The 117,970-nt window shown below is 35.9% G+C and overlaps 1 protein-coding gene across 1 annotated transcript; it reads right to left on the bottom strand.

The window, feature by feature from the left end:
* Positions 1-2,583: 2,583 nt before the first annotated feature.
* On the bottom strand, positions 2,584-104,760 carry PREX2 (phosphatidylinositol-3,4,5-trisphosphate dependent Rac exchange factor 2). Its single transcript, XM_034429932.3, has 40 exons — positions 104,242-104,760; positions 82,206-82,277; positions 82,004-82,126; positions 81,225-81,329; positions 79,478-79,579; positions 77,932-78,093; positions 71,705-71,838; positions 71,187-71,290; positions 69,837-69,986; positions 66,935-67,079; positions 65,117-65,217; positions 62,363-62,466; positions 61,151-61,200; positions 56,604-56,679; positions 55,466-55,538; positions 51,653-51,795; positions 51,145-51,237; positions 48,264-48,412; positions 46,855-46,940; positions 45,386-45,522; positions 43,675-43,792; positions 43,038-43,222; positions 40,520-40,681; positions 39,141-39,363; positions 37,562-37,769; positions 36,865-37,044; positions 36,092-36,186; positions 35,223-35,305; positions 34,457-34,547; positions 33,231-33,359; positions 30,341-30,382; positions 28,834-29,051; positions 25,930-26,032; positions 24,921-25,064; positions 23,940-24,054; positions 18,827-18,893; positions 17,319-17,509; positions 14,265-14,367; positions 12,947-13,014; positions 2,584-6,187 (listed from the first exon to the last, which is right to left on the bottom strand). The coding sequence occupies exons 1-40, from the start codon at positions 104,380-104,382 to the stop codon at positions 6,142-6,144; spliced, it is 4,821 nt and encodes a 1,606-aa protein (XP_034285823.1). The 5' UTR covers positions 104,383-104,760; the 3' UTR covers positions 2,584-6,141.
* Between the last annotated feature and the right edge of the window lie 13,210 nt (positions 104,761-117,970).

The raw sequence follows: 117,970 nt of genomic DNA, 5'->3' as shown, positions 1-117,970 counted from the left end.
CTGAAGTGGCTGCATGGATTCACTGCAAAAACGATAAAGAACGGCCTTTGAAGCAACCTAACCAAACTTTTGGAAGGCTTAGTAGCCTCAGTGTTTCAAGGACTTTTAATATCAATTCCCGTTGCAAAGTGCCCCTTCAAATGTTGTGCCCAGCTAAGGCACTGATTTGCCAGAATAGTTCTGCCCTTGGATTCCTCCAAGGGGTTGTCTTTTCTACGATGAAGATGTAATAGATTTTAGGAAAAATTAACACAAAGGTTTAAGGCTTGGCCGCTGGTAGTTCATTTTTTGTTAGATAGTTCTGCTATGAGAGCCACAATAGCTCAGTGGTTAAAGATGCGGAGTTTGAGACCTGAATGTTGTACAACGGAGTGATCTCCCATTCCTGCCCCACCTCCTCACCACCTAGCAATATGTAAATGCAAGAAGATTAATAGATACCACTTTGGTGGGAAAGTAACAGCATTCTGTTTCTTTCATGTATAGCCATGCTGGCCACATGACCATGGAAAATGTCTTCAGACAATGCTGGCTCCCTTGGCCAAGAAATGGAGATGAGCACCATGCCCTAGAGTCGGACACGACTGGACAGGGGGGAAATATTTACCTTTACCTTTATTTCTCTTATAGAGAACTAGGGAGGAAATCAAACAGAAGTGTGTATGCAAAAGTCAGAAAAGATATGATGGCTGCAGCACATATGTGTCATATTGCCAATCTGACACATGACTGCCACCAGCGGATACCAATGAAGTCAAAATTTAAGGATATTAAAGTGTCATTAATTAGATTCCCCAAATTTGGAGTTCGTCTGTTTAGGAAGAACTTTGTATATAATATGTGCTGACTGTGCAAAAAAGGTGACTATATATACTTAGAAGGATACATACATGGCTGACTGAATTGGCTTATTGAAAGTTATAAACTCTCAGCCTCTGGAACGGCTATATATTAGCTGACAGATAAGAATAGATAATATAATTCCATGTGACCTGGGTTTAACTTGTCAATTAAAAATTGACTATACTATAATAGTTTTACTCGTTGAAATTGTTGTAAAAAATGAGAGATATGTTGTGGATTTTATTTATGACAGGTCACTTAACAACTGTTCAAACAGACTGCCCAAATTACTTACAACACTGTTTCAAAGTTATGATGGCTGTAGTAACCCTGCAGTCATTTGCCCATACAAATGACCGTGGGGATACTGCAGCATCCCCACACCTCTTTCTTTCTCCATCAGGACCCTGCTTTGGCCTGGGCTGTATAGTTTTAAACTGCAAAGCATTTGGATTTGTGTCAGTCAGCACAGATTCACTAATATCAAAACGGTGATTGTATTTCAATCGTAATAAAAAAATACAGGTCGTCTAACTAGATCAGTTGTGATTGCTTGGATTTCATTTACAATTTCACCTATGGAAATCGGTTACATACATAATTACCCAATTTTTTAATGTAGTATATTGTGAGAACAATGCTCTCTTTAATAAGAAACCAGTGGATGGAGATAAATGCAACCAATATTTTTATTTGAATGCACTACAGTGATCACTGGGCTTTTTGCCAACGGACTGTAAAAGAGCAAGCCCAAAATGAAACAACTCTACAAATAATATATGTTTGGCTTTTAATACCACGGAAAGATAAAAGGAATATTTCAAGTACAATTACACCAGAATGCTTTTGATAGATAAAATATTGAAATGACCTCCATATTATTTTTCACATTAATGAGTTCCTTTTAAATAATACCAACAAACAGCATTTTTTTTATTGTATCCACATCATTTCACACCATACCATTCACACTTAGAAAAGAGAGCCATCTGGTCTCAGTTATCCATCTCCGTTCTCGTTTGTTATCTGTCAAGGAGACCCCTGGTAGGCAAAGAGCATCTGCTATAATTCAAAGCCAACTCTTTGGTGAAAAAAAGTCCACATTCCTAACACACAGTCCACCAGGAAAAGATGGAAAGTCCATAGTAGTGGGTCAGCAGCTCCAAATATCAATAGTTGTTCTTTCCAAGTCTAGGTGCTGCATGTCAGAGACAAGATGGTTACTGGCTAATGCAAGATTCACGTGACCCAAGCCAGTGCAGAAATATCACTGCTGGGCTGCTTGTGCTCCCACTGCTGTCAGAGCTATAATCTCAGCAAAAGAGAACTGCTCTTATATTATCTTCTGTGGCCATTGGTGCTCTTGCATGGCCACCTCCACTAACAAAACATGCCACCAACTTTCTCTAGCATTGGCAACTCCATTTTCATCACTGCACTGCCAACAGCTGACTGGCACATCGAAACAGTGGCCTTGCTCCATAACTGCCGGTGTCTTTCCAGAGGGCTCCCTTGCCATCTCCAATTACTAGGAGACAGTCAACTCCTCCTCCTCAAGTCACCCAAGGACCTCACAAGAGTCCCAATCAATGTTGAACTAATTAAAAAATGGTTATTTTTTTCCTGTTCCCATGCTTGTTTGGCTCTTGGAAAAGCTTGGGGAACCCACATATCCATACCCTTTCAATACCATTTACAAGCCTCTATCATTCTAATATAATCCAAAACAAAAACCACCCATAAAGAGGTTTTATTTTTATTTATCAATGTTATGAAACAAAAGTTGAAATACATAATACTGTAACGAAGATATCAGAGAAGCTATTAATATATATTGTAAAATGTTTCATGTTCTATTTTTCTTTTGCAAAAACAGCAGTGTTCTAGACTTCTGTTTAAGTAATTAAAAAAATATATTCTTCTGCATAACCTAGCACTGCTAAACAAAAAGGGTTTTTTTATGACAAATGGCATAAGCATTACTTGATTTCTTACACTATATACATGCTACAGATTAAATAATATTGCTGTGGTATTTTTAAATAAGGAGGATATCTGCACGAGTTATAGAAATACAGTCTACTATAACAGTAACAATACGGCCATAGCCAATAGCCAGCAAGATGTTGGTTAAAGATAGAAATATTTCTAGGCACTTTAGGAGATAGGGCGGCATATAAATCGCATTAAACTAAACTAAACTAAACTAAACTAAACTTTAGAATATAATAATTGTTCTATTGAACTATAGGGCAAGGTTTTTTTTAATCTGGTTAAAAGGCAGGATTTCAATTGTATGAAAAATACAATACTTCTACCTAAAATACTTCTAACCTGAAAATGGTTCTTTCTATCACATCTGAGAAATGTGATTTTTCCAATGGCCATTCGAAATACATTTAACATTTTAGAACAGGAGTCCTCAAATGCTGATGCTGCAACTTCTAAAAGAATAAATGAAGTATGCAACTCAATCTACCCAAATAACCTAGAACTAATCAGGACTGGGGTTGAATAGGAACCAAATATACCAATTAAAGACATGTAAAGTTTATCAAGCTTTCATGACTAAGGCTTATTCTACCATACTACCAGTAGATCATCCTTAGCTTTTCTTTTACCATCAAACCAAAACATTTCCATTTTGAAAGACTAGAAATTTAAATTAACAACACATTTCTAAAGAGACTCCAAAGGCCACAAATACAGTGCTACTTCCTGAACCAGAAGTTACTAATGTCGGGGGAAAATGCTGCTGCTGCATAGGGAGATATTTTTGACAGAAGGATAGATCCTTTCTGTTGGCTTGTCCAGTCAAAGTGGAAACTCTCTTTTACATTTCAGGGGCTGATATATTCTGTTACAGAATTTAAATGCTGCAAATGTACACATTTAAATATCAACAAAATTCAGATTTTTAAAGAAGCTTTATGTAATGCATTCGCTTTTGAATAGAAAATACTGCACTGTTTCCTTAGAGTGAAAGAATATTACGACTACTTGATTATATTGTTGCAGGACCAGCATTTGCATGTTGTGGTAATTTTCTTTTATCCAAAATGCACATATATATTAAAACTTTGCCATTTGCCTTCTTGTCATTCAAGAAAATGCAGGAATAGGAAGAAATAATTATTAATTCTTACTTTCAAGTTCTTGGAAGAGCATTTTGTTGTTGATTGAGTTAAAAATCATTATAGGAAATCAGTGCAACAGCATGAACTAACAATGTAGAATTATATTGGGTTTTTGTCAGGTAAAAACTCTGTATTATAACAGAAATGTTATAATTCCACTGGGTTTTTTTCCTAATTAAAAAGTGGTGCCTAACCACTTCACTGAGTAAATACCAGAATTCATGTTATTTGTATTTATTCTCTTCTATTCCTAATGGATATAACCTAATAATAGCAATAGCAATAGCATTTAGACTTATATACTGCTTCACAGTGCTTTACAGCCCTCTCTAAGCAGTTTATAGAGTCAGCATAAGCATTTAATATGGATTAATATAAAATACCCAACAATTTCTCCTGGAATCCTTTACCTATTACTTGGGACTCATTGAATTCAGGGGAACTTTATTTATTTTGGAAATATATACAATTGCACTTTCAATCTAGACCCTTCTTGCCAGCAAAATCTGTTTTTATGGGATACAGATATTTTTTGCAGCATTGTTACAATATCTATTGCTTGAAACACTGTAACACATTTAGATAATTATAGCTTCAAACATACTGTAACACATTTAGACAATTATCACAATGTGGCTTAATGTTAATTAAGTGTAAATTCATATAACTCAATGAAACCCAGACAACAGAAACAAAGGTAACTAATTTTTGATAGATTTTCCCCTTTTGTATAGTTTTTCATTTATGTAAAAATTATCTGGAAAAAAACCCCAGTTGTGTACTCATTGGATTTCAAGGCCTGCATGTGGAATGGGAATGCTAATTTCCCTTACTCCATGGGTTTTTAAAACAAAACCTGTTTTTTAAATTTTGAAGTTAATCCTAATAGACTAGAGAACTAATGGCTATTAGATTCTAGCTCAGCCATTAGTTTAGAACTGGATAAACTAGACTGTTGTTAAGATAGGGTAGCTACAACAAGTTATAAAAAGGGCTTAAGGCTTTTCTTTTTAATCACAGTAGATTCACGCAACAATGTAAAGCTAATGCAAACTGTATACATGGTCCAGTGATGGGTTTCAACCAATGTTACCACCAGTTCGCTTCGTGCAAACGCATTGAATTTCAGAACAGCTGAGGCGCAGCAATCCACTCTACCGCGCCTAGCAGCTGGGCTAAAAATGAATGAATATAGGTAGGTATAGCGCAGGGGTGATCGGGAGGGCCCAACTGATGGAGCAAACCGGTTGCTCTCACCTCACCATCTCCGCTACCAGCTCACCCGAACTGGGGAGAACCAATAGCAACCCACCACTGATATGGTCCCTGCAAATCAAGTCTTGAGTGTTGGGGGAAGAATGGAAAATAGCTACAAATGTGTTATTTTTTAAAATATGCCTTAATTTTAAGACCTTAATAAAACATTCATTTTTCAGTTTGATGAAAGATAATTTTGAGTTAAAACAAATTTGTTAACTGGATTTTTTTTCTTAGTCAATGTTTGTGATTTCACAGAAACAACTGAGGTAGAAAAATGAGTACGATTGAATATCTCATTTGAATTTTCTACAAACGCTCACCATGATCAAAACTTTGCTATTACAGGAAACATTCCTGTCAAAAACCATTGAACAACTTATGAATTAGAGTACTGAATATAATTTTGATTCATCAGTTCCATCTGTTGTTTCAGTCCCTCACCTCAATTGGAACAAATTGGATTTCTTACATTAAAATTTACTGTTGCTAAAGCAAGCAGTAGAGTTTCTATGACTAGTTGAGATATGCATTAGGAAAGCATTTCAATATAGAATATCTATTTCATCAGAGCATTAATTTAATAAATCATCCTATGGATGAAGATGTCGCTTTTTGAAATAGTATGATATAGTGATTTTTCCAATCTTTCTCTTTTGTTTTCATGTTCCTGCCCATACTTTGTTGAACACTTGGTATTGCTGAATCAAGCATTTAAAAACAGCCCAAGAAATACATTCACAGAACATGCACAGTAAATCCAGGTATTTTTCCCAGCAGAAGTCATTACTCTTTATTTACATAGTCACGTTTAAGAAGAAAAGGCTCTGTATCCATACTCAAAAGACTATTATCCTTCTGTTTGTGGAAACTGGTATATTGATTAATCTTCAGATAAGAATCTTTACTCTTCTCCAACAGGTGGGGGTGGCTGACATAGTTTGTACAATCTGTCAACAGAAAGAACAATTATAATAGCTGCTATGACATGAAAAATGTTCAAATATTTTTAAGCACTATGTGCTTTTTTCCATTAACTATACATCGGTTGAGTCTGAAGCAAAATACAGATTGTAAACCAGAATAAAATTACTATTTTTAAAGAATGCATAATTAATTTTTGTAAGAATTTTTTGTAAGAAAATATTTTTGCATTGATGTAACTACAGTTATATTAGATACTGTCTGTCTCTTAGTAAAATGCACATCATTTATTTTAACAAAAAGGAAATGTGTTTGTGTTTCACTTCCAAGTCCAAGCCTGTGGCAGGAGTTGTACAACTTCCCCAATAGCCACCACTTCTACAGAGAGCAATTTAAATTTCCCCCCTTTCTTTAAGTTCCAGTCACGACAACAACAAATGATAAGCTAGTCTAACCTTTGTTAATATTGTAATATCAAAATATCACAATATATTTAAGTTTTAGAACATTTCTAAGAAGAATATTGTAGGAGAAGGAATGACAGAATCTGGGGCCAGTCAAAAGAGGAATCGGTAGAAATTTATGTAGCCACAAAAGGCTACACAAGGGAGTCCATTCCTCCCTCCCTTGAATTCCATTAATCCTTATCTAGCACAAAATAGTGCTAATGGGTTACTGAGTAGATTCCTATGCATAGGTATGATCAATAAATCAGTTTATTTGGAATTTCATGTGTGGTCCTGAACTTTTGCACCTGACCGATATGGAGTTACCCATGTGTTCTTGGGATCATTGAAGCAAGTAATATCTCACTTATTCCTTTTTAAAAGACAATGTCTTAGAACTCACAAATGAAAGCAAATTTATGTGTTCTAGGATAATGTTGCAAAATTCAATCTGGCTCAGTCACCAGGATCAGAGGTTTGAATAAAAATTTATTAAAAATAAATAAAATTCCCTGAGAACTAAACAAAAAGTTTTCTAAAAAATTTCCCTGAGAATGAGCGTCAGCATGAGTCCAAAAGCTTGGAAGACTAAACCTGTGTTCCCAGTGATCGACCGAATTGGATCTTATCTTAAACTATATGTTCTAAATTCAAGATTGGGGGGGAGCCTATTTATCTTAAAGGTTATCTCTCTGATTGACTGAGGCGAAATATGAATTTTGCTTTGGAAATGGGAAGTCTCCATATATGCAGTAAACATCACTGAAAATCAACTCTTTTCTGTTTAATTTTTGTTAAACATAAAACCTAGAAAAAATGTTTCAGATGGATAGATGTAGTGGATTTTGTACCACAGAACCTTTTCAACAAGGAAAGAACAGTTAAATATAGGGAAATTGAATCAACTCTAGTCACTATAAATTTGCTTCAAATCCAAAGCAATAAATGAAGCACATGAGTCTCTATATAAAAAGGCACAGGCAAATGTCTGATTCTTCCATGAATATAATTTACTACAAAATAATTAGCATAAAACGCATGCTTCTTCTGTTGCTCAGCAAGTAAAATAAATTTAATATACATTAAGATGACTAAATAATTCACTAAGCAGATATTTCAAAGATAAACTTTGTTCCATTAAGTCTTATTATAATTAAGACTCTAACTTATGTCTATACAAATAGAAATCAATTATTTTTCAATAAACTTATTACATTTAAATCTAGATAGAGAAGGGCAGTCTGTAAGCAAAGTTGATTGTAATGATCTCTGTGGGATAAGAGTATAGTTCAGTCTTTAGGACTTGTCCATTTTATATATGTTAATTCATCACTGCATGAAAATAAATTCTCAGCAATCTAAACCAATAATACTTTTTTAAAAAAAAATCAAACAATACATTCTTGGACAATTTTATAGATTGATAAAGACGCAGCAATAAAATCTAGCACTAAAACCCTTTGCATGAAATATAAAATTAAACACTTATGAAATAACTATGATATTAAACATATTCTAAATAAAGGATATATGAAATGTCGTACTATTAAATAAGATCCAAAGTCTACCCAATTCAGCATTGTGTTCGTCTGAGATTCAAGGACTCATGAGGGCATTATGATTCTCCCTTTCAAGTTCTCATGCTACCAATATTCAGAGCATTCCCATAAACCTGATTATTGCCAAAGTCTTTTGATTAAAAGGGATTGACCAGGCTGCCTATTTCTAAATGTTTTAGGATATCAGATTGCTGTAAAACCAAATATATTGACTTGTTTACAAGCTTACAATGCTTGTAGACATTGGTCATAAAGAGTTTTCTTTTCCTGGGTTATAGCCAAATCAATGTTCATTGTCTTGTCAGTAAAAAGTGCCTTGTCCTTCTTTGATTAATACCAAAGCACAAAGAAGAACAAAATAGCTGATGCTGATAGCTTGAGTGCTCATCATAATGTCAGTATCAGGTCTCCAGGTAGACTTCACTGACTGCCTCATGCAATGACTGTTTAGACTTACAATGCTAAAAAAAATAACTTTGTGACCAAAGCACGTATTTATTTATTTATTTATTTTATTTATTATTCAAACTTCTATACCGCCCTTCTCCTTTCGGACTCAGGGCGGTGAACAGCCAAAATAAAAACATTTATACATAAAGTTACAGTTAAAAAATAGATTTAAAATAATTAAATAAATTTGGCCTGTAATTTAAAACTTATCAATTTAAAATCCGTATCAAATTTTAAAACCAACCATAAAATCAAGACAGACCGGCTAACTGAAAAAAATAAGTTTTTAGGGCCCGACAAAAAGTCCGGAGGTTGGAGATCACTCGTATCTCTGGGGGTAGATTGTTCCAAAGGGTAGGTGCCACCACAGAGAAGGCTCTCCTCCTGGGGGTCGCCAGCCGGCATTGTCTGGCCGACGGCACCCTGAGGAGGCCCTCTCTGTGGGAGCGAACTGGCCGGTGGGAGGCTATTGGTGGCAGAAGGTGGTCCCGTAAGTACCCTGGCCCTAAGCCATGGAGCGCTTTAAAGGTGATCACCAACACCTTGAAGCGCACCCGGAAGTCCACCGGAAGCCAATGCAGCTCGCGCAGGAGAGGAGTCACATGGGAGCGCCCCGTCGCTCCCATAATCCCCCGCGCGACCGCATTCTGCACCAGTTGGAGCCTCCGGGTGTACCCCAAGGGGAGCCCCATGTAGAGAGCGTTACAATAGTCCAGACGAGAGGTGACGAGTGTTTGAGTGACCGTGCGTAGGGAGTCCCTGTCCAGAAAGGGGCGCAACTGGCATATCAGGCGAACCTGGTAAAAAGCCCCCCTGGCCACGGCCATCATATGCCCTTCTAAAGACAGCCATGCGTCCAGGAGGACACCCAAGTTGCGGGCCCCTTCCGTGGGGGCCAATGATTCGCCCCCAATAACCAGCGATGGCGTCAGCTGGCTATACCGGGACGCCGGCAGCCACAGCCACTCGGTCTTGGAAGGGTTGAGTCGAAGCCTGTTTCTCCCCATCCAGACCCGCACGGCCTCCAGGCACTGGAACATCACTTCCAAGGCATGGTTGGGATGGTCTGGGGTGGAAATGTACAGCTGAGTATCATCAGCGTACTGATGGAACTCCACCCCAAAACCACGGATGATCTCACCCAGCGGCTTCACATAAATGTTGAACAGGAGGGGCGAGTGCACCGACCCTTGTTGCACCCTACAAACAAGGCGCCTTGGGGTCGACCGCTGCCACCGTCAACACGGATTGCGACCGGTCGGATAGGAGAACCACCGCAAAACAGTGCCCCCCACTCCCAGTTCCTCCAGCCGGCGCAACATGATACCATGGTCAATGGTATCAAAAGCCGCCGAGAGGTCTAATAGGACCAGGATAGAGGAATAACCCCTATCCCGGGCCCTCCAGAGATCATCCACCAACGCGACCAATGCCGTTTCCATGCTGTACCCAGGTCTGAAGCCGGACTGGAGCGGATCCAAATAGACAGCTTTATCCAGGTCCTGGGGAAGCTGTCGCGCCACCACACTCTCAACAACCTTTGCAATAAAATGAAGGTTGGAGACTGGACGATAGTTAGCCAAAAGAGCCGGATCCAGGGATGGCTTCTTGAGGAGAGGCCTCACCACCGCCTCTTTCAAGGTGGCCGGCAGGACACCCTCGCTCAAAGAAGCGTTGAGCCAGCCTCGTGTAACCTCCCAGGAAGCCAGCACCAACCAGGAGGGACACGGGTCCAATAAACATGTGGTCGTGTTCAGCCATCCCAAGATCCTGTCCACGTCCTCGGGAGCCACAGGATCGAACTCCTCCCAGATAACACTCTCAAGGCCTGCCTCAGTCATCTCGTCTGAACTAACCCAGTCAGTGGCCAAGTCTTCCCGAATCTGAGTTATTTTATCATACAGATACTGTACAAAATCCTCAGCTTGGGCCTGCAAGGGGTCCTCCTGCGCTCCCAGATGGAGAAGGGAGCGGGTCACCCTGAACAGGGTGGCTGGGCGGTTATCTGATGACACGATAAGAGTGGCAAAATAGCTAGATTTCGCCGCTTTTATCGCCACTAGGTAGGTCTTAATATGAGACCTTACCAGTGTCAAGTCAGATTCGGAACGACTGGCCCTCCAACCGCTCTCTAGGCATCTTTTCTGGCGCTTCATCTCCCTCAGCTCCTTGGAGAACCAAGGAGCTAAGTGAGTTCGGTGCCGAGTCAGAGGCCGCAAAGGCATGACCCGGTCCAAAGCCCCGGCAGCCGCACTATCCCAGGCGGCCACCAGGTCATCAGCCGAGTCATGAGCTAGAGTCTCAGGAAATGGCCCAAGCTCCATCTGGAACCTATCAGGATCCATCAGGTGCCTGGGGCGGAACCACCTGGTCGGCTCCGCCTCCCTGCGACGGGGTGCGGCGGTCAGAAAGTCAAGTCGAAGGAGTGAGTGGTCAGACCATGACAAGGGTTCAATATCTATATCCCCTATATCAAGGCCACTCAACCACTGACCAGAGATAAAAACTAAGTCCAGAGTGTGTCCCCCCATGTGAGTAGGGCCGTGAATTACTTGGGTCAGGTCCATGGCCGTCATGGAAGCCATGAACTCCCGAGCTACCTCAGATGTTTCACCGATAGATGGCAGATTGAAATCCCCCATGACCACAAGTCTGGGGGTATCAGCCGCCACCTTGGCTATAACATTGAGAAGTTCGGGCAGGGTCGTTGCCACGTGGCAGGGAGCCAGGTACGTGATCAACAAACCCATCTGCACCCCACGACCCCACTTCACAAAAAGGGACTCACATCCGGCTATCTGAGGTACAGTGGTCTCCCTCGGATCAAGACCTTCTCTTAGAATGACCGCCACCCTCCCGCCCCTGCCCTGAGCTCTCGGCTGATGACCTTAGTATTTATGACCTTTGCAGCATCTTTTTCTTTCTCAGTCATTAAAGTCAGCACGTGTTTTTGTGCCTGACCTGTTTTCCCCCGCCCTTTTTTCCCCTTGCAGTGAAGAGATTGGAAAAGAAGAATTTATATGAGAATAAGCAGGCACCCAATGGAGAACATTCTGGCTATTTGCCTAGCGTGATCACAGTTTCCAGCCCTAAGAGTGGTAGACAAACAGCCAGACTCAGCACATTTCTTTTGATGCATTTCCCATTATTGCCTGCTTACTCTTTTATAATCCCTTCCTCTCCAATTAATATAAGCATTAATTTCCTTCTTGTTAATTAACCCAGCACTGGGATGAGCATTCCACTGGGGAGGATGTGGGGAAAAAAGTAATGCTGAAGTAAAATCATAAGCACAGTCACAATTATGTGATTTTTCCACTTAGTGACCTAGTTATCAGTTCCAATTATGGTTGCTAAACGAGGACGACATGTGTGTCAGGCCCTTTAAACAGTCCCGCCATTATAGTGGAAGATAATAAAAGCCAGACATTCCCTTCAAATTCACACAATTCAGCCCCAGGCAACATAGCAAAATTTGGCAGCTTCAGCTTGTAATTCTCATTATTTGAAAACATGTTTTGTGGGATAGTGAGAAATTGCAATTTTATTTTTGGGACTTGCAATAGTGTCACAGGATTAGAAGGAGGCTCATGTTCATCCCCAATTAGATCTGTCACCATCTGAAGCGATCCTCAGCAAGAGAATTCTTCAGCAATTGATCAGAGAATAATTGTAGATACTAGCTCTTCCCACCCACCCCCTATGCATCAACATGTTATTCCTGTATTTATATATGTCCAATGGCATCTCATAATAGCAAGTAGAGAGGGATGCAAAGAGTCTTCTGCTTTTCCCAGTTCTACCACTAATTAAATGGAAGGGATCACTGTATTTTGGGACGAAGGCATAACCAACATTTAGCATTTATTTTCTACCAGTACTTTAGAAATTTAAACTACAGAAATATTGGGGGGCTTTAAAATACAACTTTAATATGAGTAATTATTTCAAAGTTTCACTGACATCTCACTGACATCACTGACAGGATGTAGCTAAGCACCATTCTGTGTTATGAGCAAGATGTAATATTTGTACTGTAATATTTTTGGTACCAAGAGTTCTTCATGTACTAGTTTTAATGAACTCTTTGTAAAAAAAATAATTCAGAACACAAATTGTCACTTTTGTCTAGTATTACTACATTTTTTAAACTTGATGGTGTTCCTGCTGAGAAACCAATTGGTAAGTAAAAATAATTACATTAAAAACGGATTCTAAAAAGGAAAAAAAAAATCTGTGTTTAAATATTATTTCAAATCCAGGAAATATATCTGGCAAAATTTTTTAAAATTATTTCAGGAAAAAGAAATAGATTGAACTGTTAAGTTACCTTGGAGCAGTTGGTGGTGTTCGGTCCCTAATTCCTAAATTCTTTGCAGTATTTTGAACTCTTGCTCCCTGTAAAAATGAAAAATAGTTGTGCTTCCCATACAGTTTTTTTAAGCATTTGCTATTTGTAATTACCAAACTAACCTTCAAAAATGAAAAAGGAAGACTATATAAATAATTATTTTTACTTGTATATCAGAAATATATGCATAAAAATGCTGATGTTCTTGTCCTTCTCAAACTCTAAGTGCCTCTTTAAAGAAACCTCATCTTTTTTGGGACTTGTATAAATAGCTGCACAATTATGCATTTGAGTTAATAAGGTGACAACACTGTACCCATGCCATTCCAAAACATCTTGTTTCACGCTGTTGGTACTTCTCTAATTCATGTAATTTTCTGTTATTGAACCTACCAGTTCTTTAAGGAAATATTGACAGGTATAGTATGCATGCAACTCCATAGCGCTTTCTTAGTTTTCAATCCAAGTGCTACATATTTTTAACAACATACTTGACAAATGTGGGCTGGACATCATGCTAATTCAGTGAGCACATTGCTGGCTTGAAAATCGTGTTCAAATAGCACTAATCAATGGTTCCTCATCAAACTGAAATGAGGCCACAGGATTCAGTACTGAGTCTTGGAATGTTCCATATTTTATTGATGACTGGTATTAACAAGTAGAAGAAATGTGGAACAAATCTACAGATAATGCAAAATTGCTGAGATAGCTTGTTTGTTGTTTGTTTTCTATAGCTGCCCATTTCAGCAAAAGATTCTGGGCAGTTCACAATTCAGAAACATATTGCAATTAAAATCTTTAAAACATTTTAAAACAATAAAAACAGTAAAACCATTAAAATACTTATAAATCATTAAAACATCTAATTTGAATATCTTAAGAAGACTAACATAAAAATTTTAAATGATCTCGCTAGGCCAGAGTAATGAATTGAGACTAAAGAAAAAAATTAACCAAAAATTGCAGGTTGTTACAGACATAATATATGGGATCCTTGGCTTGGTAATGGCACTTAAAAGAAAGATGCTAGAATAATAATTGATTTCAAACTGAATATGACCCATGTGGTTGCAAAAAAAAAAAAAAAAGGCAAATGCAATTTTAGGCAGAAAATAATTCCCAAAATAGGAATCTAGGCTCAGGGAAATTGCAAGAGATCAAAGAAGGGCAATAAGCTCAAGCTGATGGCTAGAACTGTGGTCCTATGAAGATAAATACATTAAAAGAGTTGTATCTATTCAAGTTGTGTATATATAATCTTGAAAAAAGGCCACTAAAAAGAGGTATAACTTACTTGCTTGCGCATCACATCTGTAGCTTGGAGGATATAGCGAGGAGGTAGACCATGACTCCGAGCAAGAATTATTGCTTGCTCTAAAGTGATGCTCAGAGTGCAACTAAACCGAAATCAGAGAAATCAATTAAAGTATTTATTTTATATATTAAACAAATTTATAATTCACACATAGGTGGCCCCAGGTGGCTTACAAACACATTCAATGTTGGTATTTTTAAGGCTATATTTAATGTAAATGCATTAACCATAAATCAGACAAGAATTAAAATGGCATTATAATCTGCTGTAAGCTGCTGTTGTAACATTTTAATTTTCAAATTCAATTACTAACTTAGAAAGTTAGCTTGATAATACGCCCCAAAAAGAGACCAAATTTATTTTTATGTCTGATAGTAAATCTAAACATACCCCACATAATGCTGTAAGGCTTAAAAGGAAGAACTATATATTACAGTGAAATACTGTGGTACAAGAACTCTTTTTTGCTTTGATACAATATTAGAGATTGCTCAAATTTATGCATTTTTACTCTATTTTTTTTTCAGCTGTTGGATATTAGATATTTAATTCTCTTCCCTGAAATTAAAAAAGTATAGAGAACCAAACCAGCAGTTAATATCCTAGTCATCTGCAGCTAGCCAAGATTATGCCAAAATAATAAAACATGTCTAGCAATGTCAAGATTCATTCTTCCCCTTCATTCTTATGTCACAAGTACACAAGTATGTAAGGGGCAGTTTGTATCAGAAAATTATGATGTATATTTTATCACTTCTTCCCCCTATTCCCAACTTATATGATAAATCTCTCATATACACTTCAAACAATTGTTACTAATTATTCTTTTTACTGAATAACTTTAAAAAACAATATTTTGAATATTAATTTTAGATTTTATATTCTCATTTGCTAAATAAATATCCTACCAGCTTTTCCTTCTACTATTTACTCGTTCTATTAACTTTGCTTCACTTATTAATGATCTTTAAATAAATTAGTTTTTTATGATAATGTCAATTATATTAGGATTTTATTCAAAATACAGAGAGTTCCAAAAGTCTGTATTATTATTATACCTACCCATTAAAATTTTAGTTCTCTTCTGATGCCTTCCCTTTATTGCTGATACCCTTTACAAAGCAAAGGGAAATAGCCTATGTAACAAAATAGTTTAAATATTGCCTCTAGAAGTACCAAGCAACCCTACTCCCTCAGAGATATGTACCATCTTCATATTTTTACCATCTTCATATATTATATTTGCAGGCATATATGCATATATAGAAATCGAAAGACAGAATAAGGTCTTTAAAACGCCGAGATTTCATGGTCCCAATTTCAAGAATTCACAGAATATTTCAAGAATTCCAGATTTTATTTCAGTCTTTACAGTATTTCACGTCCATTTCAATATTGTCATTTTGTTTTATATCTACACTTGCAATAGTTAATAATGCAGATTTTTTTCCACTAAAACAATCTCTCCTAGGGTACAAAACTTTCATTGCTGTCTTAATTTCTAGTATGCACTTTATTTTTTCTTCTAGTTATTAAGTGTTATAGAGAATAATAACAAATCTAGGTAACGAGAATCAAAACTGAAAAATCGGAGTTTTAGGCTGTTTAAAAACAATCTTATTGTTATAAAATAATGAATTGTACAAATTGCAATTGACAGTTATAATTCCGATACAGCCATTATTACTTTTTCTTTTTTGGAAACTGAGCAAAATACAGAGCAAGAGCGCAGTTGGAAAGATGGCTCAAATTGTGTTTTACGAACCAAAAGTGAATCCAGAAACTTATTTGCTATAAAAGGTTATTATCCTTGCGAAGTATAGAATTGTACTGTAATTGTATAAATAGTTTATTTCTATTTTCAAAAAGATCTCCACTAAAGGAAGATTGACAGATAGGTTCTTATGTTCCCGGCACTTGTTCTGGAAAACTGGGGGCCTTTCATAAGCTAAGAAGTCAGTAGATTATTTTATATTTCTAGCAACAAGTAGCTCAATCATTTGTATATCTATATTCTATAAAGAAAAATGAAAAGAATATGATTCTGTATAGGCATTACTATTCATGCTTAAGACATGATATGGCAGATATTCGGTATAAACAAGCTTCAGGGCCATGTCGCATAATACCCCTACTTGCTTGTCAAGATAGCCACATGGTTAGTATAAAGATCTCTATGAGGTTTATGAGTACATTTGTCTGTTTGTTGTAGTTAAAATAGCTGAATGACTGAATGAGCCATTTCTGACTTTTTAAAACAAAGGTTTCTTTTTGGCCTCCCCATCACAAATACATAGCTCACCACATAAAAAGATGGTGAACTCCTTTGTGCAACAACGTACAGCCAAAATTCCTGCCTCATTTGTGGTCGTAAATTAAGGTCTATCTGTAACAGGTTTGGGTAAAAGGCATATTGATGGAACAGTACAATAGCATCAAATGCAAATGTAATGTTCTGGAGTGTGATTGTTATTATTTTGCATTGTTACTGGCTCTGGGTTTAATGAGGTAATCCAGATGAACGTTAGAGAAACACAGTCTACTATCTTCTGCTAAGGAAAAAGAATAACTTCAGGATAAGGTTGGGAGCACTTAGAAGCAGTTTCAGAGCAATTTTTGTTATATACTATGTCTCTAGTTGAATTGAAGGCTCTAATGCAATATATAGACTGACACTTCAATCTGTTGAGAGAACTTCGCAATATCACCATGTATTGAAGAAGAATACTAGGATATGCATGTAGAACCAATTTGTTTTGACGAATGTCAATTCCATTTTAAAATATGTATTTTACAGAATGTGAAAAATGCTACATATTATCATGATGGCCCAATAGAATTCCACTCATGCATTCCACTATTGGAATTATTTTACAATTTTCTGTGAGGCAGTTCTATATTGCTAATAACTGGAGCAGCATAAATAATTGCAAGATAGTTATTGATATCCATATCCATATCCATACCCATCTTCTTATTCTTGAGTCAGGACAGCAATTAACAGTAATTTTTAGAAAAGATAAATTACCATACCGGTGAACTCCACTGTTGCATAAGACGATGTGACAAGCTCCCAGGCGGCTGCAGAGTTCTGAAGAGACAGACAGTAGTCCAACTCCAGAAGCACTACAAGCTGTGTAAGCACAGGCTGCTGTGCGCTTGGATCTTATGAACGATGCCATTAATCGGTAAAGCTCATCCAAAGAATTGATAGGCCTCATTAGCTGCCAAGTAAAATGCAATGCTATTATCATTAAAAGACAATATACTGAATATGCGGTATGATCCAACAAATTTTTTTTAAATGCAGCTGTCTTGAACATCCTGTAAAGATGAAATCCTAACTGTTATTCTTTTTATAACCCTAATGATGACCATTTATTAAACTTAAGTCCTGAAGTTCTGACTGTACAATATCTACAGAAACCTATAACAAGCAAAAACATAAATGATAAAATATACAAGTGAAATCAATGCAACACAATTAAAATCAGGTAAGATTAAAATCAGCTAAAGGTTTGTGGAAGAGATTGCATTACTTTACAAAACCACACAGAAAAGGTTCTTTCTCATATGGGTCTAATTTTGTTCACCATGTCTCTTTATATTCTCTTTGGCAATCTCTTAGGCATTATCTTTCACTTCAATGATTTCTTAATTGCTTTTCACTGCACTAGAATAGTTATACTATTCTATCTAGTGACTCTCAATAAACATATATGACAAGTAGACATTAACTGTAATTTTTTTACTACTACATACTTTTTTTCTGAAAACACTGATCAGATTAAGGCTAAGCACAGCCCAACAATGGTGTCCTCAACAGAATGAAAATCTCACACCATGAGATGAAAACAAATGTGATATCTGACATCTTTAAACTTACATAGTCACTCACCATGCCGAACAAATTAATTGCAGTTGTAAATCTAATAGGCTTGGAAGACAAGCCTATTAGATCCAATTTCCAATTTCTCAATATTCAGCACTTAAATTATATTACTGAGGGACATTTCATGCAATTTAAGGTTATATTCATATATATGTGAAATATAATGCATTTTTGTTCATGTAACAGCATGCACAAATATGCTTCACAATACAGGTAGACCTCAACTTACATCCATTCATTTACTGACTATTCGAAGTTACAACAGCACTGAAAAAATGACCTATGACCATTTTTCACACTTACGACTGTTGCATCCCATTCATGATTGCACATGATCAAAATCTGGGTACTTGGCACCTGGCATGTATTTATGATGGTTGTAGTATCCCAAGATCATGTGATCACCTTTTGTGATGATCTGACAAACAAAGTCAATGGGAAAGCCAGATTCACTTAACAACCCGTGTTACTAACTTAACCACACTTATTCATTGAATAAGAGAAAGAAAGGTAGTAAAATGGGGAAAAATTCACTTAACAACTGTCTTCTGTCTTAGCAACAGAAATGTTGGGCTCAATTGTGGTCACAAGTGAGGACTAACCTGTACAGCATATGCAAATGTTACTTTAATCACATCTATTGATTTACCTTATCTATATAAGCAGCTTTTGATGTTGAATTAGGAGGAAGATTTGATTTGTCCAGATAAAATGCTCTGCAAAAAAGACACCCATAATATATTAATATTTCTCAAGAACATTTATAAAATAAATGCATTTAATCTCTTTGTGACATGCTAAAGTATTTACAACCTGAAATTACAGGACATTAAATATGAACTGCTTTATGAATCCCTATGTGGAATGATATTGTGCTAAAAATAATTACTCAAAGCTGAATTAAAAGCATTCTACTACAGAATATAAACAAATGTTCAAGAGACAGTAAAGAGAATAGAATTTTAAGTTATAGAATTCTTTTTTACATGTTTAGAATTCTTGATGTTCATACAGGATTTGATCACAATAACAGCAACTTTTTTGAAAATCACCAGAGTAAATAAAAATGCATGCTCACAATAGGTCATCCCTTTCTTCAAAAAGGGTGACCCCAGCCTAGTTGAAAATTACAGACCAATCTTATTATGTTGTGTCACCTGCGAAGTCATGGAATCAATCATAACTAATCCATTACCTGCTACTTAGAGAAAAACAACCTACTCTCTAACAGCTGTTTGGCTTCACAAAAAAATTGTCCTGCAATCTGCAACTCTTACACTGCAAAAACGTATGGATTTCACAATTTGACCAGGGTAAAGCAATAGATGCAATTTATATAGACTTCTGTAAAGCCTTTGATTCAGTGGTACACAACAAACTACTTCTAAAATTAAAATCTTACGATTGTTTGTTTGTGTGTGAATGCAGACATGATTAATTTGGAGTGGTGCATACCTCTACAAACGTAACTTCACTGTTTTCTATACATGGTCATTATATAGGTGCTGCTGGGAGAGTCCTTTTTAAATATTGTTCTGAACTTTTTTTCAGCACAAGTGAAAAAACAGCAGTTGGCTTTGTATCTAAAGCAGGACTAGAATTCATCATGGCCTCCTAGTTTCTGGTCCAGTGCCTTACCCACTACATCAAACTGGCTATGGAGGTAAAGCTATTCTTCCCAAATACTAATTAGACTTTTAAAATATGACATATCAAAAAAAATATTTCCTCCTTAATTAGCTGACACATGAGTGAAAACTGATAGAGCAACTTCCAGTGGCTTTTCACAAAAGAGTATTTGGTGTTTCTGAGAAACTGGAAAGCAGTGGCTAGCATACAAATTTGCAAAGCACTTCACTTAATTATTAAATGATTGTTGAGAACCTCAATCAGATGTTATGAAGAAAGCTAATGGAAAAGTTGGCATATTATCTGAAAAAAAACACCATTTTTAATCTACTTAAAATGATAAGGATGAAATCTTAATGCTTATGCATGTACAGAAATTGTTTGCTTTATAGCTTTTAAAATTTAGTAGATATTTTTGAGGGTCGTTGTTTTTTTGTTGTTGTAAACTTAGAATACCTGTATACTGACAGAGAAAACTTGGTACTGTTCTACATCAAGGTTGGCTTGTCTGACTTACTACCTATCATTCCCCGGGTGAAGGAGCAGAATTTTAAACCTTCTGTTGGTAAGCCCAGGTTATTTAATGTAAGAGCATGAGTCTGCTACTGTATACCAACATCTGCTCCATTTGCAACTAATGCTCAATGCATTTTAATACAATTCACCTTTTCCCCAATTGTCCTCACCATCTGCAGTTCAAAATTCTCTGGTGAAACACAGAATTCCCTTGCCTCATCACATTTGACAGGAGGCTGACTGCTCTATTTTCCTTCTTTGCTGTTCTACCTCTCTCACCACATCGCAACTAGTACAAAAGGAAGCTGAACGTTTCATATTTTTCCTCTTATATTTATATATTGTATAGTGAATCTTTTAATGTTGTGTGATGGGGGAGTTGCTTGTTTATTGTTGCATACACTCTGTGTCACATTGGTTCAGTTGGACGGCTTTATAAAAATGAAGACAGGTTTGCCACCACTTTCTTCTCATCCTCCACCCACCCACCAAATTTTTTCTTCCTTTTTTAAAAATGTGACTTTCAGCTTTGCAAACCTGGGATTAGGGAGAGAGAGCAAGAGAGAAAGCTGGCAGGAATGAAAATTATATCTTATGTATGGGTGGAATTCACCTCTCTACCCTTCCTTAGTGTTGGGGGAAGTTGTGTCCACTAGGATAAAAAGAGTATGCATTCAGCTGTCTTTGAATAAATGCATTGTTTAGCTTTGTAGTGGAGTTAGGAAAAGCAATGTGAGGTTTCCCGCCCATATCACCTCCCCAAACATATATCAGTGGTTTGGGAGTGAGGAAAACTGAAAGAGAAATGCATACGAACTAGAGCCCCACTTTGCAGCTCAGAAGCTATTCCTGTTCCACCTCTCTGAAGAAAAGGACAAAAACAAAAACCCGTTTTGTAAATCTGGTTTGAGCGTGAGTTTTTCCCCTCTGTCAAAACACTAGGACCAGGATTGTTCCAATGAAGCTGATTTGAAGGCAATTACGAACAGACAAAAGAAAGTATTTATCCATACACTGCATAATGAACCAGTGGAATTCATTGCTGCAAAATATGTTGACAGATCTTAACATAGGATTATAGAATGTAAAGGTTGAAAGGGATCTTAGAAATCAGTTACTTCAACTTCATGCCCACCACAGAGATTCTACGCTATCCTCCTAAAATAAGTATCAAAATTCTTTTGAAAATGTCCAACAAAGGACAATCAACCTCCTGTTTCATAGTTATGCTAACCACCATTGACTGACACATCCTCCTCAGTTGTTACATATTTTAATTTTTCTATTCAAATTGGTTTTGAATTTATTAAGATTGTTTGCCATCCCATAGTTACTTAATGGGATGGGCGGCCACGTAAATTGAATAAATAAACACTTAAATAAAATGAGATTTCAACTTGTATTATATATTATTTTATTTTTTTAAAATCCTCAGGCAACACTTAAATTAGCAACCTTCTACCTAATATATCAATACAATCTAGGAATGCAGATGAAGTTATCTCCTAGCCCCATAAGGATCATTCTGGAAATTTATTCTGATTGAAATCATCTTCCAATCAACCCAGGTTCAGAGTAAATAGACACCGCTAAACCTTAATACAACCTGAAAACAAAACAAAACAAAGCAATTTTTTAAAGTGTCCTGAAGAAAACAGAATTAGCAAAGACTAATTACAAAATCCAAGTGCCATTGGCAGAAAGTTTGATAAGCACATCAAACTTTCTTGAAAAACAATATATTTTTTCAGACTTTTGATCAAATCTAAAATAGAAGCAGTTTTGCTAATAAATTGTAGAGTAATGCTGAGCTTTCATGAAATATAAAGCATGAACATTTTTTGAAGCATGCACAACTTTCAAAGGTGTAAACCTTTTCAGGTTGAAAAGGAATTAAACAAATGGAGATTAGAAAAACAGATTTAGTTCTTAGGACTGCAGTCTACTAAACTAGAACTTTGTCTTGGTTTTATCATTTGGCATACCATGGGGATATATTCAACCTGAAAAGGAATTGTGTTGCATTGTGAAAACAATATAGCAATAAGTCTATTGTTTGGAACAGGACAGAAGGGAAATATAACAAAGGAGTGTGCATGAATGACATTACAGCTGTTGCTAACTCAACATATTTGTTGATAAAGTTGGATTCACATAGAAATACAATTACTTTGTACAATATAAAATAATGCTTTTGTTACTGAGAGAGAAGAATGAAAGATAATATACTGTTCTGATGCACTGTGGTACTGAAAGAAATTTACTGTTATTTGTCTTTAAACCGCCCAAGCAATAAAAAGACTAAGTTGTAAAGCATTTGGAAGGAAAGATGAAATACAAATTTTCCTTCTAATCTGAACATCTATTTTAATTTGTGAGAAAAATATGAATTACTGTTTTTTAAAAATCACATTACTAAGTTAATGAGAAATTCACCACATTAAAAACTCATCAGCTAAGTTATCATGTTCATAAGAGATGATTTGGTATTATATGCCCATCAGTCTTTTTTACATAACTAGTAACACTTAGATTCACTTCCATATCTTTAAAAGAGGCAGTTTTACAACAAAATTATCTTGATATACTTGAAGATTCACAGTACTGGAAAAAATCAAATCATGGAGTGAAATAATAAAACAAAAACCATAGTACATATGAAGTTCAAAATATGCATGTAAAGTTGGCTGAATAGGTTATAGGGATTATATTGAAAATTATATGTGATATATTCAGTTTTTATTTTCCCTATATACCGTATTTTTTGGTGTATAAAATGCACTTTACTGTCCCCCCCCCAGAAGTGGGTGGTAATGTTACCACCCATCCGCCAGCCCCTACCCTTCAGCCTCTGCCTCCCAGCAATTTGCCTCCTTGCAGCAAAAAGCAAACAGCCTGGTCAGCTTCAGCACAGCCTGATTTATCATGAGCAGCTGATTGGCGGTTGGATCTGCCTCCTGGAATACCACCTATCAGCTATTCCAGATTGCGAGAATCACCACACCCATCACCACCGCCGCCTATTATTACCTCTACATGCCCCATTTTTGGCCTCTGCATGTCCCGTTTTTGGCCTCCATGCACCTGATTTTTGGCCACCGCAAGTCCCATTTTTTATCTCTGTGTGCCCCATTTTCAGACCGTTCCAGGCGGCAGGGATAGGCGGCGGTGGGGCACGCAGAGGTGGCAATAGGTGGTGGGGGAGATGGGAGCGATGGGCAGCAGCAATCCTCACAACCTGGAACAGCTGATCAGCGGTGTTCCGGGAGGCCGATCCAACTGCCAATCAGCTGCTCGTGCTAAATCAGGCTATGCTGAAGCTGACCAGGCTGTTTGCTGTTTGCTGCAAGGAGGCAAATTGCTGGGAGGCAGGGAAAGATTTTTTTTCTTGTTTTCTTCCCCAAAAGCTAGGTGCATCTTATAGTCCGGAGCGTTTTATAGTCCAAAAAATACAGTAATCAGTCAAAATGTTAACTAGACTGATTTCAGATTGGAAAAAAAGAAAAAACTGAATGTGTTTGCACACTATGATCCACTAAAGCAGGACTTTTGCCCGTATTGTTTTAGCATCGTGATCCAAGTTTGTGCTTAGAAATAACAAATAGTTATTTACTCACCTGAGTTTTTGGTTATATTGTTTTACTTTTTCCAATGAAGCTGCATTAATCTGGGCTTGAAATTCTTCTACTGATACATTGTCTCTATAATAATATCCTTCCATACTTTCCAGGGCTATAAAAGAATGCAAAGAAAACAACACAGATTCATATCAGACTGATCCATTGATTTATTTTTTCCAGTTTTCCTATATATCTATAGATACTGTAATTCTCCAAATATGATACTGCTTTTCCGCAGCTAACACAAACACACATGGGACTGAAATGCACATGGTCATATTACCTAAAATAAAATCATTCCTGAAGGAAATATTTTCTTTAAGTAGAAAGATATCAGAAACTTGTTCTTTTCTGTACCTTTAAATATATAATACTACATGTTAAGTAAGAATGTTGTGTATTTCACTGTTGCATAGAGGACATACATATTCTTATACGACCGTGATGGCAACCCTAGCCATATTGGTGGGCACATGAGCTCAGCTCCAGCGCGCATGTGCGTGCCAGCCTGATGATTTTCAGGCCTTCTGGGTCCAACAGAAGTAGGGAAACAGGCTGTTTCCTGCATCCAGAGGGCCTCGGGGGGGTAGTGAGGAAGGTCCGTTTTTCTCTCTCCCCAGCCTCCAGAGCCTCTCTAGGAGTCTGGGGAGGGCAAAAACAGCTTCCCCCACCCCGGAGGCCCTCCGGAGGCTGGAAATGGTCCGTTTGCCAACTTTCGGTCTCCGGAGGGCCTCGGGGGGGCACGTGATGGCAAAAAGGTTAGCCATCACTGCTATAGTACATCCTCAATAAAATATTCAAATATGTAGAATAACATATTTGCATAAGTAAAATACATACATTTTACTTATGCATGATGTGATTTTCTTCAAAATACTGCTGTATCCATGAATACTTCAGAATGCCAGTAACTGTGTATTATTTTTCCTATAAGCTTTTAAAAACTGTTAAGAAAAGATGAACTTGAAAATATTTTACCTTGTGCAAATAGAACTGGGTAAAGTTTAAAACCTCCACCATTTTTCAGCCTCTGAGGAAGCTGTTCAAAATTGTAACTATCAAGATAAAAATAAATTTTCATAGCTTGCCGACTTCCTTCTGCTTGATATGTGATTGGCATATCTAAAAATAAAATAAAATAACATTTTAGTCAAAATTACCAATCCAAAGTTTTTGGGATTTCTTGCAAAGATTTACAAATATTTTGAAAAAGTAAAACTAAATCAACCATCAACCAAAATATCACAACAATAGGAAATTAAAAATCTACATTGACTCACTATCTGAATGCTAAACATTGAATCCTTCTGCCACAATGTTTGTGTAAGTAAAAATATTAATTTTATGTCACAGTATCATTACATAGTTAATTTCCTTACCTTATACTGTTGGCTAAAGATATGAAAATGCAGAGATAGCCTACTACATGGAGTAATGGGGATGTTAACAGGAAGCATTAATTTATTGGGTACAAATGAAATCCCAATGAGAATACTAAATGGGACCATTTCAAAAAGTTGGCCACGTCCACTCAGTCATATTTTCCCACCACCACCAAGCCATGCCCACAGAACCAGTAGTAACAAATTTTACATTTCACCATTGAGGTAAAGATGTTGGCTTAGAAACCAGGAGACCATGAGTTTTAATCCCACTTCAGGCATGAAAGTTGACCTTGGGCCAATCACTCCCTCTCAGTTCAACTCATCTCACAGGTTTCTTGTTGTGGGGGGAAAAAAGGAGGAGGAAGGATTATGTTTGCCATCTTGAGTTACTTATGAAGTAAGAAAGATGGGATAAATATTGTATACCGTATTACCATTCTCCTCAAAATGATTAAAAGTTTAAAATTTTGCATATGCATAACAATGCAAAGATGATTACTATACAAGCAAATGTGACACAAATGAAAATGTATAGTTATATCCTCTAATATTTTACAACAAATATTGAAAGGGGAAATTTAAGTATACTTTACAATACTCACTTGCTACTAAAGGTTCCTGTTCAGAATGTTTAAAATAAAATGTAACTTTCTCCAAATCAAATAATGCAATCAATGTGTCTTCTAGCATAGCTTGTTCATCAGTCTGGAAATATATAGAGACAGAATGTAGTAATCATGCTAGATTGATTATTATAAACATTAACTGCAGATGGTCATATCCTCTTTCACTGAAGCAATAAAGTGACTCATCAGTAAATTAATATGGATTGACTTCTATTGAATTTTACTCCATCTTCTCTTGTCAAATTATTAGCAGCAATGTATACAGAACCAAAAGTTAATTACTGTGTTGGCTGTGTAATTTAATTGCACAGAATTTTAATTGTTCAAGTAAGTGAGTATATTTAAAATGTGTTACTACAAACCAAGCTTAAGTACTTACACTGGCTTTTGTATGTTACAATATTTAATACACTGAAAAGAAAATGAAGTTTTGTATTAGTGTGCCTTCTAAAATAATTTATAATTTTCTCACGTTGCTAACAAAGAAAACATTGACATAGAACTATAGCCTATTAGAAGGCAGATTTATAGAACTTAGAAGGAAAAAGGAATTTCTGATTATTTTCTAATCAGTTAAATGCGAAATAATGTAGATGTATCACAATTTCCAGAGACATCGTTAAGCTATTAAAGGTCAGTTATCTTTCATCAACCTAATGTTTTATTAGGTTGATAATATAGTGTACTGTATAAATCAGCAGTCACCAACTGGTGGTTCATGGACCACTGGTGGTCCGCAAGAAAATTTTGGTGGTCCGCAGAAAAATTATGTGCATTTTTTATATTGCACTAAATCAGGGGTCCTGGGTCAGATACATGCAATAAACGCTTGTGTTACTACAGAGAGTCTCCCCCTTCGGGGTCTTTTTGTTCGGGTTGGAGGGAGGCAGAAATTCCGACTTGGGGTCTGCTTCAGCCTCCTGGTGTGGGGCTTTGGGCAAAGGCTGGAGGGAAGTCCCACTGGTGGCGAAGAGCCAGAGGACCTTTTCCAGAGGGACTGCATCATGGCCTGGAACTCGCTGACCATCTCAGCCTGCTGAACCTCCAGGCGCCTGTACCTGGCTTTGCATTCCCGCAAGTCTTTCCTCTGCTTGGAAAGCCTATGCTCATAGTCCTCAGTGAGGTGCTTCTGCTGAGCTCCTTCTCGGTCAGATCCAATTTGATCCAATGCACACTCCCATTGCGAACCGGTAGTAAAGGTAAGTAGAACCCACCCCGGCTGTAAACCAAGCTTAAGTGCTTACCCTGGCTTTGTAAGTTAAAATATTTAGTATATTGAAAAGAAAATGAAGTTCTGTATTGTGGCTTTTAAAATAATTTGTAAGTTTTTCACATTCCAATCATGGGGCTCTTAGTTAATTATATTTATTATGCTGTTTGTATTTATTTTCTGGATGTTTTTACATTTGCTAGCTTAATTCTTTTATAATTTTAGAATTGTTAGAAGCCCAGAGTCACTTAGTTGAATTGGGCAGAAATTGAATGAATAAATAAATATCTAAAATTCTGAGGACAAATCATGGCTACACAATCATGAGTACACACAAACAAACACAGAATGGCCTGCCATGGTAGTTTGATTATTCCATTTCATTTGGTGTGTTTCCAGCATCACAGCATCCATTCACCAGAGGTATACATATGAAACTGTTCATTGCTTCCCCATAAAATCTCTTCAAGATTCATCTGTCTACATCCCAGACCCAGATCATTCTTTGATTTTTTTTTCCTCTGTAGAAGAACACATTTCCAAACAAACAACTAGGCTGAACCCACTTGCTATTTTTATTTTCCAGCAACACTTGATGTACACATGTGTGAGATTGACACTTCATTTGTAGCTTTCCAAGATTTTTCTTTGCTAATGAAAATAACTGGTTGAAAATTAAGCTCAGTTAAAAAGGGAGCTGATGGGTGCCAAGAGATCTCTGTAGACACATTGGTGGCCTGAAATATCACACTGGGGAAAACTACTTCAAAATTGAGGAATATAGGATATAAAACCACAGAAATCAAAAATAATCACAACTCAGTATTATTTAAGAAACTATTTTATGATGGAATAAATTAAAAATATATAAATTTAAGACACCAATGTTCAACAGCATTAACAACTACAATATAATATGTTCATTCCAGACAGAAGTCCTATGAGAACTAGGCTATAGTCAATTTAATGACTAAGCTGTACCACCACTTCATCGAAACTTAAGTGAAATTAAGTAGATTTAATCAAATGGATCCTGGTATCACAGGTTACAAAAGAAGTCCTGAAGAAAATTGGACTGAAGCCAAATCACATATAAGGGAGAAGAACCACATTTTCACACAAATGAGGGCTTAAGGATTGTAGTTAATGGTATTGAGCCAGAAATACTATGTCCAATAGTCTCAAACTTTTCCCAGTTCCAGCTTCAGTGAGCCCTTCAAAATTAAGAAAATGTTCATAATTAGAAGCAACAAAAAGATCTAAAAGGCTAGAAGTAATTTTGGATATTAATATGAGCTAATTGGTTCTTTTACTTTGGCATATTATAGATTGTCACACATTCAGCCAGATGCTCAAACTGGATCTGGCATTTTTATCCACCTATTGAGACCTTCTCAAGGACCTAGGATAGGCAGATATTAATGTTTGATGGTATTAGAGATATTATTGAAGGATTGTTATTAGTAGTAGTATTTGTTAAATTTATTTGCCACTTAGCTCACTGTGGGGGCTTCCTGATTTACCAAGTCTTTAGAATAATAAAGAATGTTATCAGTAAATATTCAACAGCATTATTGAAAAATTGCTCTTTTACAAAATTTTATTTCAGGTTTTGTTCAGGATAATAAAGTATTGGTCAATATTATATAGACATTCATAGGATTTCTCACCAGGTTTGGTGACAGCAGTGACTGGAAGTAAAGGAGAACACCTGCAGTAGATATCTGTTCCAACCATCTCCTACTGGCCTCTTGTGTTTCCATTTCACACTCCTTACCATTGTCAAACATTTGATTTAAGGCAGCCATTAATTGCTCTGAAAATGCACAAACTGTAGCAACTAGACTCTGGCAGAAGACCATGTCTCTCCTGAGCTGTATTTCACTATCTGAAAAGAGCATAATAAGAAAAATAGGTGGAAAATCATCTAAATTGATGAGAAAGTAAGTGTAGTCCTATGCACTGATCTTGTTTTCTGGGAACAAAAATTGCTATTAAACACCAAATAATATATATACTTATAGGTTCGATTGCACAGGCTAATCAAAGAAATGCCATAGAGTAAGCTTGTAGACTACAGGTACATCATAAATGAATTTAATTATTAAATTATTCTACCTTAGTACACATCCAAATGTCAAAAACATTATTTGCTATGGAATCTTCTTTAATTTAAATATGTATGAGATAATATTTTTTTATTCTGCATGTACATCTAATACATATCCATAAGTTAGCCTACTTTCATGGCAACTGCCTTCTGTATTATAAATGATCAGTTACCTCTTTATGTCACAATCTTATATGTGCTTGCTCAGAAAGTCCAATAAGATTCATGGATCTTTCTCACTCATGTATCTATAGAGGAAGTCCTTGTTAACAACCACTCATTCAACAACTGTTCAGAGTTATGATGGTGCTGAATAAAGGGAGCTTACAATGTTTCTACATAATTGTAGCTGTCACCGCATCCCCACCGCACATGATCACAATTCAGCTGCTTGGCACCTGGCTCACAATGACTTGGTAACAATGTCACATGACATGATCGGTCACATGATCACCATTTCCAACCTTCACTGTCAGCTTCCGACAAACAAAATCAATAGGGAAGCTAGCAGAAAGTTACAAATGTTGACTATGTGACATTCTTGCTTAATGACAAAGAATGATTTGCTTAACAATGGCAACTAGAAGTACTGGGATTTCTGTCAGTGAATAGTGCAGCCACATGACATCACACTTTATGACTGAGTCAGTTAGTGGTGTAAATTCTGGTCTCCATTGCCATTGTTAAATAAGGAGCACCTGTAAATGGATTTATGCAAAAGAACTTCCTGGTCATATTTATCATCTGTTCCTCAAAAATAAGTTGTAAGTCCATAAGATGTAACCTTATCCAGAGCAGATTAATATCAATTACTAAATACTAAACTATTTCACTTACTTATTTACTTAAGTAACAATAAAAAGAATATTTGTAGCTCAGAGTTGAACTGTGGGATCCTTGGTGATCTCTGACCTTGGGTGTTTTCTTACAGATGTTCCATTATCAAACCACATATTCATGATGTTACTTAGTTTGGTAATGAAACATCTGCAAGAAAACAATCAAACTGAGAGAGCACAAATGAATACATTTACAAAAGTTAATCAACAGCTTTAAATAAAAATTACCTGTATATTGAAGAAGTGCCAGAAGGACTCTTGCTTTTACCTCTGGAAAAAGAAAAATAGAAGATCCTGAAGAGACAAAATCATGTTTGGCACTCAGGCCAGGGACGGATTGTCCCTTTCTATTCAACCTTAAATTTCTATTATTAAGCAATATGTCTTTCAATCAATAGGCACAGGAACAACAAGGATCTTCATATTTTTCTATTCAAAATGACACAGTTATCAATGAAATACAAAGACTATACATATAGGGTAAAATATTTATACCATCTAAAGAAAAATCAGAGAAAACAATAAGTCCAGTAACATTACCAATAATAGCTTTGCCATCAAACACCATTTATTATTTCAGGGATAACTATCTATAGTATGCAAAAAAATATTTAATCATATATGTCAATATGGCACATAGATTCAGAAAATAGACTAAAGACGTAGCAAAACTGTTCAATGAAGCCTGAAATTTACCATGATTAATGTATTTACAAATTGCTGGAATAATAAAAAATTGTTTGTTTAACGCATTGTAAACCGCCCTGAGTCTCCGGAGAAGGGCGGCATATAAATCAAATTTTTTTTAAAAAATGATCTCAGGCTAGAAGGTGAGACCTTGAGAGAGTTTGAAGCACTTATTCAAAACCAAGATGGAAAGGATCCAGATAGATTGTAAAACAGACGGGATTGCAGCTATGGAAACTAGGAACAGGTACTTTATGATGCAAGACCAGGGAAAAGATACCATAAAGATATATGAGGCAGTGGACTCCTAGAAAAGAATGGCAGGCTGAAGATGGTTCCACATGATACAAAGCCAATGATTATAGTTAAGTACAGGGAGCAGTTGAGTAGATCAGTTCCTTCAACCCTCTCTGGACAAAAAGAGTATGTAAGGTTCCTCAATCTGTACTCTATATGGTTGTATCTTATGAGAATTATGCAAAGCAATAGTCTCCATAAGGTTGGAAAACTGGAACCTGAGAAAATTTTCCATACTTGCTCCAGCCATAATTTTCACATTTCCTTTACTAATCACTTTTGGAAATTGTCTTATTAATTGTTTTAAAGAAATTAAGTCCCTTCAAAATGACAAGGCTGGAAACGCTGGATGAATTCTTTGATCCTTAATATAAGAAAATGAAGCTGCATCTTTATGACCTTTAATTGATTTTAAAAAGTATATGCACATTAGAGACAGGCAACTTATTATGATGTTCAAAGGAATTTTTGAGGAATTGCATCTGGACTTTGAATCAATAATGTCAGCTGTGCTGGGTCTTCTCAGGACCGTCTGTTCCCAGAAGAAGCTATTACAGAAAAAGTAAGAGTCTGTCTGAGAACAAAGTGAACAAGAATTTGTCATTAGATATACAAGTGTCTATATCAGATGATGCTTTTAAGAAGGAAATAAAAATGTCAATTCCAGAAAGCTATTGGAATTACTTATTTTTGCTGGACTTACAAAAGAGGCTTTTTGAAATTCTGAAGTAATTCAAAACAAGGAATGATAATCAGCTGAATGAATTAAATAGAAAGATTGTTTTACATAAAAAAAAGAAACTGTTGGTTTATTTGATCAGAATTAAAATGTTACTTGTATTTTATGTTCCATCCAAAAGACATGTTACATGTATTTTGGATGGTGTTCTTTGGATTTGCTGACATCTGACCTGAAAAAATGCTGTATTGGAGATTCTTACAATTAACATAATGTTTAAGCATTTTTGCTCGTTACTTTATGTAACCTAATTTGAGAGCATTTAAATTACTTTCTGTTTGATTGTCCTTTTTATTTATTAAATTTATATTTATCTCACTATCCAAAGTTACTAAGTGACTTACAATCCTCTTTAAAAAGGGGATTCTTGTGAACTTGTTCTCTTTAAAGGAAAACTTATCTCACTTTTTCATATTAAATTTCAGTCTCTTGTTCATACTAGATTACTGGAAACACTTTATATCTTCTAAATGTGGATTTGCTTATACTTAAGAGCTGAGATATGGAATGTTCAGTTTTATACTTGTTAATTAATATTATTTTAGGGCTCAGTTTTGCTGCCAACTAGCTTGGAGAGGATATTACTTATTAAATTTGGCTATAGTTATGATTTGAATTATTTTTTTTTTGAAAAAACTTTTTATTTTTAAGCAAAACTTAAAACCATCATCATCCATTACAATTACAGAAAGTGTATCGATTGGTTACAAATCTTTTGTGTTTAATCCCATATCCATATTCTCATTTACCAATTATTTAACAATGGCTTATGTCCCATAAAAAATGCTTTATATATTTTATTATTACATCCATTTCATATTTCATATTTCATTTCCATGCTTTATTATCTAGCCATTGGTAAAATAAGTCCCATATCAAATAATATTGTTTATCTTCCTGTTCTCTAATTTCAAATGTCAATTTCCTCATTTCAGCACATGCATCCATACCCATAAATGATTTGCATTAAGACAAATCAGCTAGCAATAGACACATAAACATAAATCGTATTTACACACCTTTCAAAAGAGACAATAAAAAAATCTAAGAAGGAAACAAAAGACCAGAACAGAATCTCTCTAGCAGCCAACACCCAGATAAGCAGAAATTAACACCAGCAAACAATCAAGCAGAAGACAATACCCCAAGCTCCAAACTACTAAGGAAAAAAAACACAACTCCAACAATACTGGGAGGGCAAGCTACTGTATATAAACAGTAGCTACTGTATATAAACAGTAGCTACTGTTGTAACGTGTAATTACCCACGTTGTACTGATGATGATACTCAATTGGTTAATGAAACATCTGAAAAGCTATCAAAACGTTCTTTTATATTTCATAACTTCTGTCTAAGTAAAATACAACAAGATCTGCTGTAGATGAATTACTAACCTTCCACAAATTTTCGGATGCTTTGAGAAAGGTTTTGAACACTGCTGGGGAGGTTCCAAGGATCTTGTTTAATATGAAGCCTCAGTTTCTTTGGGCAGTTCACCTTAAGTTCAATTTCTTGCTGAAATTCTAGGCAAAACCAGAATTATTAATTTTGCTAGAATATTTTTACCTGATTGTAATACCCTTATAGTTATATTCCTTTCCAGTTGTACGTTTGCAGAAGAATACCATCCTAGCCTTGCAACATTGAACAGACCTTTACATGTCTCCCTGGACTCCCATATTTAGGAGAGAATTCAGTTACACTTTGTTTTCTAAGTCAATTTCGGGTTGGGGGTTGCATTCATGCAACCGTTCTCACTGGGTATAAGTACAATTTATTTATACCCAAAGAAGAAGTTAAGATGATCTTTCCTAAAAATGAAGAGCAGACAGAAAATAATGTTCACTTTGTCAACATAAAATTGACAGTTCAGATGAACTGAATCTTGCCACTTCTCTCTTTCCACAATTATATATATATTTGGGTTTGTGTGTATATGTCTGAATGAAAGTACCAGTACATATGGATATTAATTCTTGCTTGAAGGCATGCTCCTAAAAAGGGAATAATGGAATAGAAAAAAATAGTCTCTGTGTGAGAGAGAGTGCAATAACTACTTAAAATTACAGATCCCATTAATAACATTAAATGATTTCTATTGCCATATACCAACGATTGTCTTCCATGCACATATGACTCTTACACACAGAAACACAGAGAAACACACAAGCATGCACACACACACATACATATTTCCTTCTTTCAGCAGAGAATGGCAAAAAAAATAGATTATGAAAAAAATATCTGGAGAAATGAAAAATGAAAAGATCTAGAGAAAAGTAAAAATGAAAATGGGATCTGTAAGAATAGAAAAAATACTGGTCAAGCTCAGACTGCTGTTTAAAAAGTTTTCTTTAAAAGGTTAAATATTTATTGCATTTTCTTGAATATATCTTCCACAACACAATAAGAACCAATTAATTTCTTCACTTTTTTTTCACAATTCCTTCTGCTACAGCAACCTGCGTGCAAAAAAAGGCCCATAAAATGTTTACAGCCAGTAGTTCTCTAAATATAATGCAAAATACATTTCTAATTTTTATATTATTAATTATAATACTGCTAATAAAAGTGCTAGAAACTACACTCGGTGTCATACTTAGCTTTGCAAAATTAATACCTTGAAAACTTCGACCCGGGGTGAAGAACTTGGTTTGCTCAAAAGCTCTAGCCACTGCTGGACCTTTGAGTAGATTAATAATTGAATCTACCTGTTGGATTCAATAATGATTAATAAATATTAAAAAGTTTATTCTGATAATCCTTTCAATCTGCTTTAAAATACTATAATATATGCTAGATCTAGGGGGAAACCTAGGCCTTTGTTAGAACAGCATAAACAGAGATGTGGGAAATACACAATTATATATTTTATTTGAACTCAACTGGGAGGGACAAACCTACCACCATTTTTGGTCTTAGCAGACAAATCAAAAATGTCAAAACCAAACGAGAATCAAAGTAGATATTTTAACAACTCAGTAAGCTTGCCTATAGAAAAAAAAACTAACCACTCTGATGTTTTCTCAACCAGTGTCAGGTATCAATCGACTTTAGTTCCTTGCAGAGATGTGAAATGTGATTTATTTGTCTTGGTTTAGTATGCAGTGTAAGTCTATCCAATTGAAAACTATGACTATTCTTGGTTGTGACCTGTGAGCTATAGTCTATTCATAATTGCTGCTTAAATGAACCATAGCATAGTAAAAGCATAATAGAAACCAGCATGGTTTACCTTATTCATGGCCTCTTTTTGCCTGTTCACTGTGCCAGACAGTTACTGACTTCGCTCACCTTGATTCTAATCTTATCCAATTCCCTCCCAACACTTTCATAACTCTGTCACATGTTACAGGGCAGAAGAAAACTGAAATGAAATAGCTTACCTGACCAAAAAGATGTTCCAAGCAACCATAAAGTTTATCCTGCTTATCATGAGAAATGCAGATGCTCTGAGGAAGTTCATCACCTAATAAGACAATATTTGAAATCATAGTTGATTTTAGATCAGAGATATTCATATTCCATATTTGAATTATCTTGATGTTGAAAAATATCTAGAAATAGAACTGTCACTAAGCTTGCTAACAGAGCACTGGTTTCCTTCTCTTTTTGGAAAAAGGTTCCAGTAATTAGTTCGATTTTCTTCATTTCACTCAAGTTCCTATTGCTTAACTCATTGCTAAATCATTCAGATTTATAGTAATATTCCAACATATTTCATCCTTTACCCTAAGTAAAGTGTTAGACTGTGGAGTGAGACGGGGGGAAAATCAGATTTATGCTATTAACACCATCTTTTGTTTTGTTCTTCTTTCTACAGACTATAGAAAACTATCTTGATTTTCAAATATAATTTGTCTGTCCCACAGATGTGAGTTAATGATGGGTAAACTAGTTTAATATATCTCGCCTATCCAGTTCAATTAAATGGAAATGAAGTTTCTGAATAAAGAAAATACTTGCAGCTAAGTGAAAGAAGGACATTATTTCCAACTTCATCATATACACACATTAATTTGGGGGGAATTAATATCTTTATTTCATTGCTGCTTAATTACTGCTATCGTATTTTCAATTGTGATTTTTTTCTTGGTTGTAGTGTTTTATGACTTAATTTTGTAAATGTGTAATTGTGACAGTATACAAGTTATATAAAGTAAAATCAATGAATACAAGTTCTAGTAAGCAAAACTCATACACGTCCCCTAATTAAGTACATAAATATGCACACACAAACACATTTGAAAAGCACCTGAATCCATTTCATCACTATGAAAATAAGAACTGCATTGGCTACTGCAAATACTGGTGAAAGAAGCAGTAGAATTCCGGTTGCTGTTGCAATCACTAAAAAGAAGAAAAATGTAAAATTATAAATCCTTCAAGAATGTGTATGTTTTTTAGGCAATTCTTTCAAATACTTTCTTAGCATGTTTTGTACTATTAAATAAGGCATACAATAAATTTTATTTGTGTCTTGGGATAAAAAAAACTTATTAATGCTGGTATATTTATATATTTTAGCACTACCTTGCAATGTAGTGCAAAAGGCTACAATTGAAGAGGGAAGTGGGTTTAAGTTCACTGAAAATGTATTAACAGCTGAGACCTCTAAGAAAGGATAATTTATTTATTTATTTATTTATTTATTAGTCGCATTTTTATGCCGCCCAACTCCCAAGGGACTCTGGGAGGCTAACAACAAAGAATAAAACAATGCGAACAATAATATCGTTCAAGAGAGAGGAATGGCTGTGACAATGGGAAACTTCATTCATATCAGTATATTAAATCAGAAGGTACAAATTTGGCATGTTTGCCTCAAAGTACACATTAAAAAGCTCTTTACTTGGAAATAAAAGCACAAATAGCCCAATATGTATTACTTAATAATGCTATGTGATGATATGTATTACTTAATTACTTAATAACGCTATGTAACAGTTTTTTTTAATTAACATTGTATCATTATACATAGTAAAATTGTAAATTTGGTGTTTATTATTATATTAAAGGATACATTACCTATATGAATCCCGGTTGCTTATAGTGTCATGACCAGAATCTTCCTGCTCATCACTTACTACATTGAAGCATACTTTTTTTCCATTGCGTTCTCCTTTTTCATTATCACTGTCTGTTGACATTAACAATTCATGGTTTGTATGTTGTGAACTTGGAGAATATGTTATTGAAGACAGAAGGCTGAAATTTATAAATTTAATAGAGGTAATTAAAAATAATGCATACCTCTAATTTATATGAAAATCTGTAACTGCAAACATGGCATACTCTTAAAACAGAAGCAGGAAATTAATGTGGCTAGGCTCATACAACATCCACTCAGGAATTACTCTGTCCTAATATTGTTCACTTACTCCATACACATAATACTTTAAAGTTTTAAATTAAAGCCAGAGCCTGTTCCAACTGGAAGAAATTCAAAATAACAAATTCAAAAGTTTGAATTTGAATAACAAATTCTATTTGTTATTAGACGTATCTTAATGAAATCAATGGAGTTATTGATTGGTTTGATTTATTTGAATAACTATTTGTCCAACTCACAAATATCAAGTACTGAATATGCAAAGGCAGCATGGAATTATCACAGACTTATGGTTCTCCAAGAAAAATACCAATGTAAGTTAAAGCTATAATTATAGAAAGCTAATATATATATATATTAATATCCCAATCCATAAACCTTAGGATTACTTACTCATCTATTTGAAAAACACAGTTTTCCACCTCCTTTAATGTACTCTGTAATTTGCATAACAGTTTCTGATAGATGTCTTGTGTTTCTAAATCTTCTTCTTTTAATAGGTACCTTAAACCATGGCCATCCTGTTGACCTAATGAGTGACCTGATGGAGCGGCCATGGTTGTTATAGTATGTTGTATATAAACCATGGGATTCAGTTTACCTAGAGAAAGTACATTGCATAAAATGCTGTATTTAAGTGCAAAAAAATCCAGCTCACTTTCATAAATCCAATTAATAATCAGTTTGTACACATTCAGAACACAAGCAAAACATAATGCTGAAAATCCACACTTGTGATGAAATTAATTACCGGTAATTCATTTTTACAAGCATAATTCAGTTTTTAACATTATCCCACAAGCTAATGAAACAGAATAATCTGAATTAAAATAGAAATGATTACACAATATAAATACTGGAAAAAACATGAATTCTTGAAAAATCTCTCCATACTTTAGCAAAAACTAGAATCAGAAATAGACAGGCTGACATAGACACACAAATTATTATGATTACTTCTCAGCTGGCAGGAGAGTAAATTAAGCAAACAAACAATGCCTTCAACACTCCTCCTGTTTTCAGTGCTTGTTTAATGACTACTTCAAAAGAAAAAATGTGTCACTTATTTAGCAAAGATGGCACTCACTTTAAATAGGACACTTGTTCTGATGAAAAAATAGCTGAATTAGATAAACAGATGCAGCTTCCTGTTATTACAATCATAAAGTGACCATTTAATTGAGGAAGAAAAATAAGCAGTAATTTAGATGGATCACAAAATAAAAATCCTTCAGTTAATAGTGATTACAGACTACATTTGCCACCGACAAATAAATAAATAAAATTAAAATGGAAAATCATACGTATGGATGTGACTTGGCTCTATGTATAAGTGTGCAATTACCACTACACCAAAATAGCCATTATGCAGTGCCAAAGGGGCAATTTCCCATATTATATATTTTTTCTTTCCCAAAGAAGAAAAAGTTAATGAGCTGGATGCTTGAAAGTTTTGGAACTCCTCCAAAGAACTGTAGCCATTGCAGTCACTCTCTGCCACTTGCTCTTTAAGCACCAGACATCCCTGCATGCAGATAAACAAGAAAATCTCAAGGAGAAATGTTTTGTTCAACAGATTCCCCTCTTCATAAATTCCTCTGAGAAAAACCAAGCATGAATGAAGCCTTTGGAAAATTAGAAAAGGTAGGTGAAAGGGTGGCAATGATAGTATTTGGTTTGTAAAGCAAGAACAGTCCAAAATCATTAGACCTTGAGTAAAACAAAAATTTCTTCTTTACCCTTAATAATGGTATCAGTTAAGATATTCTATACCTCTGAATCAGGAATGTCAAACTGGCAGCCTGCGGGCCAGACGCATCAGGCTCCACGAATGGGAAAAACGTTGCAAAATGTCACGTGACTGCAACATGATGCAGCAAGTTTGACACCCGTGCTCTAAATGAACCCAATCTCTTCATTTCTTGCATACTAGAAAAGAAACAAATTTTCAAAGATATACCTTGCTGTTTACCTTGCTCCATATGATTGTTTTCTTTTTCATGTGAAAAATGTTTTTTGCTATCAAGTTGAACACCAAAGGCACTGCCAAGTGACGTTGATGTTTTAGGATATGAGACTTCCATAACATTGATATGACAATTAGTTGGACAGAAATCACTGCTATGCAGTGGTGAAATCTTTGACTTAGCTTGCTTGAAGGTAGGCCAAGCTCGATTTTTTAGGACCCGTGAAAACTACAGGCAAATCCAAAAGGAAAAGGTTATATGAATCCAGTTTGCACTACATAATAACTTTTGCAACTCATTTTTCAGATGTGAGAAAAGTATTATTTCAGACTCTTATTTTTGCACAGTTTCTGCTTCCACAACATATAATTCTGCACACAAAATTGTATTTTTGCATCAAAATAAGTGAGAACAGCACACGTTTGTTGAGTTAAAGATAATGTCAATTTCAAACAATCAAATGCAAGCATGCACAACAGGAATTTGAACATAGTCTATGTTTTGATAAGCATAAATTATACCCATTCCCAGCTCATAAAACTATAAGAGTGAGCTACAAGTTTCATTTCCATAAGTGAGAAAAATAACCAATTATTCATCCATTTCTATTCACATTTTATATCCAAATCTGATTTGTTTTAATCTGAATATTCTATAGCCCATGAAATTATAATTATGTAGTTAAATTGATGCTGCAGTAATAAGGTAACAATAAAAAGCCATTGCATAATTATTTATAAATTTCAAACTTTTGCACTGAAACTAACAGTACAGTTAATCACATTCCTGACAATCTGTTTCAACCTGAAAGACAAAGACAAAACTATCCTTAGAATAAAACATATTCCAGCAGCCACTCAAATAGAAAACGTTCTGAAAATAATAATTGTGCATCATGTTCATAGATTCTCAAAAATCTTATCGGAGCAGATGGGGAATATGTGGGTTTATAACTTTAGGTTCGGTAAATATGTCTACCTCCTCCACATGGTTGTACCAGTATACTTGTTCTTGATCCAATATGCTCTTGCTATTCTTGTCCTGAAGATATAATTAAATTTTTCTACAATATACCAGCAATAAATGAAAAGTATTTTGTCTATCATAGAAAGTTTAACTGCACAGGAATCACAAAAAACAATTTGTGGCTAAACTTTTTTTCTGATGTCATCTTGTTCCATTTAACAAGTACACTCTCAAAATCTACTTTGCAGGATTAGAAACCTTCCCAAGCATATTTTGAAGTATACCGTATCATAAAAATCCTACTTATATACCATCTATGTATTTACTTTGATTCTACATATTTACAGTATATGTAATCCATACTTAGTTCCAGTTGAATATTTTCACCATTTCTTCTAAGCAAATTTACAACTTTTACCTTTTTATAACTTGTAATCCTTCTGCAAATGTGCTCTATTTTTTCACTACAAATGGCACTGAATTTGCTCTGAAGATTGGTAGGAATTACTTCATGTATACTATTTAAGTTGCTACAGTTTTGCACAAATTGCTCATCACTTTTTGCTAGAGCTTCAAGGATCTATTAAGACAAAAGTAATTATTTAAGGTTATTAATTCTCATAGTACAGCCCTAATATATGAATCCATCCTTATGTATTTGTCGTGTATTTAATATTTAATATTTTCTTCATTAGGTACATATTGATATTTCACAATGCTAATATTTGTGAAACCAACTGCTCCAATTATTATGGCTTAAATAAAAAAACAATTCATTTATCAAATAGGTTTCAGATTTGAATTTTGAGACTACATAAGTGAGTTGCCGTTTGTCCTAAATTAGAGTTCCGTCTATTTACTATGAAAATGGACACACAGACAGCTTGAAATTCTTGGATTAATTAAGACTCCTGTGAACAATGACAGAAGCATTCTGCCTTCTAGGACATGATTTGTTAAGCGGTAAAAGGTTTGTGTATTGTGAACTCAAGTTGTATCAAGGGGCAAGGCATTGAATCCACTGAAGAGAAATAGAGTAGATCTGGAGAGAATGCCCCTAGAAGAAAGAAGGAACATCTAAGGATGTAACAAGTACAAGTAGAGTCAGGAAGGAATATCAGCATAATAGATTGGATAGTGGAAAGAACTGAGCTTTATTGAAAAAACAGTCCTAGAATGACAGCATGTAGAAACATGACCAAAGTGCTGGATATCTAAGCAGTTCAAGAAAGTGATTTGTCCTTCTTTCCATCCTCCTCTGTAATTTAGCAAAAACTGTCTAGAAGTAGTTAACAGAAGAAGCAATTATTATGGATAGGAAATAGGCAGATAAGGGATGGAGCAATTGAAACAGACTTGCAAAAACCTCTGTATATACTATGATATATATTATACAGACATTTTATTCTTAAGCAAAGACCATTTATATTAGAAATATAAGCAAATAGCACTGACTTTGACGCTAACAATATAAATCAATTCAACTGGCCAAACACTGTGCATGTCCAATTAGTCCTGTCCATTTCCCATCCTTAGATATGTTCCACAAGGAATCTCTTTTAAAACAAGTAAGATTTTATCCAATATCATATTTGCAGGAAGGAGTTTAGAAAAGTAGATTTTTCCATCTCCTCCTTTCCTCAGTATCATCCAAAGGTCTACTTTCCAAAGTTAGGGAGCAAGGAGATGGCAGCTGCAGCAACAGCGCCCAGAGTCACTTTGGAGAGTGAGATGGGCACCATATAAATTTAAAAAAATAAAATAAATGAAAGGTGACACAGTTAAAAAACAATGGCAAAAAAATAGAGGCAACATCACAGTTGTCAGGTTTCGAGGTCGTCTCAAATAAATTGCATTTCAAACAACAGTATACTGAGGATGGAGGGAAGAAAAAGCAGCAGTTGTATATATTGTTACAGTCTAGCAGTAGAATAATGTTTTGGAGTAAAGTCTGTTCTGAAGTGTTATTTTTCATGGTTTTTCACTTTATTAGAAAAAAGAATTCCAGTAAGTCTGCAAACTGCATTGACGAGCCAATTATTTTTTGAATTCTGATCAAATATCAAATGGAAAGAGATCCTCTTACCATACCATTTGAGACTGAAATAACTGAAGAACTGACAATTTCCACTGATGACACATACGATACATCCCTATTACTGCCAGCAAGCTAATCAAATAATGGACTCAATATTAAGAGAAAGAAAAAGAGGGCAAGACTTCTCCTTTGTGTGAAATGGAATTCTGGACCAATTAGGGAGGAATATTATCTGCATACATTAATATAATAATATAGTCTTTCTGTGATGATTTAGATAACATTGAGACAAAGGAGAGGGCGAAACAAGTATTTTGTATTCTCTAGCATCTTAATTCCCTTTATATGATCTATATTTAAAGCATTAGCAATTGATCATACACTAATAACACCTTTAAGATAATTGAATGTTATCTTCTTCCTTCTAACACTACACAATCTCATTCTCCTTGTTTATTATATAAATTATTTGTAGTTGTGTCGCTCTGAACAATTAGTAAACATCAAATTAGGAATTCTTAATATTTAGAAGAACTGAAAATCTTTTTTGTAACCAACCATGTTCTTCCACCCATGTATTGCCAAATGATATGATAATTCTTAAATCCTACTATTAAAATAATTCTAAAAACTACTATTAAAATACAATAGCGTGTTGAAATGTTGAAGCTCATAATTTTTGGGGGGGAAGGGGAGATTCAGGACTAGTTTGATCCTTAGTCTCTTTTGCATTTATCATTTTATGGTTTGAATTTAGTACATAACTATGATTCATAATCTTAAATAAACATCAAAAGCGCACAAATAATTGATTTGAAATAAAAGTATCATCATTTAAAATTTTCTTCAGTAAGAACATATAAAATACATACATATATACATGTTTTATGCATCATACCTTTGCAGTCAGGATGAAAAAGCCTTTTGGTTCAATCATTTTCTCTAAAACATGGCATTTTATTCCAGCAGTACTATCATACTCATAAACAACACCATATTCCAGATGAACATTATCAACAGTCAGGCAGACATGATCCTTTCGTCCATCAATTATTGCCATAGTATTAAATTTATCAATGGCTTCTAAAAACAGGAACAAAATAAATCTATTCTGTAGATTAATTAATATAGACTACCTCTGAAACACATATTATTTATTGCAGAATCATTGAAGAAATTATTATGATCAAAAATTCAGACTCTCCTTGTGATTGTCAACTGGCTAGCTAGTGCTACATGATTTCTAAGATTCCAATGAATTCAAAAGCAAAGTCATAGATATCTAAGGTATGACTGTATTTCTTCATTCCTTACTTTACTAGTTACTAATTCATGCAGCTGACAAAAGTAATATCTGAATAACTCATGCATTTCTATATGGTTTGCATCCCAGCTGTGCTGGCATGCATCTCATTTCAAGAAAGATGTGCAATCCCCTTGTTTTGTTTTGCTCTGGTATGCTATACTTGCTTTTAATACTTTAAGAAATAGCCAAATTTTTATTTTGATTAATAATAAAAGAGAAATAATCCCACCTTCAACTTTGTAATTAAATGCATCTCCTCCATCCTCACCCAATGGTTTAGTATTCGTTTTCTGAAAATCCTCCTGAGCACTATCAGTGTTGTTATATACCCACTGAATAGAATCTTGCTGTAGAATAACAAATAATTTACAAGGCTCATTAACACTTTAATACATATAGGTTTTGAAAAACAGAAAAAGTGTGGATTTAATTTGCAATTTATTTCCATGGGGGAAGAAAGGACTGCTGTTAGAAACAGAACAGGGTTTATTTGTTTGTTGCTGAAGTCCATGGTTCATTTTTTATTGATCATGTGAAGCTGTATCTGACAGAATTTTAAATAATTTTAAAAATTCAAAAGTTATTTTAGTTTATCAAATACTGATTTACAAAATTATCCTTCTTCCCAAATTTGCATTCTGACAGATTTTAAAATATATTCTCTAAAGGAAAATGTGGAAAATAAAATGAGGCTCAAGCACCAGTATCAAGTATTACTGTTTTTTATAACTGCAGCATTGAAATAGATTCCCTCTCAATATAATTGAAATTATATTTATGAAGAATTCCTAATTTACACTTACAGATCCTAATACAGTCACATACGATGTATCATTGTACCTTCTCTTGTGTTTAGCTTTCATTTCACAACAATTTGTTATGAAACATATCAACAGAAATTGTTTGATAATAATTAAAAAGAGTCTAATCAATCAGTGTGTTATAGGACTGTATTTTAATCTCAGTATTGCCCATTTGTTTTATAGTAATCAAGATTTAAGCATCAGTGGAAGCCATGACTAATTCCATAACTCTTTATCCAGTTCTTTGCTCATAAAAGAGAGCCATTTTGGTGTAAGTGTTAAGGTGCTTGCCTAGAAACCAAGAAACTTGAGTTCTAGTCTTGTCTTACGCATGAAAAACCAACCAAGTAACTTTGGGCCAGTCACTGTCTCTCAGCCTAACTCACTTCCACAAGGAAAATAGGAGGAGAAAGACAAGCATATTATGTATACTTGCCACCTTGAGTTACTTAAAAAGTAATAAAATCAGATCAAAATCAGATCAAAATCAAATAAATATATAAGAACAAGTATAATAGTCCATTCAGAAGTCCATCATTAATCAGGAAGAGCATAGTCATTCTTAATAATATACAACATATTCAGGGCATAGAATTAATTTAGATTAATATTCAAACCCTTCACTGGAAGTTTTCCATTTTAGTTTTGTCTCTGTTTTCCCAGGAAAAGTTTGTTTGTTTGTTTATTAAATTTATTATGCTGCCCTTCTTACCAATAAGGTGACTCTGAGCAGCTATCAGACAAATAATGCTAGGTAAAATGTCTATATGGTTTTTTTTTCCTTTTCCATTTTCACCCTGCAGATATAACAACAGGATCGCCATTATTTTCACATTTAAGTTTTAAGTTTTAAAATGTGTACTCTTTTACAGAACACAGTTTTAATGAAGTCACATGGCAGACTTTTTCAGATAGCAGGGCAAATTTAAAAAGTTGACATGGTAGGTGCCTCCTTGTGAACAAAGACTCACACCTTTTCAATATGAATCATGTGAAAGTAAAAAATCCATTCCATCCATTCATGGTGAAGTGTTATATTGATTATATTTTTCCATGAACTGCCAAAGATAGATAATAGTTATGGGCCACTGAAATAAAAACAAGGACATATGTAATGAACAAAATAATTAGCATTACATGCATTGGTCGTCTGTATTTCCTGCAGGCTGTCACATGGGCAATAACACTTGCATGTGTTTCTTTGCTGACATTAATTCCATTCACTTTGATTATGCACTGTCCAGGATGAAGCCCAGCAGTAGCTGCCACAGTTCCTTTAAAATAGTTAATAAATTAAGTTAAAAGTTTACTTAGAAATGGGAAAAGGCCATATTACAACTGCCATTCCTTTTCAATTCCAATTCATTTTTCAATTCCAGATTATATTAAATTGAACCAACACTACATTGTTAAAGACAAGCTAGAAATACTTTATTCTGAATCATTGAATATCATGTAAGAAAAAAATTATTCAGTTTTCTTAGGGGCTACCCTAAATATGTAGTTGTCCAATCTCTAAAAGGTAAAACCTCAAGATAAAAACATTGCATTTTGTTGAGTCAATCCCTTAGATCAGTGTTTCTCAATCTTGGAAGCTTGAAGATGGGTGGACTTCAATCCCCCAGCCAGCAGTGCTGGCTGGGGGATTCTGGGAGTTGAAGTCCACCCATCTTCAAGCTTCCAAGGTTGAGAAACACTGCCTTAGATGAAGAAGGCAACGCATAATCATATTTTAAGCATTTATTCTATACAAATCTATACAAAATTAATGTGATTAATTATGGGCTGCAAACAATACAGCTGAATAAGGTTCAACCAGGATAAATTCACCGAAGAAGAATTTATAGCATTGGATCCCATGCAGTCTGAAAGCAGTTATTTATAAAACCCCAAATGCTACGTCACACTAAATTACCATATTAGAACTTTATTACTTTTTCATGCTAAATTAAACAGCTTTTCCGCCATACATAGTGTCTCTTCTTCCTTACAGAATTTCTGAAAAGAGGTGAAAATTTAGCTTTTTTGTAAGCTTTTTTCTTGAGCTTTTTGTAAAATCTTATTTTTCTAATTTCTGTTATATATTTCTGTTATATATCCTGTGTTTTCATACTCAAAGGATATATAAGATTACAGTTTCCTATCATGGACATCTCATGAGTCCATGAGTCTCCGGAGAAAGGCGGCATATAAATTGAACTAATAAATCTCTTACGCTCATGGTTTCATAAAGAAATATACTCCACAAGGTATATCTCACTGTATTTAGCCTTTACAAAACACATAAGTAAATGGAAACAGAGAGCAATTAACCCTTAAGCCAAATATCCATCTTGTCACATGGTCTTCCTGGCCAAGATCAAATCAATGTATGCTTGTTAGGTCTGTAGTTAGGGGCTAAAGTCCATTATTCTCTTTATTATTGGTTGTATGAGTATCTAATTTTCAAGTAGCTATATATAACAATAGAAATTACTACTAACTCTTTATACCTAAATTCAGAACCATGCATCAAATTCTTCAAGCATCAATCTCAAGATTCTCTGAATTTGTGTGTGTATTTATTGCATTTGGCCAAATATTCATAAATGCAGGCCACGTCATACCTTTTCCAACAGCATGAACAACAGAAGGGCCAAAGCCTCGTATTTGGAATCCAAGTCCATCCACAGAATCAGGAATCTTAACTGTCCTTTAAGCAAGATAAACCACACAATGAAGCATCTAACACCAACATTTCTGTTTATGCCTCAAATTTTACATAAGATTAAAATAATATAATATACTTATTTTTTAAAAAATAAAGCTTACATTCAGTGGAAAAATAACCACTACTTTTGACATCAACTAGCAAGAAACTTTAAAACAACCTTGAGTTCAGTGAGGTTTGCTTCTAGAAACCTAGATCATAGCTTTAAACATATTATTAGCTAATAATAAACATATATGTAGACAGACCTCGCTTAATGACTGCCCTATTTTGCATGCATTCATAATTACAACAGCATTAATAATGTAACATTATGATCAATTCTCAAATTTATTATTGTCGCGGTCACATGATCACCATTTACACACTTCACAAACAGGTTCTGGCAAGCAGACTCACTGGAGAAACAGACAGTAAAATTGTAATCAGAATCATGTGATGTCCTGCTTAACAACCAATGGTGATATGCTTAAGAACTGAATGGGAAGTGATGTTGGAAGTCCATCAAGATCGAGTGACATTTCATTTAGTGACCACATCACTTAGCAATCAAGTTGCCAGTCCCAATTGTGGTTACTAAGCAAGAACTACCTAATTCTGAACAAATATTGGCATATCAAACAAAAAGATAAATAAATGTTGTGTCCACATAATATGCTAATGAAGAATAACAGAATGACAAATATAATAATTTCTTGATATTTTAGTATTATTAAATGATTAATGGCAAAATGCATTAGATAAATATATTGATGCCAGCCACCCTTCATAATTGCTAGACTTTACCACATTGACTAAAAAGAGTGATAATTAAAATCCAGAGAGAGCCAAATTGAGGAGGGCAATTTTATACCGAAAACTTAAATTTAAATTCAGACACTAGCTTTTCCAACCAATGAAGTTATTCAGAATGACAGGAGAAGAAGAAAAAGCCAATTCATCTTACTTGTTTGCACAAGGGATAGCATCTCCTGCACTATGCCCAGACTATGAAATGCATTCTTTGGAGTTGCATTTAAATCCAATTCAGTGAACAGCTAAGATGTATTTCTTTTGTTGAGCTTTTAATTACTGACATTTCTGAATTGGTTCCAACTGACATATAGTAAACATTCAGAAATATACCTTCCATTTTGTGTTTAACCACTTTGAGTGCATAAATTTGAGGGGAAAGGTAGGATATCATCATTAAAATATATAAAAATTATCTAAATTATTTCTAACATAATAACATTTATGCCTATGCTTTTGGAACATATTTTGGTTACTATTTTTATAATTTCTATAACCAAAGAAACAACTTACTCCCTTGGTTTTGTGCTCACAAGTACCCTGAGGGGCTTTTTACTGTTTAAACATGCTTTCAGAAAGCTATCCACTTCAGTGAAGGGCCTTAGAAAAACTAGGTCACCGTTAATGGTAAAGATCTTTTTTCCAATTTCCAGACCTGCCACCTAGACAAGAAAACAAAATACATATATAATCAATTAGCATCACAACATCAACGATCCATTATTATTTACATGCACAGAGGAAGAGCTTCAAACATTTCCCATATACTTGTATTTACAACTGTGGAATTTATATAACCTTACAGAAAATACCTTTATGAAAAAAACTAATCCTAGCAATTCAGTATTATTGGAAAAATATCCTGTATTTGTAACATTTTATTATTTCTAAGATTTTTTCCCCTATTTGACAGCTTAAAGTTTAAATTAATAGTAAATTAAATAGATTTACTTTTCTATTTACCGACACTTCATTTAAGAGAATCCGTATGAAAATGTCTGACTTAAATAAATAGTAAATTTGTAGATAAATTCAGTTTCGTTTTCAGCTTTAATCTCGTTTCACAAAAATGCAGAAATGAATGCTAGATCAAATTTGAAACATATATTTCTCTATTCAACTGCATATACACAATGTATGTATGCTGATAAATTTTATTTATTATTTTTATTTATTTATTATTTTTGGGATTCACATAGCCACTTCTTGAAAAGGAAGAAGTGAACACTTCTAATTAGGCACAGCCAGAACTCCAGCTATTTAATGGAATCTACAAGGCTTTCTTCCTTGTAATAAATGGCCTCTTGTTTACAGATCTGTATTTCTTTGACATCTCATTCCTGGTTTCTTCTGACTACCATTTTCATATCAGCTGAGGTGGCGGAATGGTTAGAATTCAGCACTGCAGGCTACTTCAACTGACTGCTAGCTGCAGTTCAGTAGTTCAGATCTCACCGGCTCAAGGTTGACTTAGCCTTCCCTCCTTCCAAAGTTGATAAAATGAGAGCTCAGATTGTTGGGGTCAATATGCTGACTCTGTAAACTGCTTAGACAGGGTTCTAAAAGCACTATGAAGCACTATATAAGTCTAAGTGCTATTGGTAGTGCTATATAGTATGTAATTTCTGACTGGGAACAAAAGCAAGTAACTCCATAAGTTTTTCTCTCCATTTTTGGGGGGTATGTGAATCAATAATATGTTCATTTTTCAACTATTCTATGCTTTCAGCAGGTCAAGTGTTAAGAAATTGTTCTCCCTCAAATGCAGAAGAGGATGCTGCTTATACTTTTCTCAAATCTGGACCTATAAGGCTCAAACAGTCCCTAACCTCCTTGCTTTCCAGAGGGCAATTAATATCTGCCTTTTCCTTTGGGGATAGGGTAAAGAGGGGTGGTGAAACTTCCATTTGTAATTCTGTAATGAGATTATTATGGCACTTGCTTGAAAGGTATTGTAATTGTTTTTGTATTTTGTTACCTAATCGTTATCTGTGCAGTTATTTTAAATAATATAAGTGGTTAACAATTTTTCATTATATGCCTACATACAAGTATAGTTCTTTCAGAAAATATAAGAGGTCTTAGGTGTTGCAAGAAGAGACAATTCTTTATTAGACATGTAACTGAAAACCTTAAGTTCTTTTTCCTAATAAGAAACTCGTATTCTTCCACATAATTTTTTTATGAAAAAGATTGGCAGATCATTTCTGTATTATTATTAATTCAACATCTGCTAGGAAAATTAAATTAATAGGCCTTCAAAATGTAAACTGGAACAAATTAGTAATTCAAAGGATATGTTTTAATAGTATTAATTTAATATTCTAACAATCACATTTATTCATTTTAGTAGCCCTACTAAAGACTATCCAGATATGGGGGAGGCAATGGAAGATGCCACATTTTTTAATATTATTGGTGGATCAGATAATCAGAATGAACATTTTAATAAGTATTCTTTGCTAGACTATAACCGTTCCCTAAACAACATTAATTTATTTTACATGGAAACTTTTACGTGCTTATCCATGAACATACTTTTAAGTAGCTATATATAAAATTGTATTGCACAAATATATTTCTTATTCTGCAAAATGATTGTCAAAGTTCTGTATTTAGTTAACCTTTAAAAAATCACCTGCAATATGTAGACTTATACACAGCAACTTTCTCAGCTCCCTTAATCTTCACACATCTAATAATTCTCTATAGTTCTTTATTTTTTCTTACCCTAAATGTGAAGAGTAATGTTTCTTTCAATAACATTAAGATATCAAAGTTCACATTTTTAGGAAATTACAAATATTGACCGTCTGTAAGCTTAAACACCAAGGAGGTGTAAATAGCTGATAATAATTCTCTGTACAGCACTCCCAAGCACTATTTTTGCAGCCCCTAAAAAGCCATTCTAATCATTATTGCTGAAAATCAGGAGCATATCTACTCATATTTTGAGGTAGAAAAGATGAGAAAAATATAATGTAAGCCCAGGTAAATTTAACATAATTTAGAAGAAAACATTAAAACTCTGATGCGAAAAACTGAAAATGTCAGCCCTGGTAAGTATCAGGGCCATATTCAGTGTTGACCATAACTGGATTTTCATGCTACACTGAAATTTTAAAAAAAGAAAAACAGTATAGCTTAATTGCATCGTGTGAAATCATCCATATTGTATGCTTTTAATTTCTACATGATTAAAGTAATACAAATATTTATATTTTACAAATGCTGGGGTAGTCTTTAATAATTTACACACACACACAATCAATTACACACACAAATCAATTAAAAGTATTAAAGTAAAACTTTGTAATTGAAAGAATTGTCAAAACACCTAAACTTTTCTATTAACAGAAATGTAATAATTGGGACAGTTATGAACCTGTATTACCTCAGCATTTGAGCACTTTTCCACTATTTTCACAATTGGTGCTTTGTTTTTGTCTTCCAAACCAAAACCATAAGTTCCATCACTTGATCTGATCTGAAAAAAGATAAACATTTAAATCAATATGCTGAATAAGTATGGATGACAGGCAACTGTTACTACTATATGATTGTTATCATTATGGACATTACATCTGGCAAATATATTCATCTGCAAAAGCTGTGACATTAATCATAAGCATTTATTTGAGCATTGTATGAATATTTAACCAATACAGTCTAACTTTGGACTCTATAAAGACCTATATGTTGCACTCCAGTTAATATATATTTTCTTCACAAAACTGAATAATACAAAAAACAGCAAGAGAGGTCTAGGGGATTTAAGTTGATGGACAATAGCATGGATCTGAAAAAAACTACAAATTATAACATTGTCTATGTGCAAATAATAGGAATTAGCAACAAAATCAAACAAACAAACATACAGACTTAATTTTTAAAAAACGTACCAGCAACGATTTTGCGATTACATTTTCCACTACTTTTAAGTCATGTTTCATAAGTCTGTGTTTCATGTTGGAGCCTTCCATTTCTTCATCCGCAAAAAAACGAAATAGAAGTGGTTCATCTTTGAATTCACTTTTTTCCAGCACTGTTTGACAGAGAAAAGGTTAATATTTGTGTAGACATATTGATTTATAATTCAACTAAAATTTTATTTACTATATGGTTTATTAAATAACTGCATCTTCCAATCCAAACTGAGCTGTCTGATAAACTCTTTATCTCTTATTAATAATTCCCACTTCAGTGAAAGGAAAAAGCTATATCTCAGAAACAATTATTTTCTATTAATAGACCATATATTATGGAATATTTTCCCTCCTGAACTTAGAGCAGCACCCATTCTAATGACATTGTGAAAATAGGTTAAAATCAGATTTCCAGAAAGTATTTGTAGAATGGTAAAGTGTCATCATATTTAGCTTTATTGCACTGTAAATCACTATTTCTTATTGTGCTTAATGTAGTTTTGTTATACTGTTATGTAAGTTATTTTATGTTATTAACTCTAGGAGTCTTCAAGGATTATGCCAGTGTATAAAACTAATAAATAAATAAGTAGATCCTTGTAATATTGTATTTTTCACAGCTATTAGTAAATAATTTTACAAAGAAAACAGTGTAGAATTTCATGATTGGCAAGAATGAACTCTATCTGTAATTTGTACAGATATTCTAAAGAGGTTCTTAATTAGATAGTACTTTTTAAAAATATAAATCACCGAACAAAAATTCTAGTAACAAACCAATAAATGCTACATACTGCATATCCTAGGGTAGTGATGGCTAACCTTTTGGCCATTGCGTGCCAAAAACGGTGTGTGTGGGTGTGGGTGTGACACACACGCACATGCCCACACCCATAATTCTTTTTTTTGTTGTTGAAAAGTTTTACAAAAAACAAAAATTTTCTTCCCCGCCATATTCCCCCCACCCTTTCCCTCCCCTCATCCCACCCCCAAACCTCCCAGAGCAAAATACAAGGTGTTTCATTTAACAATCATAAACTAGATTAACCTACTTATCCTTAGACTACTAACTCCCCCCCCGAAACCTTAACTCCACTATAGATAACAAAATACTTCTAATACTTAACGTTCATTCATAAGCTATTTGATATTTTCTTGTCTGATACTTATTTTGAATATAGTCAATCCATCTTCTCCATTCCGATACATATCTTTCTTGTGTATAGTCCTTCAAGTACGCTGAGATTTTCGCCATTTCTGCTAGGTTCATTACTTTCAGTATCCACTCTTCAATAGTAGGCAAAGATTCCTTCTTCCAATATTGTGCTACCAACAGCCTAGCTGCTGATATTAGATTCAAAATCAATTTAGTTTCTAATACTGTACAGTCCATTGTTATACCCATGTTGTGGCTCTGTCCTCCGAGCCTATCTTATCGGAGGAAGAAGGCTCCGAACATGAAGGAGAGGAGATGGCCAGGCCTCCCTCTCCAGGACCCTCCTCTCTGGCAATGCCTCAGGTGTCTCCCGAAGGAGAAGAGACTGGCCAGGAGCCAGGTGTTTCCGAGCCATCGGATAGTGACGAAGAAACATTGTGGTTGGACCCACGCCAGCGTCAGAGAGACAAGGGTGAGCAGCAGAAAAGGAGGCATGCCAGAGATTAAGCTGAGTCACTGGACCACACCCCACAGGCTATAAAAGGGAGTGTGGTGGCCATTCGGACTCTGTGACGGACAAAGCTAATCTCTGGCGAGGCACTTGCACCTTCGGACACAACACCTATTTGCCGTGGATTTAATTACAAACTGGACTATTCAAACTGTGTGTATTTTTGTCTGTGTTATCGGAGTAAAAGCTCTTGGCAGGCAGCCACGGAGTTGCTGCCAAGTTCCTTATCACTGACGTTGTGTGTTTGAAGAGTTTATTTAACCCTCGGCTGGCTGGTTGGATGTGTGCGTGATACAGGGACAGAACAACCCAATAGGAACAATTGACCAATCAACCTTCTTTTCAGAATATTCTGCATCACCCACCAAATTTTTATCCAAAATGCCTTGATTTTCTTACAGGTCCACCATATATGATAATAGCTTGCATCATTACATTCACATCTCCAACATTTAGCTTGCAAATTCGAGTACATACATGATAATTTTTTAAGATCTAAGTGCCATCCATGGATCTGTATTGTAACATTGCCAATTCATCATCCACTTTCTCTGTTCTAGTCATGACATCACCCATTTTGCTTTCCAAATTTAAATTGGCTTCATTAATTTCTTCAACTTTCCCATCAAGCTGGATAACAAGGTTTGACAATCCTGATATAGCATAAACAATATCATCTCTTATTTCATCGTGGGTTTTTTGCAACCACCTCCTTGACTGAACTGATATCCTCCTCAACTTTCTTTAATTTCCCTTCCACAAGTAGTGTTAGATTATTCATTGCTGTGGCTTGATTATTCATAGCTTCTTTCATTGCTACTGCTTGATTATTCATAGCATCTCTCATTGATGTTGCTTGATTATTCATGGCTTCTTTCATAAATTCTTTAAAATCATTAAGTGCAGCTTCCTGACTCTGAGTCTGAGTCTGTGGATCAGCCGGAAGTTGTGCTTTCTGTGTCACCACTGACACAACTGGAGAACCTCCCCCTCCTTTAACAACTCCTGGTTTCACTTGTCTAGAAGCCTTTCCCCCCCCCCCCCTCTTTTACGGAGATCTTTAAAAGACACAAAGTCTTTTAAACAACTTTAAAGTATTTGTAATTTATAGTCTCCAATTTCCAATTACCAGGCAAGATAGTTTTTTCTTTGGTTTTCCACAAACTCTCACTTCCCAGCAGTTAATAAGCAGCTAATCCACTCTCCCAGCGCAAAGCTCTCAAGCACTTTCATTTCTGGCTTTCACTTTCAAAACCATAACAAAGATGCCATCTGCAGCCTCCAGCTCAATGAAATTCAATTTGAAACAAAGTAACTTCGGAGTTGAGCTCTGTACTTTTAAAGCTTGTTCTCCTGTTTTCCGCTCTATCTGCACTTGTAATCAGTCAAACTCACTTTTGAAAGCAGGATCGGATCGCGGCTTCTCGCTCTGCTTTCGCAGAGTCGTCCTGGCTCCAGAGCTTCTTGGCGGGCTGGCTGGGGAGCTCTCACCCTCCAAGCCTCTGGAAATGTTCCAGAGGGCTTTCGGGGAGTTCTACTCTTGCCCACCAGCTCTCCTCTCCTTCTTTTCCCGAAGGAGAGTTTTTCAGCCACCAGACAGCCGGTTTGCGGTCAAAGCAGCTTTTACGAAGACACAGGGCTGGCGGTCTTAAAAGACCGTCCACGGAGCCTGCGGTGCCGACCGGAAGTCCCCCACACCCATAATTCTATGCGCCCAGCCACCCACGCATGCACGCATGACCCCCCGCGCTTTCCCCTCTTTTGGCACGCAATGGCACAGTGGGCCCAGTAGGCCTGTTTTTCACTCTCCCCAGGCTCCAGAGCCTTTCTAGGAGCCTGGGGAGGAAAAAATGGCCTTCCCTATCCCACCAGAAGTCCTCCAGAGGCTGGAAACAGTGTGTTTCCTGACTTCTGGTGGGTCCAGAAGGCCTGAAAATCAGCTGGCCAGAACTAAGCTCACATGCCCATCAATATGGCTCTGCGTGCCATCTGTGGCACGCGTGCCATAGGTTCGCCATCACAGTCCTAGGGAAATTATTTATTACAGTATTGATATTAGATTTTAAAATTAGAATCTTTATATTGTTTTTTTTTAAAAAAATTGTATAAATTTATAGTTTACCATGATGCATAAATCCATTGTCACACAGCGCTATTCCAAAGATCATTGCTTCTTCTCTTGTTCTGCAATCCCCCTGCACATAAGTTTATTGATATAAAAATAAATATGGCCATTAGTTAAAATAATTTCTATATTTTGGTTGTAATAATGTGATAATAAATTTATAGTTTAATACTTGGTATTTTGTATTTACTTTGGTATTAAAATAAAATATACCCGTATTTTTTTGGACTATAAGATGTTTTGGACTATAAGACACACCTAGCTTTTGGGGAGAAAAACAAGAAAAAAAATGTCCCTCTGGCTCTGCCCCCTTGCAGCAAACAGTCTGGCCAGCTTCAGTACAGCCTGATTTAGCACGAGCAGCTGATAGACGGTTGGATCTGCCTCCTAGAATACTGCCTATCAACTGTTCCAGTGTGCAGGGATCGCCACTGCCCATCGCCGTTGCTGCCACCTATCACCACCTCCATGCACCCCATTTTTAGCCTCTGCATACCCCATTTTTGGCCTCTGCGTTCCCGATTTCAGCCCGTTCCAGGTGGTGGCGATAGGCCAAAAATGGGGCGCATGGAGGTGGCAATAGGCGGCAGCGGCCATGGGCAGCAACGGCGGTAATGGGCAGTGGCAATCCCCGCAGCCTGGAACAGCTGATAGGTGGTATTCCAGGAGGCAGATCCAACCGCCAAGTAGCTGCTCGTGCTAAATCAGGCTGTGCTGAAACTGACCAGGCTGTTTGCTTTTTGCTGCAAGGAGACAAATTTATGGGAGCCAGAAGCCGAAGGGTGGGGGCCGGATGGGTGGGGCTTCGGCAATATTCATTCTATAAGATGCATAGACATTTCCCCCCGTTTGGGGGGGGAGTGCGTCTTATACACCAAAAAATACCAAAAAATCTTGTATAATATAATCTAACTTTTTTTTAAAAAAATGGGCAGTAGAAGAATGCTTAATACTTTAAAGTCTTTCAAAAGATACCAGGACTAACAGCTGAGTAATAATACCAAAATATTTGTAGCTTAGTTAATATATAAAAGCAAAATTATATGACATATAAAATGTTCATTTCTAATGGAAATGTATTCACATTTATTTCATGTTACTAATCAAATTTAAATACTTCAGAGCACTGTCCTACCTGTGCAATTAGCCAGTCTATCATTTTATTAGCCATTATGACAGATTTGTAGGTTCTTAAATGGTAATCTTTATCTCTGAGGAGAAAAAAAGGATAAATTAATTCATCCTCAAAATATATATTCTACAAAAGCTGAATACCATATATTATACCCCTAATATAACCTAAGGTTTGCATTACTTTGTAATAATGACACTTTATTTTAGTTACAGTACTGTGTATTTTGGGCAAGGTTCAAAGGGTATTACAAAATCTAATACATCTCCATCTCCCATACATCTCCAAAACTAGGCTTTTTTATTTATGGAATTACCTTGATGAGGGACTAAAAGAAAACATTACAGCATAATATTGGATGTATTACACCATGGATGTTTCCACATGGAATTTGTGTCTTGTGTCTTCTACTTTCTCCTACTCCTACTTTCCACATATAAATATCGGTAGAGACACAAAACACAAAACTTCAAGTACTATTAAGGAAATCTGAAATAGTAATACAACTTTAATATCCTTGCTTGACTGATTAATTAGATTTATATCCTGCCTTTCCTGCACAAATTCAAGTTGGCTTATCTAGAATCTTCCTCATTTTATTCCTACAGCAAGCCTGTAAAATAGGTTGGGCTAAGAGAGATTATGATTACTCCAAAGTCATTTAATGAATGGCTGAATATGCACTTATACCACTGAGAGTTTCTCAGTTGGAAAAACCATTTGCTTTAATATTTTTTATATCATAATTCTATTCTCAGTATTATTTTGAGTTGAGCGACATATATTATTTTCCTGGCAGATTAAGCATTTTTTAAAAAATAAAACTCACTACATAGAACAATACCAAGACAGGGTTATACCTAAAAAAGAGAAAAAGCAAAAATGTACATTTCCATTCATCTGAATCCAGAGAGGCAAATGCTGCCTATCGTTTTATCATTAAAATTTAATAATGACTAGCTTACTTTGCAATATTTTTGCTTAAATTAATGTATGACATTTTATAATTCATTCCTATTATTTCTGGCATTTTGCAGTTTGAAAATTGCTTGCTACTTGTTTATTATATTGATTTTATGTGGTACATTTAAAAAAAAGTACTGTTTATGTTTTGTTTGGGTTAAGTTGTACATGCATAAATTGTGGAAAGAAAAAGCAACTGGGTTCTTTTACTACGAGAAAGGTGTATGAATAAACTAATAGGAATCTAGTAAGATTCCTATTAGTACGGTACGAGAAGTACGAGTTAGAAGGTACATCTATCCTGTATTAACTCCAATGCCAGAGTGCATTGGCTCTCAAAGTATGTTTGGCCCCAATCCTCCCTCCAGATTAAATATTGTAAGTAAATAAATAAATACAAGTAAAATATAAATGAGATTATACTTACATGCACACAAACTTTCATATGTGTCCTAAACACTTATTTAGAAATTGACAGTTTGAAGTAACAGTTACCTGTATCTATACATAACAGCAACCAGAAATTGAGTAGTTGAACTTTTACCCAGAATGAAAATGTAATTTTATTGCTAGAAACCTGCTGTTTTTGTGTGGGTGACTTTATCTTTTAGAATTCTTTTTCATAGGAAACATGCTTGACTTCATTTTCTGACTATTATATGTGGTCCTTGAAGACTAGAATCTATATAAATAAAAATGTAAATGTCCGTTTGTACATAACCGCACATCTCCGAAAGTTCTTCACCAATTGGTTTCAAATTTTGACACAACGTTGCATTCAACTACGGGTGTGTTTTTATATACCTATATTATATACATGTCACACCTGTGACAGGTAAAAACATGAAAAACATTGGAAAACATTGAAAGACATTGACAAACATTGAAAAACAGCGCCACCTGCTGGACGTAAAACCAACATGGCAGCCTCCCAGCCCTGATTACGTGCAACAGATTTCTGCTCCTTATATTTAGACTCTCCATATTGCTTCCAAGAAACTGTGCATTTGGAAGGCAGAGATGCCCGAAGGCCATATCCTGCCACCAGGCTCAGCAGGTAGGCAGCTGGCTCCCCACCAGGAAGCCCTCGCAGCCAGCGCTTCTAGGGCTGGGCGGGACCCGCCCGAACTTGGCTCTGACCTCCCCCTCTCCCAGCTGCCCTGCGAACTAGCCTTGCCCGCCACTGCTGCCCATCCCCCTCGCCAGCCGCTCTCGGGACTCCCACCAAAGAACACCTGGCAACGAGGCTGCCTGGGTCCGCCGAGCGGGAACCCTCTGTTCCTCGCCTGGCCCGAATCGCACCTGGCCCGGTGCTGCCACAGGCCCTGAGGTCAGAAAGATCAGCCGCTAACCGGCGCTATGCGAATCCGGTCGGTGAGTGGGAAATGGAGGCAACTGGAGCCTCGGGGTTGCCTTTGACCAGCGCCGTCTTTGATTCCCAGGTGGGCGCTCTGGCAGTTCACGGAGCCTACACGAAAATTTTGGCCTCTGGCAGAAAAGGGGCTCCAGGGAGGCTTTGGGGGCAGAAACGGGCAGGAGGGAGAATGGCCAGCCCTCCTTCGTTTCACCTGGAAGAGGGGGGATTTAATCATTCGCCTGCCCTTGGCAGGCGGGGGAGGAGAACTGCGCAGCAGGGATCCAGTGGGGTGTGCGTGGCTCCTGGCTTTGCCACTTTCTTCCTTCGGGCAGGAAGCTCCAAACCAGCCACACCCCCTCCCTCCATCCCTTCCCTTCCCTGCTATGCATCTCCCCATCGAGCCCCCAAAGAACATCTGTGTAGGGAGGACAGAGGGGCCCCCCGAGTTTCTGCTGTGGTGCAGAGAGCTGCAAAGGCCTGGCCTGAAAAGGTAAGGGTGATGGCGGGGGATGCAGAAGAGGCCGGGCCAGAGACAGAGATAAACAGAGAGAGAGGAAGAGAGAGACATAGAGAAATACAGAGAGACGGGGGGAGAGAGAGACACATACAGAGATACAGAGAGAGAGGTGGGAGAGAGAGAGACAGAGAGATACAGAGAGAGGGGGAGAGAGAGACACATAGAGACATACAGAGGGGGAGAAGAGAGAGAGACATAGATACAGAGTGGGGAAGAGAGAGACAGAGCGATAGAGAGAGAGGGGGAGAGAGACAGAGAGAGGGGGAGAGAGAGACACATAGAGAGATACAGAGTGGGGAGAGAGACATAGAGAGATACAGACGGGAGAGAGAGAAAGACATAGAGAGATACAAAGAGAGAGGGGGAGACAGAGAAGGAGGATTTTGTGGTTCCCATTGTTTTTTAGCAACCGATTCTCTGCCTTAATCACCAGCTGGGTAGGTGTGGCTCAGGGGCTGTCATGTGACTGATGAAAGTGAATGATGTCGAGTTGGCCACGCCCACCAAATGTTCGTGGAGAGTTTGGAACTTCAGCCTCACTCTTTTAGCCCAGCAGAAGCACCAGACTGGGCCACAGCAATGCATGGCCGGGTACAGCTAGTGTTTGAATATTTTAAGGAATAGGCCAATACTTGCAAACTTTAAAGAATGTTAAATTAGTTTCATCAGATTTAAGATTGGTACATCAAAATGTTCTATTTGAATTTATTGGATGCCCCAAAGAATGTATTTAAAAAGAGATTTTATCTGTTAGCACTGGAAAAAATGTGATGAGGTATTAAATCATGATTTAGTGCTGTGAGTTATTGGTATCTTTTTGGAACAATATTTTAATACACGGTATTTAAGTAGATTTAAGGGGAAATCTTTCAGTAGTAAAGATACTAATGTCACATTGACTTATATTCTAAAATGTGGGACACTTCACTGTTGTTTAAAAACTTTGGTTATATCTGGCGTGAGAAATTGGAAAAGCATTAATTTTCTGGACATCAAGGACTAGATTCAAGATATGAAATTTATCCATTTTTGAAAAGGCTATTTTTTTCCACTAATCAAAACAATGCAGTATGTTCTCTGTGATATACATTTCATAATATCTAGAAGAACAGAAGGTTTATTATTTAAAATGATCATTGTTTGATATTTAATATATAGGTGACATGCCGAGATGGTTTATATTTTTTCTTTCAGGATTTGTATTGTTTATTAATTATATTTTTCTCTTATTGTTCTTCGTTTGCATTGGAATGAAATATTGTATGCATTGTTTTAGCTAATTTTATTTTATGCTATTATTTTATGTCTATCTATGAATCAACCTGTAGGCTTTTGCCCTTAGATACATGCATGTACACACACATACACAGTGTGTGTGTGTGTGTGTGTGTGTGTGTGTGTGTGTGTGTGTGTTTGTGCATATATGTGTGTGTACAAAATGTTTCTGTACTTGTCTGTCTATTGGAAATGGAAGTATAGATGCAAACATGCCTTGCATTAATCTTACACCATTTATTGAAGGCTTTGCTGGTCAATAATCGAAGTAAAATGACTGATTGTTTTTATGAAAGGTTCTAGGCAGACTTTCTATGGCTATAATGTTAGCTAAGTCTTCTGTTAATAGAACAATGAACAATTATTGAGCAAGATCTACATAAGTGGGTAGCAACTACTAATAACCTTATGAAACTAAACAATGAAACTCAAACTTACCTTACCACAGGAGTAAACAGACTGTGCAGACGACAATATAATCTTACACCCTGTTAAGTATATGAACAATATTCAATCTAAATTACTCAATATCAAGTAAAGTCCATATATATTTATACAGGTTACTATCTCAAATAATGGCAATTTATTGCCTTAATTTAAATTGCTTTATAAAATAAGAGAGGAAAAAATTCCTTCAAAAGCATATTTGAAATCCAGGAAAATTCCAATAGCTACTTCTTCAAAAATAAATATTGATTCATTTGTTCTTTTAGTATACCAGCAACATTTTCAACTGTGCCCTCTTATCCACTGACACCTAAACCAAACACAAATATGAAAAAAATGATAGCTTTGACTAATGAATTAAAGAATACTTGTCAGTACTTCTTACTGAGAGTTGCTTCTACTGTTTAATTATCACATGTTCAAAGTGTAGGCATGAAAGCAGTTATGACTTCTGTTCACAATACTATGATAAAGTAGGATTTATAGCTTATTTAGTTACAATGCTCTAGTGTTCGTACATTACTCATCCCTTCACAAGAACAGATACATAAATCGGACATTTTTTTAACGGTTTATTATACCAGGATCATAAACCAAGATTTAAAACAGGGTTTGTTAGCTTGTTTGTCTACTACAAAGCATTATCACAAAACATCACACTAAAGCAGTGTTTGTTGATCTCAGCAATTGTAAGATGCAGGGGCTTCAACTCCCATAATTCCTCAGCCAGCATTAAGGTTGAGAAGCACTATTAAGGTATTCCTGCCCAATTTATTTACTGGGATTAAATAAGGCAAAAGAATGACTGGAAGGATGCATGTACCTCATGCACACAGTGAGCTAATTTTTAATGAATTATTGGCCTGCCTCTAGTCTTAAGCAAATGAATATAGCATGTTATTCATTGAAAGAATACTAACATTAAACTGTAAAATAAGAGAACATAGATAACATTGCTAAATTCAATCAAATTATACTCACTTATTACATTATGTTAGGATTGAATATTATGTAACACAACACTGTAATTTGTCTTTCATTTCAACAGCTCAACATAATTTTATCTCCTTATTTTTGCACATCAGGAAAACAGGAAATTTAACTTATATTAAATTTATAACACCAATTTTATAATGCCATATTTTTAGTTTTTAATCAGAATGTATTTTTAATTAGTATAACTATTTAGTATAATGTTTGTACCTTTGAGATTACATCTTGCATTTCATTTCTTGGATAATATGTGCCATCATCATAACGGAATCTATAGAGCATGTGTTCAGGTTTAAACTGATGTTTGTCTGTAACTAACGCAAACATAAAAATATGTCAATGTAAAGAAAATACATGAAAAGAGCTAAAAGTATCCTAAAATTGGCTGTAATGGATTTGCCCTTTTTCACAATGGGATTAATAGGGTTTCATTAGACTTCATCATATGCTTTTATTTTATTGTTTGTCCTGAATCTGATTAGCAAGAATTTTATGTTGCAAAGAATGCTATACATCACGGGTATCAAACTCACGATATCACGTTGTCGTCACGTGACATATTGCAACTTTTTCCCCTTCACTAAACCAGGAGTGGATGTGGCCAGCCAATGATGCATCCGGCCCGCAGGCCGTGAGTTTGAGACGTCTTCTATACATCATAGCCTTTGTCAAAGATTCAAATGTCCCATTATTCCCAGCTATCTTTGCATTGGGAAAAGATTGGTTAAAGATTTAAAATAGTAAACGCATAACTTATGAACCCAAAGCTTTCCTGCAACTACCAGATTTATTCCAAAAGTGGTTGCCAAATTTGAATCTTAATATGAATCTTTAATCCCTCTCTCTCATTCTTTAGTAGCCACTGCCAACTGCCTGAACTGAAAATAAATCTTTTTCTCAAGAACAAATCTCACAATGTCCTCATTATCAAGCTTTATTAAAAATAATGTGGGAGTGTTACAAGTATTCCAGCAAGTGAACAATTCTCCCCTTAGTACTAAAATATATTTGTGTATGTCAGGTCAGGAATTTGAGTCTTTTCTCACAATTTATTGGTATAATAATGAGGATGTATATTTTTTTCTCAGATGCAGCTTTGGGATATTTAAGTAACAGCTATTTGAATCCTTATCAGTTCACAATAGGTCTTTTTAAATAAACAAATAAAACTTCAGCATTAGCTTTTGGACTCCAGTTGTCTTTTACTGACTTTTCTTTCTTATAGTTCCACTGACTGCTGGAGGTTCCATTCTGAAAAGTTTTAAAACGTAAACACAACTTAGTATTTAATGAAGGCCTGTCTCTTAACATCTCTTAATATCCCTACCAGAATATGTTTGGAAGAAGCAATGAAAATCAAGGATTTTTTCGGAAAAAATGCCCAGCAATGTTTTTAAGCTGCTAACAGTAGGGTGCAATTTAATGGCTACATAAATATAACACTATATCCCATGTCATGTTACACAATCTCTCTTTCACAGACACCCTCAAACACATAATTAAAATTTTAAAACAACCCAATGCCTGTATAAGGACACACAGCTCTTTTAAGATTTTCTTAAATCTGATAAACAATTAAACTGATAAAAAGAAGGTTTTCAAACAAACTAATTATGCAATAGCAGAAAACAAAACAAGATACAGAAACATCAAGAAAAAAATATTAAATGCAACATCTGAATATTTTAAACAATTGAGCTACAAAACGGGAAGAAGCAAGTTGTATATTGATCATATTTAGTCTGAACCACCAATTAGTCTTGTTACCAACAATTAATGATCTTAAGTTATTTGAAAATCAAACAAAAATGCTAAAAGTCAGATTCATTGATATTTATGATTGAAAAGTTATAAATTTATAACTTTTGCATCCTTGAATCACTTTGTCGTATTGTTTGACTAACAGAACAAAAATATTAAAGATTTAATTAAGATATGTTAACTTCTGTTTTCTTCAGATGCACATCCTTGTCTGCACTTGGAAAGTAGCCTGGTTTATACTTAAGATGGAAGAACTTCAAGGAATCTCAAAGCTGTTTGCTAGGCATAAAGCAAAAAAACTCAACCAAACAAACAAGAGGAAGACAATTGCAAGTGATTATTGTCTTGCTGCCAAAAAAACCCAGCATGACTTTGAACTCAATAAGAGTTGACTTGAAGAAGGCTTTAATTCTTACTTTCTTCAACTGTTCTGATACGAAAAGCATATATTTGAGTTATTTATTAGATAAAGAGTAGAGTCATTTAAAATTAAAAAAAGAAGTGAATTAAAAACACCCACAAGCTTCACAGTGGTTTTGAGTTAACCAATTATTGCAAGTCAATAAAAATAATATTGAATGAATAATATCAATAAAATCTTTATGCTGTTAATGATACTTAACGTAGAAATAGCAAATCCAGGAAATAATACAGTTCTAATGTAAATCTAATAGTCTCTCACATGCACAGTGATTTTCTGCTTCTGAACAAAAACAGATGGGCCATTCAATTTTATTTTAAGAATTCAGTTCCTGTGGAAACACAGCTGGGTCTACATAATAAGTAAATAAGTAAGTTCCTTTATTTTGGTCAATAACCAGCATAAAATAATAAGACAAAAACAAAAACAGTAAAGTATGGGACAAGCTATAAAAGACAAAAGAGAAAATATCAGATCCATGTAAACTCTTAAATATCATTTGGATTCAACAGGGATATAATATATACCAGGCTAAAACTGAAAACTAAAAGCTAGAATAGTTCCAAAGATAGTGATGATGTTATCTAGTTGGTAATGAAATGTTCATCAGAAAACAATCAAACTCAGACCATCAAGGACCTCACTCTTCCAAAGACTTATTCTGTTACTTTTGGCTACAACAAATGTTATTCTCATAAACCATTAAGTACTCTGTATACCTACTGACAAGTAAAAAAAGTTAAATGTTTGCAAATCATTGTTAGAAAAGGCAACTTATTTACCATGGTGGATAATGCCGTTCTCTAACAAAGCCTGACCAAGATGAACACCTTCTTCAGGTCTGTGAATCTCTCCAGTTTCCAATAACCAAGATACAAACTCACTAATTAAGAAAAAAGCAGATAGACAAAAATTATTTTAAAACATCAAAGTTAAATGTAGTAAAAAAGTAAAATTCCTAAAAAAGCAACAGAATACATTTTCCTCATTAATGGTGTAATCCAATCCACGTCTATTCATGAATAAACTGCTCTGAGTACAATGATTCTGAGAGAATCATTTAGATTAAAATCTAAATTTGTGGTTTTAGAATTCATAATTTTTTGTTTCTTTAACAGCTATAATGGAGTAAGGGTCAATAAAATGTTGCTGCATTTAATATTATTGGAAGAACTGAAGGCTGTATTAGATGAAGTAATAAATCAAAGGTAATGGCACTGGGGCAAGTATTCTATTCCCTCAGCACCCCTTTTTTTCTGAGGTGCATCGGGGGAAATTTGTTTTTTAATTATGATAAGTCGTTTTACAGTTCACATTATAATTTTCATATGTGCCCTGTCTCAAAAGGTAAGGGAACAACTGTGTAAACTTCAGTAAGAAGGTATTAAGAATTAAGTGAGAGTTTATGATTATGTAAACTTGATGAAGTCTGATCAGACTTCATTAATGTCCATAGGTACAAACTATTGCCAGAACTTAAAGCTTGTTTTGCATTGATAGTTTGGTGAGGCAAATGTCTGGGCTGCAGGAAGAATCTGACATTCCTTGAAGCAATATTTAATCAATTTCATTATACGATATTTTTATTAATTAAACAAAATAGCACTCATCTTCAGTAAGATACCTGAGACTATCTCCATAAAAAAGGTGAAAAATAGGTTGTGCATTATGTGTGTGTGTATGGTGTATATATATATATGTGTGTGTGTGTGTGTGTACATATATGTGTACATGTGTGTGTGTGTGTGTGTGTGTGTGTGTGTGTGTGTGTGTGTTCTGAGGTTTTTGCGGGTGTTTGTATGTAGGTCTTTGGTTATTCGGGTTTTCTCCTGCGTAAAATTGGAGGTTTCTTGGCAACGTTTCGATGAAGTCTCATTCGTCATCTTCAGCCTGGTGTCTTTGGCTTCGTGCTTCTAGGAGCAATGTGTGTGATCGCAGCTGTTTCTTCCTTTTAACTGCCAGTGGGGGTGTGAACTGATTGGGTGGGAGCTTGGCTGTGTTCTGATTGGGTGGAGGTGTGTTCTGATTGATTGGCCAAACCCCCAACCAATATTTTATCTTCTTTTAATACCATATGTAAAATACTACCTTATGTTTTATAAAATGACTTTATATTTGACAAGGCCAAAAAAGAGATATTTATGCTACTCTGTCTTGTTGATCCATTTAAAAAATGGCTGTAACACATAACACATTCTATTTAATATTCTAAACTATAGGACAGAACTCTATTCACATGAAAGACAGAGAAGCAATTCACCAATTACTTTTTGCATATGTAAAATAACATTTATCGTTTCAACACTGCATTTTTAAAGCTTGGGGGACAGGTAGACAGACAGATTCTATTGTATTTATTTATATCATCATTTCAAAAACATTTGTATACTTGTATAATATCTGCTGGCTTCTTTTCAGGAATATTGTGTAGAATAGTCAATACCCAGACTGAGTTAAGCAATTCATTAGTTAGCGTCTGAGTGAGAATATGTGGACTAAAGCAGAAATCCTAAACAGTCTGACCATTTTATTTATCTAATTTGATAAATAATAATTAAAATAATGAGACAAATTTTTAAACTCAAATATTAAACACATGCCTTCCAAGGAAACATTTTGGAAAAGTGGTTAATTTTCTCTTTCGGTCTTTGATCAAATTCCCTTGTTGGCACATCATTTTGTAAAGTTTTTCTCCTTGTTCAGAGATCATCACCCATGTATCTTGTTCCATACCAAGTTTTAACCCTGAAAAACAAATCACAATATAATAATTTTGAAATGTTTCCAAATAATATATTACTATCTATCTATTGTGGGGCGTGGGGTGTGTTCTTCAGTTTTCAATCTTAGTAACATTAAATGTAAAATAATTTGTGATTTACTTTAAAGACTTTTAAAATTAGAATAGTAAACATTTCCAAGAGCAGCTGGACAAGTTCAAACAAATCATTCCAGACATGATTTTCTATAAACAAATACAAACACACACACACACACACACACACACAGAGAGAGAGAGAGAGAGAGAGAGATACACAGAGTACTGAAAGATTCAGGTTAAAATTTCTAGTATAGTGTATTCAGTGTTAAAATAATCTCGAGAAACAAGTCTAGGAAAGCTCCTTTTCAAATACACAATAAATGTAAAGATCCCCATTCACAAGGACTTTTATCTGAAAATCATTTCAAAAGCTGAATGGACTAGCCAAATAGTTGTCAGGGAAACTAGGGAGCCAATAGTGTCAGATTAAAAAACTGGATTATGAAGACAAAGCCTAAACACTAGCATAATACATCCATATAATACACACACAGACACACAAACACACACACACTAGTAGCTCATACTAGGCTGAACCTTCCTGAATAAGGTTGGGTTCAACTTACAGTTTTCTAGAAAGAGCAAGGGTTTTATTTGCACTGGTTTAGTGCATATTATGGTAAACTATAAGGTTTGTTTGGTTTTGGTTTAGCAAATTACATCAGCATTGCAGTTATTAGGCAAATGAGATCAGTCATGCAGTCATGTGAGGGGTGGCCCAATGTTTTACAACAGCCATAAATGCTTTACAGGCCACCCATTTCGAGGCTATTGTGACTGCAGAGGCAGAGAACAGAATATTTTATGTACTATTTTTAAGCATTAAAAATCTTTTTAAGTTTTTATATGTAGCATTTTTTCAAATGTACTCCATCTTTATATTCACGGCATATTCAAAGCAGCTAACAGATTGAGCATTAAAATGCAATTAAACATGAATAGAATTGCAAAAATAATTCAGTAATATTCCATTGTGATAGAATACACACAATGCTCAAAATCTATGAAGAAAGAAAGCTAATAATATCTTTTAAGATCATAATCTCACTACTTCAGAAAGTAGTCAGCTAAATTTCCTTTTCACTTATACTTATGTAAAGTTTTTCAATTGCTTTATATTCATGAACATGAATAGAATTATAAAATAAACCAAAGCTCCTTTTTATTCAGGGTGAATGGAATGTTGTTTACAACTACTTTTAGTGAAGGCATTTGAATTCTGCAAACTGTTTTATCTATGAATCATTTGTTATTCCATACGTAATTAAGTCAGTGCATCCTGATTTGTAAAATATATATTTACACAGATGTTTTGGAGATGAGATGACTGAGCTATATATATAGATTATCGAAAGATAATCCCTATATAAATGTTTCAGAAGCTTTCATTTTGAGAACTAATGTGATGAATAACCTGATTCTTGCTCTTATTTTGGTTCCCTCATTGTTGGCTATAATTTTCTACAGTGCCTGAAAACCTACTTTGCTTATCAAATTAAAATAATGAAAAAATCTTCGTGTGGGATCAAAATTACTTTCTCCCACCCCAGCTTCAATGCCCTGGATTATTCTGGTGCTCTCACCAATTATTGTTCCTTGCTGAATAATGTTACTACAAAATTTGATTCATCTGCACAAACTTTGATTCATCTGTAAAACTCCACAATTATATGTTAGAGAGGAGTAGGGGATGGAAATAGAGAAAGAATGAATTTCAAGTAAGAATTCTTTTTACAAAACTTTGCCAGTTTATATCAACATTAACTGCCCAAAGATGAAGAGTCTGAGGGTTGTTGGTTTTTTGCTTGCAAGTAATGTATAGAAAGAGTAAGTAGTTCCAAGACTAATATAGATATACTTGCTTTGTAAACATTAAGCAATAACCTGTATAGGATTTTTTAAAAATTATTTGGGGGAGAAAACAAAATATGTGTCACAAAAGCCAATGTGTGACTCCTACCGGCATACGATTTATTGAGCTTTTCAACCCCCGATAGGCCAACCATGGATAAATCCAAGAAAAGAAATTTTCAGAAGAAAACAGAACGTTTAATTCAACTACATATGCTAGTTTTGTGGCCATTCAAGAAATAGTCAGGCACGGGAAGGTTTTTGTGGCTCCCAGTGTTTTCTTTTCTGTGGGAAACGGGTCCAAATGGCTCTTTGTGTGTTTAAGGTTGCATACCCCTGATCTAACTCAACCAGAGAGAAGTCATTGGCTTCATCATTACTCGAGACACACACATCATATCCCTAGATGTCTAACTCCACTTCTTTTCTATCCTTCTCATCAGAGGAATATCCAACAGGATAACACTTAAGGATCTTATTCACTTACTAGATCTTGCTGGGAAAAGTAGTTGGTGTTGCCAGGAGGTATAGGAACAGAGGTTCCAAGCTATTGCTGTTCTACATCCTTAAGATGAGAAATGTAAGGAAAAGGAATTAACAGAATAACAGAGCTGAAAGGTCTTTTGAGGTCTTCTAGTCCAACTCCCTGCTCAAGCAATTGACCCTATACCATTTTAGACTGTCCAGTCTCTTCTTAAAAGCCTCCACTGATGGAGCACCCACAACTTCTGAAGGCAAGCTATTCCACTGACTAATTGTTTTCACTGTCAGGAAATTTCTCTTGACACTCCAGGTGTGAGAGTGTATAGAAATAAAATTCATGTTCTCACCTTTTCTTCTTTCCCTTTCTTTTAGGATAGCTTCAAGCCATTCATGCTTTTCTTCAGATGTTTTGGCCATACACACAAACCATTTATTCTTTGCTGTGTTGTGTATCTTCCAACCATTGAGAACAATGTGGCCACTGCTGTGATAATCAGCTGAAAAATGATCACAGAAAGGAAAATCTGAGATGTGCTTCCCATCCAATGGCTACTAAATGTTCTGAACTGTACAAAATGGCTTCTGAACTCACCCTAAGCATTACAATGTGCTCTTACTTAAAGCAAAACTTCCCCAGATAAATGCTGGCATCTGTGTGCTTCCTTCTATGTTTTATGAAAATTTTTAAATGGTTTAAGAATCGGGAGGAAGTTATAATTCATTTAATTTTTGACTGCCCACTCAAAATTATGAATCCTGCCTAGCCAAACCAAATCAAATTTCTTTCTGTTATCTAAACAGCAATGCTAGGCTTAGGAAAATCCATGCATTTACCAAAAGATTAAAATAAAACAAACAAAAACAAAACATGTCCTAAATAACATTGGAACAGAAATGACAGTTTCTATTAAAAAAGAGAGTCATTCATGCCTTGGACACCTCACAATCTGCCTTCTGCAATGTGTTCTACATGGTGCTGCAATTCAAGATGCTGCCTGTTTATAGTATCTGCCAAACCAATTGGATCGGGCAGGTTAGATGAATCCTTGGAATACGCTGCTTCATTACAGTTTCACACAATTAGGACCTAATAAAAATCAGGGGCCATTGTTTATAAATAGGAACATAATTCTTCAATTTGTATAACCTTTGGTCTTCCATTTATGCCAAATTTATTTACATAAAATAACTGCATAAGTTATTGAAATTGTTACAGATAGTCCTCGTTTAATAACCACTCATTCAGCAACCATTCAAAGTTATCATAGCACTGAACAGCACTGAAAAAGGAGACTTAAGACTTGTAGTTGAGACTGTCATAATGTCTCTGTTGCTTGGCAACCTGATTTAACTTACAACAGTCTCAGCATCCCAGTATCATGTGATTCCCATTGGGTTACCTTTAATGCCTTCAACAAGCAAAGTCAATGGAGAAGCCAGCAGGAGGTCGCAAATAGCGATGATGTGATGTTGCACTTCACAGCTCTGCAGCATTTGCTGAACCATGGCAACTGGAACTGGTGCAATCTTTGTTGTACATTGGTGCAGTCATGTGACATCACACTTTACAACCACATCACTTAGTGACAGAGTTGCTAGTCTCAATTACCATCTTTAAGCGAGGATTACTTGTATTATTATATGAGACAGCATCCAATAGATAACAATAGTTAAGAAAGTGATGTATATTCATATACCTGTGCCATCATCAACATTCTCAACTTCCATCAACTCTGTATTTATTCTGCCTCGGAAAAGGTATCGATGACTTTCTGAAGATGCTTTGCTGTTTTTCAGTCGTCTAATTAAAGAAAAGTATTGTACAAATATTAAAAGTACTAGCTGCACTTCAGGTCACTTCAGGTTGTTTATTAGTATTAGCAATTATTTATACACCAAAAAATGAGTACTATCCAGACCTCATTTTATTTAACGCTGTTGCAGATAATTTTATAATTTAGTAATAATTATAAATAAATCAATATCATTTTAATAAGAAATTTTGGTTGCAATGCAAAAAAAGCATGCTTTGTAGCCTTAAACTTTTATTCTAAAATAATTGTTGTTTTGCATTCGATGAAACCTTGTACTTCTAGAATTGTCATTATCTGAGTATTATAGTAGTTAAAATATTCAAATATATTTTTAAACATTTAAATTCAGATAATTTATATATGTTCAGTCTTAAAAGCATAAATCAATAATTGTGTCTCACCTATGCTTTCTTTTGCAATAGACCAAAAGATTGTCAAAAAGAAAGAACACTCGTTCTTGTATATTTCCTGCTGAGATTTTCAACAAAACACCACACATCAGCATTTCTGTGCAAGTGTCGGTGATGTTAGACCCCTAGCAAAGAAACATGAAAATAACAGTTATGTGGACCCAAAATTTAACAGACAAACCGAAGAAATACTCAGTTCTCTACAAACATAATGCATTTAGCTAAAACATCAAAGTGGATTTAGTATTTAGAAAGCTATCTTAATCACGAATTCTTATTCACTTTATCTACCTATCTTGATTTAAAAATGAGATGGACCAGTTGCTTTCGTGGTGTGGAGACAATATCTTGGTCCTTAACACCAATAAGACCAAGGAGCTTGGACTATAGAAGGAATAGATCAGACATCCAGCCCTTGCTTATCAATGGAGACCGAGTGAAGCAAGTGGCCAGTTTTAAGTTTTTGAGTGTTATCTTAAAAGAGGACCTGACCTGGGGTACTCACATTGCAGCACTTATCATAAGGGCCCAGCAGAATTATACTACCTGAAACTTCTCAGGAAACAACAACTGAATGGAAAACTGCTGATTCCTTCTACCGCTGCACCATAGAGAGTTACTTACTACATCTGTGTATGGTTTGCCAATTGCACAGTAGCACATAGGATAGCACTCCAGAGGGTTAATGTCATTACCCAGAGGATCACTGGTTGCCCTATCCCTTCTTTGGAAGAACTTTATAGCTCCTGCTGCCTTAAGTAAGTTCAAAACATTCTTAAAGATCCATCTCATCCTGGGCACTCTTTTTTTGAACTTTTACCATCTGCCAGACAGTACAAGATAATAAAAACAAGGACAAATAGGCTGAAAAAGAGCTTCTATCCCAGTAACTATATTGAATTCCTCTGTATCGTGCAATACTAATGCAATATTGGGTTTTCAATTCAATTGTATAGAATGTGAAGGATGTATGTTTGTGTTTTATTTTTATAGTTATAATGTACACTGAAGATACCATTTAATTTCATTGTACGAGGTGCAAAGATAATAAAGTAAAGTAAACTAAACTAAAAACTGGTTTATTATGCAGACTAATGTTGCATTATCTGGAAATACCATCTTAATAAAAAGATCCTTTTAAAACCAGGAAACTAAATTTTTCAGAGGATCCCTTTAAACTCCTCTCATAAAGAAATTTTAAATCACTTATTCCCAATCAGAGAGAACAAAGAAATGAATTCAATGTCACTGGAGGAAGAAGAGTTTTCCTTGTTACCATTAGGGTAACAGGTACCTTTTCATTCCAATTGCTCCTGATATTTTTATATACCAATAGGAATTTTTGTACCCAAAGCATGTGTTCAATCGCTGCCCTAACAAAAAATCTGGAAACTGTCTTAAGATGGGTTTTAGCTTTGTTCTTGGAGACATCTTTTGAAGAGATGGTTTCAAAGAACTGTGTATGCTTTGGAACTGAAACCATAATAATTTGGATATAGGAAAATGTTGACTGCACATCTAAATAATTTGATTAAATAAACATTCTCGAAATCGCTGAAACTTGCTTTAAAATAAAACGGGTTAAGCAAAATATTCACTGTATGTGCTTAGATCAGAATGAAGAAGTAGGTTCATTCTGAAGAAAGTAGAATTTTGCTGATTTAAGGATTATGACATTCTAAAAATAATGGCTAACATTTTTCATTGATGTAATTGCAAATATATTTTTAATAGGCTCTCTAGAGAAAAGGTTTGCTGCAGGCAGTATGTTTCTTAGTGCTTTCTTGGAGACTTATTTAAACATGTTAGCTATTTCATACTGCTTTGTTGCAGCACAAAATACTGTAGTATCATATACGACTTATAGGATGCTATGAGTGAAATCATTAGCATAACTAATCAAATTTGGCTTTTCTGTACTCATATCACTGCATACATACTTATTCACATTATATCTAATGTGATATAATGCCTATCACCTAATAGTTTATCTTTATATCCCAGCTGCCAAATAATGGTTTAGTGATTCTGCCAAATCAAAATTAGAGAAATAATTTCATCCTGATTCTGCCTAAGTTCCTTGTGTTAATATAACAAGTATTAATTTGCTTTGCTATTTGAGATCCCTTAAGTAGAAATGCAATTAAGTATGGTTTATTATTAACTTATGAAGCATAAGCAATCAATAAAATGCCTGCAAAGGATAAAAATAAGAGCATCATGTGTTATTATTTATAGAAAAAAGATTCAGTCTTCCGTACAATTTTTCTCATTTAAGTGTTCTGGCCCTCAGTCCTCTTAGAAATGTATCAGTTATATGCAGGGGTGAAATGTAAAATTTGTTACTACCGATTCTGTGGGCATGGCTTGGTGGTGGGGGGGGTAATATGACTGGGTGGGCATGGCCAACTTTTTTTTTTTTTAACTTTTCAAAGCATTTTTTCTAATGCTTTGAAAATGGGCGTTGGTTCTTACCTGATACGCCTCTTCTCGGACTGTCGGGCACGGCAGTCAGGATGGGTGGTGACTTGGCAGAGTTGCTTGCCTCTGCTGATCAGGCAACTCAGCTGGGATCGTCAGAGACTTTTCAAAGCATTTTTTTTACCCCCTCTTCGGCCAGGAAGTTGCAGAAAAAAATGCTTTGAAAAGCCTCTGACAATTCCAGCTGAGCAGCGCAATCATCAGAGGCTTTTTTTTTTTACTTTTAAAAGCATTTTTTTCATTGGAAGAGGTTGCAGAAAAAATGCTTTTAAAAGTTAAAAAAAAAGCCTCTGATGATCGTGCGGCTCAGCTGGGCATGGTGGAGGGGGGGTGCAGGAATTTTTGCTACCGGTTCTCCGAACCACCCGCTGCCATTGCCAAGTTAAGGGGGGGTTGTGGAGTTACTCAGAGGAGCACCACCCTCTCCCCACTCCTCTTTAACATCTGCTTAGAACCATGGGTGAAATCATCCGCTGGCATGAAGAAAGCTATCAGCTTGCATTAATTCAAAATATCCTATTTTTTTCTGTCATGAAGTCAAAACAAAAAAGCAAGTTATTTTAACAATTATGATTCTACAATAAAAATACCCACTCAATACAACTGCATTTGGAGAGTGTACCATTAAAGAAGAAAAAAATAAATTTTAAAATGTATTTTTCAAGTTGTCTGCTTTTCTACAATTGTCTAATTATAATCATTAACCAAGCTCAATTTATGACACTTTTGCATTGGAATTCAAGTCATGCTTTGATCTTCCATCAGATACTAAAAATAGCTTTTTTCTAAGTAAGCAACACGCTAAACATTTTCTTCTGACAGAAAATCTCTAACAAGTATATTTTTCTGTTCTTAAGCCTTATAGCAAACCAGATGTTCTGTTAATTAAAGCTGCTGTTTTAGTACAGAAAGGTTTATTAAAGAAATGCCTCATAAATGTGGTAGATTTTTTTTAAATGAGAACATTATCTCTCATTAGAAGAAAGTTGACTCTTAAACATTTAGCAACTAAATTGTAACTAAAATATACTTTGCTTAAGAAGGTATTTATGAAGGTGTAATGTAACAGGCCTTCACTAGTAATTCATAATTATCTGGTAATGTGTTTTCAGTATAGAACAGTGTTATCATATATATTTATCTAGCTATCTGTAATAATGATTGACTTTAACTAGTACCAGCTATTTGGAGTCACAATGGACATTCCAGAAACCTCATTACAAGTAATCCTCATTTAGCGACCACCTTCTACAAGTGTTTGCAGTTATGATGATGCTGCAAAAAGTAATTTTTTGGCCATTCCTTGCATTTATGACTTCTGCAGGTCTGTAAAGTAAAGGAAGGCTGAAATAAGATCATAAGCACAGTTGTCATTTTACTTAGCAACCATTTAATTAATTGCCAATTCCAATTCCTAAACAATTATATTATATTTTAAAAAGAAAAATTTAAGATGCCAAGGATTGAACCAGGAACTTTGATATGCAAAGCAATTCTTTAGCTACTAAGCTATTGTCCCTTTATCTTATGAAAACTGATGATGTACTGAATGTTGTTCCACACAAAACCTATTCTAAGCTACTGATATCATTATCAGTGGTCAATATGTCATTTTATTTCCATCTATTTGATTAATTGGGAAATCTGCATTCAAAATGTGACAGATCATAGTCTTATAATGATATTTTAACTATTTATCACTAATATACAGTATTAAGTTGATTACATGTTTTTATTGCCTACTGGTTTTGTTTCTAATTGTTGTGTACTCAATATAGAATAATAAGTGAAATGAGAAAAAGGAGGAGAAAACAGCACATGAATTGTATTCATCTTGGTGGAAAACAGAGTAACTGTTCATTCATTCACAGACCCAGCTAAAGAGAAGCCAAGCTGATGGTGACTGAGTTCATATATCATACAAAGGCATAGTTTGCTGAAGTGCAATTTCATTATAAAATCAGTATTGACTGGGTTTGGGTTAATACTAAGCTAAAATCTAATAAACATTGTTTAGCAGCATATGAGAAAAAGCTCTATAGTTTCATTCTCTGGCCAATACAGATTATTTCTTTTCTGCTTTCATTAAACTTCTATTTGATCAGGTACTGTGATTCGCTTCATCTATTATACTCTTCTGCTGAATCTTCTTTTATATTCTCATCCAAAAATATTCAGACCTATTTTGTATCTTCTTTGAAGTAATTTCTTCTAGATCAGTTATTTTTATCTCCAGTCTTTTGAATTTACTTCATACTTCTGTCATAGTACAGAAACCAATGCAATGATTACATCAGGAACTTACTAACCATAAAGTTTTTTGCTTTTCTTCTTGGAAAGGCATGTGCTTCCATTTTAGCCATTTTTTAAAAACTTTGCACCATTCTTGTTTCTACTACCACAGTGAAAACTGTGAAAACTGAACTGAAAAAAGGTTCCCCCAAAAAACCTAATTCAAAAATTCCTAACTAATATAAGGATTTTTAGGAGTCATGTCCTATAAGCAATCATTTTGAGAAAGAGGCAAGAAACAATTTTTCCTCAATGTATGCTTCTCTATTCTGAAATTATTTGAAAAGGAAATTCACATTATTTAAAATTCCTGCCCTCCGCTCAATAGAAAATATAGTTTGTAAGGGAAACCTGTGGCTGTCATTTTTCCATTTTTCCATTTTCCAGTCTTGAAATTTCTACCAATAGAGGAGAATATTTCTAGTTCAGCATTCTGGCACTCTGCAACAGTTGAAGTTTCCGAATTCTCTTCAAAGGCAGGCCCATATAATTGTAATAGTCCAAAGATGAGATAAAAAGGGACTGCTGATCCAGGAAAGGCCGCAACTGGCATACACCTCAATCTTTCATTTCTATCAACACTGATTGGGACCGGCCTTGGAGAAAGGAGCCGAACCAGCACAAAATTGTGCTTCCCAGTCCAGACCTCATAGAATACCATTGTTGATGGTATCAAAGGCTGCTGAGAGCTCAAGGGGAACAAGGATGGTTGCACTACTCTTATTCTGCTCTCACCAGAGATCATCACAAGTGTGACTGAGGCTGTAACTGGACTGAAGCCTGACTAAAAGGGGTCCATATAATCCAGTTCATTCAGGAGTCTCTGAAGTTGCCAAGCAATCACTTTTCTACCACCTTCTCTAAAAAGGGAAGAGAAACTGGATAAAAATTGTTCAGACTGGTGATGGTTTTTTGAGGAGGCAAACTAATTACTCCTTAAAAGGCCCTCCAAAAATCCCGTCCAGCAGTAAAGAATTGATCGCCACCTGAGCCCACCTGCTAGTCAACCTAGCAAGAGGGACAAAGATCTACTTGGCAGGTAGTTGCACTGACAGGACTGAGGACTTGTCCACTTCCTCAAGTCCAGCAGGATCAAATGTTTCCTTTTGAGCTTTTTCATTGTCTCTTTTGAATGGTGTGTAAAGGTTGTTTATATGTAGATTTAATCATACTTTCAACTAAATAACTGTGAATGTATAAACCAAGCTAAGTCCAAAAATGCTAGGAAATTTCTGGAGGCTTGGCACCAAAAACTCTTCATTTGAAATTTCTGTTATTAATAAACCAGATGTGGATTGATCAGGTGTCACAAAGATAACAATTTACTAAATAAAACAAAGAACAATTATGTATTCTAACTGTGTATGATAATGTCCTGTGCAGAATATAAGAATAATTGTACAGAGTTCTTGTTTCTTCCACATTTGCTAATATAATACATTTACCTCCCATCCTTCAATGTGAGACTGCCATTCCTCTAAAACCTCTAATTTTTCCATCTGTCTCTTGGCTTCATTTATGTTGGAACAAACAGCTTTCATTGTTTGGAGAGCTTCCATTAAGATAGAATAGTCACTGTGCTTTTTGGGAGTACGCTTTAACAATTCCTATTTTTAAAAAAGAATAATAAAATCAATTCTTATACTCTTCTCAAAATGGAAGTCAATTATTAAAATTTCACTTTCATGATAAAACTATAAAACAATGCCTATTCATTTGGAAATAAATTCTGTTAAATTTATATCCTGTTTTCCCCAAAATAAGACAACCCCTGATAATAAGTCCAATAGGGCTTTTGAGCGCATGGCAATAAGGCCAAGCGCTTATTTCAGGGTTCAAAAACATATAAGACAGGGTCTTATTTTCAGGGAAACATGGGTAGGCACTTTAAGATTGTGATATCAAACAAATCATGAGTTAGCATTAGCAATATTATCCATTTTCATTAAATGCATAGTTTCCAATTCCAGTCTTTAAGATGCTGGATCATATTTGAATCCTGTTTCATTTGGATTCATATTTTCACTATTTTTATAACAGCTATAATCAAATACCAAAATATTCAGTTCTAATATTTTATATCATCAGAAGCCATGCAATGAAGAGGGGCATTTATGCCTACATACGATTTATGTTATTACTGCATCTGCAAATAGTCAACCAGGAACTTTATTCAAAATTATTCAGTTGTAAAAATGGAGGAGATCTGAAGCGGACTACTATATAGAAGTACAATGACTCCAGAAATGGTCCATCCATACTTGCGGACAGAATTCCATTTTTCCATTCTATTCCATTTCATAGTTCTGGACAGGATTCCATTTATAAACACTTCTCAGAGTTACTTGTTTAGTGAAATGGATGAAATGGACAGCTATATAAATTAGTCAAACAAACAAATACGTTGTACTTCCCCATATGGAACTGCCTCTTTTCCTAGACTCACAGCTCCTACTTTAGCAGCAGATGTAGTTAGTGACAAAGAAAACCTTTGTATATTACTTCTTGTGCATCACCGTGACTCATTCTAGACCTGCAAGCATTATACAGCAACACTCATCTCCATGTCACCTCACAATTGGATAATTGTAGGCACTATTATACATGAAAGGAGTTAAGTAGAAGTGTGGTCCCCTAAACAAGTCCCAAAACAGTGTCCAGCTATTTTTCCAGTCGAAAAAAGAAAACTTATAGGCACAAAGAAGTTTCTTCCTAGCAATGGCCAAGTTCTTTCCCCAAAAAATCTCTGTCCAGGTATCTTTATTTCATAGGAAGGATCTCAATAGTGTTGGCATACTAGGTTCCATCATTTGTTTCTCTGCATAATGGGTATGATTATACCCTTCAGTAAACAATAATCTCATTTGTTTGTGCAAACAGATTTTTATTTCCAAATGACAAACAAAATTCAGAAAATAAAACAATTTCCACGTAAAATATAATATATTCAGAAGAACATATTTTCACACTTCTTCAAACAAAAATATATACCTTCAAAAGAAGAGGATACTTGCATATTCTCTGGATTGGTGTTACCAAGTAACCTTCTAAAGGTACTTCTGTACTCTTTCTTCCTCCTAACAGCATGCAGTTCTAAGAAAGGAATTAAATCATATGTATTTGTCTGTTTTAGCTATATACATCACTTAGAAATAATTTGTGAAGCAAAAATATAATTGAGATTTGGTAGGTTTTTGCCTGGGCATACTTCCTGAGTATCTTTCACAGACACAGATAAAATGAAATAGAGCAGACCTTACATAGTACCGCGGAAAATATAATTTATACTTGATAATATAATGTAACCAGTATTTGTTTATAATAAAACAGTGAAATTTTAATTAACTGCAGAGCAAAACTTTGTATTATACATATATACATATATACATATATACCTATATACCTATATACATATATACATATATACATATATACATATACATATATACATATACATATATACATATATACATCTATATATATATATATATATTATGGTACAGTTCTGACTTAATCATCCTTTGCTTTTAAAGCCAAAGGTAAACTGCTGTTCAGCACTGATACAAAGTCAAAATTATCAACTCAAATTCAGAACAATGGACAATGCATCTCTTAGCACATAATGAATTTATAGGATTCACAATTATAGGATCAGGTAATTATATGCCATTTTATTGGTTTAAGCCAGGGTGTCAAACTCAAGGCCCGGGGGCCAGATCCGGCCCAGGGCGTGCTTAGATCCAGCCTGTGGAGCCACCCTGGAAAGAGAGAAGGATCGGCCCGTGGTGTCTCTGCCAGTGAAAACGGGCTCCCAATCGCCATTTTCGGCTGGGATAGCCTCCTGCAAACCTCTGCCAGTGAAAACAGAGCTCTGTTTTCATTGGCAGAGGGTTGCAGGAGGCTGTCTCAGCCGAAAATGGAGATTGGGAGCCTGTTTTCACTGGCAGAGCACTCGGGCCACCATAGGCATCCCTGACACAAGCAATGTCAAGCTGGTGATGCCCACCCTGGCCATGCCCACTCTGGCCCCCTGAGGTCAAACACAACCCTGATGCGGCCCTCAATGAAATTGAATTTGACACCCCTGGTCTAAGCCATTTTATTCATAGCTATTAGCCACATTGTCAATATGTAACATCCTCATTAAGCTTTAGTGCAATACCTGTTGTGGGGTAGAAATAGGAAAAGAATGTACTGAGCAGAGGACAAAGTTGCACTACCTGAAAACAACACTTCATTTCTGTTCACCATGCTAACTAGGATTAATTTAAAAGTTAATAACATTTGAGTAGCTTTAAGTTCTGGAAAGCAGGGTGATGAATAGAGTGGGCACTTATTCTTATCCAGCAGAACTCTCTTTATTTATTTAGCTTTCAAAAGCTTACATATCACTTGGAAATGTATGTGTGTGCACACACACACACAAACATACACACACACACATCTGCACACCTTTGAATCATTGCTGACTCCTGGAAACTGCCTGGATTAGTATCTGAAATTTTCTTGGCAACACTTCTTAAGTGATTTGCCTTTCCATCCTTTCTAGGGCTGAGAAAAATGATTGGCTCAAAGTCACAAGTGGGCTTTATGCCTAAAGTGGGACTAGAACTCACAGACTCCTGGTTTCTAGCCCAATGCATTAACCAAACTGGCTTTCCTTAGAAGTGAATTGCAATCAAATTACTGCACAAACCAGAAGATAGAGATATAGAATACAAAAAAAATATTTATTTACCAGTAAAAATGTCCGTACTGTTTTTATTTTATTAAGTTCAAGCAGAAGCTTTTGTGCTTTTTCATGATTGCTGCAGTAATCGTCATAGATACGAAATCTGTCTCTCTGAATAAAAAGTTTTTAGATTAGTTATTTTGGTCATATTTTAACAGATATTTTTAAAGGAATAATGTAAATAAAAATATAAACAAATACAGTGTCTGTGAGCTAATATAAAATACAACAAATATTTACATGTTGACAAATCAATTTATAAAAAATCAATACAAATCAATTTATTATTTTTTTATTTTAGTTTTATAATTAGGTTCAAGGAAGTGTTTGTATCTTCTCATGGTTAAGATCAGGCTCCCATATGGTACCTATAGCACAATGAATATCTAGTGTAATTTTACAAAACTGTGCATTTTAAAGTCAGTGAAATTACTGCTGTTCACGTACATATCCAATATGTTCTAATGTAAAAAAAATGTTATCTGTGTATTACTGGAGGAGAAAGTTATTCAAGACAAATGTAAAAAAAGTGATTATTGTTCAAATATGTTAGGCCTGATTCATGAAAATCATGATGACGCCTACACTTTCTACTGAATAGGCTGCAAATTCAGCTTCCAAGCGTCCTTAAAAGATCTCATAAATTATGCAATCAAGATCATTTTGTCCTCTAAGTGGAGTATACATGAACTACCATGCCAGCAATTATTTTTTTTAAAAAAGGCAGTACTGGAGAAAAGAATATAATCAATTACATAAAGCTTATATTACTGGATTTGACATACAAAGTGGAGAAAGCAGGATCCCACTTCTTGTTGCGAATTAGGTTCAGGATGCAGACATTCTTCAATCCTAGATAGGAAGTTCTTGTGAACTTCTAGAATATCTTCAATATTTGAGAACAATGTCTGTAAGTAAGAAACCAAGAGTATAAATAAATCAATTTGAGAAACAATGAAAAGGAAGTGAAAACAAATAAATACTAACCTTAACCGTTTCCTCTGTTACATTTTTATCAATCTTAGTAATAGCCCACTGCATTATTCTTTGAAGGAATGCCTGGATAGAAGGAAAAAGAAAAATAAAGAAATTAGACATTAAAATGTCAGACATGTAGCCCAGAACAGCTAAATAAATAAATATGACATGAGGGTCAGCATCTTTTTGCAATGATACACACACGCACACACAAAATTAGCAAAGATCTCAGACTCACCAAATTATGAGCTCTCAAATTATTAAGACATCTTATGGAATGATGTAAGATTTTGTGATTTCATAAAATTTCAGAATACTTACTGTAGGTCAGATAAGTATCATTCTGTTCATCTCTGGTCTATGAAATCATTGAATGTAGATGATACTTTATCATAGTTAAAAGAAGAAATACATAATACATCCTGAAGCCAAAAAAAAGTTATCTGCAAATATCTAAAGTTATTCCAGCAGCTCAGGATGGCATTCACTTGTCACAAATTCAGTTCAAAAACCTCCAATTCAATGCCCAGCTGCTGAGTTTTTATTTGCTAATATATTAAGCACAACATGGAAAAAAACATAACAAAAGAGACCGCAAATAATATATATTCTTGGGGAAAGCCAACTGATGTTGACACAATAGATATATTTTCAACTGAGAAAATATACTCAGAGGGAATTTATATATCTTAAGCATTGTCTGTATTTGGATGTTTTTTACGTATAAAGATGAAAAGATTTTTAGAGGTCTGGATGATAAAACATATAAAGGACAGTTGCTGGAATGTCTAGTTTAATGAAAAGAAGGACTAGGGGTGACATGATAGCAGTGTTCCAATATCTAAGGGGTTGCCACAAAGAAGAGGGAGTCAACTTATTCTCTAAAGCACATGAAGGCAGGACAAGAAGCACTGGATGGAAACTAATCAAGAAGAGAAGCAACCTAGAACCAAGGAGACAGTTAGAACAATCAATCAGTGGAACAACTTGCCTCCAGAAGTTATGGAAGTTTTTAAGAAGAGATTGGACAACCATTTGTCTGAAATGCCTGAACAGGGGGTTGGACTAGTAGACGTCCAAGGTCCCTTCTAACTTCTGTTATTCTGTTCTGTTAGTCTTTATACCCAAAGACCATTGTACATTATGTTACTGAACAGCACATTATATAACGCAACATAGCTCAGTCCTCAGCTAGAGATTTCAACAATAACTATATAGCTTTGTTTTGTTTATATAAAGCCAAGAATAGCACCCAGCTATTTCTTTTACTCTTTTTTTTTTATATGCATTGAGATACGGTTTTGTGAGACGATCATTTTGCAGACCAAAGTAAAATTTATCCAACCATATAAAGAATGCTGTAAAATCTAATACATTTGACAGGTATTAACTACAAACAGCACAATATTTTTTCTTTCCCTGTTATTTTTGTGGTATACGCAAAAAGCAAGCAAATATAGTTTTATGATTTTTTTTTAAAAAAGAATAGAGTTAATACTTTAACAGAAGAAGGTGGAGATTTCTTTTGTTTCTACAATATACAACAAACTTAAATAGCCACAAACCATCTGGACTTATGTATTGTTTTTGAAAAGCTAAGCTTCTTTCTAGAGAATGACTTGAGTATACAACACACGATTTTTGACAATTAAATGTATCTCCAATCACCAACAATCAAAAAGAGTAAGAAAGAGTAAGAAAGCCACATATAGAATCCAAGCAAGAGAGACAAAATTTGAAGGAATATTTATTCTGACCAAAAATATATTACTACAGTAGGAAACCGCAAATCTATTTTTTTGAAGCCTAACTCCAAAAAACTTAGTATAGATTCTTCCCTGACAAAAACTATGTTTAGGGATTGAATTATCTGAGAATATACCTCCTGTGTTTCTTACATTACATCTAGTGTAGTATTAATGGATAAATTGGCAAAACAGTTAGGAAAAAGGTGTATTTCTCCAATTATTTTTTGGCAATCATAAATAGCAAATAGCAATAGCCTTGTCTACTAAAACATTTCTTTAGATATACAGGATATTTCCTTATACCATCAGATTATTTTTCATAGAGTCAGCATTGTCTAGTCTGTCTTCAGAAGTTGTCATTCCAATTTGCCAAGACTAGAGATTTTTGCACTTACATCAGCACGAATACATCCAACTAGCACAAGTATGTATAGATGTGCACTCAGCTTTTAACTACAGTGAAACAATTCTTGGGAATAACCAAAAGTAATTTGGACAGAAAGATGGTCAACATATAAATTTAATAAATGAATAAATAAAAGCTTTGCTTGTGACTACAAGCAATGGTAGATTGAAACAATTAGTTCCTGCTTTTTCAATCAATCAATTTTTCATCAGCAAAAATCAACATTTTTTTCTTCAAATGTTTAAAATTATTGCTAACTTTATTGATATATTCCTTTTCCCAAACTTCATTCAAAGGTGTTTTTTTTTATTTCTATTAAATAAATGTTGACTTTAGAATCTATCAATTTAACTATAATAAATTTCTGCAGTATTCACTTCTCAGTAATCAGTAATTAGATTAACTTCAAAGATCATTAGGTTTTAGCAAAGTGATTGCTTATATTTTCTCCTTGAATTCTTCAACAATATAAATCACCACTAGGAAACAAATCCAGCACGCTAATATTCATCTGAAAATTCTGAAAATGCTATTTTCTTGACCAATTTCTAAAATTATAATACTTAATAAAACTGATAATGTAAATTTTAAACTGTGTTAATAAAATCAGGTTAATATAACCTGATTTTTAAAAGGGGGGCAGGAAAGAGCCTGGAATATCATATCATAAACAATACATTAAATGCTCAAAAGACCTTTCTTGGTCATTATTAAAAAAAATCTAATTGAACAATTTTTGGCAAGCATATATTAGCAAACTAAGCAAGGTCTTTGTCTACATGTGGCAAGAGTAACTGGCTGGGAGTAGACTGAATATAAAACTGAGTGACCAGAGAAAAGACATATTCATTTCTTGCAATTAACCTAAAGGTACTGACTCTTGCAGTTACTCATTATTATGTAAAACAGAAGGTCTGCTATATTCAATATGTAAATAACTTATACTGAATAGCTAATATATATATGGGGAAACGAAAGTGGCCTATCCTTAGAAAAACATCTACGCTTTTGGAATCCTTGAAAAAGGGTGAGCTATCTAAAATGCATTGAGTAACTTTAATTATATCAAGGCCTTTTTTGAAGACAATTCAAGGAAAAAAATCCTTTGTATCACTGTCCAACAGTTCCTTCAAGGCTTGGACAAAAAGTAGATTTTTTTTTCCACACAAATTTAGAAGAAATAGCAGGATTTCCTCCTTCATTGTATATACAAATGGGACTCCCCCTATCACTCAACCTTCATACCACTAGTATGTATGTAGTCCAGTTCTTCTCCAGACATGGTACATCTATTTATTCAAAAATAAATATGACCAAAACTCTTTATTTTGCTAATTTATGCTTATTGAACTATAATTGAACCTTGAAATATTTCAGATCACTTTCTATCTAGTATAACTCTTGGCTTCTTCCATTTTATTCCAGTTTTATTTTTTTATTAGTAGGTCGTTTATTCCCATCCAATTTTAGTGCCATTATGATCTACTCACAAGACCTAAAAATCTGAACTTGTTTGAATGTAACAGTATACTATTGCTTCAGGGTGGATAAAAATCAATGATGTTTTTAATTTAAATTGGATTTTTTTTATTTTTATCAAATTTATTTTAATAAAATGCTTTTGGAGTAAAAATCTAAATATAGTTTTCTATTTAAGATACATTAATAATTTAGTGTAGTCAGCATGAAATCAAGCTTAGTTATGTAGTATGAGACTGTATATTCTGCAATATTTACATTTTTGGTAAACTCATTCAATGAATCCAAGCTCTGCAAGGCAAATAGGAAAGCTTCATTTTGTTTGCAAATAATAATAATAAAGATTCTAACTACAAGCAAGAGCACCTGTCATTCTAGATCCATCATGGCAGCGCTTGTTAGCAGGCATCCAGTCACCTGCTGCCCGCCATGTCCCTCACCTTGTTATGTCACTGCAGCATCACCAACTATCCCATTAAAGTGAATGGGACTGTCTGAATCAACAGCAGGTCGGAGGAGAAGCCGCTGTGGGACAGAGATGACAGTTGCTCTTTAAAAATTATGATTTAAATTGAGTTGATTTAAATCAAGCCTTTTTACTAGTGATTTAAATCATGATTTAAATTGTGATTTAAATCGAATCGATTTAACTCAAAGGGAAGGCAAGGAAGGTTCACATATTTCAAACAATCAAAAACTTTTCTTAAATTTAGAGAATTTGAGGGCTAGAATTTAGGACCATAAAGCAAAAGTAGATGGCACAAATTGAGAGTTCTGTTTCTCTTTCCTGACATCTAGTAATTATTTGAAGTTCTGTAACCCAGATCTAACTCTGCTGACATTTTCATTTCAACATTTGGGATTTTTTTCAGGACCTCCCTGAATTTTTATGTGAACTTCTCACGTTTTCCTCAGAAATCACCTTTCTAGTGTCTTGGTCAGCCTGGATTTGTGATACATAATTTTAACTTTAATGTATTATAAGCTAATGCTGAATTTGAAGTTGTTTAGTCATAATTAAATTTAATTGGTTGCTATAATTTAGACATAGTAAACCAGCAAACAATATCTTCACTGATTCATTGGCTAATATGGGAAGATAAGATTGTTGACATAGATACATTGATATAACTCTAAACTTCAACACAGCAAATGAGTCTATGGCCTGATAATGTCAATAAAAATTTTGTTTTATTCAGATCTATTTTTTTAACTGTTCAATTTCATTTATTGAATGAAATTATTTATGCACAGTCACTCATGCTCTTGTCACCTCTCGCCTGGACTATGCTAACGCTCTCTACATGGGGCTCCCCTTGAGGAGCACCCGGAGGCTCCAACTGGCCCAGAATGCGGCCGCGTGGGTGATCATGGGAGCGACATGGCGCTCCCATATAACACCTCTCCTGTGCGAGCTGCACTGGCTCCCGGTGGTCTTCCGGGTGTGCTTCAAGGTGTTGGTTCTCACCTTTAAAGCGCTCCATGGCTTAGGGCCAAGGTATTTACGAGACCGCCTTCTGCTACCGATATCCTCCCACCGGCCAATATGCTCTCACAGAGAGGGCCTCCTCAGGGTGCCGACGGTCAAGCAATGTCGGCTGGCGGCCCCCAGGGGGAGAGCCTTCTCTGTGGGAGCACCCGCCCTCTGGAACGAACTATCTCCCGGAATACAGCTGATTCCGGATCTCCGCACTTCCCATAAGGCCCTGAAGACGTTTTTATTTCAGCAAGCTGGCCTGGCCTGAATAGGTTTTATGGGTTAGTTTTTAATTGTATTGCTAGGGGTTTTAAATTGGGATGGCTGTTTAATTTAATTTATTTTTAATTATTTTAACTTTTATATTGTATGTTATTTTAATTCTCGGCTGTTCACCGCCCTGAGTCCCTTCAGGGAGAAAGGCGGGATATAAATTTAATAATAATAATAATAATTTATTGTGTAATGCCTAAAATTGCAATGTGAGCTCTTGTTCTTACTTATTCATTCATTCACGCATCAATGGTTGCTTTTTTTCCAGGACTTCACTTCCCACAAATGATAAAATGCTGCCAAATGGTAGTCTCCACGTTGTTGGGCTAAAATATTCAAAGAGCAGCACACTCTGCTTCTTACATTACACTAAAATAGAGATACAATTTCTTCTTTAAATGGTAAATCAATTCTCAAAGGTTGCTCTATTATTGGGAACAAGACAGCATTATGGTACTTGTTTACCTTGGATAAAAACTGTTCTTCCCTTCTCTATCCAGTTGTCAGTGATGAGAAGCAGCCAGTATCTCTTAAGTCAAACTGTAACAGCTGTCCAAACACTAGCCACTATTAGACTTACCAGACTGGGTTGGAAAAAAATCTATATCACCACTAGACAGCAGCAAAGTGATACTGTATAGAAAACTGTAATTTTTGCTGCCTTCTAGTGGTCATTGAGTTCTTTTTTCAACAAAGATATGATAATACGCTGACCACAAGCATGTAGGTCACAAAATATTGGAATATTGCAGTTTTGGTAGACACAATATAACAAAGATGTTGAGACTCTAGAAAGAGTACAAAGAAGATCAACAAAAATGATTAGGGGACAGAAGGCTAAAACATGATGAATAGTTTCAAGAATTGGATATGTCTAGTTTAATGACAAGAAAGACTAGGGGTGAATGATAGCAGTGTTCCAATATCTAAGGGGTTGCCACAAAGAAGGGGGTCAACCTATTCTTCAAAGCATCTGAAGGCAGGACAAGAAGCAATGGTTGGAAACTAATCAAGGAGAGATCCAAAGTAAAACTACGGAGAAATTTCCTGACAGTTAGAACAATTAATCAGTGGAACGACTTGTCTCCAGAAATTGTGGGTGCTCCAACACTGGAAATTTTAAAGAAGAGATTGGACAACCATTGTCTGAAATGGTATAGGGTTTCCTGCTTAAGCGGGGGTTAGACTAGAAGACCTCCAAGGTCCCTTCTGCTATTCTGTTAAATCTCTCAATATACTAATTACTATAACGGAACAGTTTGATATTAAAGAGTTTATGCACCAATGTAGCTTTGATAGCCCATTAGTGACTGACAGCATTACTTTTCTTATTCCCTGAGATCCAAAAAGGGAAAGCTAAAATACCTTACAGTTTTAGTTATTATTTACCAATGCATTCCTATTTTAAACCTAAGCAACTTGGTTTTATAAACAGATATTATCCTGACCATAGATATCCTTCTTATGCAATTTTACTACTATAAAATAATTCAACTGGCATAAAAATATGTTTGAGAAATGCTGCTGAGTCACTCATTCCTCTACAAACAAGAAAATTCACTTTATTTTTTTGTATTTTGATTAATGAACAACAGTAATTTCTTCCTTGAATTTTTACACAGGTTAATTATTTGGAAAGCAAGCAAACATTTTAAATGCACATGCCTGACATAAAGATTTCTATTAGCAATGATACAGTGAAGCAAAATACATCCCTTTCATAAATAATAATCTGAATGAAGTATTGCATAATTTATAGAGGATTCCAATACATATTGGAATATAGATGGTTTTCTCTTACAATTTGTTTAGTTGAATTTTATTTTGAAAAGTAATATAATTATATTAGAAATATTCAATTATTAATATTCGGGCAGATGAAGAAATGCATTTATAATTAAAAAAATATTTAAAACATCTGCATATCAAAAACAAATACTTTTTAGGCTGAAAATGTTTAACTGAAAGCTGTATTATTCACCACTCAGTCTGTTTATACAGCTCATTGTACATGTTTATTCTGGATACTTCATCTTCATTCCAAAACATATCACATAAGTTAATATAAATAAAAATATTCAGATTTTATCAAATCCTTATTAAGATCCTCACTGTATCATTGTATCTCAATAAACCATGTTGAGAAATTAATAAAAAATGGTATTTCAAAACATTTTTCAAAAACTGTACATAATACTGGATGCTACATTTGATATAATTGTTCTTTGATCAGTGAAATAAATCAGTTGCTATAAATTTTTTAAAAATGCCACATCTAATCATGCATGAATTTGGAAAAAGGTTGTACTGCAACCAAAAGAAACAAGTCTCGGTTGATTGCCGAGTCTTGACACAGTTTTAATTCAGATGTGTGAATTAAATTGTACATTATTTATTATTCTTGTACCTCATTTCCTTCTACCTGCTTAATTAAGAATTGTTTCTTAGCTTAGAAATGTATTTTACATTCTAAAAGGATTGTTTACAAGGATTCCTCACCTAATGCAACATGTCTGGATGTGTATTTCCATGTAAATATGTGTGTATTATAGTAGTCCTCATCTAAAGCCATACATTCAGCAACCGCCTGAAGTTACAATGGCACTAAAAAAGGAGACTTATGACTGGTCATTCAAGTTGCAGCTGTCACAGCATCCCTGCAGTCATGTGATTGAGATTCAGGAGCTTGGCAACCAGCACGCATTTACAACAGTTACAGAGTCCCACAGCTATTTGTAATTAGCTAGCTTCCATCAAACAAAGTCAATGGGAAAATTGTGGTAAGGGTTGGATTTACTCACTTCACGAACAGGTTGGCTTCATCTTTACTGTCCTCAATGAAAATTTCATAAGGTCCATGTGGGGGGATAAAATTATTTGATTTTGAACCATCAACCATGATTCACAAACCACCAAGGTTTGCAGATAACAATTGTTATTTGATGCCAAAGTTGAAACTTGACACCACGGGTGAAATCCAAATTTTTTCCCTACCAGTTCTGTGGGCGTGGCTTGGTAGGCATGGCAGGGGAAGGATACTGCAAAATCTCCATTCCCACCCCACTCTGGGGCCAACCAGAAGTGGTATTTGCCGGTTCTACTCAAAATTTCCGCTACCGGTTCTCCAGAACTTGTTAGAACCTGCTGGATTTCACCCCTGCTTGACACCAAGATACCAGTTCAGATCTTATCCATGTATGTATGAAATTAAGACTGCTTGCCAAGTGTCAGTTACATTATGCTTTTTAAACTGAATAGCAGTTACCTTTATAATACCCATTCTTGAACATTGGAAAATCTATGTTTATGTTTCAAATAAAAACATAAAGGTTTTGGAAAATATAACATAAAACAACAACATCAAAGTTTGGAAAATCTATGCTTATGTTTCAACCACTCTAAACTATTTTAAGTATTTCTTAAAGCATCTCTTTTCAACTCGTTAAAGCAGCCCCAGACTTTCATGGCTGGAAGGCAGCAAGGATTAGTAGTTGCATAAGGCTAGAAAAAACTACAGATTTTTCAACAGTTCTCTCTTACAATTTGAAATTTCTCTCAATGAAGCTGTAGAACAGGGGTGTCAAACTTGTGTACTCATGGTGGCGTCATATGACATATCACGACTTTTTCCCCCCTTTGCTAAACTGGGTGTGGGCATGGCCAGCGCATGATGAACCGGCCCTATGGAACGAACTGACCCCGGACATACGAAGGATCCCCGACTTCCGCGCCTTCCATCGTGCTCTGAAGACCCTATTATTCCAGCAAGCTGGTCTGACAGGATAAAGGATTTTAAATTAGGTTTTGATACGGGGTTTTAAAATGATTTTAGTTGGGTGTTTTAAATTCGGCCAATGATTGAATTATTTTACTTAAATAAAATAATTTTTTTAATTTTTGTTGTTTTTACCATGGCTGTTCACCGCCCTGAGTCCTTCGGGAGAAGGGCAGTATATAAATATAATAAACTAACTAACTATGACGTATCTGGCCACAAATTTGACAGCCCTGCTGTAGAATGCAAACTACATCTTGAGCACTACGTAAAAGTTACATCCTTTCTAGTTAATTCCCTAATCCACTAACCCATTTTACAGTAATTTAGTCAATAGACTTGCTATGTCCTGAAAATACATTTACTCATTCCAATGTATCAAACTCTCTACTTTCTTTTACTGTATCAAGACTACTATAATAATTTAAATCTCAAGTGCAGTATTATGTAATAGATTTTAATGCTGGGTATTTGGGCAGGTAATCCTCACTTAAAAATGGTATTTGGAATATCTGTTGCTAAGCAATGAAGTCATAATGTGCCATATCACATGATCTCATTACTTACCAATGGCAATCCTGGCAATCCCTGTTGCCATTGTTAAGCAAGAATGGTGGGTCATCAAGCAAGGACCATCTCACAATTTCTGGTGGCATGCAACACCAAAGTCATTGGTGAAGGTGGCAGAAAGTTGCAAGTCCCAAGTGGTTCACAAGCAGCCAGCAGGCAGGTAAGTGGCACACACAAGCAAGGAGTCTGGAGATGGCTGGTGCCAGGTGGGGAAGGATGCATATATAGTTGCACATAAGAATGATTTGAGGCCTAAGGTGGAGATCACATAACTGCTACAATGTCAAAAGTATAAGCCAGTTTCCAAACACCCAGATTGGTATCATATGACCATGGGGTGCTGCACTAACTGGAACTTCAAGAATTGGTCATAAGCACCACTCATTCAATATTGTCTCAACTTTGAACAGCCGCTGAATTAATGGCTCAGGTTTACTACCTGTAAACAGTGTTTTTAAAAAAACCACACAGAGACACGCACACTTGTATTCTGGTCACACTGGAAATATACACACATACAGACAAAGAGAGAGAATTTGAAAGAAATATGCAAAATTATTATTACAGACTATCACTGGCTCAGTCTAATTTTTGTCAGTTTCTAGTTGAACTACAGCCCAAAGTTAAGAATAAAAGGACTTTCTTTTGCATAAAATTAATTTTATTTTGTTTTAAGGAACAAAAACAACTAATTCTAATTTGATACAGAAAACAGGTGGTGCTACTGAAACTTAATTCTGAGTCACCAAATATTCATTCATATTTTTCCCACACACACAATAGACAAATTAAGAACAGTACAAACTAGAAGCAAATGGAAGAGATTTTGACTTTCTATGGTCATTGTGCCTCAACTTCCGTTATATTTACAAGACGCATCTGCCATACAAATGGCATGTTATGGAGCAAAGGAAAAGGAAATCACACAACCTTATCAAATAGCACAGCCATCTGAAGTTCTTCCTCTCCATTTAAAACAGTCACAAACACGATGAAGTTTTGAAAACTATGATGTAGTCATCATATAAATTATTCATATTTTTCTGAACAATGTTTATATTATGTTGATATGGAACATATACACACATAAATAATATATACAATGTCAATTTAATTCCAGGTTACCTTCTGTCTTAAATTAGGAAAAAGGCTTGATAGATTAAAAAATACATACTTGTTATGTACTAACATAACAAAATTTGGTCCTCCATTTCTGTGTTATTTGGAAACCTATGTGTCCTTAATAATTCATGTTGCAAAGGGAAAAATGCTTCTGTTCACAAAGGTGTTATTTATTATTCTCTTGATAATGCTCTCTCAAAACATCTTTTTTTCAGAATAACCCCATCAATACAAATACATTTGTTTTACAGATCAGCTCTCATACTGTCATGGAATAATGTATCTTGTCTCTGGTGTGCTATCATCTGTGGACTTCATTACTGATCCTGACACTGTTATTAAGAGTTGTATTGAACAGCCTATCTCTTAGCATATGCCCATCTACATTAAAAATAGAGATTTTCTAATTTTTTTAACAGCCTTTCCATGATCCAGCTAGGAAGCAGTTATTTTCGTTGATAATGGAGAGCTTGATTGCTTGCAAAATTATCTCCTGAATCTGAATCTGCAAATCAGCTACAATACCATCTACTGTACTTTCCAAATCTATTGATGAGCAAAATTCTCATAGGTCAACAACTTGGACTTATGCAACCTAAAATATTTTTCCCAATGTAAAACAATGGAAATCATTATTTATTTTCTTAGAAACAGCCCTTCAATCTGGACTTCATTGTTCACCTACTAGTCCAGTGATGGCTAACCTTTTCCGGACCGAGTGCCCAAAGCACTCATGCAAACCCCCAAAATGCAATGTGCGCATGGCCTCTGCGCATGCGCCCTGTGCATGCACTCCCAGCATATACCCCACATGCATGCACAGCCTGCATGAACCCCACCCCCACACATGTGTGTGCAGTCCCCCACATGCGCCCTACCCATGCACATGCACTGCAGAGACCCGAAGACCAGCTGGCCGGCAGGAGGTGCGCACGCATATGTGGTGGAGCTGAGCTGGGGCAGCGGCTCGTGTGCCCACAGAGAGAGCACTTTGTGCCACCTCTGGCACACGTGCCATAGGTTCACCATCACGGTACTAGCCTATTTGTCAAGCTTTTTTTAATCATGGACTTGGTGAATGCCTCCCATGTGCATTTGGAATAGAGCCAAACCTGTCCCTTCCAAGAGTGGACAAGGGAAGGACAAGTTGCCACCTATCCTCTTTCGTCCATTACACCATGAGATAAATCTTGGAGAGCTGATCTTGTTCCTGTTATAGTTCCTTGGCCAGTTTGTACAACTCAGTTTCCTTGTCCACTATGGTCACCAGCAAGGTAACAAAGAGGACATAGCTAATGCCAGGAAACCAGACAACTGCCTCATTTGGTGCAGTAAAAGCCAACGCCTGTCTCTCAGGCCAGGGAGGGAAAAGACAGTGAATTGTTTGCAAGTCACTCTTTCCTCAATGGGCTCAACATATCTATTGTCTAGAAAGGATGAGAGCTGAAACCTAAAGGAGGCAAGCAAAGTTGCTCTCCTGCAGAAAACAGTAACTCAGTACCCTCCTGGACACTCCCAATTGTCATGATGGGTCGTTTCTGCTGAACATGCCAAATAGCAGTGGAAGTTCCAGCCTTCTGCTCTAACTTTCCTAACATTTAGTCATATGTGGAAAATCCCAAGGAAGGCAGCCGTTTCATCAAACTGAAGCAGGGATCAACAAGATCCCCTAAGATGCAAAATCATCCTACTGCTACATAAACTGTAGCAGCACCTGGCTGGCAACAATATACAATACAGATGCTCACACAAACAATCAACATCTCGGCAGCATCTGAGAAACATAAAGCAAACAGGCTATTGCTGGATGGGTTTATGTTTTAAACAAATAAAAAAAATGCAAGTTTTTGAATCACCCAAAATGCAAAAGATTTGCTGCAAATTTCTCTCCCTGATGTCCGGGGCTGACTCTCTGGTTAGGAAAAGAACCCAAATATCTTCAAATTTTAATTATCAGTCTTTTTTCCAATAATTTTTATTAAAGGTGAAGTAAAAATTTAACTATAATATCTATCAACATACTTATATAATTCCCCTTTCCATTTAACCCAAATTTGCTTCATCACTCCCTGAACAATTAAACATTGCAAAAATTTTAAAAAGCTTTTAAACATTACCAGAAATAGTAATCTCTTGTTCAGATATCAAAAATAATGATGTAAATATTACAAACTAATCTAAATTAAACTATAACACTTAATACTATTAAATATTTCCCCAAAAAACCCTGTTTCAATATCAGTCTTGCCTGAGAAAAAAATGTTTGGTCCTTTGAACTTACATTCTGGAAAAGAAGTTCACGTCGCTCTTAAAATATTCTGCCTGAAGGATTTCATTAATCAATGACTGCTAGAGTACAGGTAGTCCTCAATTTACAATTCATTTAGTGACCAAGTCACAATGTGAAAAAAGTGACTTATGAGCATTTTTCACACTTATGACCATTGCAGCATTTTTCACACTTACGACCATTGGAGCATCCCCACAGTCATGTGATCAAAATTCAGATGCTTGGCAACTGACTCATATTTATGACGGTTGCAGTGTCCCAGGGTCACGTAATCAACTTTTGCAACCTTCTGACAAAGTCAATGGGGAAGCTGTACTCACTTAACAACCGTTACTAATTTAACAAGTGCAGTGATTCACTTAACAACTGTGACAAGAAAGATCATAACACGGGGCAAAATTCACTTAAGAAATGTCTCACTTAGCAACAGAAATTTTGGACTCAATTGTGGTTGTAAATCAAGGACTACCCATATTGGCTAATTCAACTTCCAAGATTCTTATATTAACTAACCCCTTACCTACTTGTCAATAAACTTAATTAATGAAACTCAATTTCATTGCGAATCTTTTTTTCTGGGTCATATTCTGCTGATAGGAACTTGACACAACTACAGTATTTCTTCCTGCAGTTCAGGGAAAGAAGAACAGAACTTTTGGTTGAACAAGCAGAATGCGCTACTGGAGCTGAAGAAGTAGAAGTAGTGATTTGTTTTGAACTGGGAAATCAAAGTTTCTAAATGTCATACTCCAGGCTGCAAGGGTGCACTGCAGTGGTGGGTTTCAAATTTTTTTACTACCGGTTCTGTAGGTGTGACTTGGTGGGCGTGACATGGCTTGGTGGGTGTGGCAGGGGAAGTATACTGTAAAATCTCCATTCCCTCCCCAATCCAGGGGAAGGTTACTGAAAAATTTCCATTTCCTCCCAATCAGCTGGGACTTGGGAGGCAGAGAATAGATGGGGGCGGGGCCAGTCAGAATTTTTAGTACCGGTTCTCCGACCTACTCAAAATTTCCGCTACCGGTTCTCCAGAACTGATCAGAACCTGCTGAAACCCATCTCTGGTGCACTGTAATTAGGTCCTATAATAAAAATTAGAAATGTAAAATCTCTTATGTCTCTTTTTTATCTACATACTTTGAAGTTTTCAAAAACTTAAACGTCCCTTAAATTTATCTTCCCACCATCCCACATTAAAGACAGTGATTGGTAGAGGTCTTCCTCCTGTCTCATGACATTTGGTGCAAGGAGAGAGAAATAAATTGCGACAATTCATCAGCCCTTTTCCTTAACTTCCTTTGTATATGAGGGTGCCACATTTTGACAGCATACTTCCTGTGGCAAGATAATAATCAACAATGAGCGCCACATATTTTTTTAATGTTAGTATAGCTTTGCAAAAGATTCCAAGACTCATAGACAGTATTTCAGAGGAGCTGCGAGGAATAGCTTTTAATATGAATCACAAATAGAGGCAATAAAATAGTCTGGGAAGCACAAAAAATGATTGAAAGCTTATCTTGCCTGCTCTAGGACATTTTATTCATTTGATTTATATCCACCTTTCAAAGAAATATTCAGGGCAGAAAATGTGAATGATGCAAATGATACTGACAGAAAGCAACATGCTTCTTACATTTAATTTAATATAAATATTTATGTGGCTCACATAAACTTGTGGGTGGCAGAAGTCATCTTGACCATTAGCTACTTAGGTATCCACTAGCTCAGAATGTTAAACTCGCCTCATCACGGGACAAATCGTGACTTTTTTCTTCTTCACTAAATCGGGCATGGGCGTGTCCAGTGCATGATGCATCTGGCCCGCGGGCCACAAGTTTGACGTCTTCGGACAGCGGTGGCTCTTCGGCTTTGAAACGGAGATGAGCACTGCCCCCTAGAGTCAGGAACGACTAGCACATATGTGCGAGGGGAACCTTTACCTTTACTACTACTACCATCATCACCAGAATGGAAATATTAGCTCAACAGCTTCATTACACATGGCAAGCACTGCATTAAAATGTAGACAAATTAGCTATGATTTCATAAGTATAATTAATTGAATAAGCTATAATTGTCTGGATTCATATGATACTATTCCAGGGATTCTCAAACTGTGGAACATGATCTTCTGGGGGAAGGTCATATGGCCCGCAGAGGGATTGTGAATTTCTAGGTGTTCAGATGGGGCAGAAGGGAAGAGACAGAGATTGCAGGTTCTGCAGAACTCTGATCCGAAAAAAGGTGAGAGACAATAGCATGTGGCACATGGCCAATATAAAGGAAATGAGGAGAGAAGAATGAGGAGCACTCTGAGAAGCACTTCCTCAGAGCTGAGAAGATAATAAAGCACTAAAGTCTCCACTTTTTGTAACTGCTGCCAAAAATGGCACATTTGCTTAGCATCACTGTCAGCAGCTTTCAGCAGCATGAAGTCCTAGAGGGCAGAAGCAACAGACAGAATATGTTTAGGACCCAAATATACACAGCTTCCATATCACCAGACAGCCCATAAGCCAACAGAAGGTCTCTTTTTTCCCCTGCTGCCTTGGTACTTCAACTTCCTCCAGTTTTATTACTTCTCATACTAGACACACATCTCCCAATTTCTCTTCCTCAGCCACCCATACAAGTTTCAGAGTTCTTCAAGAGCCTCAGAATTTCCAAAGGGGACATAGCCATTTTCCTTATATAGCAAAGGGCATGCATATCTTTATTTCAGGAAGTCCATTTCCCCTGTGGCAGACTCCCTAATTTGTCCCAAGAAATTACAAGAGCTAAATCTCATTCCCTCTCAGGAGGGTCATTGCACCTGCTTGATCATTTGCTATGCCTTGAATCTACTAGAATGATCAGAATATCAGGAAGAAAGTAAGTTACAAACTCCCAGCCTTCAGAGTTTTCTCAGCTTCCTTGGGGTACCTTCCGTTCCCTTCCATCACTCCTTCCTTTGCTACTTCCCCTTCAGAATGTTCTCCCCATCCCCTACCTTCTCCTCCCTGAAACATTTGCTCTTGTTAAGTTGGGAAGAAGGAATTTCATAGAATGAATTGTGCACAGGAAGAAAAATGCCTCAACCATTGCCTCTTGAAAACATTGGTGTCAACAGGATGATCAGGATGATGATGCATTGTATGCTGTCCCACTTTCAACAAATTTGGGTGGCTTACAACAATCAAAATAATTGGATAAAATTCCTCCCATCCAAACCTACATAGTCTCCAGAATCTTGGACAGAATCTTGACAGCCTTAAGATTCTGGCCCAGGGTTGGAAGATGTAACTTGGATATCACCAATATACTGATGATACCAAATCCAAAACACAGTATGACTTTACCCTATGGTTTCATGTAGATATTGAAAAGGAGTGGAGAAAGAGACTAGAAATTTACAGCATTCCACAAAGGATGGACCTACAGAGTGATTGCTGCTCTCCCAACCAACACCCACTGTAACTGGCCCCAGAGAAGAGAACTACTGAAAACAGTACCTCCATTTCCAAACCCATGGAGTGGCTCAAAAGAGTACCATGGTTGATGGTACTGTAGGCCAATGATCAAGGAGATCAAGTATCAAGGCACCATTTCCATCCCAACTGCCACAGGTGATCAATAAGAGTTGGCTCAGTACAAAATTTCAGCCTGAAACCTGATTGAAACTGGCCTAAATAATCCATTTCCTCCAGGGTTCTCCTTAGCTGCAGACTGACCAACTTCCCAATAATCTTCCTCTTTCCCAAAAAGGTAATTCCCCAGTGGTAATTGAACTGGGTCCAAGGGCAGCATCTTGAGAAGAGGGTGAATCATTGCCACTTACAAGGCAAGAGGTATCATCCCCTCCTTTAGAGGCTGATACACCACAGTCTGGACCCAACTGTGAGTCCCCTCCCTGGCCACTTTTGCAAACCAAGACAGGCCCAAATTCAGTAAACAAGTGGCTGGGCTGACCACAAAGAAAAATCTCTCCACTTCCTCAGGAATCACAGGCTCAAACTCATCACACCATCAAACTATGCCCCGGTACCTCAGCCTGCCCTGCCTAGTCAGAATCCAAATCAAAATAAATCTGAATGACATTATCCATCAGACAGCCTAAATAATCTCCAGAATGACCCAAATAGGGATTAAGTTAACCTAAACAGAATTTCTGGATGGCTATTGGCGGACACAATAAGGACAGAAAAATACTGACATTTGGCTGCCATTATGGCCATGAGGTAATGCCTAATATGGCTTTTTATTAGTGTCCAGTCATACTTACTTCCAATCTTCCTCCAATGGTGTTCTAGACATTTTTTCTAGTACTTCATTTCCTAGAGCCCCTTGGTAAACCAAGGTGCATTCAAGGATTGATGAACAGGGAAGGGCTACAGAAGCAATGTATGATCCACAGCCCCAGCTACCCACCCATTTCTGGCAGCAACTAAGGCTTCAACCAAATCATCCACCAGATCTTCAGGGAAAATTACAACCTTATTCTGGAATCCTATTGGGTCAAGGAATCTCCTGGGGTGGACTGATCAAATGGGCCCTGTGAACCTGCCTTCCTGAAGGAAGGGGCGAAGGATGTTGAAAGCAGCCAGAAGGTGATCTGTTTATGACAAAAGACTAATGCTAATATCATCCACTGCCAGATTACATCTCAACTGTCCCAAGACAAAAACCAGATATACTGTATTTTTTGGAGTCTAACATGCACATTTTTCCCTCCTAAAATAGGCTGAAAATTTGGGTGCGTCTTATACTCCGAATGTAGCTTTTTTTGAAGCTTTTCTTCAGCCCTAACGAGGCCCTAGCAAGTGAAGCGATCTCGGTACTAAGCTTTTTTTCAGTGAAGGATCTTCCCTGCTTTGCCTGTTCCCTCCAACTCTCAGCTGTGAAGATTTTTTAAAGCCCTAACGAGGAGCTAGCAAGTAAAACCGATCTCCGTGATTTGCCTGCTTTTCTCATTGCTTCTCTCTCCAAAGATCAGTTGTGCTTTAGAATCTGGTTTTATCCCCAAGCAGGAAATAAAAAACAGCAAACTAATGTGCTGAAGCTGACCAAACGAAGGACGCTAGTCAGATGAATACCTGGTAGGCAGATTTTTTTTTCCTATTTTCCTCCCCAAAAACTAAGCTGCGTCTTATACTCTGGTGCGTCTTATACTCCGAAAAATACGGTAATTGTATGGCCTTCCATGTGGATCTGGCTACATATGTTTTAGGACTGGTCTATGGTTGCATAGACTGCATAAACTTCTGAGCTTGCCCCAGATGGCAAGTTCAAGCACCAATAACCTAGAGGACTACGGCCAAGCCAGGAACAAAATCCAGCAGTCAGGCCAAGATGCTGCTAGGGGCAGCATGAAGGGTGATAGATCACCAGAATCCCAACTTCAACCAGAGTGCCTCCCATCAGGTTATCTGTGGAGGAGAGCCTCTGAAAGCCTCTGAAACTCACAGATAACAACATTCACTCCCTCTTATCCTGCTCTTCCTGAGTTCTCTGCCAGTACAGAGCTCTAAATCTAGGAGGGCACATTTCCAAGAGGGCCCAATCAGATATCGGTAAAATATGCCAAATTGGCACTCTCCTCCAAAATAAAATCATGGGTAAGGGCAGCTTTCGTATACACTGAACTGGCATTCAAAAGCAACAGCTGAAGTCCAGGATCATTGAAGATCTGATTGCCAGGGGCAGGCACCGAGGGTAGAAACTGAGTGCCAGATGGCAGGACTGCTTTTAAACAGCAGTCTGATGTCCCTGCACATGGCCCATCCTCAAGTTGTCCCTGCTTGCTCCACTCAGCTCCCCTCTTCCCACCCTACTCCGCTATGCTTTCTTCTAGGTCCAGACACAAATCTTTGATCTCGCCACCACCATCACAACAAGACAATTCCTCTATAACTCAGTAAGACCCATCAGGAACTTAGTCATCCCTAACCACACCTGCCTCAAGGTACTCAGTGGTCTGGGGGATCCAAGTCCCAGCAGGACTACAGGACTCCCAGGGAGTGACACCAAACACACAAACAGAGAGAATGTAAGAAGGCAAAGCAGAAGCCAATCATTACACGCTAACTGGCCTCTCCAGGAACAAGGCTTCAGCAGTAGTTTTTTCCTTTCATTGGCTTGCTGCCTGGTATGGGAAGGAGTTCAAATCCCATCATCTCCAGCCAACTGACTGGAACTGATGGGAATTGGCATCTGAGCCTTCTAAAGTACAGTGCCAAAAAGTTCACACATTTGGAGAAAGTGTATTTCTTCCAAGAGCTATTGCTATCCATATAAATATTGGTAGTAGTCATAATTGCAGTAGTACTATTAGCCATATATGTATTAGTTTGAGGGCATCCAAACGGCATACATTTTGAAAACTTGTGCATTAATCCATAAACTATGGTTTAGAAATCACAGTGCTTGGGTTCACATAACATAGCAAACATTCCAAACCTAAAACAAATTATGGTTTCTACGTGTTTTGTGACATGGGCAAGAAATTTCAAGAAGATATAGAAGAAAATGGGTCTGATTATTTCATGGAGGATGGAAAATGAAAAAAAAAGCTGATAAACAAAATGAGCAGAAAATAATAATGGATGGACTGGTCAAAATGGGAGGGAAGAGGGCATGGGATGGAAAAGGGCATGGCATCTGCATTGTAATTCAGTTTGTCCTCTAAGTGGCTGAAGAGGGCATGAGCACTCATGTCTCTAGTCTAGAGGGATGAAAGAGTTGCCCTGTTTGGGGCAAGGCTGAACAGTGTGAATGGTAAAATAGTTGCACTAAGTCTTATACATATTTGGTATTTTGCATTAAAAAGTTGAGGAAGTGTTTGGCACACTTTCTGTGCCAAATTTCATTTGTGTGGTTTCAAAGAACCAGGAGCTACAAAATTGGGGCTGGTGGACCACATATAACCTATGATTCAGAGCTATGAAATGAGAGAAACAATGCGAAGAAATAGATCAGGATGTGTCATATGTAAATCCAGTGAAAACAAGCTGGGCTTTGATGTTCATCCCAGTAGAAATAACCTCCCCCCCCCCCCGTCCAAGTAACTTTCATGTAAAACCAAAGGACAAATCTGAATGCTTTCAATTAGATATATCAATGTGTATTGAAGTATACACAAATTACTTTATAGATCATATTTTGCTTCATGTTATTTTCAGCAGACAAGCTAAGCATTTTCTCTCACATGATAATCAGCAGAAAGTTCACATACATCAGAAAACTAAACAGGAAGTTTGCTATTTAAAATATTTCCCTTTCAGACAGGATGAAGAGGAGAGGAAGAGGAGAAAAAATGTGAAACCTATTATGGCAAGCACTCTACAGAACCAGCCAGATACTTGATTACTTCTTAATTATGCAGCTAATAAATCCTGCAGATATTGTAGTTGGAAGATAATGTAGTTGATGTTTATATAATCCTGAAATTATCTTTGTTCCATGAAATAGACAACTTTATCCATATGCAAAACCATATTCTATTATATTGATTCTAGAAAAACAAACTTCTGTCCAGGAAGTACATAAAATCAATGTTTTTAAAATTATATATTTTATTTTTTAACACTTACTCAGACTTATTCACACAGTAAATCAAATAAGTGAACTGATTTATATATGATTAAATTGCAAGTGTAAAATACAGTGTCTAAATTCATACATTAATCCAAAACTTTAAAACATAAATTTTGGGTTACTGTGATGTGTGCATCTAAGCCAGTGGTGGGATTAAAATTTTTTTACTGCCGGTTCTGTAGGCGTGGCTTGGTAGGCGTGGCATGGCTTGGTGGGCATGGTATGGCTTGGTGGGTGTGGCTTGGTGGGCATGGCAGGGGAAGGATACTGTAAAATCTCCATTCCCTCCCCACTCCAGGGGAAGGTTACTGCAAAATCCCTATTTATTTCCTCCCGATCAGCTGGGACTCAGGAGGCAGAGAATAGATAGGGGCGGGGCCAGTCAGAGATGGTATTTACCGGTTCTCTGAACTACTCAAAAGTTCCGCTACCGGTTCTCCAGAACTGGTCAGAACCTGTTGAATACCACCTCTGATCTAAGCCCTAGCGTTGGACCCAGTCTTAATCAAAGTAGACTTATTGAAATAGTATTTTTTAAGTATCATTCTTTAAGTATCACTTCAGTACAAAGGGCCATCTTAAAAGTGGCATTAACTTAAATGGATTCAGTAAATTAAGTTCCCTGCCATGTTTTTTTTTTCTCAATAATCAGTCACCAACCATTACCCAAACAAGATTTGAGAAGAAGGATTTCAAAGGGGAATAAGTGAAAAAAAGGGTAAATGCTACAGTACATGTGGCTTTAATATTGCACAGATGCTGTAGATCAAACCCCATCCACCACCCCCCACCCCACCTTTATACTTTTACTCTTTCTCTGGTTATCGCTTTCCAGAACACAGGACAATATAGAGACTTTAAAGTTGAAACGAGGAAACTTCGACAGTTAACACCTCTGCAAACATAAACTCATCAAACGGGATTTTCTTTTTCACCGCCTGAACGCTCCGAAGTTATCTGCTAGGTCGGAAATGGCCCTTAGTAGGAAGCCCAGATTTCAGCTTGTTTGCTCCCAAACGTTACTTTTTTTTTTCCTTCCTGTTTACACATCAAGTAAGACTTGTCCAGGGCCACCAGAAATCCAAGATGCGCTTTTAAGATATATGCGCTCCTTTCCAAACGCTGCTGACCTCGACGCCTCAAAGAGCGGCATCTTTTCATTTCACATCAGCAGCCCTTGCAGATTTATTACCTTCGCATTATCCCGCTCTAGGCTGACAAGCTTGGCAAAGGGGAGAAGGGGGGGAGGGGAGACAGGGCAATTCTTTGTGCATAAAGCAAGCTAGGAAAAGGCCGGGAACCCGGGGGGGGGGGGAGAGATGTAACTCACCGACACCAAAAACTCCAAGGTGTTCACATAGTCGCGCTCCGTCTTCAGCAACTCGTTCAAAACGCACACCCGCAGGCGTAGCTGCTTCTCCGGATCCTTCCCGCTCTCGCCTTTCCCATCGCCTTTGCTTTCCTCTGTCATTATTTCTCTCCTTCCCAAAAGAAGCGCCGCTAGGAAAAAAAAAAAACTTTTCTCTTTTCTCCTTAAGGCGGCCGGCAGGACTCGGGAAAAGCCCTCCCCCCCCCCCCCACCTCCTCCCCGCACGAAGTTCAGAAAAGAAAACAATCCAAGCGCCCGCGCGCTTCCTTTAAGGAGGGGGCATCTCAGGGACTAAGACAGGCTCCCCGGCTCTGCGGCAACTTTCCTCTTCCCGCCCACCAGCAAGAGCTCTTTTTCCAGTAAGGTAGAGGGACCCTGCCTGTAGGAAATGAGCGGCCTCCTCCGTAGAGCAAAGAGGTTTGGAGGATCACAGCAGGAGCAGCCCTTGGACATTAATCAAACGCGTTGCGTCCATGTGACTTCGAGCCCTTCCGTCGCTCGCGCCAAATCTCAGGAAAAAGGAAAGGAAGCCCAACCTTGGGAATGGTTGTGTGCCAACAATGGCTTGTTTGACACACAAGCCTGTGTGCGCTCGAGTTTGTTCTCCCCTAATTGGAGATCTCTCAGCTGAAGAGCTGCAACTTTAAAGTGTCCTAATCCAGAATTAAATTCTGAATTCTGGCTCTGAATGTATTCTTCTTGGTGTTTTAAGTGACCTGTAGGTCGTGCCTCCTACCCACATATTCTTACTTGTCTCAAGTATTATGTAAAAAAGCATGCAATGGCAAATAGAAAAGGGGGCAGGGTTCCTATCACAAAAGCCCAATACAGTAATTAGTTTGCATAATTACATAAAGTACTATATCATACACACCACCTATGGCACCAAAGTTATTCAACAATTTATACTACTGAATGTATTTACAGCAAAAGCCATACTCCCAACCTTCCCAAAAAAGTCAAGAAAGAGGCATTTATAATGGTGGTAACTCTGTTGTAGTAATGTCCTATCAAACAATCAACGAAAAATGAAGGTTAAATCCATCCTGCAAGCTTTCTAACATTCCATTCCTATACCTTTGAGTTAATATCTGCACAGACACAAAGCAAATGCACCCAAATATACACGTTTCCTCCTTGTTATTTATATACTCCATTGGTGCAAAGAATTATTTGTTTATATGATGCACTTCTACCTTGTCCTTCAACCACAAAACATTTCCTGGCAGCTTGGAAAGACCAAGTGATTTTTCAGAGTTATTACAGCCTCCATTTCAGCGTAGATGTAGTCATGCAAAGGTTAGATAGCCATATGTTGTGAAACTAAACTACTTCAGAGTAGTTCTACAGAATATTGTTATCACAATTCTAAGCTAGGCCTAAATAACTATCAGTACTAAGCTGACTTTAAGTGAGAAAGCAACACCACTAAGGAAAAAAAATATAACTGGTGGTCAAGGCTGTATTCCTGTATCAAATATGCTGCTAACAATTTCTCTAACACTGAAATGCTGCAGAAAGTAAACTCAGTACTGCAGCCTAGGGAAATAAAAATGGTGTCATGGTTTCCATCTAATTTTGAGTAGATATGAGAAATTATTTCTACTTTCAGCACAGCACATGCTGCTGAGACCATTTAGGTACTGAATTATAATTCCCACCATCCCTGACCACTGCTTATGTTTGTTGGAGTTGTATGTTGTGGTAATTCAACAACTTCAGGATGTCTGCAGTATTCCAAATCCTGATTTAAGTAGAGATCTAATGGATGTCCTGTGATAAACAAAAGGAGTAAAAACCAAAAGACGTTTTACTTGCTTCTAAAGGTGTTTAATACTGGCAGGGTAAAATAAATGAATCTGTGATGCAAAGTAATAGCCATGGCACCGTAACTGAAGATTCAGTCTTGCTAGGGATTTTGTCACCTATCAAATATAGCACTGAAAAGAATTAGCACTTATTAATATTATGGGATAAATGTTTGTGGTGCGCTGAGTATGCTACCAGAATATCAGATTCATGTTTTCATTGAGACAGTTACAATGAAGTGCATTCCAATGTGCTTTTCCTCTCTCACATGTACTTGGTGAGCCAAAACACTAATGCCTCTCTCAATAGCAAATAAACGAGAGTTCATTCAAAGACAGCTTGTGAGCCACTAGAGAAAAGGCAAAGAACAAGAACAGTCAATCCTCTGTTTTCTTAATTTTAATGTGTATAGTTTAGGAAAAACCACACCACAAATTGTGTCAGGAGCCAGGATGTAGAAAAGCAATTATTTCCTGTGAAAAGAAAGTTATATAAGATACAAAGATGATGTGCATATGTATACACATGTGTAGGGAAGAAAATGCATTCAGCAATACTTATCCAAGTTCCTTTAATCATGCTTGTGGAAAAAAAAAAAACCTTCATTCTTTAGACAGTAAAACTGGGCTACCAAACCTTTGGGTCCAGTGAGTACCTTTGGAATTTTGAGAGCACATTATGGGTACTAACAAAATAGTTACCATGGTGAGTGTGGGTGACCACAGAACACCCTCATACCAGAAGACAAAGCATTTGGTTGTAGCTACTCCCCATTTCTTTTTTCATAAGAATACCTACAAAATCTATGTGGGGTCCAGAAGCAGTGCTGGATATAAGAGTTATGCTAGAGGACAGTATTGAAGCCATTCCTTTTCATTTTTTTCAATTAAGAGGTTTTTTTTTAATCAAATTAAGTAGGGCAGGGAGCTTCAGAAGTGCCAAATAACATACCAATAGACATTCTGTCCACTCCTATCTGGAAATTCAGAGTATATAGACCAAAGACATTATAAACTTTTTTTTCTAGTTCAATATAACCTTGAGTATTTCACCCAAATTAGTAATTATCATATATGTTAAGACCAGATGCTAACATTTCTTTTGTTTGCAAAGACCTTTGCTTAACTGTATTTGAGTGAGGTTTATAATTTCAGTCTGTATTAACTATGACATAGAGACCAATCCTGCAGTAAAAAAGCTATAATAATTTATCAGACACTTTTTCAAGCCAAACTGCTGTAAACAAAAAAAAGAATGCAACTCTCTGGCTCACAATTTCCTCACTGTTGTTTTAAACCTTTATAATTTACCCCAAGTAAGTGACAAACTGATTGTCTTAAAGCAGGAACTGAGCACAAGTGATTCCATCCTTACATCTGAGCTAAAGGGAAATCAGAAAAGCTCATGCAAACTTGAGACTTGCAAGGATTTAGTGTTTTACATCTAAAAAGCCTGACATCTTTTACCTTAAAATTTATTGTAACTGATTGTACCTTAAAATTTATTATAACTGATTTCATAATCTTATTTGGTGCTTTCAAACAGTCAGCTTGGTACTGTACAGTACCTGATATTTTATTATTAATGCCAACTTCTGATTTAGCTTCTTTGGTTTGCTATGATTAATTTAAGTCTATTTAGAGTTTATTACAGTTATATAATGTTTTTAATATTCACTTTATCACTCTCACATAAGCCTGTAATGTCTATATGAGTCTTCCTTAATGAAGTGGTCAGCTGTTTCAATTGCTGAGATTAAAAACTTGATAGCTTGTCTGAAAGCTGGAAAAGTTTAGTAAAACTAAAAAGATTATGTTACAGCCAATAACACTGCATGCCAAGACCATTTCTAGGGGCTGTAAAAGTCCTGCCAGCTTCCCACATTACAGCTTGGCCTGGCAGCATTCCTGGCATAACATTAAGTAGCCTTTGAGGTCTGCTGCTATCCTAGGCCACTAAAAGTCCCTTAGCCTTTTGTGTAAGGTCTCGAAGGCTACCTCATGCCCAACCATTTTAATGTCAAGGTAACGTTGCAGCACTTCTTCCTTTAAAGGCACAGGCATGAAGATCCTGCCCTTATGCCATGGATTTTCCTCTTCCACCAAAAATATATACTATACCTTGTTGGATTCCCTTGAGATCATCTATCCCGTTCTGCACATACAGGTCTTGCTGCTACTCTTCCAAACAGATGTCTATGAGCATGCAACATTGGGCGGACTCCTCTAGATTCTGTGGACCTCTCTTTCTCACCAGCTCATTCTGAATGTCATTGTGCAAACCATTCCTCAATTGGTCAATCAAGATTCCGTTATTCCAATGTAGAGAGTATGACTACACTGAGGATTTTAAAGTGCTGTTTAAAATCTTCTATATAGAATCATATTCTCTTGTTACCCTGTCAAATCTCAATTTTTTTCGGATCTGGTTTCCAGAGGGCACTCTGAATCTCTCCATGAAGTTCTGATTATTTGTCCATGATCAGGTCACAATCATTTATTATTGGCAGTGTCCACTTGGCCACAGACTCCTTTAATAAACTCAATATAAAGGATACTCTTGTGTAGTCTGTTGGAAACTCCATAGCTCAGTTTTCCATAAACAACTCAGACTGAGCAACAAAGGTTCTCTTCTGATCTGCTACTCCTCCAAACTTTTTTGGCACGCCACCATGGGAATGCAACAAGACTGGTTGTGCTACTGGCAACAGTGGAACAGACAGCGGCTGGGCATTCTGACCTTGTGGCTGAACCAATTGAAGGACTGTCAATCCTAAATTCCTCACTTCTGTTTCCATCTCCTCTTAATGTAGGAGCAAAGCTTATACCATTTCCTGGGGTGACATAGCAGTCTGTTGCCCTTTCCATGGTTTTCTCCTTCCCAGGAACAATGAGTCTGGTGAGATTTATGTCAGGCAGAAGGAACCAGAACAACTTCATGAATAGACCAAAGCAGTTTCGTTATTGTTGATCACCTATTATCTCACCAGAAGGTTGTATTCTTTTAGGAACCAGTAGATCATGCTTCACTACTCTGGTCTTTGACATTTCCTCCCCAAGAATGACTCCAAGCTGGCATGCTTCTTTACTGCCCCTCTTATTTTGCCGGTGACTCCACCACATTGTTATTGGTGTAAGGCTTAGGCAACAGGCTAGAAACCAGGAGATGATGAGTTCTATCTAGTCTTGCCTTAGGCACAATGGAGCTGGAAGTCAGTCACTCTCTCTTAGCCCTAGGAAGCAGGAATGGGAAATCACTTCTGAACCTGCAGCACCTTGTCCTGCAAAACTGACTCAAAAAAAAAATGATGAGGGGGGAGAATACCAAAATTGAATGTTGTCGTCGTATTTATTAACTTGCATACAGAATATATCTTGAAAAATGCGTACAGAATAATTTATTCCTGACATTATTTGCCATTTGGAATAATGATTACATATCAAAATTAGCATCCCTAATTGGCCATCTGCAATAATTATCAACATGATTCATATTTATTGCATTTGGAACACTTGATTAAGCAGTGAATTCAAAATGCATAAAAACTATTTTCCTTACTCAATGCTAGAAAATATAGGCAACTTAGAAAATTATATGCTTTTAAACTTAGAAATAAGGATGAATTCATGTACCACACAATCATTAGATTTCACGTTAATCTTCCAAAATTATATTAACAAATCAGAAGTTTGAACTGACTTCTATCTATCCCCAAAGTGTTTTTTCAAAAGGCAAGCATACTTTGTTTTTTCCTTGAAGACCTTTAGCTTCTCATCCAAGAAGCTTCTTCAGTTCTGACTGTATGGTGAAGGATGGAAGGATTTATATTCCTTACAGCCATCTTGTTGTCAACACTCTTCCTGAAAGTTGTTGAGGCCACTTGGAGGTTTACCTATGCCCTCAGGATCGCCTGAATAATGCAAATGGGTGTGGAACCTTCTTGGAACTGCTAAAAGGACTGTTCCAACAGTCCTTTACCTAGGGGGGAGGGAAAGGCAATGGAGTTTATTACATAAAATACAAATAGAACCAATACAAATAGAGTAACTAAACACTTACCTGCATATATTAATATCTATCACTCCTACCAGCAACTTTTATTCTCACCACACCAAAGATCAATATCTCTGAATATTATGGTACTCTATTCTTTCTTTAAACCAAAATATAAGGAACTCTAGGAATTATTATTCTTAGCAGAATAGGACACGTATGGCACTGCCTGCCAAATTACAAGTCCTAGTTTAAATATACCAATGTATGCTCTCAGCTTCAGTTAGCAGTTGTATACAGAATGTTGTTTATTCTACTCTACTACCACAAGTCATCAGCTACACTAAATCTCACAATATACGGACAACATTGAAATTAGTTTCTGCAAAAACTTTCAAACACAATCTGCTAGTTCTGTTTTTCCTTATGGAAATGAAGTTAATGATCTGTGGATCTTTCTAGATTTCTAGTTCTAGTGAAATGTTATTTTTCTTCTTCCATGTCTTTATGGGAAAATCAACTGGTGCTATTGACTCCCTATCTTATGACAGCAGATTATTAGTTTTATGAGAAGAATAATAAAACAGTGGCAATATAACAGGACATACCTAAGAATCTGTATTATACACAGGAGCTCCTTACAAATTCACAGCCATCAATGTGATAATTGACACCAATTTATGTAATTTGTAAAATGTCTAGACAAATTAATGAAGGACTGTGCCTAAACCAATTATTAGTTTAATGATTGTATATTGGTTGTGTACTTTCTCTTGAATTAAAGGTAGCATACCTTAAATTTGTTTGTTTAGAAAATTTATATGGCCACCCAACTCATTCCCAGAGACTCAGATTGGATTACAGAAATAAAATGTGAGTACAAAATCCAATAAGTTATCTTCCCCCTGGTGATAACAATCAAACTAACCACTTGATGGGATCTATATCAACCTGGGGTCCCCAGGCTTGCTGGCAAAACCATGTCTTCAGGGCCTTTTGAAAGATTGTCAAGATGGGAGCCAACCTTATTTCCACAGGGATGATGTTCCATAGAAGGAAGCTACCACAGAGAAGTTCCTTCTTGGTCCTACTAGAAGATGGACCTCCTTAGCAGAAGGGATCCATAACATCCCGTTTCTTTGCTCTGATGAGTTGGGTAGATGTAACTGGGAAATGATGGTTCTTCAAAAACCTGGCCCCAGGCCATTTTGAGGCTGAAATGTCCTTTTGAGATCAGAGATCTTATGAATGACTTACAGTACTTATTCTTCCAGCTGCTAGAGTGCAACAGCAAAAGAGAACTATCATCAATGTCTGTGAGTTTCCTAAATGCACTTAAATGGCAACCATCTGACATAAAAGCCTGAACCACAAAGTTAAATGTATGTTCTTATGGCAAAACACAGGTATAAAATCTGCCTCTGTAATTATTTCAGAATGTGTTATTCCATATTTAAATTTGGGCAATGTTAATTGTTATGTTATTTGGGCATGTTAATTAAATGTTAATTGGGTAATGTTAAAAAGACAAATTCCTTGTGTGTTTAATCACACTTGGCCAATAAAGAATTCTATTCTATTCTATTCTATTCTATTCTATTCTATTCTATTCTATTCTATTCTATTCCATTCTATTCTATTCATTTGTACTCAGAAATAAATACAATTATAAAGATGGTTTAGGTATAAGATTTTTAATATTATGTACTTTTTATTTCTTACAATCTAATAGCTGTATTTTAAATGAGAAATAAATTTGTTGGATGAAAAACAATCACAAGACCATTAATACTATTTTTATTTGTTCAGTTCTACAGAATAAAATATGCACTTATTCTTTTTCTCTTGACACTTATTGCATTGCTATTTTGACATCTGAATTCTTGTTATAATGAGATTTCCTGGTTAAAAAAACATTTACTCAGTTTCATTTCTTTTTCTTCACAAGGTTTGTGGGTAAGGCATTTCTCATTTTTCATTTCTAGAATCTGCCACATTACCAGCATAACATTATTAACCTTATTCTTATTCTCATTTAACAACAGTTTTTGAATATATTTCAGTGCCTACTGTATGTGTCCAAAACTTCTATTTATTATTAATTCATTGCTAGATTGAGTCTGCAGCATGTAATTTTAGAATGCTTATGTATCATGTACTTTGCCAAAAGCTTTTATCTACCATTCCTATGTTTTATATTTTGCTTTCTATTACAATATTGTTTTTTTTAAAGATATGTGGTATTTTTATCACTTCTATATTAATTCCCACCAGTTGTAAAAAATAAATAATAATAAATAATAATAAATAATAATTTTATTTCTATACCGCCCTTCTCCCGAAGGACTCAGGGCGGTGTACAGCCTATTTAAAAACAGAGAAACAAAACAACAATTAAAATTTAAAATCATTAAATAATTAGGCTCCAATTAAAATCCCAGAAATTTAAAATACCCCAATTTAAAACGTTATGTTAATAGCCCGGCCTGGCGGAACAACAGGGTCTTCAGAGCGCAGCGAAACACCCGGAGGTCGGAGATCTTACGTATTTCCGGGGGCAGTTCATTCCACAGGGCTGGGGCTCCCACAGAGAAGGCCCTCCCCCTGGGTGTCGCCAGCCGACATAGCTTGGCCGATGGCACCCTGAGGAGACCCTCTCTGTGGGAGCGGACTGGTCAGTGGGAGGCTTGGTGGCAGAAGTCGGTCTCAAAGGTACCCGGGTCCTATGCCATGGAGCGCTTTAAAGGTGGTAACCAACACCTTGAATCGCACCCGGAAGACCACTGGGAGCCAGTGCAGCTCGCGCAGGAGGGGTGTCACGTGGGCGCAACGAGTTGCACCCATAACCACCCGCGCAGTTGCATTCTGGACCAGTTGGAGCCTCCGAGTGCTCTTCAAGGGGAGCCCCATGTAGAGAGCATTACAATAGTCCAACCGGGAGGTGACAAGGGCGTGAGTGACCGTGCGCAAGGCGTCCCGATCCAGAAAAAAAAATATTTATTTGTTCGTTAAATTTATTTGCTGCATATCTCACTGTGGGGCTACTCTAGGTGGGTTGCAAAAATAAAAAGGAAGAAAAATGAAAGGAGTGTAAACAGAAGTAATAATAGTACAATAAAATAAACCATGAAAAAGAGCACAACAAGAATACATCAATATGATAACCAAAAAGATGGAGAGGTGGAGAGGCGAGTGCAAAGGAGGGGAGGCAAGGTGGAGTCTGCTATCAGTCCAGCAGCCACTTCCAGCATAATAAATATAATAAAAACTAAAAAGTGTAATTCTTCATAGTGAAACCATAACTTTAAATGCACATGTGTAGAACTCTTGAGTCAAGGCTTTGTAAACTGTTATTTTATATGAATAAATATTTTAATGAGAAAATATACAAGCTCTTACTATGAAAATCTTGAACCAAAATCAGAATATTTCTTCTCTTGAAGAGAAAAGGAACAGGTGCAGGCACAGGTCATAGAGAATCATAACCTGGATTTAGTGCCACTTGTTAAACTAAGGTGAAGGAACCAATCTGATTCTGAAGTTGTATAATTATGAAATATTAATTTTAGTTATATGCATTAATATTTACTAAGTGTATATAAAATATAATTGTAATTCTTAAAATACAACTTCAAGAACTACAATACAGAAGACATATACATAAACTCATGACTATCAAAATATTGAAAAGTTTCTTATTAAACAGGTATACAGGTAAGTCACTAATGTAATACTGTATGTAAACTTAGCTTCTATGTTGAATTTTATATGGAATCCAGAAAAGGGATTTAAGTCAGAGTTCAGGTCCTCAGAGCAATAAAGAGGTAGCCAGGAGCTGACTGTGGAACAGATACCAAACTGTTGATGTGTAAATTCCAAGTCAAGCCAAAATGGAAGAAGAAAACTATTCAGTTTCCACACTAAGATCTTGAATGTATACTACCATTTCAAGGAAAACATCATAAGTTGCTTTGAAGTACTAAGTCTCATTGACAGGAAAGCAGAGGAATTATGGACTAAAATCAAAGAAATCACCAAGGAGGAATGTGAAAAGGGACTACCAAAGACCAAAAGAACAGAAGAAAGCTAACTGGATCTCAGAAGAGAACAGAAGAACAGTGAAAGCAAAGATAGACAAATATCTCAGCAAGAAACTTAACAAAAGATGCTATGAATTCTTGGAAGAGATAAGAAACAATATTACAACTTTACAATTTCTGTAAAGCCACTGCAGATGGAGACAATCATGGGGGAAAAAAATCATTCAAAAGATCTCTGACCTCAAAAAGGAAGATACAATTTCAGATTGGTATGCTAAAGAAGGCCAATGGATAGATACAGTAGTAACAGATTCAGAGAAAATCAAAGAAAGATGGAAGAAAGATACTGTATTCCCTACCTACAGGAATCTCTAGTAATAGAAGATGAAGTTACATCAACACTCAGCTCCTTACCAAGTTAAAAGACTACAGGAACTGATGGATTACCACAAAAATATGGCAAACAACATAGGAAGAATCATAAAGTTTCTAACCAAACTATGCCAGGAAATCTGGAGAAAGATTTCAATATACATTTCAATACCAAAAAAGGTAATTCATCAGAGTGTATAGACAGTCACACAATATCTTTAATTTCACATGCCAAAAAATAATGTTTAAGATCATCCAATGCAAATAGAGCCTACATGGAAAAGGAGATGCCAAGTATTCAATCGAGCTTTAAAAAAGGCAGAGGAACATTAGACATTGGTTCTGCTTACTGGTTAATTGAGAAAGTCAAAGTATATCAAACAGAAGCCACTATGTTCTTCATTGATTACAGAAAGGCTTTTTGATTGTGTTGATCATGTCAAGGTATGGAGTGTACTTAGAAAAATGGGGAACTTATATACACATCAAGTAACCATAGTGCAGACAGAATTTAGTGAAACAGACTTGCAAAAAAGTTGCACAAGGTTATGCATTCTTCCCTTATTTTGTCACCTTATATGCTGAATACATATATTAACAGGAGCTGTTTTGGAAGACAATGAGAATGGTTTTAAAATTGAAGAAATAATAATAATGCTGTGCTATGCTATGCTGCTGAAACCACTGTGGAAGCACAGTGGAAAAATGGAATTAAAATTAAATATACAGAAGACAAATTAATGACAATAGCTACAACAGCCAGCTTTAGAATTGGTAATGAAGATTACAAAATAGTAATTCTGCATTTTAGTATTAACTTCTGGCTTTTAGGATCAACGATCAATAGTAACCATCAATAATAGTCAGTAAATATACCACAGAGAGCACATGGAAGATCAGCAATGAAAGATATTATAAAAAATAATACAGTGATGAATCTAAAGATTGGGATCATGCAAGCAATTTATTTCCTTGCAATATTCTATGGAAGTAAAAATTAGACTTTGAAGTAGCATGATAAAAAGAGCACTGGCACTTTGGACGACGGTGTTCTGGAAGACTCCTGGGAATACCAGGGATAGCCAAGAAAGCAAACAAAAAGATTACAAAACATTAGATATCCACAGACTGTACAAAACAGATCAATCCAGAAGTCTAACTTGAGTTGCAAATGACTAACTTCAAATTATCATATTTTGGATCAGATTTAGCTTTCTTGAGAAGTCTGCAATACTGGGAAATTTAGAAAGAGAAGAGGTTTACCAGCAGCATGGTAGAAGGACTCAATTACAGCTGCCCATCACTGCTTTAGGCTATATTATGAATGCACAATTACACTGGTCAAGATTCATTCCTGATGAATCCTGAACTCTTTTTCTAAATGGAAATTACTCAAGTGAAGAGACAAAAGCAGCTAATATTGTATCTATTATAATACAATCAGCTAATTGATTGTAAGTGGCATTTGCATTCAGTTAAAATAGTATACTCAAATAGTATACTCAAATACTTTGGCCATCTAATGAGAAGGAAGGACTCACTGGAGAAGAGCCTAATGCTGGGAACAACTGAGGGCAAAAGAAGAACGGGACGGCAGAGAATGAGGTGGCTGGATGGAGTCACTGAAGCAGTTGGTGTGACCTTAAATGGACTACAGGGGATGGTAGAGAAGAGGAAGACCTGGAGGAACGTTGTCCACGGGGTCATGATGGGTCAGACACAACTTTGCTACTAACAACAAAATAGTATAGTGTTTAAGGTTTTGAATTAGGATCAGAAATGCCTGAATTCAAGTGTAGTCTTATCTATGGAACTCACCTGGATAATTTTAAGCTAATTCCTACCTGTCAACACAACATACCGGAAAAGAAAACTGTGGAGGAGTTTAATTTACAATACCTTAAGCTGCTAGGGATAGGCAGCAAATAAATATAATAAAAGAAATATTTCCTTTCAATGCAGTATTTTTGCATGAAACTCTTGCCAAGTGCATTCCTCATTCAAAAATTGATCCGATCCAGATCAATTTCATTGAGCTTTGTGAGTCTTCAGTCTAAGCGTACTTATCTTTATTAAATGCTTTCTATTTAAATTAAATCTTGCCTATGACTTTTCAGAACCCCCAAAATTTAATACCTTATATTAAAGATGGGATTTTTCTTTGGTAAGATGTGATTTTTTTTTGACACTTTTTCATTTATATATTATTCTTATTTCCTCTTATAATCAATGTTCTCTCTTGTTGATTTTATTTGGAGTGTATTTATCTGGAGAATACGCTTTTAAAGAAAACAGATGTATCTATTAGTAAGTTACATAGAACATATTGTGTACTCACCATATTATTTAGTATTTTGAAAGCTTGCTTCCATAAATAGTTGCGGTTGGATAGCCTAATTCAAAAAGCACAGCTCTGGTTTTGATATATAATTATTGAACAAAAGCATCTAGGTTCAACTTTTATCTGCTATTGTAATAACTTGTAGTTCCACAAATTGTTCACTGCAAATTGTTGAAGGTGTTCAAATGTGTATTTTGGGTAGATTAATTTAACACATTAATTTTCTAATTTACTAATAAGATCATTTTATTTATATGGACAGCATACAACTTTCCTTCTTGAACTGCTCACTGTATTTTTTTTATTATATAAAAAAACAAAATTATTCATACGATATGAGAATGATTCCAGATGGATAGACCCTGGTGCTATCAATCAAAATACGCCACTATACAATTCTTCACATTTTCCTATGGCAGGCAATAGGGCATAAACACCAATGGGGTGTTATAAGGATATAGAAATCAGTGACTTAAGGATCTTTGCAGGTCATTCATTTCCAGAGCTGATTATATAAAAGCTCCTCTAGAACATGTAGTAGCTAAAGTAGAAATCGCTTTGCTGCCAGCTCATGGATGGACAGCAAAGATAATTTATATAACCAAGGTTTGTTGAATACTATAAGCCGTAACATAAGTGGTTCAATTTATACAGACCACAATGATTAGATTAACACAATCAACTACATAAAAAATAAACTACAATTCAGTGTAACATTCCTCCCCTCCTTCATTCCTCTCTCTCTTGTTCCAAAAAAGAAGACTATTATTCCACAATAGAGCATGCAAAAATCAAAAAAGGTGTGACTATAAATGTAAAATTCTTCTTCCTGGAATAAGAATCCAGACTTAGTTTCTAAAATGGACAGGAACTATGAAAGTGCTTGACTAGCAAGACAATACAAAAACAATTGCTCTTCCACACAATAAAATATTTGTCTCAAAGACAAAGTATAACTAAATAGTCTTGGGGGAGCCTAGAATATTTGAACAGGAAAGAAATGACTAATCCATTACAATATTTTTGGACTCATTTTAAATAAAATGACATCACACCACAAAGTCTGAAGTGATTTTACTAATCTCTAAAAGACAAGTAATATAATCTAATTAGAGCCACCATATATTTTCATTAC

This window comes from Pantherophis guttatus, chromosome 3 (genome assembly GCF_059756535.1).
Source record: "Pantherophis guttatus breed Tessera chromosome 3, ASM5975653v1, whole genome shotgun sequence".
Lineage (NCBI taxonomy): Eukaryota > Metazoa > Chordata > Lepidosauria > Squamata > Colubridae > Pantherophis > Pantherophis guttatus.
This window is presented reverse-complemented; position numbering and strand designations above follow the sequence as displayed.

Coding starts and splice junctions, on each gene's coding strand:
- PREX2 (XM_034429932.3), bottom strand. CDS start 104,382: ATGACAGAGGAAAGCAAAGGCGATGGGAAAGGCGAGAGCGGGAAGGAT. Junction 78,094..79,477: donor AGTATCCTCTTCTTTTGAAG/GTATATATTTTT, acceptor TTTTAAAAATAG/GAATTGTTAAAGCGTACTCC. Junction 26,033..28,833: donor CACTGCTGTCACCAAACCTG/GTGAGAAATCCT, acceptor ATATATTTCCAG/ACTGATGAACAAGCTATGCT.